The sequence below is a fragment of the Crinia signifera genome, chromosome 6 (genome assembly GCF_055691185.1).
Source record: "Crinia signifera chromosome 6, ASM5569118v1, whole genome shotgun sequence".
NCBI lineage: Eukaryota > Metazoa > Chordata > Amphibia > Anura > Myobatrachidae > Crinia > Crinia signifera.
In genome coordinates, this window is record NC_139222.1 from 274,592,705 (window position 1) to 274,736,883 (window position 144,179).

The 144,179-nt window shown below is 46.0% G+C and overlaps 1 protein-coding gene across 2 annotated transcripts; it reads left to right on the top strand.

Annotated features, from left to right (window-relative positions):
- Window positions 1-28,440: 28,440 nt before the first annotated feature.
- Window positions 28,441-94,906, top strand: LOC146007285 (killer cell lectin-like receptor subfamily B member 1B allele B). Of its 2 annotated transcripts, none has more exons than XM_083145631.1 (8): window positions 28,441-28,519; window positions 34,722-34,869; window positions 36,459-36,536; window positions 49,633-49,734; window positions 78,307-78,390; window positions 94,179-94,327; window positions 94,418-94,530; window positions 94,706-94,906. In XM_083145631.1, the coding sequence occupies exons 2-8, from the start codon at window positions 34,791-34,793 to the stop codon at window positions 94,824-94,826; spliced, it is 726 nt and encodes a 241-aa protein (XP_083001757.1). In that variant the 5' UTR covers window positions 28,441-28,519; window positions 34,722-34,790; the 3' UTR covers window positions 94,827-94,906. The 2 variants fall into 2 exon arrangements, with proteins under 2 accessions (XP_083001757.1, XP_083001758.1); XM_083145632.1 differs by having other exon boundaries at window positions 94,418-94,487.
- Window positions 94,907-144,179: the final 49,273 nt, after the last annotated feature.

Genomic DNA, 144,179 nt, shown 5'->3' on the forward strand with positions numbered 1-144,179 from the left:
AATAAGTAGCTGGTGTCCTGCAAGGGTTAAAAAGCGTTGGTCAAACAATATGACACTTGAAACTTACACAATACATTTTTTGGTGTGTGATATGTAAGTGACCCCCCTGTGTGGGTTTCAAATGTCAACTCTTTTGACCAAGGCTGTTTAACCCTTGCAAGGCACCAGCTATCTATTCAAAAAGATATCGGGTGACATTCTATGGGATGAGATAATCTGACTTTGGCGAATTTGATCGCAAAAACGGCCATTTTCGCACTTTTTCCCTAATTCGCATATTTAATGAGATGCGAAAATCGGCAAAAAGTGCGGTTTTGCCGCGAAATCGCACTTTTTAAAAGTGCGATTTTTAGTTTTCGCCAGAACTCGCATCCAGATGTTTTCACATTGAAAAGTATACAATTCGCATATTTAATGAGATGCGAATTTGAAAAATGTGTCTAAAAATCTAAAAAAAAACAGACCAGGTTCTGATATGCGAATTGGCCAGAACCCTGCACAGATCATAGAGATCTGTGCATGGCCCTGTGTTAAAAAATGTGGAAAAGTGTTTTTTTGACAAAAAAATAGCGTGGGGTCCCCCCATCTGAGCATAACCAGCCCCGGGCCGGGGCTGGTTCCAAAAGTACGGGGGACAAAAAATCTGGGGGTCCACCGTATATTGAAACCAGCACCGGGCTCCAACAGCCCTCGGTGTCATGCCACAGCCGGGGGACACTTTTTATATAAGGTCCCCCGGCCGAAACATGAGCACCGTGGCTGGTCAGCCTTGGACGGGGTACCTGGAGGAGTGGGGACCCCCCCATAAAGGGGTCTCCCCCCCCAGGCTTCATCCGTCCAGGGCTGAAGCCCGGGGCTGTCACCAGCGTCCGTGGCCAGTGGACGCCGGCCTGATATGGTTAAATCTTCCATACATAACATTGCTTTATACAGGAGAACTACAAGTGCCAGCAGACCTCCCCCGCATGCTGGGACTTGGAGAACCACAAGTCCCAGCATGCGGGGCATTAATGGACCCGCTGGGACTTGTAGTCCACCTGTAAAAAGAATGTTAAAAAAAACACACACAGAGAAGTAAAACTTTATTACACACACATTCACACTCCTCACTTTTACACCCACGTACTCACCAATCCAGGTCCAGCGCTGTCCTCTTCACAGCCGGCTCCCCCCGCACTGACAGCGGGGAGAACCGGCTCTCTCCGATGCCGCTAACAGCCTCTGTAGCGCTGTCCCAGCGCTACAGAGGCTGAGAGCGTCTTTGGCTTATGCGTCTCCATGGAGACGAATAGCTCAGCTAATCAGGGCTGAGCTATGCATCTCCATGGAGACGCATCGGCCAATCACGCTCTCAGCCTCTGTAGCGCTGGGACAGCGCTACAGAGGCTGTTAGCGGCATCGGAGAGAGCCGGTTCTCCCCGCTGTCAGTGCGGGGGGAGCCGGCTGTGAAGAGGACAGCGCTGGACCTGGATTGGTGAGTACGTGGGTGTAAAAGTGAGGAGTGTGAATGTGTGTGTAATAAACTATTACTTCTCTGTGTGTGTTTTTTTAACATTCTTTTTACAGGTGGACTACAAGTCCCAGCGGGCCCATTAATGCCCCGCATGCTGGGACTTGTGGTTCTCCAAGTCCCAGCATGCGGGGGAGGTCTGCTGGCACTTGTAGTTCTCCTGTATAAAGCAATGTTATGTATGGAAGATTTAACTATATCAGGCCGGCGTCCACTGGCCACGGACGCCGGTGATAGCCCCGGGCTTCAGCCCTGGACGGGTGAAGCCTGGGGGGGGGGGGGGAGACCCCTTTATGGGGGGTCCCCACTCCTCCAGGTACCCCGTCCAAGGCTGACCAGCCACGGTGCTCATGTTTCGGCCGGGGGACCTTATATAAAAAGTGTCCCCCGGCTGTGGCATGACACCAAGCCGTGGGGACCCCCTTTATGGGGGGTCCCCACTCCTCCAGGTACCCCGTCCAAGGCTGACCAGCCACGGTGCTCATGTTTCGGCCGGGGGACCTTATATAAAAAGTGTCCCCCGGCTGTGGCATGACACCAAGGGCTGTTGGAGCCCGGTGCTGGTTTCAAAATACAGGGGACCCCCAGATATTTTGTCCCCCGTATTTTTGGAACCAGGACCGGCTCAATGAGCCCGGGGCTGGTTATGCTCAGGAGGGGGGACCCTACGCTATAATTTTTTTTTTTTTAAGAACAAAAAATCGCACATTTCCTTAAATTCGCACATTTTCATGCCTAAAATTCGCACATTATCGCACCTAATCGCACTTTTTTCTCCGAAATTCGCATCTCATTAAATATGCGAAAAACTGCCAAAAAATGCGATTTTAAAAAGTGCGATTTGGTGCGAATTTTAGACATGCCTAAAAATCGGAACCCATAGAATGTCACCCTAAATCTGGGACCTATGCCCTCTTTAGTGCCCTATTTCTGCCCAAACCCTTGTTGATCAAAAGAAATTGCAACTGTGTCATACAGTATGTAAGTGACCCCTTCTGTTGGTTTCAAGTGTAATATTTTTTGACCAATGATGTTTAACCCTTGCAGGACACCAGCTACTTATTCAAAATTCTGAAATCTCTGACCCTTGCCCATTTTACTGCCCTATTTCTGCCCAAATCCTTGTTGGTCAAAGTCAATTGCAGATGGGTCATATGTAAGTGACCCCCTGTGCGGGTTTCAAGTGTAATTATTTTTTGACCAATGCTTTTTAACCCTTGCAGGACACCAGATTTCATTCAAAATGATGACTTCTGGGACCTATGCCCCTTTGCCAGCCTATTTCATGACTAAATTTGCATTGGTGCAGGCAAAATACAATTGAGATTTGTTTCATGGATATATTTTGTTTGTACAATAATAATTTTAATCCTGATTAATTTAATTGTTTTCATATTGACATTTTCTGAATAAGAAGATGGATCACGAATAAGAAGCCAACTTTAGCCTCATATTACAGATGGAGCGCCTCCCAGCCTGAGGAATCGCCAGATTGCTTGAGCTGGCGCAGGTCAGGTGCTCCACCTGTTGGGGACGTGCGAGCGTTTCACACACTCCTGCGTCCCCTTCATCATAGTGGCGGGGAGTGGATTCCCTGCTCGTCTCCGCTTCATGGATATCCGGCGGGCTCCAACAGAACGGGTTGCATGAGTATCCTATGTGCGCACCCTTCTGGCAGATGGCGAACGGTGGCTGATGGCGATACTATTGCCAGGAGCAGCTCAAATGAGAGCTGCTCAATCTGTACAGTATATGCTTAATTGCAAAGGATTATCTAGCAAAAGAAAAAACCTCACAACTGGTTAGAGGCTAAATGAATGACATGTTGTATATGCAATGCGTATGCATTGTAAGACTACAGTATGTATAAGTCAATAGATGAATTTATATTTATGGTGCTCTAGAATATAAGATGCATATGTGCAGAGTGCTGTACAGGGAAGCACTGGCTGTTACTAGGGCAATGAGGCATCTAGTCAGGTGAAGCGTCATCTAGAACTTTCCTCCTCCTGCTCCACTGCTGCTCGCACCTTTGTGGCAGTAAGCGGCGGGCAACAAACTACGCGGGGCCCCCCGTGACTGGCAGAAGACAGAGCTGGTACCATGGAGGGGACCCAGCGGTGGCCGGCAATCGTACCAATGATGCGCTGGGAAGTAGGAGCTGTCACCATCCTTCTAAGTTATGCCTATACCATTGATGGTTGCCATCGATGGAAAAAGTACAACTGGCCATCGATGGTCAATGGATGACCATCAATGGATGACTATCAATGTTTTACACCCATTTTCTTTGATTTGCCTGTGGGCCAATTAAAATATGGGGCATGGCTTCATGGCGATGGGGGCGGAGCTATGCTCTATGTTCTGGCCCCTTGGTGAAAAAAAGCAAAATAAAACTTTGTTGAAGCTTGACATCAATGGTGGGAAATGATCTGGTTCTCATTGATGTCAAAACTATTCAACATCGTCCATAAATCATCAATGATTTCTAATCATTGATGGTCGATGGCCATCCCTAAGGTACAGCAGTCAGTGGCCTCAGCAAAGAGGTCTGCTGCTGAACTAAGAAAGGGGGAACTCATACCTCCCAACTTTTGTAGATTGGAAATAGTCGATGGCCATCCCTAGTGCCTATCAATCACACTTGCCTACCTGACCCTCTCCATGAGGGAGAAAATGCTCTGTTCCTGGGCTTCCCTGGTAATGTATGATTGCCATCACCTGTGGTGAAACACCTTTCTTATCAATTACCTAGCTCCCCACAGGTGATGACAATCATACATTACCAGGGAAGTCCAGGAACAGAACATTTTCTCCCTCATGGAGAGGGTCAGGTATTCAAATATACTATCAATGTTCCCAAAACATCGATAGTTGGGCATGGTTGACAGTTTAAACAGTTTTCAGCCATCGATGATTGGAACCAATGGTGATGGTTTATTTTGTTACACCAATGAACGCCTGGTGTAACCGGGTGTGGCAATCGGGATCCTGACTGTCAGTATCCCAACATCAGGATCCTGACTGCCGGTGCTCCGACAGGGGGGTAAGTGCAAAGAAGCCCCTTGCGGGCTTGGTGCGCTCACCATGCTGTGTGCTCGGTGGCTCGCTTCACTCGCCACAAGTTCTATTCTCCCTACATGGGTTTAAATGCCCAACAGTTGGGATCCTGATATCGGGCATTTAAACAGTCGGGATTCCGATGTCGGCGTACTGTCTGTCAGAATCCCGACTGTCAGGCACTCATCCGACACCCGTTGTAACCTGCTGTTTCCAGGTCAGAGGCAGTGTATGTGTATGGGGATGTGCTCGTGCATGGGTGGTCGCAGTATGCTAATCAGATTCCGAGTCTCCATCACGCTTCGGCGCACATCACATTGCACAGCCCAAAAAGTGCCCATGGTAGATTGCTGTTTGTGACACCTACCGAACATGGATTACATGTCTTTTTTATTAGGGTATCGGATAATGAATGAAACACATACTGTAGTTGGATATAGAGAATGATTTGTTTATTTGTCAGAATAAGCTATCCTATGTACAATTATTCAGTGATAAGTAAAGTAGGATACATATTGATGAGCTCGTATGTCCAAATAATTAGTACTCAAATGTGATCGGTGGTGCACTTGTGCAGTTCACCCGTGTGGCAGAGGGTTTAGAAATGGGATGCGGTCATTTGGTCATTTGGTCTACAGCAGCAGTTTCTTAAACTGTTGGTCCCCGACCTACTCAGCATGGGGTCACAACTCCATATTGCTGACCATCAGGCTGATGACTTTTCTAATCTCAGTCAGTGATTTAAGGAGTCTGTTGAGTTGTCTGTTATGTTAGACTCCTCCCATCATTTTGAGCCTCCACAATGCTGCCATGTATGTGCTGTCTGCTGACCACACATGTGATGTGATGACCAGGGGTGGATTGGGAATTAAAACCAGCCCGGGAAATATCTTAAGGCAGCCCTGGGGGGGATAGGGTGTTGTTGCGCGCCGCAGGCGCCTCAGATTTTTTGGGGGCGTGGCCTAGCAATTTTGGGGTGTGGCCTATTACAATGAGGCCACGCCCCATTTTTGCCACTGTGGGGGCATGGCTAGTGGCTTTCTGAGCTGCTAGCTATGTCCCCGGCCCCTCAGGCTGCAGAATAGGCATCTAATACATAAATACAATGCTCACAGAGAGTGATAACGTAGAGAGAGATAAAAGCTCCTGGCGTGCAAATAAGTCATATATATACCAACATTGGCCAAAGGTAACGATTCATATAAGACACACAGCGGCGTCTGCCACAGAAAAGGTCATGGCATACAAAACAATATATAAATAAATAGCGACACACGGCGGTGTCTATCCCGGCAGTACGGGGGTCACATGGAATAATATCATTGGAAGGGACAAAGCCATGGTCACCTATATATCCTATTAATGAAATATTGATGCAATGTTTGAAAACTGAAAAGCAAAACTTGAAAGTCACATGAGGTGATAACCAGGGGTGAGGCAAAGGTATGGCCTTATGCAGTGAGTGCCGCACTGTTGCGGTGTTCCCTGATCGTACACATCGATTTCGTCAGGATATAACAATATAACAATGCAATAACTCACCTTATATACCCACCCGATGTCACAGACAATCTGCTCCCCACGGTGTCCGTCCACGCTGGGCAGCATCCCGGTGACGTCACTCCGTCAAAGCCCGATGGTTGCTGGGCGCACATCAGTGATGTTACCACGCCGGGATCCACAAACAGCGTCCTGTCGCCATGGAGATGCGGCATCTGTTTAAAGTTTAAAAACCATATGCAGTGGACATATTACAAAGAATGTAGATAAACACCTACGCACACAAAGATCCACAATGTTAAATATATACATAATGCAACTATCAGTTTCTAGGATCTATATGTTTGAAAACTAATCCTAAAAAGATCCCGGCATGGTAACGTCACTGATGTGCGCCCAGCAACCATCGGGCTTTGACAGAGTGACGTCACCGGGATGCTGCCCAGCGTGGACGGACGCCGTGGGGAGCAGATTGTCTGTGACATCAGGGGGGGGATATAAGGTGAGTTATTGCATTGTTATATCCTGACGAAATTCAACTCTGAATGAAACGTTGCTATACTTTCAAGCTACCTGACTGAACTTGATTTATTTGCACCGAGTGCCACACACTGTGTTCTCTATCTGATTCTATACCCGTGAGGGCACCGGGCGCAGTAAGTACTGGAGGAGTTAGTGCCGGACCTGTTGCAAGTTTATATATATATATATATATACATACATACATATATATATATATATATATATATATATATATATATATATATATGTATATACATATATACACACATGTGTGTGTATGTGTATATATATATATATATATAGACAGGGGGGGTACTGTTGCTGCGCTCTCACTCTTTATGAGGTATTTTTTCAAAGGCTATGATGCCTATGATGCCACCTTAGATCAGTTCCTTTATAGGGTTTATCCAGGTGTGAATATGTCCGTTATATGGATGGCAGCTTATTTCTCCTGTTGAGACGTTTGTTGTGGCGTCTTTGGTAAATTCACTGGGAAAAAGGGGTGAGAAAATAGCGCTCTATAGTGTAGTAGTTTTCATAGCCATTCTGCATTTAAATAATATTGTGCGTACCGTATAAAAATAAATTTTGTGCTCATCAAACAATTCTTTGTCTGTGTGGGTTCTTTTACCAGGATACTACCCGGATTGTGCCGTTTTCAAAGAATCCTCTTTGTCCACAGGTTCTTTCAAAATCCCGTGCAATTTAGGACCATATATCCCACAATGGAAAAGAAAGAGAACTCCAATTATAATAAAAAAGGAGTTTTTAATAAAGTGCTTCAAAGTAAAGTGAACAAAATTGCTTACAAGTAAATTAGGTGCTGGAGTAGTGAACGGTTATCCCTCAACGCGTTTCATCACTTATGCCATATGCAAATGGCTGGACTTCATCAGGAGAGTGGTTACAATGTTACCTACAATGCTTATTTATAGGGTGGTCACTTAAGGATACACGCCGTATATGGCGCTTCCGGTATGTGTAATTAGCGTACTTAGCGTATTTGTGCGCATGCGCGAGACTCCCACAGTCTCGCGTGCGCTTCTGACTATCAGAGACGCTCTATACCACGTCTCTGTGTGTATAGCGTGATTAGCGTAATTTCAGCCTGTCCTCGCGCATGCGCGAGACTCTCAAGGTCTCGCGTGCGCTGCTTGTAGTTAGGGACGCTCACTATCACGTCTCCGTATAGCTAATGCTGTAGCGTCGTGCAGTAGCTTCTCAGACCTGCGCGAGACTTCTGTAGTCTCGCGTCTGTTGCTGCGGACGCTTCCTTGTTGCTAAGTAGATGCTGAAATGTAAAATCGTCCGCATAGATATTACTGCGGACGCTTTGAATTACTAAGTGAGTATGTTTACATAATTGTGGAAGCGTTGCTTTGGAAACGCCCTGTCTCTGGGTGTTCCTTTATGCTTTCCAATTGACTACATGGTAATTGACAGTCTTTTTTGTTTCCCTTAAGTTGGTATCAGTAGTTTGTAAAAGTGCCACGCTATAAATAATCATTTACAGAGGATTTAGCCATCAAAGTGCGCAATGCTAAATATAAATACACATTTATGCATGTATAAAATAAAAAATAATATACACATACACATGGAACATTCATAAAAGCATGAATAAAAATACATAAAAAATACATAAAAAAGTACACATGTATACAAAAATCACAATATTATATACATAAGGTGCAAGTCGTATCCAACAGTTTCAGAATAGTTTTAAAGTGCATAGATTATATGTGTAGTATTAAAATCAGCTTTTCTGTTTATGATTTAAAAGGATGTATTGTAAGAAGTAAGACAATAGTGTTTATCAAGATGTTACATGGGGTTATTGATCATGTTCTGAGAAATGCTGCTATCTCAAATGACTCGTTTAACCCATGTGGTACCATGGTGTTAAGAGTAAAGATCCAGAACATCTCTCTCTGTGACAATAATTTCTCATGATCACCCCCTCTTGGTCCCAAACACACATGCTCAATAGCTTTAAAATGTAGGTCTCCAGGATTAGAACTGTGAACTTTTAAAAAATGTTTAGGAACAGAGTGATTTTCTAATTTATTTTTAATAGCTCTGACATGCTCCTGTACTCTAATCTTCAAGTTTCTTTTGGTTTTCCCAATATATTTTAGTTTACAGGAGCACTCGAGTTGATAAATCACCCATGTGGTCATACAATTCATGAGATCTTTGATCTTATATGTATTGGTGTTGTTATAATTATTAAACTCATGATTAACAGGGCTTACATATTTGCATATCACACAAGAATTACATTTAAAAAAACCTTTTGTATTACCTAGCCAATTTTTGGAGACAACAGCAGGTTGTAGTAAACTTGGTGCTATGTGATCCTTCAGATTTTTCGCTTTCCTGAAGGCTATCAAAGGTTTATCGGGCAGTACTGTGCTCAAGATTGGGTCTGTTTTTAGTATTTCCCAATGTTTATATATCACATTCCTTATTAGATGTTCTTTTTCATTAAATTGAGTAACAAAAATACATTGATCCTTATTGTTTTGTTCTTTGTTTTTATACTTCAAAAGATCCTCGCGATTGACACTTTCTATTTTGGTTTTTGCTTCGTTCAACAGTTTTTCTGGATATCCTCTTTGAACGAATCTATCCTTGTATATGTTTAACTGTTCATCTAGATCTATTCTTGAACTGCAATTACGTTTTATCCTGGAGAACTGAGAATATGGTATGTTCGTTTTCCATTTCTTAGCGTGTCCACTTTTAAAGTGCACGTAGCTATTGGTATCAACATTTTTAATGTAATTGCTAGTTACCACATTTTTATCTGAACTTTTCAATATTAAATCTAGGTATTCAATTTTTTCAGAGCTATTAAAAATAAATTAGAAAATCACTCTGATCCTAAACATTTTTTAAAAGTTCACAGTTCTAATCCTGGAGACCTACATTTTAAAGCTATTGAGCATGTGCGTTTGGGACCAAGAGGGGGTGATCATGAGAAATTATTGTCACAGAGAGAGATGTTCTGGATCTTTACTCTTAACACCATGGTACCACATGGGTTAAACGAGTCATTTGAGATAGCAGCATTTCTCAGAACATGATCAATAACCCCATGTAACATCTTGATAAACACTATTGTCTTACTTCTTACAATACATCCTTTTAAATCATAAACAGAAAAGCTGATTTTAATACTACACATATAATCTATGCACTTTAAAACTATTCTGAAACTGTTGGATACGACTTGCACCTTATGTATATAATATTGTGATTTTTGTATACATGTGTACTTTTTTATGTATTTTTTATGTATTTTTATTCATGCTTTTATGAATGTTCCATGTGTATGTGTATATTATTTTTTATTTTATACATGCATAAATGTGTATTTATATTTAGCATTGCGCACTTTGATGGCTAAATCCTCTGTAAATGATTATTTATAGCGTGGCACTTTTACAAACTACTGATACCAACTTAAGAGGAACAAAAAAGACTGTCAATTACCATGTAGTCAATTGGAAAGCATAAAGGAACACCCAGAGACAGGGCGTTTCCAAAGCAACGCTTCCACAATTATGTAAACATACTCACTTAGTAATTCAAAGCGTTCGCAGTAATATCTATGCGGACGATTTTACATTTCAGCATCTACTTAGCAACAAGGAAGCGTCCGCAGCAACAGACGCGAGACTACAGAAGTCTCGCGCAGGTCTGAGAAGCTACTGCACGACGCTACAGCATTAGCTATACGGAGACGCGATAGTGAGCGTCCCTAACTACAAGCAGCGCACGCGAGACCTTGAGAGTCTCGCGCATGCGCGAGGACAGGCTGAAATTACGCTAATCACGCTATACACACAGAGACGTGGTATAGAGCGTCTCTGATAGTCAGAAGCGCACGCGAGACTGTGGGAGTCTCGCGCATGCGCACAAATACGCTAATTACGCTAATTACACATACCGGAAGCGCCATATACGGCGTGTATCCTTAAGTGACCACCCTATAAATAAGCATTGTAGGTAACATTGTAACCACTCTCCTGATGAAGTCCAGCCATTTGCATATGGCATAAGTGATGAAACGCGTTGAGGGATAACCGTTCACTACTCCAGCACCTAATTTACTTGTAAGCAATTTTGTTCACTTTACTTTGAAGCACTTTATTAAAAACTCCTTTTTTATTATAATTGGAGTTCTCTTTCTTTTCCATTGTGGGATATATGGTCCTAAATTGCACGGGATTTTGAAAGAACCTGTGGACAAAGAGGATTCTTTGAAAACGGCACAATCCGGGTAGTATCCTGGTAAAAGAACCCACACAGACAAAGAATTGTTTGATGAGCACAAAATTTATTTTTATACGGTACGCACAATATTATTTAAATGCAGAATGGCTATGAAAACTACTACACTATAGAGCGCTATTTTCTCACCCCTTTTTCCCAATATATATATATATATATATATATATATATATATACACACACACACACATGTATACATACATATATATACACTTTCCTGAGGCCAAAAATTATTGCCATTTACCTGCCTGCCTCTTGTGGCTGCCAGCGCCCTCAGACCTGCCCTGCTTCTACCGCTGCCGCCGCCCATCGGATCCCGAATCCCCAGCCCAGCGCGCAAAACAGACCTGCGCGCTGCTGCTGCTGGGGAGGATCATGTGGGCAGGGCAGCGCAGCCATTCTCCCTCCGCCCGGCGTCTATGCCTGAGCTTGATGTGCAGCCCAGCAACGAGGCAGCGTCCTGGCACATGCCAGTGACGCACACCCCAGTCACTATGTGATGTCATCTTAAGGCGGCCTGGAGGACGCGGCGGCGTGGGATCTGGCCGGGGATCATATCTTTGTTTGTTCTTCTGACACGTAAGTATAAATTGTGTATTTTCTATGTTTCTGGTTGTCCTGATGCAATATATATATATATATATATATATATATATATATATATATATATATATATATATATATATATATATATATATAGATCTATATAATATATGGATAGGGGGTACCAATATAAAGAATTATTGACCCTTAAGAAGAAAGTCATGAATATCCCGCGTAGTGATTTACTTAAAAACAAAAGACAGGGTGATGTAGTGGTTGACAATAAAATCCCTTGGGTCAACCAATTTTCTACAAGAAGTAAAACCAACATTAGGAAAGCTAAACAATTCTGGCCCGCCATTTCAACTGATAAGGACCTGCCACTCCTGGCTAACTCTAAACTTCTACCTAGTTTAACTAGAGGCAAGAACATAAAAGACCAGGTTGTTAAATTAGACATTTCTGGGTGGGATAAAGCTCCAGGGCCAACTTTCCTTGGTAGAAAAAACGGTTGTTACCGCTGCCTGGGCTGCACTACGTGTAGATCCATGGCAGTAGGAGCCACTTTTAATCATCCCCACTCTGGGAAACGGATCCCTATCAAATTTCCTCTATCATGCCACTCAACCCATGTTGTATATATTTTGATCTGCCCGTGCGGCCTGACCTATGTGGGGAAAACCCAACGGACGTTCAAGGAACGTATGGCCCTACATAGGTCTGGTATACATCAGGGGTTGTCAAGTGGTCACAGTGACCAACCAGTGGCACGCCACTGTATAAAATTTGGTCATAGTGTGGCCAGTATGCGGTCGATGATCATCGATCAAGTACCAGCCTCTCTTCGAGGGGGCAATAGAAATAAAAAACTTTTACAGTTGGAATGTAAATGGATTTACTATTTACAGACACTTGCCCCAAAAGGCTTAAATGAACAGTGGGGTTTGCAATGTTTTCTTTGAGTCTTATGTATGGGTAATTACTGCTTATGTAACATCGATGTTATTTAATTATCTCAGCGGTTATATAATGTCCTCAATCTGGTGAAGTGGTGACTCTAAGTATTTACCTTTATCCACGTACGTCTTACTACTATATATTAATTTTCATGTGGTATTTCCACACTGCTTTATAATTATTTAACTATAGGCCCAAAGATGCGATGACAATGTGTTATTAAGTCCAACAATGTTTTAACAGTGTTTTTAACAGTGAGTATAATGTGATCATTGCAATCATGTTTCCTTTTTTCTGTTATTGTTTGTAGGTTGCTTAGTAACGCGGGAGATGCCGGGACCCAGCATGGTGACGTGCAGGTTGTATGGGCTGATTGGAGGCGGGTTATACTGTGCATCGTGGACGGCGGGGTGACGTACGCGCGTTGTTACAGCGTGGTGCGTCACTCTGCTGTGACATGATGGACGGGCGCCTGCTCCCGGACGCTATCAACCGCAGCTGCTTGCGGCGAGACCGGTAAGCTCAGGTGTTACCTGATTACTTTGGGGGTGGGACTTATCTGCTATTTATACTGTGTTTGTACCATTATGCACTTGTATGTCCTTGAGAACGGGTTCATTGCCCGAAACGCCGTCGGATTAAAGGCTTTTTTACTTCACCATACCAAGTCTGTCGAGTGCCGCTTCCTTCACAAACTTCTATATATATATAGATCTATATACATATATAATATGAGGCAGGCTGTATTATTTATCATTATTAGTTGTGGCACTTTACCTGCCACCTGTGGCTGCCCCTCAGTCAGTCAGTCTGGTGCTGGCTGCTGCCCTGCTGCTGCCGCCGCCGCTGCCCGTCAGATCCGGCTCCCCAGCCCAGCGCACAAACATTCCTGCGCGCTGCTGCTGCTGCTGGGGAGCATCATGTGGGCAGGCAGCGCTGCCATAGTTCCTACAGACCGCGGGAGCGGCTGTGTGCGCTCGCGCATGCGCACCAGCCCTCCCGCGGCCATTTTAACTTTGGGAGCCACCGAGGATGGCCGCGGCCATCTTTAATTAGGGCATAGTGCTGCCGGCGGCCGCGGCCCAGCACGGAGATAGGGAGGGGAGGGTGAGCGGCCACTTTTGATCTAAAATGTGCCGGCCCACAAAAAATATATATATATATATATAAAAATATATATATGTATAAAAATATATATATATAAATATATATATATATAAATATATATATATATATTAATTCTGCCAGTGCCCTTAGTGCCCCTAGTTTACCCTTGGTGCGTGCTGCCTGCTGTTAAGAGCTGCTCCTCTGCTGCGTGCTGCTGAGTCCACTCCTGCTGCTGAGTGCTGCTGACGCCCATCAGATCCAGCCCAACAGCAATCCTGCGCGCTGCTGGGAAGGCTGGATCACGTGGGCACTGGCCTGGGCAGCGAGCCAGAAGAGGAAGCCTCTGGACCACGGGAGCAGCTGCGTGCGTCTGCGCATGCGCACCAGCGCTCCCGCGGCCATTTTAACTATGCCAAAGTCGAGGCCGGCCGCGGCCATCTTTACTCAGGGCAAAGTTCAAGAAGATGCCGCGGCCGGCCCTGTAAAGGAGGCAGGGAGGAAAGGAAGGAGGGCGGGCGAGCGGCTGGAGCAGGACGCAAAGCGGCAGCCTCTGACTGGACCGCGGGAGCAGCTGCGTGCGCCGCGCATGCGCACCAGCGCTCCCGCGGCCATTTTAACTATGGCAAAGCAAGAGGCCGGCCGCGGCCATCTTTACTCAGGCTAAAATTCACGTAGATGCCGCGGCCGGCCCTGTGAAGGAGGGAGGGAGGGCGGCCAGACCAGGAGAACAAGCGTCAGCCTCTGTCTGGACCGCGGGAGCAGCTGCGTGCGCCGCGCATGCGCACCAGCACCCCCGAGGCGATTTTAACATTGGCAAAGCTTGAGGCCGGCCGCGGCCATCTTTACTTAGGGAAAAATGCACGTAGATGCCGCGGCCGGCCCTGTAAAGGAGGGAGGGCGGCCGTTCACACAAAAAATATGCCGGCCCACCGGGAAACAGCCCGGTTTCCCGGTAGGCCAATCCGCCCCTGGTGATGACCTTCTGCAGTAACTTGCTGGGGTCCTGTCATTATTTTTATTGTCTGATGGGGTCCCAGAGCAAAATAGTTTGAGGACCCCTGGTCTACAGCATGATGGTCGACAGTCATAGGTTGACATGGGAAAAGGTCGACATGGGTCTAGGTTGACATAAGAAAAGGTCAACATTGTTCTACCGTGTTTCCCCGATAATAAGACACTGTCTTATTTTTTTTTTTGTAACAAAAAACACCCTAGGGCTTATTTTCGGGGTAGGGCTTATTTTAATTAACATGCCCCCAGTCTTGCTTTTATAGCCACCATGCCCCCAGTCTTTCTTTCACAGCACCTTGCCCCCAGTCCTGCTTTCACAGCCCCCAGTTACAGCACCATGCCCCCAGTCCTGCTTTCACAGCCCCCAGTTACAGCACCATGCCCCCAGTCCTGCTTTCACAGCACCCAGTTACAGCACCATGCCCCCAGTCCTGCTTTCACAGCCCCCAGTTACAGCACCATGCCCCCGGCCCTGCTCCTCACCTACAACCTTCTTTCAGTTCCAGTTGTTCTTCTTGCTTTAAACCGGCACCGCTGCTATCCGCTCCCTCCATGTACAGAAGCCACGTGATGAGCGCAGTGATATCATGCGCAGGGCACGATGCATCCCTGGGACCTGGAGCTGGGGTATTCAATGGCAGAACAGCATTGTACTGTACAGCATCCCTCAAACGGCGGTGAAGAGGGTTAGCGGGGGTTAGAGTGGACCTGAGGGTATTGAAGTTGGTGAACGCACTCGGGTAATGTGAATTTAGATAGGGCTTATTTTCGGGGTAGGGCTTATTTTGGACCAGTCATCAAAAGCCAGGGTAGGGCTTATTTTCGGGGTAGGGCTTATTATCGGGGAAACACGGTAGGTCGAAAGGTCATTAGTTCGACAGGTCGTTAGTTCGACAGGTCATTAGTTCGACATTGTCTAAGTCGACAGTCAAAAGGTCGACGTGGGGTTTTTTCGCAGTTTTTTTGAGCCAACATGTGCTGACAGGCGGTATTTCATGCCATACCATCCACTAGGGCGTGGCGGGAGAATAAAATAGTGTGCCGGGCGTAGCGAGCGATGAGGGGATGTGGTGCATTTTAAACTGTGTCCATGTCGACTGTGTTGACATTCAGGTAAAAAAACTGTGAAAAACCTTTTGACTGTCGACCTAAACATTGTCGAACTAATGACCTTTCGAACTAATGACCTTTCGACCTAGAACCGTGTCGTCCTTTTCCCATGTCGACCTAGACCCATGTTGACCTAGACGCATGTCGACCTAATAACTGTCAACCATCATGCTGTAGACCAAATGATCCCAACCCTTGGAAATGGCTTGGAGAACTGTTTGCACCAGAGTAGCGCGACAATGCTGCTGGTAACTTTAGTAACAGCATTGAAGGACCTGTGTTGGAGTCCATGTGACCAAGGTTGGGTCATGAGTTGTCTCGTCAGCTTCATCTCGGTTTTAAAAAATACATATCCGTCATCCTCGTCGTTTTGGTGGCAATCCCGAGGGACCCGGCTTCGGAGAAGCGGCACGTGTGCCGTTTTTGTTCTGCACGCTAGTATTTGGAGCCCCATAACTTCTTTCCTGGAGATCCGATTCTCTTAATTTTTTATTTTCTCTATACCTGCGGCTCCGCTCTGCTGGCAGTTGTCGGGGTTGTGGCAGATTTCAACTCAGAACCTTGCTCTTCTTTCGTGGCATGACGCTGTTTCACAAATTCAAAACGCTGCTGCTCCGTCCGTGGCACTTATAGGGCGGTATTCAATGAGGCTGATTCGCCAGGTTTTTATGGCGATTTTGTGCTGTAAGGAGAATTTCTGACTAAAACGGTGAATCACCCTATTCAATGACCAGATGGCGAATACATTTCAAGGTTTTTATCGCCATGATTCACTGAGTAGCAATCGCTATCTTTTTATGGTGAAGTGGAAGGTGAACTTTTAAAATAAAGTGTTTTGTTTTTTACAATTGGTGTAAAAAAATCTGGAATTTTATTGTGAGGAGGGGCATGATATTTTTATTCATGTGCTGTAAGCACATGAATATATATTTAATTAAAAAAAATATATATATTTTTTTTTACACAGACCAGCCAGCAGGGGGCCGGAGCCGAGCCGCTCATTACATATTCATATATTCACTTCACCCGATCATTACATATGCATGATCGGGTGTAGTGAATATACCCGGTCCCCTGCTGGCACCCCCGGGGGGCAGCCTGTGCTGCCTGGCTCCCGGGGAGCCCACCTCCCCCCTACAAACGTTCTGGGGCAGGCAGGGAGACTTCCATCTCCCTGCCTGCCACCGTCCTCAGGCTCCCTGCAGCGTCCGCCGCAGGAGCTCAAATTCGCCGGTCAGGGGCAGCGAGCCCCTGTCTCGTTGAATACCGGAGCCGGCGAGACTCGGGAACGCAGCGAGCAGTGGCGAATGTGCAGCGAATCCTAAACAGGATTCGCTGCACGTCGCCAGTATTCACATTGAATACTGCCCATAGTTTCAGAGCAATGGAGCGCAAAATAATCAAAGTGCTGCAAAATGTGATGAAATTTGTCTGAAACGTGATGACACACCACCTGAAATTATAAGGCCACCATTATAGAACATTGTAGTCTTAATGTGCGGGCAACCTTACTCCGTCGATCGGTACATGTGTGTGGTCTGGCCTTCGAATGGGGAATGAGTGGCGGGGCAAGGAGCGGTACATGTTTTCGGGACAGGGAGTGCAGCCTGCATTACCCCCCCGAGTGTGCGAGAAAAAACATGTAATCCATGTCAAAGAGTATGTGCTGCACATACTTCTGTACTAGATTGCATCTCATTGCATTGCAAAACATAGGTGATGCGATCTAGTCTAAATTGCATACAATAATTGTACCGTGTATGGGCACCTTATAGAAGAGTGATGGGTGTTCCTGGGGGGGAATGGGTCATTTGGTAGACAGTGTCTAGGTCAACAGCCAATTGGTCATCCACTCTTGGTCAACACACAATAGGTCGACACAAGCAAAACGTCAACATGCAAGTGGTTGACAAGAGGTTTTTTTTTGTGTGTGTGTCTAACCCAGGGTTGCCGACTTTGAAGAAATCCTCTCCGGGAGAAGCCCGGAGAGGAATCTAGCATTACTCGTTTTGGGGGCGGGGCTTAACTGTGACGTCATTAAGCCCCGCCCCCATTACAAGAAATAGCCGAAATGACAGTTATCCATGGAGGGGGCGGTGCTAAAACGTCACGATTGTGCCGTTTTAGCTCCGCCCCCTCCCCTGAGACCCGCGGATTGCGGCATATAAATGCCGCGATCGGGGGGCTCAGTGGGGGTCCCCCTGATTCCGGGAGGGTTGCCCACCCTTCCGGGGGCCGGGAGGAAGGACCCGATTTTCGGGAGACTCCCGCAAATTCCGGGAGGGTCGGCAACCCTGGTCTAACCCCCTCACATGGCCAGCTGTGCACGCCATGCTTCAGGCACTGGGCCCCACTGCGCCAGGCACACTATTATATTCTCCCTCTATGCCCACTTGGATGACGAAGTCGGTTTAAAAAAAAAACATGAAAAACTCATGTTGGGCCTATTTACATGTCAACCTTTTGCTTATGTTGACCATGTGTCCATATCGACTTTTTTTACACATCGACATGGCTATTAATGCGCTGATATGCACTCCTGCATCTGTTGGTGTTGCCAGCCAAGTGGACGGCTTTCCATAGCGTCCTGCTGTGGAAAGCCGCCCACCACTGCGAAAATCATTTGTACGGGTGAAAATCACTCAGTGTGTATGCATTTTAAGCACAGCGATTTTCGCCATTATCGCTGTGCATACACGCTGTGAAGAAACACCCAGTGTGTAATGTACAGTATGCACCTTTAGTATGAGAGATGTCTGAGTTTGATGAAGCAGTAACATTCAACCATCTACCCAATAAGTGAATGGGATTGTGTGATGTTGGTGAATGTTTCTGTCTGCATTTCTAGGTTTGTTGCTTTACAAATGTACAGTAAGATCACATAACTACACCTCAATGTTTGTTCCATCGCTGGCTGTTTATCTAAAAATAACCCTTGTCTCATCCTGGCTCGCTGTGTGGTTTAACAAGACGACTTCACACAATGCTTTTGCTTCCTTTGGTAAATGTCTGCCAATACATTGTAACTTCTGCAAAAGAAATGAAACTTTCTTGTTTCTATTTACTGTATATCTTTCTATTTTGCCACTGCAAGTACTTACCAACTGCAAACTTATACCCCTTTTACACCAAAACGCCGGGTCGCACCCGGCTTTTTTAGACCTAGGTTCAAGCCGGGTGCGACCCGGCGTTTAGTGCCATTTACACCGGGCGGACAGCCCGACCCGCACCCGCGCCCGCCCCCCCCCGGAGCTTGGAGATGACAGCGCGATGTCATCTCCAAGCGCCAATCACCGCCGCGCGCCGCCGCCGGACCAGAACGCTGCTGGGGGCAGCCCAGCACTAAGGTAAGCTGCTAGGCTGCCCCCAGTCCCCGCGCACACTCCCCCCGCCGTCGCACAGGAGGTGAATGGATGCCGCACACAGGCATCCGTTCACCTCCCTCCCCCGCCGCCGCTGCTGTCTGCAGGGTATAGCAGACAGCAGTGCCGGCTGTCAGTGACTGTCAGGCTGACAACCTGCGGACGCTGCGGTCCGCAGGTTGGACGTTCCCCATTCATGTAAATGGGAGCCGGGTCATCCGACCCGGCGTTCCCATTTACACCGCCCTCTACCCAGGTCCTAGCCATGTTCTACCCAGGTCAGGACCTGGGTAGAAGTCCCGTGTAAAGAGATTTACACCGCCGAAGATCAGGGTCTGACCCGCCGCTGACCCGGATTTTTCGGCGGTGTAAAAGGGGTATAATTCAGGATTCTTCTACAGATGGAGTCCCTCTCACTCAGCTCCAGGGCTCGCCAGAATGTCCCCGCTGGGGAGCGCTGGCTGAGAGGGACTCCATCTGACTGGGACACGGAAGCGTCTCACACACGTGCGTCCCAGTCACTCGGCGGAGGGGATCGAAAACCCTGCCCGACTCCGCTTCAGGGAGACGGACAGGGTTAAGGAGGTGGTGCAGAGAGGCGGCGCCTCATGTGCGTGTGCCCCGTTCCGGCGGATGGCGGAGGCTGGCGATTTCATCACCAGCCTCAGCCTGGTTGTGGGGCGCTACATCTGTATACTGTATATAAGTCTAGTTTCTGTGTGTAACCGAAACATCTGCTGGCAGTGAGTGAAACTACATCTCTTTCACACATACAGAAACACAGAGGCAATAGCAAGGTAGCAAACTAGCTTTCTAAGCTTTTGCTTTAAGGGGGCTTACTGTAGCTAATATATTTATAAAACCTTTAATTTCAACATCACACATTGATCCCATAAATCACTCTCTGGTAGCAAATCTAATCCCCCAAAATTCTATTCATATAAACAGGAAGCAGTTAAGGAACAAAAATATTGGCCCACTAATAAACAAGCAGGGTATCCTGGTAATCGAAGAAAATGAGAAAGCGGAATTATTCAATACATTTTTTGCTTCTTTATTTAGGGAAGAATCTTCGGAAGGTCTACTACAAATGAAATGCTCTTGATTGTTCCCAAACTGTATGTTTGAATGAGGAAATAGTTAAAAATAGATTATAGGACCAAAATAGAAACAAATCTCCTGACCGGGACGAAATACACTGTGGGATACTGAAATAATTGAGTTCAGTCATAGCACTACCAGTATATCTGATATTCAAGGAATCAATAAACTCGGGGACGGTACCAAGGGACTGGCGCATAGCTAATGTAGTACTAATATGGAAGAAACGTAGCAAAAGTAACTAATTATAGACCGGTCAGCCTTACATCCATTGTGGGGAAAATATTAGAAGGAATAATAAGATATAGTATCCAAAAGGTCTTAGAACAGGAGAAAGTGATAAGTGAGGCTCAGCATGGGTTCGTCAAAAATAGATTATGTCAGACTAATTTAATTAGCTTCTATGAGGAAGTCATGGACTTAGGGAAATCTAAGAGGAAGTCTGGACTTAGGGAAATCTGTTGATTCTAAAATATGACCGATGCCGGTAGGGCCAGTGCAAGGGTGTTCGGCGCCTCCCTGCAAACTATAGATTTGCGCCCTACCTCCTACACTTAATGGAGAGACAGTGCACTGCAAAAAACTGTCGGTGTGTGGTAATATGTAAATACCCTTGAATTAAAAATGCCACATCTGTATGCTCCTTAACTGTACACAGTAAAATATAGCGAAGGTTTCTTTCTATTTTACACTAAGGCAATAACAAGTTTCTAGAGTGCTGCAAATTGGAATTTGCAAAATGGGGGGGGGGGGGGGGGGATTGCGAGCGCGGCTCACCCGGGGGTGGCCTACCTGCTGCTCAACTACTCCAGCGTCCGGTCCATCCACCAGATGCTGGCAGCCGCCCGGCCGCTCAATTGCTCCATGGTGGGGGTGCGGCAGACCCACTGCTTACCTGCTCCAGTGAGGGGGGCGGTGCGGACAGCCTCCCAGCAGGTCAATTGCTCCACGGGGGATGCGGTAGACCTGCTGTGCGCTGGGCTCATCTGTTGCATTGATGAATCAGGGCATGCTGGTGTGAGGATGACCTCACTTCATGTACACCCTAGCATGAAAGTTATGGAGGGTGAATGCTGGTAATATGTAATAAAACATATAAGCAAAAAAGCATAAGTGCCCACACTCATAGTTGAAGTGATGTTTTATTCACACCGATAGAGCATATCCACAATCCTCATATTTCCCCTGGCAGCTGTTTTAACTGGCCGATAGATAGATAGATAGATAGATAGATAGATAGATAGATAGATAGATATGCCATAGATAGATATGGATGAGATCATAGGCGTGCGCACGGGGGGTGCAGAGGCACCTCCTAATGACCGCCGGCCCGGCACCCCCCACATGAGTGCACACAAAATAGATTTTCAGCAGCAGCACCCACCCGCCAAACAGATCACGACGGCCGGGCGCATAACGGGTATTGCTGCTGCGCTCTGACCTTTAGACGTCACGGCGCACACAGCACACCTGCTCTGTCCCACCTCCCCCCTGCCTAATCTCCCACCTGCTCCGTCCCACCTCCCACCTGCCTGGTCTCCTACCTGCTCCGTCCCACCTCCCACCCGCCTGGTCTCCTACCTGAACCGTCCCACCTCCCACCCGCCTGGTCTCCTGCCTGCACTGTCCCACCTCCCACCCGCCTGGTCTCCTGCCTGCACTGTCCCACCTCCCACCTGCCTGGTCTCCTGCCTGCACTGTCCCACCTCCCACCCGCCTGGTCTCCTACCTGCACCGTCCCACCTCCCACCCGCCTGGTCTCCTACCTACACCATCCCACCTCCCACCTGCCTGGTCTCCTACCTGCTCCGTCCCACCTCCCACCCGCCTGGTCTCCTACCTGCACCGTCCCACCTCCCACCCGCCTGGTCTCCTACCTGCACCATCCCACCTCCCACCTGCCTGGTCTCCTACCTGCTCCATCCCACCTCCCACCCGCCTGGTCTCCTGCCTGCACGGTCCCACCTCCCACCCGCCTGGTCTCCTGCCTGCACCGTCCCACCCGCCTGGTCTCCTACCTGCACCGTCCCACCTCCCACCCGCCTGGTCTCCTACCTGCACCATCCCACCTCCCACCTGCCTGGTCTCCTACCTGCTCCATCCCACCTCCCACCCGCCTGGTCTCCTGCCTGCACGGTCCCACCTCCCACCCGCCTGGTCTCCTGCCTGCACCGTCCCACCCGCCTGGTCTCCTACCTGCACCGTCCCACCTCCCACCCGCCTGGTCTCCTGCCTGCACCGTCCCACCTCCCACCCGCCTGGTCTCCTGCCTGCACCGTCCCACCTCCCACCCGCCTGGTCTCTTGCCTGCACCTTCCCACCTCCCACCCGCCTGGTCTCCTACCTGCACCGTCCCACCTCCCACCTGCCTGGTCTCCTACCTGCTCCGTCCCACCTCCCACCTGCCTGGTCTCCTACCTGCACCGTCCCACCTCCCACCCGCCTGGTCTCCTGCCTGCACCGTTCCACCCGCCTGGTCTCCTACCTGCACCGTCCCACCTCCCACCCGCCTGGTCTCCTGCCTGCACCGTCCCACCTCCCACCCGCCTGGTCTCCTGCCTGCACCGTCCCACCTCCCACCCGCCTGGTCTCTTGCCTGCACCTTCCCACCTCCCACCCGCCTGGTCTCCTACCTGCACCGTCCCACCTCCCACCTGCCTGGTCTCCCACCTGCTCCGTCCCACCTCCCACCTGCCTGGTCTCCTACCTGCTCCGTCCCACCTCCCACCCGCCTGGTCTCCTACCTGCACCGTCCCACCTCCCACCTGCCTGGTCTCCTGCCTGCACTGTCCCACCTCCCACCCGCCTGGTCTTCTACCTGCACCGTCCCACCTCCCACCCGCCTGGTCTCCTACCTGCACCATCCCACCTCCCACCCGCCTGGTCTCCTACCTGCACCGTCCCACCTCCCACCTGCCTGGTCTCCTACCTGCTCCGTCCCACCTCCCACCTGCCTGGTCTCCTACCTGCACCGTCCCACCTCCCACCCGCCTGGTCTCCTGCCTGCACCGTCCCATCCGCCTGGTCTCCTACCTGCACCGTCCCACCTCCCACCCGCCTGGTCTCCTGCCTGCACCGTCCCACCTCCCACCGCCTGGTCTCCTGCCTGCACCGTCCCACCTCCCACCCGCCTGGTCTCTTGCCTGCACCTTCCCACCTCCCACCCGCCTGGTCTCCTACCTGCACCGTCCCACCTCCCACCTGCCTGGTCTCCCACCTGCTCCGTCCCACCTCCCACCTGCCTGGTCTCCTACCTGCTCCGTCCCACCTCCCACCCGCCAGGTCTTCTACCTGCACCGTCCCACCTCCCACCTGCCTGGTCTCCTGCCTGCACTGTCCCACCTCCCACCCGCCAGGTCTCCTACCTGCACCGTCCCACCTCCCACCCGCCTGGTCTCCTACCTGCACCATCCCACCTCCCACCTGCCTGGTCTCCTACCTGCTCCGTCCCACCTCCCACCCGCCTGGTCTCCTACCTGCACCGTCCCACCTCCCACCCGCCTGGTCTCCTACCTGCACCATCCCACCTCCCACCTGCCTGGTCTCCTACCTGCTCCGTCCCACCTCCCACCCGCCTGGTCTCCTGCCTGCACCGTCCCACCTCCCACCCGCCTGGTCTCCTGCCTGCACCGTCCCACCCGCCTGGTCTCCTACCTGCACCGTCCCACCTCCCACCCGCCAGGTCTCCTACCTGCATCGTCCCACCTCCCACCCGCCTGGTCTCCTACCTGCACCGTCCCACCTCCCACCTGCCTGGTCTCCTACCTGCACCGTCCCACCTCCCACCCGCCTGGTCTCCTACCTGCACCGTCCCACCTCCCACCCGCCTGGTCTCCCTCCTGCTCGGAGTCAGTTCACTTCACCTCTCCGTGACCTGCAAGTTCTGCCTGCAAGTGTGCCAGCACAGCAGGAGCCAGCTGCAGCCAGTGCTATCCTAGGTGGAGGAAGATTGCTTTTTAAAAATTAACCCCCTGGGCAACGAACATGTATCCCCTCCCCATCTTGGCAGCAAGCATGTAAGTCACCTCTGCAAAGATATTAAAGTGAGTGGAATGATGTGTAATGGACATTACATTGGGTGGTATAATATTTCATGGACATTATGGTAGGTGGCATTATGCTTGATGGGCATTAAGGTGTGTGTCAGTATATGGAATGGGCATTACGGTGTGCGGCATTATGTGCAATGGGCATTACGATGTATGGTATTATTTGGAATGAGCATCATGGTGTGTGGCATTATGTGAGATGGGCATTACAGTGTATGGAATTATATGGAATGGACATTACAGTGTAAATTTTTGCAGCGTGCTTTTGGCGTGCACTGTCCAGATTTCTAGGGTGAGATTTAATAGGATGAGAGATTCAGAAAGTGAGAGATTTGGGAAGAAATCTCCAGGTTTTTTTAAAGCGACAATCCTTTACACTGCAATACCAGTTTGATTTTGCAGTGTAAACGATTGCCGCTTTAAAAAAACCTGGAGATTTCTTCCCAAATCTCTCACTTTCTGAATCTCTCATCCTATTAAATCTCACCTCTAGTGTATTTGATGGGTATAATTCATTCTGAAGTGCATATACATAAATACAGTAAGTCGCCTTCTGTTTTGTTTGCATTGATGCCCATTAGGTGTTTATAGACATGCCCAAAAGGCGGTGATGGACACACCAATCCAATGGTGCATCCCCTAAGCCAATGGGCTGCGCATGCCTATGGATCAGATAGATAGATAGATAGATAGATAGATAGATAGATAGATAGATAGATAGATAGATAGATATGGATGAGATAGATAGATAGATAGATAGGAGATAGATAGATAGATAGATAGATAGATAGATAGATAGATAGATAGGAGATAGATAGAGAGATAGATAGATAGATAGATTTGGATGAGATAGATAGATAGATAGATAGATAGATAGATAGATAGATAGGAGATAGATAGAGAGATAGATAGATAGATAGATAGATAGATAGATAGATAGATAGATAGATAGATAGATAGATAGATAGATTTGGATGAGATAGATAGATAGATAGATAGATTTGGATGAGATAGATAGATAGGAGATAGATAGAGAGATAGATAGGAGATAGATAGATAGAGAGATAGATAGATAGATAGATAGATTTGGATGAGATAGATAGATAGATAGATTTGGATGAGATAGATAGATAGATAGATAGATAGATAGATAGATAGATAGGAGATAGATAGAGAGATAGATAGGAGATAGATAGATAGAGAGATAGATAGATAGATTTGGATGAGATAGATAGATAGATAGATTTGGATGAGATAGATAGATAGATAGATAGATATGGATGAGATAGATAGATAGATAGATAGATAGATAGATAGAAAGATAGATACAGTGGCGTAACTATAGGTCCGCAGCCCCCGCGGTGGCGGGGGGGCGCAGAGAAATTGGGGGCGCCGCCGGGGGGCTGCGGGGCTATAGTTACCCGTGGTCTGCGTCTCGCCCGGCTTTCTGCCGGGACCTGCCTGACGTCACGGTCCCGGCCGGCTCCTGCTGCAATGAAAACTGACAATTAGAAAATGGCTGCCCCCATACTGCAGACAGTTTTCTGTCTGCAGTATGGGGCAGCCATTTTCTAAGAGTCAGTTTTCATTGTATCATTGTAGCAGCAGGAGCCGGCCGGGACCGTGACGGTCAGGCTGGTCCTGGCAGAGAGCAAAACAGGTACGGGTAAGAAGGGGGGGGGGGTGTTAGGTTTGTGCGGGGGGGGGGGGGGGGGCGCCGAGAAAGTTAGTTACACCCCTGGATAGATAGATAGATAGATAGATAGATAGATAGATAGATATGAGATAGATAGATAGATTTGGATGAGATAGATAGATAGATAGATAGATAGATAGATAGATAGATAGATAGATAGATAGATAGATAGATATGGATGAGATAGATAGATAGATAGATAGATAGATAGATAGATAGATAGATAGATAGATAGATGGATAGATAGTGGGTAAATAGATATATAGTAGATAGATAGATAGATAGATAGATAGATAGATAGATAGATAGATAGATAGATAGATAGATAGATAGAGGGTAAATAGATATATAGTAAATAGATAGATGGTAGATAGATAAATAGATGTGGATGAGATAGATAGATAGATAGATAGATAGATAGATAGATAGATAGATAGATAGATAGATAGATAGATAGAGGGTAGATAGATAGATAGATAGATAGATAGATAGTGGGTAAATAGATATATAGTAAATAGATAGATGGTAGGTAGATAGATAGATAGATAGATAGATAGATAGATAGATAGATAGATAGATAGATAGATATGGATGAGATAGATAGATAGATAGATAGATAGATAGATAGATAGATAGTAAATAGATAGATGGTAGATAGATAGATAGATAGATAGATAGATAGATAGATAGATAGATATGGATGAGATAGATAGATAGATAGATAGATAGATAGTGGGTAAACAGATAACTTAGTAGTTTGAGGGCTCTCTCTCTCTCTCTCTCTCTCTCTACTGTTCCTCCGGAGATTAGTGCACTGCAGAGCTGAACAGTGGGTTCTGATGGGGACACCTAGTGGCTCCTGGTAGTACTGCAGTCACCAGTAACTCCATCTGGTGCTATCCTGTGCTGATTGCTCCTCTCTTCGGCTTGCCCTGCCCTCCGAACCTAACCCGGCTTGTGCGCACATACGAGAAGTTGTCATCATCATATTCATACAATTCGTAAATAGGACAGATTTACTAATCTGCCATATTTAAGGATTCAAATTAAGCTGATGGCGTAGGCGGCCGTATGCTGCCATATTCGTATTTGGCGTAAGCAGCCACTAAATACAAGTACGAGTTTGCAGCCTGCACAGATCAGTCAGATCCGTGCAGGCTGCAGTGTAAAAAAAATACTAAAATAATACATTTTTAAAAAATGGCATTTAACCAGCCGCGGGCTCTAAGAGCTGGTCCTGGTTTAAAAATTCATGGGCCAAAACAAGTAGGGGATCCCCGGAATTTTTTAAACCAGCACCCGGCTCAAGGGCCAGTTTGGTTAACAAAATATGGGGGACAAAATGACTAGGAGTCCCCTGCATTTTGAGAACCAGCACCAGGCCCAACCAGCCACAGAATGTGGAAACTTTTTACGCAAGTTCAACTGGCCAAAGCATTTACCCCATGACTGGTCGGCCAGGGCAGGGACTCTGGGACAGTAATTGGCTGCTGGACGGACCTAACCTCCAGTCTGTGGCAGCTGCTCTTATCTATATAACACTATTTAACACTTCAATTGCTGGTGTAAGACCTAGGTGCCCACACACAGCTTTCCAGGTGTTACTGTCAGCAATTGTGAAATAAACAAAGACAGCATACTGTAGCTCCATGCAGGAGACTAACTCAAAACTTGACCCAGTGCTATATTGGAGCATTCAAAGTTTCACAGTCTTGCCTGCTTCTTGGAGGTATGTCCACAGGCTCCAGCCTGAGTATGTTAATCATGCAGTGATTTAGGCACCATCTACAACTTCTAGACAACCACCCAGGAAAGCTAAGATGTGCTGCTGGTTCTGCTGAAGTCTACAACTTTACTCCTGTTTTTCAAATACTGAAGGGAGGTTTAAACCCTTTTAGCAATTACTAAAGGTGCAATGTATTGTTGTTAAATGGGCCATTACGCCCTAGCTTTTCTCTACCTTATAATCTATGTATATTAGATTACTTTATAATATATGAAATATCATATTTTGGTATTCTTAGACTGTATGGAATATAGCATTTATATTTAACACTATTATAGAAGATGTATAGTATAGGCTGTATCAAACATTTATATACTATAAATAAGTGGTCAGGTGAAAGTTCTACATAACATAATAGAATCACCACTGCACTTTCTAAGCACACATTCTTCCACCTCATGGTAAGGCTCCTGTCTCTTCTTCCTGGTAGCTGCTCTCTGGTTCAGTGTACTGATTGAACAGTATATTGCCCATAAAAGGAAATGTATGAAACATATAAATAGCTTATTTGCCATCACACTTATCTTAATTCAGTTGTTTTGAATTTATTGCAAACGTTTTAATGTCTATATGTTTATATGTCGAGTGAGGAGATTGGTGCATGGAAAATAACATCAATGCACACGCCAGTGTTTATACAGTAGTAGAGGATTATGGGGCCAATGTATTAAGCCTGGTCAAAGTGGTTTTCTTGGAACCTGTGAGTGGGTCAGATACAGTGTCCCCTCACTTATTTGTAAAAACCACACAGGAAGCAGGGATGGAACATCAGAACAAATAGCGTAATGCATAGGCAGGCGGGTGAGGGTGCTGACACAGTCAGCTCACCACAGCGCTGGTCATTCTAGATCCAGAGACTTTGCGACTTGTGTCTAAGTAGAAGAGGAGCCCGTGCTGGATATCCAGGTGAGAATCATACAGTATGTCAAACACGGGCTTATAAAGGAAAGCACTGCTTCTATTTGTATACACTGATAGTATGAATAGTGAAAGATACAGTAGTAGTACTTATGTCTAGATACAGATATGGATCTATAGACAATGAGATATTGTAGAATGGCATATTACAACCTTATTTCTTTTAGCTTATAGAATGTACAGCGTTGTGAGTGTATAGAAGAGTAAAAATACAAATATATAGTATTAGATGAATACCCGTGCTTCGCTACAAGATATAGCTATATTCATACTAGAAAGCCCACTCAAAGCAAAAGCTTCGAAAGCTAGTCTGCTACCTTCTGTGTTTGTGCATGTGTGAGAAAGAGATGTAATTTCACTCTCTGCCAGCAGAAGGCAGCGGTTTCAGATACTCACGGACACTAGACATATATATATATATATATATATATATATATATATATATATGACAGCAGGTAGTGGACCAATGGCGCTGACAGGTGCAACTACTCCAGCCAATTTAGAAGAACTTGGTAATCAGGTTGATTTAGCAAGTCAGCACTAAATCCAATTTTTAGGACTGCAGCCTCCTCCAAACTCCCTGGACTCTGGGAGTAAGCAATGGATCTGTCAAAAAAGAGGACAGGAGGGGCGCTCCATAGTGCATAAATGACAGTTTTATTAAAATGATCATAAAACCACTTTCAAAAAAAGAGACAAACAATTGCTTGTACCATAAAAAAGAACGGTACTTATGTAGTATCTGGGCTGCCGATTTCTAAATCGGGTCGAATCGGGCACATCGCATCGCATCGCATGCGACCATCGATGCGATGCGATGCGATGCGATGACCCGATTTTTCCATAGGAATCAATGTTAAAATGGACTGAGTCCATTTTAACATGGAATTCAATGGGAAAAAGGGGTCCTTTTCATACCCCTACTATCCAAGTGGGCATGGAGTTGGATATAAACCTGTGGCGAGCGTAGCGAGCCACCGAGCCCGAAGCGTGGCGAGCGAAGCGAGCCCCGCGAGGGGACGGTATTCTGCGTCCCCTCGCGGGGCTCGCTACGCTCGCCACGCTTCGGGCGCGGTGGCTCGCTACGCTCGCCACAGGTTTATATCCAACTCCATGCCCACTTGGATAGTAGGGGTATGAAAAGGACCCCTTTTTCCCATTGAATTCCATGTTAAAATGGACTCAGTCCATTTTAACATTGATTCCTATGGAAAAATCGGGTCATCGCATCCGATGGTCGCATGCGATGCGATGCGATGCGATGCGATATCGCATCGCATCGCATCTGATTGTATGCCTTAACTTAAGGCATACAATCAAAAAATCGGCAGCCCAGATACTACATAAGTACCAAAAGAACGCTGTGGGCTGGGTACCACAAGGCTTTTGTATATACTAGTTTCGTAGTAAAACTTCGTCAGAGGACGCCCTCTGTGTGACGTCTGCTGTGTGTGTACCCGGCTCCCCTGCACGCCTCTGTTCCTACGGCTTCCAACGACACGCTGTTCTCACCATCGGTGTTCCCAGTGGGTGATCCTGGTTGGCGATAGTGCTCCGGACGGCTGGTAGGAGTTTGCCGGGTCGTGTTGTATATACAAAAGCCTTGTGGTACCCAGCCCACAGCGTTCTTTTTTATGGTACAAGCAATTGTTTGTCTCTTTTTTTGAAAGTGGTTTTATGATCATTTTAATAAAACTGTCATTTATGCACTATGGAGCGCCCCTCCTGTCCTCTTTTTTGACATATATATATATATATATATATATATATATATATATATATACATATATATATATATATATATATATATATATATATATATATATAGAGGATATGTATATGGCACAGTCACCGCTGTGGCAAGGTTGAACTTTAGTGGGCGCTTCAGATAAACCCTTGGACAGTGAGAATGATTCAGCCCTGGCATGGTTGGCACCTAACGCCAGCTATAGAGATCAGAGGCAAGGAAATTTGATAAGTTATCATGTAAGGCGCTGGTAGAGTGAGTTGCTTTAACCAGCTGCAGCACAAAAACAGGGGGGTGTCACGCCCCTACACTACTACAGAAGAAACAACAGAAATAGGCTGCGCTAAAGCACTTAAAACTCAAATGGATGAGATATCACAATTGTTTTAATACACATGATTATAACGAGAAGAGAATCACACAATTTAAGAATAAAAAAACAGTATAAAAAGATACATACAGTAAGATGCAATTAAAATTAGGTAATATATTCACCAACATTTATTTTAGATAAGTATCCTATCACTGAGTCCCAGTAATTGGGAGTCCTTCTGCAAGTCAAAGGGGGAGAGTAAGTAAGTCCAATTTCCTCAGTGATTGTTGGTGAGGTGGCTTGCCTCTTTAGGGATGAGATGTGCTCTATGGTGTCAGCAAGCTTGTTTTGAATCTCCTTCTCCTGATGCCAATAATAAAGGTGAGGTTGCCCGCTACCTGCTAACCACCATTAAAAGACCCCGCATCTGCAATAAAGTGGCAGTTCCGATGTGGAGAGACTGTCCAGAAGCAACCTCACCTTTATTATTGGCATCAGGAGAAGGAGATTCAAAACAAGCTTGCTGACACCATACAGCAATTCTCATCCCTAAGGAAAAGAGACAATAAGTTATCGTGGGGTGAGCTAAGGGAGGCTTCTTAAGGAGGTATCGTTCCTCTCAAGGTGGATTAGATAGACAGATTTAAAGGTTCCTGGGTCCATGTAACAATATGGATGTCCTGCATCAATCCACATTTGAAACAGGGGCTGGTTCAGTCACTACAGTAGTTTCCAATAAAGTTCCTTGTAAGGGTGATCCTGGGCACAATAGCTACACCTGTAAGGGACCAAAGCAGTGCCTAAAGCTCGCCATCAGTATTTAACTCACCCCACTGTACTCGCCGTTTCCACCTCATCTGCTACATGGAAACGGTGAGTGTGGCCATTAAAACAGCGAGGCTCAGCATATAAATGACTAGTAGCATTTGCAGAGAACCTCGCCGTTAAGGGAATCCTTGCCGTCTTCTGACGGTGAGGATTACCCCGGAATGTTGAATACAGCGAGCGGCCGGCTGGGGTTTGACGGTGAGGGTGGCTTGTTTTTGGTGATCCTCGTTGAAAACAAGCCATCCTCTCTGCACAAACCCTCTTGCCGGTGGCATTGAATACTGCCCTATATCTTTTATAAAAGGTCATAATAGCAGTGGTGCCTATATTGAGTAACATATATTATGAACTATTTTTCCTGTCTGTGATAAGTGCAAAATAATGTGTCTAAACAGCCTGATCTGAGGCAATACAAGGAATACGGTCTTACCACACTGGGTATGCCCAGATTTTTCAGACCTTGGAAGCTAAGCAGTGTTTGGCTAGGCCAGTACCTGGGTGGGAAACCACTAAGAAAGACTTTGGTACCGTATCTTTACCCATATATTTGGCTGCACACTCACAAAGAGCGAATCACTCAGATATAAATTTACACAAGATATATGTGACATCATTCTTATGAGGGACTAATGATTCAAATCTCTGCAATGTACACCAAATATGGGAACAAAGCAGAAAGTATGACGGTCCTCCCTTTTACTTTCATGTGCGGCAACTTTACCATATAAATTGAGTTTACGGTTGATTGTTATCAAATAAAGACATTTTTCACTGGGCATGTGCTGAACATACTTTTTGTACTAGCTACACATCGTATCGGAACGCAGTGCATGCACAATGCATGCACAAGGCATGCGATCTGATACGATGTGTACTTTAAAAGTACATAACGGAGCCGCAAAACGGAGCGTGTATGGGCTCCTTAATATATATTTTTTTACATAAAATAATTCTCAAAGACTCTTCTCTTTATTAAAATAATTTTAATGTATATCTAATAAATATCAAATAGTCTTATACAGCTATCTTATAGCCGCTTTCCCCTGGTAAGTGTGCTCCCACGCAAGGGTCTTCTTTTCTTCTTTTGTACTAAAATATACATGGGAAATGATTCATATTTTCCATTCGTATTTTGAGCTGAATTCGCTGATAGGAATGAATGTAAATTAGATGTTCTGATAGAACTCTATGACCATATACGGCCAAATTCTATTGTTGGGCCATTCATTAATACTGCTGAATTTGGCAGACCTTGCCAGTGGCTGAGGAGAAGCCATTGATCCTCAGCAGAGAGCGCAGCATTCAGAAGTGTGCTATTTTGAAATTGGTGCCTTAACTAAACTCGAATCGGGAAGATGACATTCGGGATGAGATATCCCGACTTTTGCGATTTTTAGTAAAGGAAATCACATGTTTTTACTAAATCGTCAACTTAATAGGATGTGCATTGCGGTAAAAATCACACTTTTTGCCATGAAAATCGCACATTTTGAACTGGCAACACACTTCGAGTCCAGATGTTTTCCCATTAAAAAATATACAATTTGCAAATTTAATAAGATCTAATTTTGGAAAAACATTACCAAAAATCGCATCACAAACAGTCCAGGTTCTGACAGATGATTTTGACAGAACCATGCACAGAACAGTGTGATCTGTGCATGGTTCTGTCCCAAAAAATGTGTAAAAGTAAAAAATTATTTTAAAAAAGGCGTGAGATCCCCCCCCCCCCCCACCCCCCCTGAGCATAACCAGCCCTGGGATCAAAGAGCCGGTCCTGGTTTTAAAAAAAACATTGGGCAAATGAAATAGGGTTCCCTTTGATTTTTTAAAACCAGCACCAGGCTCAAGGGGCGGTCCTGGACCAGGACTGGCTCTTTTAGCCCAGGGCTGGTTATGCTCAGGAGGGGAGCCTCATGCTGTTTATTTATTTATTTTTTTACAAAAACCGCACATGTTCATTAATTCGCACATTTTCATGACTAAAATTCACAGCATATCGCATTTTTTTGCTGCAAATTCACATCTCATTAAATTGGGAACACCCAAGCCGCAGGCTCCAGTGTACTCAGATCCCGAAGTTCGGAGCTGTTCGGATTGTAGGGAATCCAAACTGCTCATCTCTAGTTAAAATGAGTAGCTACTCCAGCCCCAGGGTAAGTTACTGCATGTACTGATAATGACTGCCATCCTGTATATTTTGAATGGTTAAATAAGCAAAACAGGGGCTTGAGCACCCACGGAAATTCATGAGTACCCACTGGCCGCCCCCTAATCAAACTGCAGGCTGCAGCAGTGCTAAATCAAATCATACCCGCGCCGCGGGTGCTCTACTGTTCTTCCGCACTGCTGCCTGCAGTCCACGCCCCGGCCGCACACTCTGTCTTACGCGTCCTGCTGCGTTACGCTCACCCGGGGCCGCCTGGCGCCATCGCCAACCTCCCTCTCCTCCGTGCGCGATCACACAGCCTCAGGATGAGAAATGATGCACAGATAACTGTTGATAAAGATATTTTTGTTCTATGGAATCTGGCTAGTGTAGTATTGTGCATTTGGTCTGTGATGTACAGTATAGTCATGTGAGCATTAATACTAAATCATTTTGGTGGCATTGATTACTTTCAATTCATTTCATGGTGTGTATCGTTACATTATGCCGCAATGTGTAAAAAGGGGTACTCTGCTGCCGTAATTTGAATATTGGAGACAACTGTGCTGCGTAATATAAATTGGTATTATGTTATGACCACGCCCCTTCCCCATGAAGCCACTCCCCTATAGTTTTGGCTTGAGCACCCACCAGCAAAACGATAAATTGGCACCTATGGCAGCGGGGGGTTAGCATTCGGCTATATGAGGGGAGGTATACAGTTACGCTACAGGAGCGGAGGTTGAGGTTATACACTAGTATAGTAGGATCTGTCTTAAGTCTTCTTTAGTTCCATGGCAGATCCAGAAGATACTGCTGGTTCTACAGGACCTGCCATACTGAGAGTCACCGTAAGACCACCTGGGATGTTTTGATGACATTGTAATCACATTGACATTTCATCAGTATTGACATAATGGGTGTTGACTTGGTTAATGTCAACAGGCCAAGCCAATTAGAAATGTTGACAAAATATAAAACACCCTTGCTCCATTTGCCCAAATGTAAATCAGCATCAGAGATCAAAGCCTGAGCTGTTTACTGCTATGCGTTTTCTCTTAATTTGTTCAGCATAATTACAGATTACTCTACCTTATGTTTGTATGTATGTAATATGTGTAATGTACTCATGTATACACATGACCTGTTGCAGGTGCGTAATACCAACAATTTTTTTATTTATTTTTTGTGATGACAACGCGCGGATTACATTGACACAGATATGGATGAGGTTATGTACTCCAAATTAAACTTGAACAATACACCTGGAACTCCATCACAGAGGAAACCCCATTCACAGGGTAAGTTACGGCAGTCATGATGCAAGATAGAGATCATGCTAATTTATAAATGGGTGTCGATCATGTGGTCAACAGTGTCTAGGTCAAGAGTAAAAAGGTCGACAGCTATTGGTCAACCAGCATAAGGTCAACATCTCAAAAAGGTCAACATGCATTAGTTTAAAGTTTTTTATGGTAGTCTGCGCACTGTCCTCTCTAGTGCGGTGCTAGCTGCTTCACTACCCGGTTGACCGTTCTGGGTTGGGTTGACAAATTGTAAAGGTAAGGTTTAGTGCAGCTCCTTTGGTGTGGGTTGTACGAATGGTCCAGAGTTGGATGAATAAACAATGAGATTTTGTGTAAAACAATTTTTACTTCAAATGGTGCATGTATAAATACATTTACAGCCAAATGATACAATTGATGTTTCAATTAATGTTACAATCAACGGTACGATGGTGGGTAGTACAAATGCTGGTCAAAAGGTCAACACATGCAAAAAGGTCAACATGCCGCCTACTGAGCTGAGCAGAGAAGCAGGGATAAGATGCTGTGCACATGCGCACAGTGTTTATTCACGGGAGGCAGAGGAACAGGGGGCATAACCAGCAGCTCTCACAGCACTGGCCATGCCTACATAGGGATGTAAATCTGGGTGTGGTTTCCTGACCTCGGATATCCTGAGAAGCCACACCCTTATTACTGAACCCACTCCCTTTTTGGACCCTTTTGAGTCCTGACTGGGGACTTCTAAAAGTTGGGTGGTACAGTATGTGGACAATATAGTCAAAATTGGCATTGCATTGGGTGAAATGTAATAGGATGAGAGAATCAGAAAGTGAGAGATTTGTTAAGAAATCTCCAGATTTTTTAAAGCGGCAATCATTTACACTGCAAAACCAAACAGTTTTTGCAGTGTAAATGATTTTCGCTTAAAAAAAAAACTGGAGGTTTCTTACCAAATCTCTCACTTTCTGAATCTCTCATCCTATTACATTTCCCCCTTAGTCTTTTTTTTCTTGTGATGCCAATCCAATAGGGGCGTGCACCACAAGTTGTATACACACTGTGCCATTTGTCCGAACTTTTCTTCTGACTTTGACTATATAGTCAAAATTGGAAGCTGAAATCACACCTTGTGCATACTGTACCTCCCAACTGTACCAATTACAGTGGGACAGTCCAGCTAATTAGAGACTGTTCCGCTGTCCCTCCCATGAGTTGCAGTGTTCCGAGGGTGGCATCGGTTGGGGTAGCAGGTCACCGCTGCTCAGCTTTGCAGAGCAATATGTGATCACTGGATAGATGCTGTGTGAATGCTCAGGCAGCGCTGGGTCACCCCCAAAAATGAAGAAAAACGGTGCTCTTGTCACCTGGCCCCATCCCCTGTTTATATAGCCCGTTTTGATCAAAGCCCAGCCCCTTTACTGGGAGTGGCTATGCCTACATTGCCGCATGGCCCACTGCCCCAACATTGAAAGTAGGGAGGTATGCCTTGTTTTTGCACCTTAACTCTCTCCACATTACATTGGCGCCCCACGATACCTTACATCAATTCCATATTACTGTTACCACATTTAATCACTATTATTGCCTTTTATTTTGATCAGGCAGCTCCACAGTTCTGTATGCGGAAATAGCTAATAGTGGGTCCAGGACTGTTCTTCCAGCAGTAAATTCAACACCAGGTAACTATGACTCAAAAATATGTAAGTTTTTTTACCAGAAAAAAAAAGACTAGACAGTGTGAGCCAACAACAAACACTTTGGTGGAAATTTACTAAGAATATAAATACAAAAATTTGTATTCTTAATACAAATGCACACGACTGGCATCGCTGTCGTATGGCATTTACAAATTCGTATTCCAGAGGAAAATTTACTAATCAGTCCTACTTGACTGATTTATATTTTCCGATGGCATATGGATTTGTACATTTTCCAATACAAAGTCGTATTTTTAAATACAAATTTGTATTTTTAAATACAAATTTGCATTTTAAAATGCTAATTCATATCGGCTGCAGTGTTAAAAAAATAAAAAAATAATTTAAAAAAATGGTGTGGGGTCCCCCCCTACGGCTGTAACCAGACCCAGGCTCAATGAGCTGGTCCTGGTTTTAAAAAAATCAGGGGAAAAAAAACGAATAGGGTTCCCCTTATTTTTTTAAAACCAGCACCAGGCCCAAGGGCTGGTCCTGGTTCCCAAAGTACGGGGGACAAAATAAGTAGGGGTCCCTGGTATTTTAAGAACCAGCACCAGGCACAACCAACCAGTAGGGTAATGCCACAGCCGGAGGGAGACTTTTTATACAAGTCCCCCCCAGCCAAAGCTTTATGCACCTGACTGATCAGCCTTGGAAGGGATCCTGGGGAAGTGGGAACCCCCCAATGAAGGGGTCCCCCCTCCAGAATTTACCTACCCAGGCTGAAGCCTGTGGCTGTCCCTGGTAAGCCTGTGCAGTGGGTACCGGCATAGGTGCCGATTTATGTTTTTGCTGGTGGGTGCTCAAGCCAAAAAATATAGGGGAGTGACTTCATGGGAAAGGGGCGGGGACACAAAATAATACTGCTTTATATTACGCAGCACAATTGTCTCCAATATTCATATTATGACAACAGTACCAAATACATAAATGCCCACACAGTGCAGGTACAACACCTCCCCCCCTATTGGCCGCCTAGCGGCCAACCAGGAGCCGCTATGCGGCCAAAAGTAAATTAGTAATTTAGGAATTACCATTCTTTTGAATGGTGATTCCTATTTGTATTCTATCGATGGCGTATACATTCGTATTATCCAATACAAATACAAATGTGCCATGAATACAAATTAACGTATTTTCAGAATAGTAAATCCTGAAAATACGAATACGCCTTCAAAAAAACGTACTTTACAATACAAATACGATTTTTTTTTAGCCATAACATATGCTCACCAACTCTTACATGTAATTTGTAATTGTGTTGCTCGCCTTGGATATTCATTTACAATGTCAATGTCCATCCCTGAGTAAGTTAGTTTTTCTAAGATCACCTTAGCACTCTAGATCATATAAACCATAATTATTATTACTCTGTTGGACATTGGCATTATAAATACAAACAAATTTTTATAAGGTGAGTATGATCCTGAAGCATTTATTTTGTTCACATACAGGGGAAAATTTACGGGTGCCGGATGCGTTCCTGACAGTCTGGATCCCGACAGTCATTTACTCGACGTCGGGATCCCGACTGTCAAAACGCCTACAGCCGGGTGCCCGACAGCAACCTGCTATTTTCCCTTGTGGGGTCCACGACCCCCATAGAGGGAAAATAGAATAGGTGGCTCGCGTAGCAAGCCACCGTACCCACAAGGAACTTAGCGGCCAATCAGGAGCTGACTTTCTGAAAGTCAGCTCCTGTGGGTCTCTGGGGTTATGGTATAAGAGATAGGCAATATCGATGTCAACAGTCACTAGGTTAACCACTTACAGTCGACTGTGACTAGGATGACACCTGAAAATGGTTGACATTCCATAGTTCCAAATTGACAGAAGGTCAACTCAAGGTCGATATTGGCACGGTTGACACATACAATGTTGACACAAGACTTTCATGGTTTTTATGTCTATGTCGTCATGGGCACCATATACAGTAAGTGTACCGTGTCACCTTGCATGGCTCTCTGCGCTTGGCATACTTTTATATTCTCACTCTATGCCCAATTGGATAGTAAAGTATGAACAAGTCGGTCTACACGTCAAAAGTGAAAAACTTTTGTCAAACATATGTTTGTGTCGACCTTCTGTCAATGTCTACATATATTATTTCTACCATTTCCAGGTGTCTGCCTATTCACTGTTGACCATTAGGGATCCACCTATTGACTGTCAACCTAGATATTTTATCCCTAACCCATAACCCAGGGACCACATACCATGTCTGGCACTCTCCCCTTTTCACCAGCTCACCTGTGTCTCCAGCACCATTCCTCTGTGTATCCTGCAACAGCCACCTGTATCTGTTCTAATTTGTGTCTGTTAATAAATGTGTCTGTAGAGGCAATTGACCTCTGATGTGCCCTGGATGGTTACCCTATAGATGGACGGACCAGCCACACAGAGCACGAGCTCTGCAAAAGTCGAGCAGTATAATAGTTTCCAAGACCATTAGAAGTCAGATGTTTTTGGCTCCGAATAAAGGTGCATGCACACCGTGCGATTTGAGCTTCTGATTTTGAATATATAGTCAGGGATCCCGACAGGCATTTACCCGACGTCGGGATCCCGACTGTCAAAAAAACGACAGTCAGGTTCCTGACGGCCATTGGCTATATTCCCTCGTGGGGGTCCACGACTCCCATAGAGGGAGAATAGAATAGGTGGCTCGCGTAGCCACCGTGCCCGCAAGGGGCTTAGTTGCGCTCACGATGCTGTCTGGGTGCGGCCAGTCGGGATCCCGACATCGGGCTAATGACTGCCATGATCCCGACTGTCGGACCCCTGTACCACACCCCAAATATGAACAGTGTGTATAAAGCTTGTGATGCCAATGCACGCCTCGTGAGATCGGCATTGCAAGAAAAAATACACTGTGCAGGTAAGCCAATTTTAACTATATTCAGGGGCAAGGGTGGAGCCGGCGGAGTGCAATCTCTGGGAACTAAATAGTAGCAGGGCACCCGTCACCAGACTCACTGCCCGCCGGTCCGCCTTCCAGATGCTGACCGCCCATCCACCGCGGAGTCGCAGAGTCTATAACAGCATTACAGAGATCCTGCACCCCGACTGCCGCCACAGAGAAAATATGCTAGAGGTACTCCTGCACCTCTAGCGTTAAAGTCCCCTATCAGCTGTCTCCTTTGCGGCGGCGGCAAAGGGGAGGGTTGCAGGGTCTCTGTAATGCTGTCAGAGACTCTGCAACTCCGCGGCAGATGGGTGACCGCCATCTCATTTAATTCCCACTGGGCAACGAGCATTTAACTCCCCAAGGCAACGCACATTTAAGTCCCGCCTGTCTACGAACAGGCAACCCCTTGGCAATGAGCATTTAATCCCCCTTAGCAACAAGTATGTACTCCCCCCTGGCTAAGAGCATGGAACCCCTGGCAATGAACGTGTAACCCCTTATGGCAAAGGGTATGCAATCCCCTTGGCAACAAACATATAATCCCCTATGGCAATGATCATGTAACCCCCCTGGCAATGAGCGTGTAACCCCCTATGGTAACGGCATGTAATCCCCCTTGGCAACAAGCATATAATCCCCCTGGCAATGAGCATGGAACCCCTAGCAACCAGCATGTAGGTAAGTGGAACTTCAGGGGGCATTATGTATTTAAGTGGCACTAGTGGGGGCATTATACTGTAAGAAATGTTAGTGGGGGCATTATGCAGTGGCACTACAGGGAGGCATTATATTTTCAAACAGCAGTAGTGGGGGCATTATGTGTGCAGGGCAGTGGCACTACAGGGGGGCATTATATGTGTAAGCGGCACTACTGGAATCATTATGTGTAAAGGGGCATTTCTGGCCCTAGCCTAAATGATGCCCTAGGCAAGATTTTGGCTGGTGCCCCCTAGCACTGCCACTAGTTCCACCTCTGACCCTGTTCCCCTTTCCCAGCACCATCAACCCTCATCATAGCAGTCATCATTTTGGTGCTCCTACCTGCAATATTTTAAATAGAAACAGTGCACACATTCAGGGCGCAGCCCAAACAGGGGTGTGTTCTTGCTGGCCACTCAATAGTACCCCCAATTCAAATTATGCCACACAGTAGTGCAACTTTATTCACATTATATCATGCGATGGTGTCCCTTATTCACGTTACATCACACAGTAGTACCACTTTACCTTATGTACATTACTCCTCACATTATTCACATTATACCCTTAGAAAAAAATCCTGAGAAAATATAGTATTTTAAGCAGTGTGTGCTGGGCAGAGGATAAGAGTTGCAGCTGCTGCTGTCACTTAAGGGGAGGGGGCCCGGGGCCCCCACCGGGCCCTTCCATCAGACTTTGGCCCCTTTCTCTCGGCACCCCTGATAATACCACACAGTAATGCCCCTTACACATAACACACATTATTAATGTCCTTATAACCATAATGCCCCTTACACATTATGCCAACCTTTATTAATGCCCTTCATACACATAATGACACACATAATTACACATATGTTGCACATTATTAATGCCCTTATACAGGACACACATAATGCCCATTACACATATGTTGCACATTATTAATGCCCTTATACACATGACACACATAATGCCTGTTACACATATGTCGCACATTATTAATGCATTTATACATGACACACATAATGCCCCTTACACATATGCCGAACACTATTGCACAACCTACTCACCCACAGACAGCACTCGCACAGCCGCTAACACGGTGACCTCTGCCTCTGCTGGGATACAGATGTTTCCTCATACATCTTGACTCAATAGGCCATGCAGCTCCTGGCCAGTTCTGCTAACGTTTAGTGCCTTTTTTTGCCGAAAATTTGTCTTATTTGCATTGTTATGACCAGTACACACAAGGAGCTTCTGACGATTATAATGATATGTGGCATGCCTATATTCTGTGTGCGACTGTGGCTGTACCTGCATACAGAATGCTGTGCTACAGTGATTTCCATGAATACACTATTTCATATGCAGATACAGCCTCACTCACACACAGAATATAGGCATGCTGCATATCATTTTAATCAGCAGAAGCTGCTGATGCCCCTAGGCATTCCAAATGCCCTAGGCAATTGCCTAGTTTGCCTATGCCTAAGGCTGGCTCTGTGTAAATTGCACTCAAATGCCATGGGGTGTGCAAAATGTATAATTACATCATTGTGTGTATAATGTTACAACGTGTGGCATAACATGCAACGGGCATTAGGTTGTGGCATAAAAGTGAATTAAGCATTTTGGTGTGTAGCTTGTGCAATTGGCATTAGGATGTGTGGCATAAAGTTATTTAAGCATTAGAGTATGTGGCATAATGTCTACTAGGCATTATGGTGTGGGGCATAAGGTGTAATGGGCATTGCAGGTGGGCATAATGTGTAAGGAAAAAACATGGTGCAGATGCACACCACATTAATCAATAGAGGTTCTTGGTATATTATTTGGCCAAGAAATATTTGTATACTTGTATTTCTAGTGGGTCCCTAATACTAAGTTTGAAACTGGGGCGCGGAACCCCAAAAAAGCCGGCATAAGCCAGTCACCCCAGGGCAGCACACAGGTGAAAACTAAGCTACTGTATAAGTGAGTTAATAAGAAGGAAGCAGAAGCTAGAGGTTAAAAAGTGTTACTAAAGTAAAGTTCTAGAAAGTATAATATATTATTACCACCCCCAAGGCAACTCAGCCACGCCAACCCAAGGGGAGCCGCGCCACAAATCTACCCCTAGACTAGCAATTAGTGTACATTTTTAGGTCTATACTTCATTGTGCCCTCAGTCTGTGGCTATCAGGGACCAAACTGGTAAACAAATGTTCAGTTCAGGTGGGCGAGGTGCTATTCTAAGTTGAAGGAGTCCCAACCTTCAGGTGCACTGTCGGCGACCATCGAATAATGTGGGTGTTTCTACGCAGCCTGTGAATGGATGTTTATGTTAAACATCCATTCGCAGTCAATGCGTGCGAACACACGCTGCGAAAGGGGGCGGCCAGCCCCGCAGCCTTGGGAATCAACCAGAATAACCCCTTAGTTGTGTTAAGAATGTTCAAAATCAATAACAAGTTCAAACTTATAGCAATTTACAACAAATATTACAATTATTTCTAATCTTACAATTAGACCAAAAATACTTTGATCTCTCAAAACAGATCATGTGCTGTGTACATGTCATTATTATAGGTTTTCCCTGTATAGTGTGTCTTATTCACAATTAATGAAAAAGAATGCACAAGCACTGTAATATAATTAGGAATGCAGATACAACAGCGTCATGCCTACATTCTGTTATTATTGTTGTATCTGCTTATCAACTTATGTTACAGTATTTGCCAGGAAAACAGTAGCAGTACGTGACCTATTTTTTTTATTTTTAATACAATGAATTTTTATTTGAGTTTTTTCTTTTACAGAGAAAAAAAAAAAAGAACAAAAACAATTATACATTTTAGCAGGTAGTTCCATTATTTCTAATGGTAGCATCAAATGAGGTTAATATAGGAACCTCTGAAATAAGGAATACAAATAGATAATTTTTAACATACAATAAAATACATTAAAATACAATTAGATACAGTTAGCAGAGTCCAGGGATGGGGGAGGAGTTGAAGTACCAGGGGGACCATATCTTATGAAAAGTAGCTATGGAGTCATTTTGTAAACATGTGATGTATTCCATTGAGGCTACAAAATTGATTCGGGAAAGGAGAGCTGTCTTAGACGGCATTTCAGCTCTCTTCCAGTGTCTGGCAATCAGGGTTTTTGCGGCATTACAAATGTGGACAATAAGCTTGTCCTGGGGTTTACTGACATTTGGGGATGGGGCGTTCAGTAATGCAACTGTGGCTGAAGGTGAGAGGGGCATGTCGAGTAAGCGAGATATCAGTGACCATACTGTCATCCAGAAGGTCTTAATTATTGGGCAATCCCACCAGATGTGAGAAAATGTGCCCACTTGGCCACAATTTCTCCAGCATAGATCAGATGTTGAGGGAAACATGGCGTGCAGCCATGTACCAGCGGGTATAAACCTTATAGCATGTTTCCTTGATAGCAACGCTAATGGAGGCCTTGGCGGTCCTAGATCGGATAATAGGCCATTTTTCTTCAGCTATGGAGTTTGGGAAGTCCTTTTCCCATGCTATTTCGTGTGGTTCTCGGTTTGTAGGGACAGAGGCCAGAACATTGTTATACAAGAAAGAAATATTGCCCCCTCTGCCTACTGAGTGCGAACATAGACGTTCGAATGGTGTCAGTGTGCGTATTCTGCTAGATGGGTATAGGGAAGTAACAAAACTTAGGATCTGTGATCCTTGGAAGTGTGTCATAGCGGGGGTCGAGCTTGACAACCGTAATTGGGCAAGGGCAGAGTTGGGCGATTCATCTTTGACATGTTTGAATCTAGTGATGTGCAGATCACGCCAGGGTTTGGCCAGTATTTTGTCACAACCCGTAGGGAAAAGGGGGTGGTCCCATATAGGGGACATAGGTGAGGGGTGTGGGGCTAGTTTCATTTGAGAACAGAGTTTGTCCCACAGTGTCAGCGTAAATCGGATGGTTGGGTTCTCATAGGCCGAGGCTGGTCTCATCAATCTCGGGAGCCAGACTATCTCATCAACCCGACCCACCTGGAGCAGGGCGTTTTCAAGGTCGACCCATTTTCTGCATCCGGGTTCTGAGTGCCATAAAATTATCTGGTTTATTTGAGCCGCGTGATAATACAATCGGAGATGGCTAGCGTTGTGACGTTCTGGCTAGCGTTGTTTTGCGGATACGGGGTTTACCGTTTGCCCAAATAAAACGGTTGCATAGTGTTTGGAGGGAATTTAAGGCCGTGTATGGTACAGCTAATGGCAAGGTCTGAAAGAGGTAAAGTAATCTTGGGAGGACATTCATTTTAATCACATTGATCCTTCCTATCCATGAGATATAAAGTGGCTGCCAGCGTGCAATGTCTGTGGTCAAAGTGCGGATCATGGGGGCGTAGTTAGCTTGGTATAGAAGGGAGTAGGATTTAGTGATATATATGCCTAAATATTTAATAGCCTGGGGGCACCATGTAAAGGGAAAGGAGGCTTTCAGTGTGGAGAGAAGTTGGGGGGGGATACATATGGCCATAGCTTCAGATTTTGTGCTGTTATTTTTATATCCCGAAAGTTAACCATATGCGATGAGTTCTGACTGCAAGTTAGGTAGGGATATCAGGGGATAAGTCAGGGTGAGGAGGATATCGTCAGCAAAAAGTGACAGTTTATATTGATGTCCCCCTGCCTCAATTCCCCGTATATCAGGGTTCATTCTAATTCTAGCAGCCAAAGGCTCTATACATAAGGCTAAGAGGAGGGGGGACAGGGGGCAGCCTTGTCTTGTCCCATTCCCAAGGTTAAACCTCAGGGATTGGAGGCTATTGGTCATGACGGTAGATGTCGGGCATAAATATAGGGATTTGATTGCTTGTAAAAAATTTCCGGTTATGCCTGCAGAGGCTAAAGTAGTGAACAAAAAAGGCCATAATATGCGGTCAAATGCCTTTTCGGCATCTAAGGCTAGTACAATTGAAGGGGTCTTATGTGTGTTGGAATGGTGGATCAGGTTAATGGTGCGTCTAGTGTTGTCGGAAGCTTGACGGTGAGGAATAAAACCTACTTGATCCGGTTGTATTAGTGAGGGTAGAAGCCCACTCAGTCGGGTGGCTAGAATCTTTGCAAACAATTTGAGGTCAGTATTAATCAAGGAGATGGGGCGATAGCTGGCGCAGAGAGAAGGATCTTTACCTGGTTTGGGAATTACAATTATTTTGGATGTGGCGGAGTCAGGATGAAATGGGGCACCATGTAGGATTGAATTAAATAGCTTGACAAGCTGGGGGGAAAGATGCCGAGCAAATGTTTTATAATAAGCCATTGTGAAGCCGTCAGGGCCAGGGGCCTTTGACGACTTCTGTGATTTGAGAGCCGCGGCAAGTTCCTCCTCAGTGATGTCCCTTCCCAGTGACTGAGCAGTGGGTTCAGAGATCTTAGGGAGGTCACAGGAGTCTAGATATTTTTGAATGTCCTGGGTGTGAGAGGAGACATCAGGCGGGGCATCCAGGTTATATAAAGCTCTATAGTATTTAGCGAATACCTCGTTAATTTTTTTAGGGTTATATAAAGTGGTGCCTGACGAGTCCTTAATTGAAGCGATGGTCTGGGATGCCTGTTTGGACCGTAACCGACGAGCTAGGAGAGATTGGGCCTTGTTACTCTTGTCATAGAATTTTTGGTTCGCCCATCTGAGGCTCCTCTCAACCCTTTCAGCTAATAGAATTTGCAATTCGGCACGTTTAAGGGAGAGTCTGGACAGTGTGTGTCTAGATAGTATTCTCTTATGTTCTCTGTCTAGTGCTGCAATGTCAGTATTCAATGAAGTAATCAGCGTTTCCTGGGATTTTTTTCGGCGGGAGGCAAATTGGATCATGTGTCCCCTAATCACAGATTTGTGTGCTTCCCACGTTGTGGGAAATGGCATATCATCGGTGAAATTGAAACCGAAATATTCTTGAAGGTGGCCAATGATTGTCTCGCGAAATTGGGGGAGCTTCAAGAGCATTTCGTTTAACCTCCAGGGGGGTCTACCCGAGGTGGCCTCCAAGAGTCCAAAGGATGCTTCTAGAATGGAATGGTCTGACCAAGAGTTGGGGGAAATCGTTGAATGAGTTGCTACTTGGGAAAGGGAGGCGCAGCCTAGAAACATATCAATGCGTGAGTAGGAGGCATGAGGGTTGGAATAAAAAGTGTAATCCCTGGTAGCAGGGTTAAGGGATCTCCATACATCAAAAAGGCCAGCCTCGGCCATGTGTTTTTGAAGGGCTGCCGAGCCGGGAATTGGAGTGGAGTCATTTAGATGACCCGATTTGTCTAGGGATGGGTGTATGACTGTGTTGAAGTCTCCGCCTACCAAAGTTTTACCTGACCGAAATTCAGAAAGGATTCTAAAAAAAGTATTAAAAAACCTTGCGTGTCCTGTGTTGGGGGCGTAAATATTGGCCAAGGTGATTGTCTCGTGGCCTAGTTTGCCCTTTAGAATCAAGTATCGTCCCTCAGAGTCAGTTTTACATTCTGAGACTATAAATGGGAAGGATGAATGGAGCAGTATGGCCACCCCGTTGCGCTTAGAGGCATTGTTCGAGTAAAATACATTTGGATACCTTTTTGTGACCAGGGAGGGGTGTTGGTCAGCCCGTAGGTGGGTCTCTTGCAGGAATATGCAGTCTCCATGGAGACGCTGGAGAGATTGAAACAAATACGTGCGTTTCTGGGGGGTGTTTAGGCCCTTAGTATTAATAGAGAGGCATTTTAAAGGCATGGCAGCTGTCAGTGGTGGTGATAGAGGGTGGGGGAATTTGGGACTGGACTCTGCAACAAACGTGAAAAGACTAACAAAAACAAAACAAATTAACATGTGGATTGGGAAAAGTAGCAGGAGACGCCACTAGGGATGGCGGTCTGCTACTATACCTGAGCTCCAACTGGAATAGAGAGCTCTGTGTTGGGATGCAACAGTCGGGTAGCTAAACCCGAGGTACAGGGTAAATTATACAATATAAGAGGCAATAATCCCTAAAGGTGGGGGTAGTAAGACCTGGCGGGGGGCCAGCAATCTCCACCCGGAACAAAAAATGTGACATAACATATAGCGAGTGGATAAAAATATAGTTCTAAATTCCTAGCCCTAATATCTGGACCAAGCTGTAATAAATTGTCATTATGCTAAAGCCTTACTTAGGGCTAGTGTTAAACAATTTAAAACAAAAGTAACGACTAGACATAATACTATGAAGTACGGAAAACATTAGTATGAGGATATATACGACCATATGAAGGGTCCTTCAAGGGGGAGAGTCTCGTAGAGCAGGACCAGAGGATTCTCCAGCAGAGTGTAATTTAAGTGTGCGGAGAAGATCCTTTCCCTCTTCAATAGATCGTATTGAGTAGGGTTTACCTCTGACGTCTACCGTGAGACGGAAAGGGAACCCCCACTTATATTTGTAGCCGTGTTCTCTCAGGAGCGTCGTTACAGTGCGAAGGTCCCTTCGTTTGGCGATGGTGGAAGGTGCCAAGTCCTGAAAGATCTGGAGCTTTGATCCCTCGAATAGTATAAATGAGGATGATCTGCTGGCCATTGTGATCATGTTTTTCGTCTTGAAGGAGAGGAATTTGATGATAACATCCCTAGGGGGCTCAGTGTCCTTAGGTTTGGGCCGTAGGGCACGGTGAGCCCTTTCAAGCTGAAATAGGGAGGTGGCTTCCGAAGGAAGGAGGTGAGCAAAAAGACGGATCAGGAAAGGTTCTAGGTCCTTTGGAGACACTGTTTCTGGTATGTTACGGATTCGGAGGTTGTTTCTTCTCTCCCTGTTTTCCAAATCTTCATTCTTTTCCCGCAGGAGGTCAAGTTCGTTGTAATAATAGTTTAGGTCTTTGGAGAAGTTTTCTTGTTCCGCCTGTACTTTGGCGGCGTTAGTTTCAAGCGAGGTGGTGCGGGAGGACAGGTCAGTCAGATCTGCCCTAAGCTCGCCAACCGCCTTCTGGAGAGCAGTAGTGAACGAGTCTTTAAGGTCTACAATGAGATCCTGCAGGTTCTTGATATCTCCCCTAGTGGCGGGTGCTGAGGCTTGATCCATCTTGGGGGAACAGGAAGGTCCTTTAGGGAGTGAGGGTGATGATTGATTGTCCTGACGGAGAAAGTGATGAGATATTTCTTGCGGAGCTTTCTTTTTAGTTTTTGATGTGGAACGGCTCATAGTATCATAGGTCAGGGATTGCGGTCAGTATTTGTACAGGCATCCACTGCTCTAACTGTAGGTTCGTGGGTGGAGAACGCTGTGTTTAGTGAAGCATAATTGGGCAGAGGTCGGCGAAGTAAAGGATAATTTTTGTTAGGTTATAGGAAGATCGGAGGGCTCATGAGGGAGGCCCCAGCCCTCTGTCAATACTTTGAAATCAGACGGTTTAACGGCAAGTGAGTAGTGGTCTCCTGTCTGGATTACTGGTCCCGTCTAGGGGTTTTAAGAGTGTAGGAGACCTCTCATCCCAGTGCGTGGGCAGATATATCCCTGGGGTACACTGCCAATGTTATATGTAAGGTCCCAGCAGCTGGCCGAGAGCGCCATCCACGGACCAGCCTGTGAGTGGGAGCACACAAATGGGTTATCAGTCTTTCTGGAGAACAGGGTTTCACTGTAGGGTTAAACAAATGATTTTTAAATGGTAAGTCCGGGTTATGAGGACATACTGTGAGGCCGAGAGGATGCTTCTTATAATGAGACAGCACCCAGCTCCTAGGGGGACTGGGGTCTGGGCGCACTTATTGTGTGTGTCACAGTGCAGTACTTTCTAATGAAGTGGCAGCAAAGATGTATTACACTGCCACACTCAAGATGGCCGCCATCCCAGGGAGAAGCTGTGGGGGCACAGGGTGATGGCTTGTAGGGTTACAGGTGAGGACAGACCTTATCTGGATGTCTGGAGGGGTCCAAGGTAATGTCCTGGGTAGGGGCTTTGATGTTGGGGTTTCCGCCCGCTGTTTTATGGTGGGCGCGCGCTCCGGAGCTCGTGATGCGGCTGGCTGGTGAAATCTATACCGCGGCTCCCGGTTTTCGGGTAGGCCGCAATCCGCGGGTGGCCGTGGACGGACACCCCGACTCTGCTGCCTCCCGCCGTCTGTACCGCTTGTCTCCGGGACCCGAGGGGAGTCTCCTGAGCCGCGAGACGTCCGCCGGGCGTGAGGTTAAAGAGGCTTTATTGGTTGCGATAGCCGGAGCTCAGGCAAGACGCGTCCGACTCTAATGGCTGCCAGGCCACGCCCCAGTACGTGACCTATTTTGAGAGACCAAAGTATATTTTAATGGTCAGAAATGATTTTTAAAGTGTTTTCTGCAAATGTGATGTATTTAAGTAATTGTAGTTGCTTATCAACAATAATCCACCCATTAAAGACACACACCACTTGGCCAAGTTTGGAATTCTAATTTCCAACTTTTTCCTGCCCAATAAAATCAGATCCCATTACTACATTCCAGCGTAAGTATACATGCTATATTGTATAACGTGTGTTATTTCCTTCCAGAAGTTACTGAAACCCCAGTGAGAGAGACCCACTATGTGAACCTCTTCAGAAGCCTAGTCGTCATCATCATCCTAATCCTGTGTTGTGCCCTTGGATATATGGGTAGGTAAAGATGTATTTCCATACTTTTACAATTTCCCTACTACAGTATGCTTGATATTTGAATAATATAATTTAATAATTTTTTTTTTTCATTTGTTTTGAAAAGTTTTGATTTTTTTGTTTTAAACATTGAACATTCTGTTATAATTGTTGTTATGGCGTTGGTTCACTTTTTAAGTAAAGTTTTATATTCGATAAAGCTTTTATGAGATTAACTTTTTAGCAGTGACTGTTATGAGCAGCCCCTGGTGGGTTGATGTTAATGCAGCAGTCTCTATGATCTATGTGGAGTTTCTATGTACTCACTGGATCAACACTCCAGGTTTTGGCTGATCCATCTTGCCTTGTTTTCATGCATACCTTAGGCCTTGGGTGTGACTGCTTCCTAAGCCACTAAGTATATAGGTATGTTCCCAGCACTGAGAACCTGCCAGTTATAGTCTTGTTATACAGTAGCATACCTCCCAACTTTTCATGTTAAGAAATAGGGACACTCGCGCGGCGAAGCCGCGCGAGCGTCCGAAAAGGGGGCGTGGCGTATGCAAATGAGGGCGCGGCTTATGCTAATTAGCCGTGACCTCATTTTCATACGAGAATAGACGCTGTGCGCATGCGCACAGCGTCTATTCTACTACATTGGGGGGTCTCCCAACTGCCACCCCCCGCAGCGGGACAATGCCTGCCGCGGGTGGGACGTCGGGACAGGACCCGAAAATCGGGACTGTCCCGACGGAATCGTGACAGTTGGGAGGTATGCAGTAGTCCTGTTACAGTCCTGTTCAGGCCTTTTTAGTCATGTTAGTTCTGTCAAGTGCTGTTATTCACTTAGTATATTCCTGGTTCCTGGTTATTTCCATGTTCTTTGAGCTTACTCCAGACTTCAGCTTGTTCCAGTCTGTGTCTAAGTATTCCAGCAAGCAATCCTGCCAGGGGTCCTGTGAAATCCTGCCTGTGTCAGTGAACCATTGCCTGCAGTCTGACAGATCCTCCCTGTGTCAGTGAACCATTGTATCTGGACTGCGTCCAGCTTCTGTGAGTATCAGTGGCTTCCCCACACATTGTGATGGGAGTCGCACCTTTCATTACAATCTGCTGTTGGTATTATCACAGCACCAGCTGAAGTCATAGCTCTTGTGCTGAGTCATGGAGATGATTGGGGTGCAGGCCTTATCACATGCCTACTTGTCTTCTATACAGTATGTTTCCCATTTGTTTGTCTCACGGCAGATGCCAGAGGCATTGGTCTAGCTGTTAGGCTGAAATCCTATCCGCAATACCTTGGTTATAGTTTTGGTTTGTTTATTGCGATGGATTCGAATTATAGGTAAGGGCTGCAAATCCTGTGTTCAGCTCCTGTTTACAAGGTTGCATACTCTTATGTATGTACTGTATGTGTGCAGAGCCTAGGTAATGTTTGCTGTTTAGTCAGTTTATCCTCTTTCTAGTACCCTGACTCGGTTGGGACTTTGTGTCACCACGAAAGACCAGGTGGCATCTGAGTACAGGGTGGAGCTAGTCTGCCATGGAAAGGCAGCTATTTAGTCTAAGATCAGCGCAGGTGCCAGCAGACTCAGGGTATAGTGAGAAAGGCAGGGTCAGGTTCAGGTACTGCAGTGGCTTCACCACCTTGGCTACAGAAGTACAAATCAGGCTGTAATCAATATCTTGCAGACCTGCCAGCTACAGCAAGCATTAACCCCGAGTACACCTCTGATAATCCTAACAGTGACATAACCGCAACTCTGTTTTTGTTTAGCTAACAGTTTTAGTAGTATTGTAATTATCCAACCAGGCGCCTGTGCAGGTTATTATGCTTAGGTATATTTTAAAGGTGTCACCTAGTTTCTACAGTGCTGTATAAGGAATATTTATTATACAAAATAACAGTAAAATGTGAAATATCATACACTACTATTCAAAGTTTTGCATCACTTAGATATTAACTTATTTTTGAAAGCAAAGCACTGTTTTTTTCAATGATGATAACATTAAATTAATCAGAAATACACACTATACAGTATATTAAAAGACTATACTAGCTTCAAACATCATTTTATAAAGGAATTTCTATATAGGGGTAAAGAGGCCCATTTCCAGCAACCGTCCGGCTAAAGGAGAGGGAGCCACCTGCTGTACCGGCCAGCCGGAGAGAAGTGCTGCCGCCTATCATCATCTGCAGGGCGGCGGCGCGGGAAGCACTTCTGGGTTTGAAAATACTGGCCGCACGCTGATTGGCTGAGATTCAGCCAATTAGCGTGCGGCCAGTATTTTCAAAATCAGAAGCGCTTCCCGCGCCGCTGCCTGGCGGTTTATGATGGACGCCAGCACTTTACTCCGGCTGGGTGGTACATCGGGTAGCTCCCTCTCTTCTGGTCGGACAGCGGCACCCAATGGGGCTCTGTAAGTTACTATGGCGGTGGGGGCACCGCAGGTACCCGTCAGACCGTGCGGACCCCCCTGCTGCATATGAACCCCCCCGCCAAGCAGCCGAATTGCCAACCCCCCATGTAGCGGCCCTGGGTGGGAGTACCGCAAAGCCACCATGGGCAATGTAGCTACACCACTGATTACTTCTAATAATCTCCAGTGCTGGATAGATTTATTTTATTTCCCTCTTGCTGGCCTCCAAAAACTTGCAGCCCAGCGAGCAGGTCTGAATCAGGCCCATAGAGCAGTGTTTCATCCACTGTGCCATGGCACACTAATGAGCTGTGAGCAGTTCTCAAGTGTGCTGCTGGAGTCAGAGACACACCCTGGGGCACTCCACATCGAAAACAGTTGGCATTTGTATACAGTATCCTGCAAGCAGATAACCTTGGCACAGACTCTGTACCAGAGCCATCTTAACAAAATTATGGGCACCTGGGCAAAGCAGTGCAGTTGGGCCCTACCTACACATATACAGTATATGCCTATGTAAATACATATATATATAATATATAGGTCTGTATGCAGTGACGTAAGTTCATCCCAGTTGCCCGGAGGCAAGATACATGTTGGTGCCCCATCCCCATGCCTAATTTAAAGGTTTCTGCACTCCCTCTGTCTCTGTCCCTGCACTCACTGCTGCCCGTAGGGTCGCCGCTCGTGCATATCTAATGAGCAAGAACCTACGCAGTGCATATGTAATGAGCTGGTCCCCGCTCATTAGATATGCATGGGCGGGGACCCGCTCATTATATATGCACTCTGCCGGGTCCCCGCTCATTAGATATGCAATAAGCGGGTCCCGTTTGTATATGGGCTCGGGGGGCACTTATACAGTCTTACCAACATGTCCTGCTGAAAGAGGAAATAAAGTTCCTCAGAAACGTTGACTGCACATATGTGTTGTTTCTGAGTTATTTGGATGAGCCTCCATGACGTGAGTGCCGGTCATTGCCCATGCTTGGGCTACCTGCGACTACATCCCCTCTGGCGAGCGCCGGCAGAGAAGGACTCCATTAAACTGGGATGCGCATGCATCCCATGTGCGTCCCAGTCTCTCAGCGGCTTGGCAGCGGGTCCCTGCCCATCTCTGCTTCAGGGAGATGGGCAGGGTTGGGGGGGGTGGGGACTCCGTTGCCGTGGGGCGTGTGGGTTGGCGATAGTTTTGCCAGCTCCTGCAAAGATGGAGCATAGGAGGAAGGATTTTGATACTTTATGTGAAAAAGGAGAATAATTACACCTCCCCCTCCCTGTAGTACAGATGGGACTTTGGTCTGTCCCTCTCTGCTATGTCAGTAAAAGCAGCACATTTACCTCCAGGATAGTGGGACTGCTGCCGCTGCTTTTGCTTCTTCAGCCCGGGTCTCTCGCTTCTTCATTCAGCCCCTGAGACCCCGCTGTCTCTGCCTGGCGCCGTGTCCTCCGCTGCCTCAGCCCTGCGCTCCAAGCTGCATTAAGGTTCCAGGGGGTAGGGGTACTTAAGACAAGGACTAAAAAAAACAAAACACACAGTATACATAAATCTATACAAAAAGAAAAGTAACCTGTGCTATAAATGCAGCAATGGGTGGGTTGTTTAAAGAAAACCGGCTTCTGTCCTTGTGGCTGTATGTTTAATTAACCTTTTTCATAGACAGCATACATACATCAAATGCACATACACACCATACATACTGTACATACATAGATATATATATACACACACACACACACACACACAGCATACATATCTGCACACAACATACAGATGGAGCCTGGCTCATCCTTGGCCGGCGCCCACCAGATCCCTTTCACTATAGGGCGATAGGGACTGGGATGCCCGTGCGTCTCACGTGCATGCGCATTCCAGTATCATGGCGGCTGGGCAGCATCTCCTTGCCCGTCTCCGCTGCCCAGTTTGGGGGGGGGGGGGGTCTGGCGGTGTGGGGAACCGGCCGTGGGGACCAGGGGCATTCTCCATTGCCACAGGGCGCGTGAGCGTTTCGTGTTCACTGGCGATAGAATCGCCAGCCCCTGCAAAGATGTGGCCGGCTACATCTGTGCACACACACACACACACACACACACACACCATGCATTGGGGATATTATCCTGGAGTAAGCTGCATGGACAAGATCCTGCAAATCTGGACATACCACATGCTGCTGATTACACCTGGGATTCTGCTACTGCTAACAAAACCTGGTCTGGATCCTCTACATTATTTTCATGTGGGGGTATGGTGATTCTTCCACACTCTCTCCCCTTCCCCCCTTAGCTTCAACCACCCTGATGAAGCTACACAATTTTCAGGTTAGCGCTCAGCCTCACCCACCCCTACTTTTGCCATCCGCCCGGGTATACAGCCCTCCTCCACCTTCCATAGGTCGCCCACCTTGCCTTCTTCTTCCTCCTCTAGCTTCACCATAGGGTTGCTTGGAGGCTCAGGACCAACAAACCTCCTGGACAGGGCATCGGCATTGAAGTGCTGTTTCCCCGGATGATACCTCACCTCAAACTTCAATGGCTGCAAAGCCAAAGACTATCGGGTCACTTGAGCATTCACTTCTTTGTTTGTATACATCCATTGTAAGGGTGCATGCTCTGTGACCAACTCACGCCCCAATAAATATTATCTTAGTGACTCAACTGCCCACTTAATGGCCAAGCGCTCCTGCTCAACAGTACTTGTGCTCTCTGGGCAATAATTTATGGCTAAGGTAGAGGATGGGCTTCTCCTCTCCATCTACCTCTTGGTAGAGAACTGCTCCTAATCCTGTCCCAGAGGCATCCGTCTGTACTGATAAAGCAGATATGATAAATAACCCAAACCAAATATATTTACTTTATTACCTTTAAATATAACGGCAACGCTGAAATGATTGCACACCCACACAACCTCGTTAGAAAATGTATGACAATGCTTTACTTGAAAAATAGCTTCATTACAGATATTTGCAAATGCAGACTAACACAAGAAACATAAAATTGATTAGCTAATACTTAAACAGTAATTCTAAATCAAATCAAAATGGACACCTTTCAAGGACAGTGATCAGCCATGATTAAACCTCCTTCATAATTACCTCCAGCCCCCCCCCCCCGTGCTTGCTGGTTCTTCCTCAACTGCCTTTTTCCTCCTTCTATCACTCTGATATTTAAACCTTTATCACATTAATTAATTAATTACTCATAAGCATTGAGTCTTATTGGAAAGCTCTGCTTTCAATCATGATGTCATAATTAACCCAACACCCAACTTCAGTGGCCTTGTGGGTCTACGCATGTGTGGCCTTGTTCCCATCTTATTCAGTTTGTGGAGACTAGCTTCCTGTCCTTGCTACATTATACTGTCAACATCACATTCTTAAACTTCTAAAACCAAAAACAATTCTTTATAAGAAATCACTTTTACAGCACTGTTCTGAATGATCAGCCATTTTAATAATATTATTATGCAAGTCATGCCTAACAAAATGGCTGCTGCTTCTAACATATTATAACTGTTTAGCGCAAAGGGAAGGCCTCATACGCAGTGAATAGTACAGTGTGCAACAAGCTAAAGTCATCTGCAGCAATAATAGCGGCAGTCAGGAAAACAGAATATAATAAAAGCATAGATTTATTGATTAGTTGATTTTCTGTATTATCAGTCCATCCTCAACTTTTTTCATATCTCCGAAAAAAAGTTCATATCTCTCGTACTGTGCATCATTTGTTTCTCTCTTAATACATCGGAAAACCTGCTTGAAGCATTTCACTAGTATACAGAAAAATCAATAATATTATCTTGGCAAAAACATCAAACTTCTTAAAGCATATATAACATTGACTTATGCGAACCAGTTATTGGGGTTCAACCAAATAAACCAACTGTAGGGAATCACATCACTCACACCTGTTCAATAAACTAAATTTTAACCCAAATAATTTAATTCAACTTTCCTTTTAATGTCATCATCCGTTTAGTATTTGTGATGCTTGTACCATATTTTAATTATATTCACAAATTCAATACAATTTTATAAACTTGGGATAATGTAAATAAGTGTGTTTCTTTAATATACCATGTGTTACTTTCAAATCTTTATGTTGAATCACCACTGTATTAATTAGTAAAAGTAAATTTTATTACAATAGATCTTGTTTGTAACCATTTAGAAACCTTATAATCCTTGTGGTAATGTCCATGGCTTATGAGACGGTATGTTTGAGAAAACATCATAAGAAACAATTCAATGAGTACCCTTTTTTTTTTTATCTAGATGTTATACTAGCACACCCAACTCTGTCACATAACTACATGTTTTGTTGTACTCCAAAATATCTCCTGTTATTACACTCTTTACCAATTTTAAACCTAGGGAGAGTCAGTAACCTTATTGTTCTTTTTTATCAGCTCATGATGAGCGTCTTAAAGAAGAAATGTCAGTTTGCATATAGATATTATATTTGCACCATTGTTACCATCCTTACTTAGAATGCCTCTTCTTTACTGATACCTTACTAGATGTATTCTATCAATGGTTCTGGTGTGGATGTTCTTAGTTACTTTTATGTTATTACTCATATATTTATTTTAAACCTTCTAATTAGTTTAACATATTGGCTATCAGTATTTTATTACCATCCTCTGATGCATATTATGCAAGTCATGCCTAACAAAATGGCTGCTGCTTCTAACATATTATAACTGTTTAGCGCAAAGGGAAGGCCTCATACGCAGTGAATAGTACAGTGTGCAACAAGCTAAAGTCATCTGCAGCAATAATAGCGGCAGTCAGGAAAACAGAATATAATAAAAGCATAGATTTATTGATTAGTTGATTTTCTGTATTATCAGTCCATCCTCAACTTTTTTCATATCTCCAAAAAAACGGTTTATATCTCTCGTACTGTGCATCATTTGTTTCTCTCTTAATACATCGGAAAACCTGCTTGAAGCATTTCACTAGTATACAGAAAAATCAATAATATTATCTTGGCAAAAACATCAAACTTCTTAAAGCATATATAACATTGACTTATGCGAACCAGTTATTGGGGTTCAACCAAATAAACCAACTGTAGGGAATCACATCACTCACACCTGTTCAATAAACTAAATTTTAACCCAAATAATTTAATTCAACTTTCCTTTTAACGTCATCATCCGTTTAGTATTTGTGATGCTTGTACCATATTTTAATTATATTCACAAATTCAATACAATTTTATAAACTTGGGATAATGTAAATAAGTGTGTTTCTTTAATATACCATGTGTTACTTTCAAATCTTTATGTTGAATCACCACTGTATTAATTAGTAAAAGTAAATTTTATTACAATAGATCTTGTTTGTAACCATTTAGAAACCTTATAATCCTTGTGGTAATGTCCATGGCTTATGAGACGGTATGTTTGAGAAAACATCATAAGAAACAATTCAATGAGTACCCTTTTTTTTTTTTATCTAGATGTTATACTAGCACACCCAACTCTGTCACATAACTACATGTTTTGTTGTACTCCAAAATATCTCCTGTTATTACACTCTTTACCAATTTTAAACCTAGGGAGAGTCAGTAACCTTATTGTTCTTTTTTATCAGCTCATGATGAGCGTCTTAAAGAAGAAATGTCAGTTTGCATATAGATATTATATTTGCACCATTGTTACCATCCTTACTTAGAATGCCTCTTCTTTACTGATACCTTACTAGATGTATTCTATCAATGGTTCTGGTGTGGATGTTCTTAGTTACTTTTATGTTATTACTCATATATTTATTTTAAACCTTCTAATTAGTTTAACATATTGGCTATCAGTATTTTATTACCATCCTCTGATGCATACCGAAACCTGGGAGCATCAGTAGTATGATGTATATGTGTGTCTGTTATGATTATACTATACTTGTGGGATTAAAATTAAAAGCAGAAGTAGAATACACCATCATGACTCTAGTAATACCTCTTTGATAACTATACACACTGTCCTTGCCAGCAACCAATCCCTGGTAACCCTCATTCACTATAAAAAGATGAAAACTTAAAAAACAAAAATGACTTCTTCAGTTAGTAAGTGTATGGGAAACTTGGTCACTCATGGGGATCATTGTTTTACACCTTGTCCACAACCCGCAGGGACACCACTAAGGGTATCCCCCGATTCCGTGGACCTCTTCTTGCCCACAACCCGCAGGGACACCACTAAGGATGCCCCCCGATTCCGTGGACCTTGTCTTGGTCTGTGTGGGGGCCCTGGACAGGCCCATCATCAAATAAGTTTATTAAGTTAGAATCAAAGTCACAATATTTATCTGCATCAGTTTATTTTTCTTTCAACTGATATCACCACCAGGTCGGAAACCTTCTTTCAGTGAGACGCATTAATTCAATTGGTTTGTTTCACAGGGACGGGTCTTGCCTTTGATCTACGAGACATTTAATTGTAAGAATTTTCTCACCATTGCATAGTCTCCAGGCTGGACCTTATAACAACATCCCTTCATAAGCTTGTTTGCTTTTCTGGCAAAGTATTTAGATGATGTGAGAATTAGAGTGCCAAGTCTGCTGCTGGATGTTGAATAGGGTTTGCTGGTCTCCCAAAAAATAAAAAAAATGTATATATCAATTAAAATTATGATCTTATAAGAGGACAGGTTCAGTGGCTGCTGAGGAGTAGTGTGAATGTTATACAAAACCGAAGACAAAACTTCAAGTCAACTCATGGTAATTTCCACACCCACCCTATGTTAGGAACAGGGAGATCTCGCCTACCCTAACTCCGTTGTCACCCCTAGGAATTGGCGGACGCGTGCTAAGCTAACCTTCACCAATAATAGCCGCGTTCGTGGGAGCCCGTTAGTCAGGCTCCCACCCCGATGCCACCTGGTCTTACTAGTGACAACGCAGCCGCCAAGGCCGGAGGTAAACAAGGGGAAAATCTACCTGAAACCAAGGAGGCGAGAATCACCCTTCCCTACAGAGGGGGGTGTCAGTGGATAGCGGACTGGGCTGGGACCCGCGGTGCTAAATGCAGTAGGCAGCAGGCCAGACAAGGTACCGTGGCCAAGCTGACTGGTATCACAATACACAAGGTGTACCCAGGTGCTGAGTACACGGTATGCTGACACAAACCAAGATGTTGACGGGTGTAACCATACACAATATGTCGACACAATAAGAACAGCTGACTGGTGTAACAATACACAATATGCTGATACAATAAGAACTGCTGATGGGTGTAACAATACACAATATGCTGACACAATAAGAACTGCTGACGGGTGTAACAATACACAATATGCTGACACAATAAGAACTGCTGACGGGTGTAACAATACACAATATGCTGACACAATATAAATGATAATAAGGGAGGCAAGGAGTGAGAGTCTCCCAACTTATCTGAACACCAAGATGTCAGCAGGCAGATGCAAGCACGATATCTGGAGGCAGCCAGGAACAGGGGCTAGAAACCAGGAACCACGGGTGAGCAGGAGCCTGGAACCGGAAACACTCAGGACGCCAAAACAGGAGCTATAGCCGGCGTCTGAGTGTCCCAGTGTCCAAGTTTAAATAGCGCGCCAAGCGCTACCCTGACGCTGTGTGCGGCGTCATGCACACCCCTTCCTCCGTGCGGCCGCCAGGCGTCCTCCGTCGCCTTGGCAACCGCTGCGGCAGGGGAGGAAGGGGTTGTACGCCGGCAGCCTGACTGTCTGCCGGAAGATCCCGGCTGATGACGCGACGGCGTCGCGGTAACCCGGCAACCGCCGGAAGAACAGAGGAGGCTGCCGGGCGAGCGGAGGCGCTGCCCGTGCAGCTCCTAACAGTACCCCCCCCTTGAGGAGGGGTCACCGAACCCTTACAACCAGGTTTGAATGGGAATGTCTTAAAGAACTCTGCTTTGAGCCTGGGCGCATGTAACAACCGCTCAGGCACCCAGGACCTCTCCTCTTCTCCGAACCCCTTCCAATGGACCAAAAATTTCAGTTGACCCCGAACAACCTTGGAATCCAATATCTGTTCTACTATGAATTCCTTGTGCCCTTGAATGAGGACTGGTTTGCGGTTGGAAGCAGACCCTGATTGGGAAGCCATTGAGGCTGGTTTAAGAAGAGAGCAATGAAAGACATTATTGATCCGCAGTGCTCTGGGGAGCTGCAACCTAAATGCCACCGGATTGACTTGAGCAGTGATCAAAAATGGACCGATGAACCTGGGCCCTAATTTGGGACATCTCTGGCGAAGCTTAATGTGGCGAGTAGACAACCACACCTTTTGCCCCACTTGGAAAAAACATGGTCTCCTATGTTTGTCAAAAAATTTTTTTGAACGTGCTGAAGATTGCCTCAGAGCCAAATGAACCTTTTGCCATGACTTCCTAAGGAAGGACACTGTGGAGAAGGGCGGCCGAGAGGAATCCCTTGGAACAAAGAAGGAGTTGCACTTGGGATGGAACCCGAAATTACAGAAAAAAGGCGAGGTTTTGGAGGCCGCATGATACGAGTTGTTATAAGCAAATTCTGCTAAAGGTACCAGTTCGGCCCAATTGCTCTGACATTTGGAGACGAAGCAGCGTAAATATTGCTCCAATGGTTGATTGACCCTTTCGGTCTGCCCGTTGGACTGTGGGTGATGCCCGGAGGAAAGACTGACCTGTATTCCTAAACTGGAACAAAAACTTCTCCAGAACCTGGCCACAAACTGAGATCCCCTGTCAGAAACAATATCCAAGGGAAGGCCATGGAGTCTGAAAATATGCGAGATAAAGAGTTGTGCCAATTCTTTAGCAGTGGGAAGTTTACGCAAGGGAATAAAATGTGCCATCTTGCTAAAGCGGTCGACCGTGACCCAAATGGTGGTAAAACGAGAAGAAGAAGGAAGGTCGACAATGAAGTCCATAGAAATATGGGACCATGGCCTTTCGGGAATGAACAATGGCAGAAGAGTACCCACTGGTGATGACCTGGGAGATTTATGTCGAGCACATACCGGACAAGAAGAGACAAACAGAGCAACATCCTGTTTTATGGTGGGCCACCACACCGCCCTAGACAAGTGCTCAAGGGTCTTAGTAACGCCAGGGTGTCCAGAGACCCTACTGGAATGAAAATCTTTGAGGACCAAATTTCTGAGGTGTTTGGGAATAAACAGTCTATTAAGTGGAGTCTCCTGAGGAGCAGAAGGCTGAGAAGCCAGGACACGGGAGGCCAAGTCCTGAGTCAGACCCGCAAAAATGACAGAAGACGGGACAATGGGTGTATCTTTGAGTCCAGTGCTCTGACAAGTCTGGAAACTACGAGATAAAGCATCAGCTTTGACATTTTTGGGGCCGGGTCTGAAGGTAATGATGAATTGAAACCTGGTAAAGAACAACGCCCACCGGGCTTGTCGTGGGTTTAATCGTTTAGCAGACTCGATGTAGGCTAGGTTTTTATGGTCGGTGATCACAGTGATGATGTGTTTGGCCCCTTCTAACCAATGACGCCACTCCTCAAAGGCCCACTTGATGGCCAACAATTCACGATTCCCGACATCATAGTTCCTTTCAGCTGAGGAGAACTTACGGGAGAAGAAGGCGCAAGGATGAATCTTCTGATCATGAATGTCCTTCTGAGAAAGGACAGCTCCAGCCCCTACATCCGAGGCGTCAACCTCCACAATAAAAGGAATTCTGGGATCAGGATGATGTAAGACAGGAGCTGAGCAGAAGGCCTTCTTTAATTGATGAAAGGACTCAACGGCCTGTGGGGACCAAATTTCAGGATTGGCTCCCTTGCGAGTCAGTTCCACAATGGGGGCAACGATGTCAGAAAAGGACCGGATGAATCTCCGATAATAATTGGAGAATCCTAAGAATCTTTGGATGGCCTTGAGATTGTTAGGAAGAGCCCAGGACATGATGGCTTGAACCTTGCTGGGGTCCATGGAAAACCCCTTAGGAGAGATGACATAACCCAGAAAAGAGACTTGAGCAATTTCGAATTCACACTTTTCGAGTTTGGCATATAATTGATTTTCACGCAATTTCTGAAGGATCAGGCGGACGTGTTGCCGATGTTCAGAAAGTGATTTGGAAAAAATCAAAATGTCGTCTAAGTAAACCACAGCAAATACTCCCAGGAACGGCCGGAGTACTTCATTGATGAAATCCTGAAAAACTGCAGGAGCGTTAGCCAAGCCAAACGGCATCACCAGATATTCGTAGTGACCTGAATGTGTGTTAAAGGCTGTTTTCCACTCATCTCCCTTTCTAATCCTGATGAGGTTATATGCTCCTCTAAGATCAATCTTGGAAAACACCACCGCTTCCCGGATTTGATCAAACAACACAGAGATGAGTGGTAAGGGATAGGAATTTTTTACGGTAATTTTGTTCAAGGCCCTATAGTCTATGCAGGGACGCAAAGATCCATCTTTCTTTTCAACAAAAAAAAACCCTGCACCTACAGGAGATTTAGAAGGACGGATGAATCCTTTTTCGAGACTCTCTTTTATGTATGAATCCATGGCCTGGGACTCAGGTTCTGAGAGGGCATATAGACGTCCCTTGGGTAATCTGGCATTGGGAACTAAGTCTATAGCACAATCAAAGGGGCGGTGAGGGGGCAACGTATCAGCTTCCTTCTTGGAAAACACATCGGCAAAGTCTCTGTAGGGTAAGGGTAAAGAAGAAAAAACGGGAAGGACAAGACGAAGAGGAAGAGAAAGACAGTGATCAGAACAGGAAGAGCCCCAACGTATAATTTCTCCTGTGGTCCAGTCGATACTGGGATTGTGCTTCCTAAGCCATGGTAACCCTAGGACGAGTGGCGTGAGCGGACAGTGAAACAACAAAAAAGAAATCTCTTCTGAATGAAGAGCCCCCACCGAAAGCTGGAGAGAAGGGGTGCACGCGGTAACGCTGCCGTTGGTGAGTGGCTGACCATCCAGGCCACAAACCGACAATGAATTGACCAGGGAAATGGGTTTGAGCCCCAATGAACAAACCAACCCCCCGTCAATAAAGTTGCCGGCTGCACCGCAATCAACAAAGGCAGTGGTAGAGACAGTGCAGTTGTTATACGTGACAGAAACCTGAATAATGATCGAGTCTAGGGGAGAAAAACAAGATAGGCCCAAGTGCGTTTCCCCAACCCCACCTAGGCCCTGTCTTTTCCCGCCTTCAACGGACAGACCACTGCACGGTGACCCTGACCACCACAATACAGACAGAGACCCTTCAGCCTCCTACGATTCTTTTCTGTGGCAGATAAACGTGTAGCCCCAATCTGCATGGGTTCATCACAAACAACCTCTGAGGTCTCCCCCAGTGATGTGGAGGGATATACCCCGGAAACCCTCTCCCTCTGGCGTTCCCGGAACCTCCGATCTACCTTTATGGCTAACTCCATAATTTCATCCAGGGAGGTAGGAGTAGGGTAGTGAACCAATGCATCTTTTAACGTCTCAGATAACCCAATGCGAAATTGGCTACGGAGTGCTGGGTCATTCCAACCAGAGTCAATGGCCCACCTCCTGAATTGGGTACAATAAGCCTCTGCGTTACTCTGACCCTGCCGTAGTGCCCTCAAGTTGGCTTCGGCTGAGGCAGCACGGTCTGGGTCATCGTAAAGCAACCCCATGGCAGAAAAAAAAGCACTCACAGAGGTAAGGGCCTCGGACCCAGCGGGAAGGCCAAACGCCCAGGTCTGGGGGTCACCTTGTAGCAGGGAGATGACCATTCCCACACGCTGGGATTCCACGCCGGAGGAGCCCGGGCGGAGTTTGAAATAAAGTTTACACGACTCTCTAAAGTTAAAAAACTGGGAACGTTCCCCGGAAAACCGGTCCGGGAGACTCAACTTGGGTTCGGGGTTTCTAGATGAGGACAAGACCCCTTGTACTCGTTCCTCTTGTGAGTTTACCCGGAGGGTCAATTTCTGAAGCTCTTGAGTAAGAGTATGCATCTGCCCCGCCAAGGCGTAATTAGCAGCCTGCTGGGCCGGATCCATAATGGCTGACTGGAAGTTCGGGTGAAGTAAGTGGCCGGCTATAATGTTAGGAACAGGGAGATCTCGCCTACCCTAACTCCGTTGTCACCCCTAGGAATTGGCGGACGCGTGCTAAGCTAACCTTCACCAATAATAGCCGCGTTCGTGGGAGCCCGTTAGTCAGGCTCCCACCCCGATGCCACCTGGTCTTACTAGTGACAACGCAGCCGCCAAGGCCGGAGGTAAACAAGGGGAAAATCTACCTGAAACCAAGGAGGCGAGAACCACCCTTCCCTACAGAGGGGGGTGTCAGTGGATAGCGGACTGGGCTGGGACCCGCGGTGCTAAATGCAGTAGGCAGCAGGCCAGACAAGGTACCGTGGCCAAGCTGACTGGTATCACAATACACAAGGTGTACCCAGGTGCTGAGTACACGGTATGCTGACACAAACCAAGATGTTGACGGGTGTAACCATACACAATATGTCGACACAATAAGAACAGCTGACTGGTGTAACAATACACAATATGCTGATACAATAAGAACTGCTGATGGGTGTAACAATACACAATATGCTGACACAATAAGAACTGCTGACGGGTGTAACAATACACAATATGCTGACACAATAAGAACTGCTGACGGGTGTAACAATACACAATATAAATGATAATAAGGGAGGCAAGGAGTGAGAGTCTCCCAACTTATCTGAACACCAAGATGTCAGCAGGCAGATGCAAGCACGATATCTGGAGGCAGCCAGGAACAGGGGCTAGAAACCAGGAACCACGGGTGAGCAGGAGCCTGGAACCGGAAACACTCAGGACGCCAAAACAGGAGCTATAGCCGGCGTCTGAGTGTCCCAGTGTCCAAGTTTAAATAGCGCGCCAAGCGCTACCCTGAAGCTGTGTGCGGCGTCATGCACACCCCTTCCTCCGTGCGGCCGCCAGGTGTCCTCCGTCGCCTTGGCAACCGCTGCGGCAGGGGAGGAAGGGGTTGTACGCCGGCAGCCTGACTGTCTGCCGGAAGATCCCGGCTGATGACGCGACGGCGTCGCGGTAACCCGGCAACCGCCGGAAGAACAGAGGAGGCTGCCGGGCGAGCGGAGGCGCTGCCCGTGCAGCTCCTAACACCCTAAATAATGTGTTCTCAATGTGCATTTGTTAACATGTTCAATTTTGACTAAAACCTTTTAGTGAATGGTGAGTGCAACCAACCTTCAATAACCATACATTGATTTAGTCCTTAGAATACCTTTCCTGTCAAATATGTACCTCTATGATTTTTTTTAATACCATATACCTTATGGGATAACATATCTGCACACAAATTTCTCAATAAATTTCTTTGCTGTAAAGGATGCTGTACATGGGACAGCTGGGATGTTCCTTATAATCAAGATAACATATCAGATACCATTTAAATATAATGACAATTTTATATGCATGTAAATTCAATAAATTTATTTTTTTAAACTTAGGAATGGACCAGTGGTAGGAGAAATGTTTGATGGTTCTATAGGAATAATTTTCCTGAGTTCATTCTTCTGCAGATGCGTTTGGGCCTCTGCATAAGATGAAATCAACATACATGCCCTCTCTCTCCTTACATGGGTCATCCCATGGGCAGCTTCCGCATATGCCAGGAGGAGGGGTTTGGGGAGCTACTGATCTGCCCCCACCATCTTTACATAGGCCATTAGCCTTTTGACTGTATCCATTCATCATCCATTGGCACATTCCTGTTAAATACACAACTCTTGATGTTTTATGAGATTCTGCTGGTCAATTTGTAAAAACATTAAATTGTATAGTGGTGTGATTCACAACAGTGGCCATCTTATTTTTGTTACCAAGTGCAACAAGATCACTTTATAACATGTGAGCTTGACACTTAACAACTACTGCCTTTGCAGGGAGTTGCACAGCCTCAATGAGCTCCTTTACTTGCTGTGATATTAGCGTATTATATCATAGCAAAATCACGATGGAAAATGAGGATCTCTAAATCCAATACTACCGCATATCCCGTATATGGCCATCCTGAGTCTCCTTGTTGGTGACAACTACAATCTTTGTAGATGGTAGTGGCGTGTCAGAGATATCAGGTCTAATTGGAGAAATTTTGCTTTAAATATTCCTCACAATCATGTTCTAAATCCTGCCTCTCATCCATCCTCTGGGACTCCCGGGTCCCACCAGGTAGCAGAGTAGCAGGATTTAGCGTACCACACCTCTATTGGCTGGGATTTTTATTTAAATAAAACAAGCAAAAGCAATAGCATTATTAAGCTCAGACATCATATTAGCATTTGTCATTTAAAAAAAAATGGCAGTTTTTAAACAGATGTTGACAAAACAACATTATCACTTGAGGGAAGCAATGGGGAGGGGGCTGGAGGTCATCCTTGGGTATGGCTGATCACTGTCCCATACAAACATTGCAATAACTTTAATCTATTCATTGTGCTTTTTCAAAAGGGTAAACAATATCTTCAATTCTAAGATCTTTTCAACCCATAATTGTTCAAATGTCCTTGTTATGGAAAACAGTTCTGTAACACTCCTTGGATATTTCACATCATTTAGGAATAAAACTTTACTCTCTTATCAATCTCATTAACCATTTCCTGCCTTTAATCTCCAACAGAGTTATTTCTGATGTTACTCTCACCTCATCACTGGAAAAAAACTTATTCCTTTCTGCTTTTTCAAAAATAAACAAAAAATTTCAAAATTATTCTTTTTTTCCCCATTTTTTTCTTTTTCTCCCTAAGGCTCTAAAAGACATATCACCTCTCCTCACTTCTCACTGAACAGAATTAACCCCTCAGTGGGACAGTACAATCTTTCCAAACATATGTGGGTTAGTGGGATATACTATCTCAATTCTTGAAGCTTTCACCACCTGTCACCAGACCATTGCGCGTTCACTCTCATCAAATAATCATTACCTCACAGGTGCATCATCATCATCGCCAATTCCAACTAACTATGACCAGCATAGTATTTTCTATTCCTTCTCACTTGCTCACACTAGTCACATACTCAGAGAACTTTCTGTGATCCCATACAAATGCTTAAAAAGGTGTTACCTCTTTCAAAGACAAAAATGTAAATAAAATAAATAAAAAATGTCCCCAAAAAACCTAACCATGCGTTATGTGTCATTCACTGTTACCACACCTACGCCTTCCACATCCTGTCATTCCTTGTTACCAGTCTTGTGGGCCACCTACTGTCCATCTCTGTTATCAGTATGGTGTTTCATCTACTGTCATTCTTTGTTACCAGTAGTCACGTGTCCCACCCCCACCCTTTCTTCTCTTATTATTTTTCCCCATATATTCTACCTTGTACGTAGGTGGCAGATACCCCCTGTGAATCTCGCTACCGGTCAGCACTCTTCACAGGAAAAAAATCAACTCATCAAATCAGAAAAAAATTATATGCAATATGTCATTCTTTGTTACCATATCTGCACATTGTCTAAGTGATCATTACACGATTAGATCACTATCTCCCCTGGTTATCTAGCTAACTGTGGCCACAGTATTAACCCCTTAAGATACTCTATAAATTTAGTACCCTCCCCCTTTCAAAACAAACAAAATTAAATTAACACCAATCAAAAACAAAACAAAAATTGGCTTAAAGAAAACCCCACAGCCTTGAGTCAGTTATCACTGATTACCTTCCATTCATAAGAATAAAAATAAACCCAGGACTTATCTGCGCATTACTCATGGTATATCTGATTCAATATATGTATCCAGATCAAGCATATAGGCAACAGAAATTGGCAACAGAAAACATGGTCTAATATATCGATATGAACCTTTAAGAATAGATGTTATATTGGACTTATATCTAATCGATATATATATATATATCACTTTTCTTATTCAAAATGTATTACTCATTAACTGAAAAAAACATTGAATTCACATGATCATTTCCTGTTTCTTCACCTAACATGGACAACTCCTTATCTCGCATTACATCAACTGAATCCATCACTTTAGAGTTTCCAACTCACAGCTGCTTTATTTAATAAACCAAAAAAAATTAAATCAAAAACCCATAGCAGAAAAACATCAGTCCTACATTGCGGACTTCATCTCCGCAAGACAAGAGATGAAAAAAACTTTACAATGAGATAAACTCGATCTTTCTTTGTTATAAACAATATTCCAATTAACTTTATTTATTCTGGTGGTAAAAATGAACTGTTACTTGGCTTACAATATTAGCGTCTAGTCCTTTAAACTCTGTATTTTAACTGACCTCTGTCTATGGATATAAAGAAACTATCTCAAATTGTCATTGTAATCCGACTGCTTGCTAGCTCTAACAATGCAACGTATACTTAATTATTTATTAACATTTTCTTATATAAACCATATACAGTAGAAAAAATCTGAGGGTTTCCAAACAATACAGATTATGGATAAATCATGCATTCCATTTCTTCCACATGTTGCTGGCCAGACAACCAGGAAGAAATGTAAATACACAACCTCCTATCTCTAATCACCAAATTATAAGCACGGGAAAACCTACAACAAATATATGCAACTTCTTTAAAATTTATAGATTGGACAAACAAAGAAACTCTAATTATCAAAACAACCGCTACAGATTAGTTACTTCAGCAATATCCTCAGCAGACAATATACATCAAACAATCCAACCGCGGTCAAAAAATAAAAACAAACAAAAAAATACGGTACTTGTGAGTTATCTGGGCGCCCGATTTCGAAATCGACAATTTTATATGCATGTAAATTCAATAAATTTATTTTTTTAAACTTAGGAATGGACCAGTGGTAGGAGAAATGTTTGATGGTTCTATAGGAATAATTTTCCTGAGTTCATTCTTCTGCAGATGCATTTGGGCCTCTGCATAAGATGAAATCAACATACATGCCCTCTCTCTCCTTACATGGGTCATCCCATGGGCAGCTTCCGCATATGCCAGGAGGAGGGGTTTGGGGAGCTACTGATCTGCCCCCACCATCTTTACATAGGCCATTAGCCTTTTGACTGTATCCATTCATCATCCATTGGCACATTCCTGTTAAATACACAACTCTTGATGTTTTATGAGATTCTGCTGGTCAATTTGTAAAAACATTAAATTGTATAGTGGTGTGATTCACAACAGTGGCCATCTTATTTTTGTTACCAAGTGCAACAAGATCACTTTATAACATGTGAGCTTGACACTTAACAACTACTGCCTTTGCAGGGAGTTGCACAGCCTCAATGAGCTCCTTTACTTGCTGTGATATTAGCGTATTATATCATAGCAAAATCACGATGGAAAATGAGGATCTCTAAATCCAATACTACCGCATATCCCGTATATGGCCATCCTGAGTCTCCTTGTTGGTGACAACTACAATCTTTGTAGATGGTAGTGGCGTGTCAGAGATATCAGGTCTAATTGGAGAAATTTTGCTTTAAATATTCCTCACAATCATGTTCTAAATCCTGCCTCTCATCCATCCTCTGGGACTCCCGGGTCCCACCAGGTAGCAGAGTAGCAGGATTTAGCGTACCACACCTCTATTGGCTGGGATTTTTATTTAAATAAAACAAGCAAAAGCAATAGCATTATTAAGCTCAGACATCATATTAGCATTTGTCATTTGAAAAAAAAATGGCAGTTTTTAAACAGATGTTGACAAAACAACATTATCACTTGAGGGAAGCATTGGGGAGGGGGCTGGAGGTCATCCTTGGGTATGGCTGATCACTGTCCCATACAAACATTGCAATAACTTTAATCTATTCATTGTGCTTTTTCAAAAGGGTAAACAATATCTTCAATTCTAAGATCTTTTCAACCCATAATTGTTCAAATGTCCTTGTTATGGAAAACAGTTCTGTAACACTCCTTGGATATTTCACATCATTTAGGAATAAAACTTTACTCTCTTATCAATCTCATTAACCATTTCCTGCCTTTAATCTCCAACAGAGTTATTTCTGATGTTACTCTCACCTCATCACTGGAAAAAAACTTATTCCCTTCTGCTTTTTCAAAAATAAACAAAAAATTTCAAAATTATTCTTTTTTTCCCCATTTTTTTCTTTTTCTCCCTAAGGCTCTAAAAAACATATCACCTCTCCTCACTTCTCACTGAACAGAATTAACCCCTCAGTGGGACAGTACAATCTTTCCAAACATATGTGGGTTAGTGGGATATACTATCTCAATTCTTGAAGCTTTCACCACCTGTCACCAGACCATTGCGCGTTCACTCTCATCAAATAATCATTACCTCACAGGTGCATCATCATCGCCAATTCCAACTAACTATGACCAGCATAGTATTTTCTATTCCTTCTCACTTGCTCACACTAGTCACATACTCAGAGAACTTTCTGTGATCCCATACAAATGCTTAAAAAGGTGTTACCTCTTTCAAAGACAAAAATGTAAATAAAATAAATAAAAAATGTCCCCAAAAAACCTAACCATGCGTTATGTGTCATTCACTGTTACCACACCTACGCCTTCCACATCCTGTCATTCCTTGTTACCAGTCTTGTGGGCCACCTACTGTCCATCTCTGTTATCAGTATGGTGTTTCATCTACTGTCATTCTTTGTTACCAGTAGTCACGTGTCCCACCCCCACCCTTTCTTCTCTTATTATTTTTCCCCATATATTCTACCTTGTACGTAGGTGGCAGATACCCCCTGTGAATCTCGCTACCGGTCAGCACTCTTCACAGGAAAAAAATCAACTCATCAAATCAGAAAAAAATTATATGCAATATGTCATTCTTTGTTACCATATCTGCACATTGTCTAAGTGATCATTACACGATTAGATCACTATCTCCCCTGGTTATCTAGCTAACTGTGGCCACAGTATTAACCCCTTAAGATACTCTATAAATTTAGTACCCTCCCCCTTTCAAAACAAACAAAATTAAATTAACACCAATCAAAAACAAAACAAAAATTGGCTTAAAGAAAACCCCACAGCCTTGAGTCAGTTATCACTGATTACCTTCCATTCATAAGAATAAAAATAAACCCAGGACTTATCTGCGCATTACTCATGGTATATCTGATTCAATATATGTATCCAGATCAAGCATATAGGCAACAGAAATTGCCAACAGAAAACATGGTCTAATATATCGATATGAACCTTTAAGAATAGATGTTATATTGGACTTATATCTAATCGATATATATATATATCACTTTTCTTATTCAAAATGTATTACTCATTAACTGAAAAAAACATTGAATTCACATGATCATTTCCTGTTTCTTCACCTAACATGGACAACTCCTTATCTCGCATTACATCAACTGAATCCATCACTTTAGAGTTTCCAACTCACAGCTGCTTTATTTAATAAACCAAAAAAAATGAAATCAAAAACCCATAGCAGAAAAACATCAGTCCTACATTACGGACTTCATCTCCGCAAGACAAGAGATGAAAAAAACTTTACAATGAGATAAACTCGATCTTTCTTTGTTATAAACAATATTCCAATTAACTTTATTTATTCTGGTGGTAAAAATGAACTGTTACTTGGCTTACAATATTAGCGTCTAGTCCTTTAAACTCTGTATTTTAACTGACCTCTGTCTATGGATATAAAGAAACTATCTCAAATTGTCATTGTAATCCGACTGCTTGCTAGCTCTAACAATGCAACGTATACTTAATTATTTATTAACATTTTCTTATATAAACCATATACAGTAGAAAAAATCTGAGGGTTTCCAAACAATACAGATTATGGATAAATCATGCATTCCATTTCTTCCACATGTTGCTGGCCAGACAACCAGGAAGAAATGTAAATACACAACCTCCTATCTCTAATCACCAAATTATAAGCACGGGAAAACCTACAACAAATATATGCAACTTCTTTAAAATTTATAGATTGGACAAACAAAGAAACTCTAATTATCAAAACAACCGCTACAGATTAGTTACTTCAGCAATATCCTCAGCAGACAATATACATCAAACAATCCAACCGCGGTAAAAAATTAAAAACAAACAAAAAAATACGGTACTTGTGAGTTATCTGGGCGCCCGATTTCGAAATCGGGTCGGATCGGGCACATCGCATCGCATCGCATGCAACCATCGGATGCGATGCGATGCGATGACCCGATTTTTCCATAGGAATCAATGTTAAATTGGACTGAGTCCATTTTAACATGGAATTCAATGGGAAAAAGGGGTTCTTTTCATACCCCTACTATCCAAGTGGGCATGGAGTTGGATATAAACCTGTGGCGAGCGTAGCGAGCCACCGAGCCCGAAGCGTGGCGAGCGTAGCGAGCCCCGCGAGGGGACACAGAATACCGTCCCCTCGCGGGGCTCGCTACGCTCGCCACGCTTCGGGCTCGGTGGCTCGCTACGCTCGCCACAGGTTTATATCCAACTCCATGCCCACTTGGATAGTAGGGGTATGAAAAGGACCCCTTTTTCCATAGGAATCATTTTAACATTGATTCCTATGGAAAAATCGGGTCATCGCATCCGATGGTCGCATGCGATGCGATGCGATATCGCATCGCATCGCATCTGATTGTATGCCTTAACTTAAGGCATACAATCAAAAAATCGGGCGCCCAGATAACTCACAAGTACCAAAAATACTGTCATTTAAAGAATATTATTATTTTTTTTTTTTTTAAAGTAGAAAATTTATTGCCAGCATAACCTTTATACCAATATGCTTGCTATAGTCTGCATGCTTTGCAAATAAACTAAAGAAATACTCTTCCTGACCCAAGCAATGTTGTTTACAACTTCTTGCCAAGTTTCTCGCTGCTCTCCTTATCTATTCTCTGACACAGAGAAGAAATGGGCGATGCGGGGGGGGTTTAGCAAGCTGACAGTCTGCAAAATGCAGCGTTGTCTTTCCATGCCTTAAATTACGATCTATTTGTCTTATAATTAAAGAGCGAATTTGCTGAATTTGCCAAGTAATATGGATTACCACACTTTAACAGATGTTGAGAAAGATAAGGGTACAAAAAAATGCACCGACTTTACAATTTTTCCTACACATTTTTTTTTATTTTTTTTTTCAAACTTTGATTTTCTCAATAACTGATAAAATGTAAAAACCAACATCATTGGATCTCGCTGGGGCCTCCAACTGATAAAGCAGATATGATAAATAACCCAAACCAAATATATTTACTTTATTACCTTTAAATATAACGGCAACGCTGAAATGATTGCACACCCACACAACCTCGTTAGAAAATGTATGACAATGCTTTACTTGAAAAATAGCTTCATTACAGGTATTTGCAAATGCAGACTAACACAAGAAACATAAAATTGATTAGCTAATACTTAAACAGTAATTCTAAATCAAATCAAAATGGACACCTTTCAAGGACAGTGATCAGCCATGATTAAACCTCCTTCATAATTACCTCCACCCCCCCCCCCCCCGTGCTTGCTGGTTCTTCCTCAACTGCCTTTTTCCTCCTTCTATCACTCTGATATTTAAACCTTTATCACATTAATTAATTAATTACTCATAAGCATTGAGTCTTATTGGAAAGCTCTGCTTTCAATCATGATGTCATAATTAACCCAACACCCAACTTCAGTGGCCTTGTGGGTCTACGCATGTGTGGCCTTGTTCCCATCTTATTCAGTTTGTGGAGACTAGCTTCCTGTCCTTGCTACATTATACTGTCAACATCACATTCTTAAACTTCTAAAACCAAAAACAATTCTTTATAAGAAATCACTTTTACAGCACTGTATGATCAGCCATTTTAATAATATTATTATGCAAGTCATGCCTAACAAAATGGCTGCTGCTTCTAACATATTATAACTGTTTAGCGCAAAGGGAAGGCCTCATACGCAGTGAATAGTACAGTGTGCAACAAGCTAAAGTCATCTGCAGCAATAATAGCGGCAGTCAGGAAAACAGAATATAATAAAAGCATAGATTTATTGATTAGTTGATTTTCTGTATTATCAGTAACACAAATTGTTTTCTAAAGTCAGGAGCTTGCAAGACAGGCTTGGTATACAAAGCTCATCTTAAATCATGTAAAGCAGTTTCCACTGGTCTAGACCACATTATCTCATCTGGGTACTGTTTCTTAAGACATTTGGTTAGTGGAACCGCTCTAGCAGCGAAATCTCAAATGAACCTGCGATAATATCCCACCAGAACGAGGAGAAATGTCCTAAGTTGTGACTTATATTTAGGATTAGACCAGGTGAGGACTGCTTCTACCTTACTAGGCTGAGGTCTAACCTGTCCTCTGCCCACAATGTACCCCAAATACTTGGCTTCTATCACACCAATGGCACATTTCTCAGGGTTCGCAGTAAACCTGTGTGTCCGTAGAGAATGTAAGACAGCTCCTACCTTTGGTAGGTGTGACTCCCAGTCAGAGCTCAAAATAACAATGTCATCTAAATCTGCAGCTGCAGATTCCCTGTGAGGCCGCAGCAACTTATTAATAGCTCTTTGGAAGGTTACTGGGGCACCATGTAAACCAAATGGGAGCACTTTATATTGGAATAAGCCCTCTGGGGTAGAGAAGACTGTTTTTGCCTTAGCAGCTTCTGTTACTGGAATCTGCCAATAACCTTTTGTCAAATCAAGTGTAGTGAGATACTGACTGTTGGCTAAATTTTCTACCAAGTCATCAACCCGGGGCATAGAGTAAGCATCAAACCAGTACACTTGATTTAGTCATTGCAGAACCTTAAAGCAGGTGAAGGCTTAGGTACTAAGGCAATTGTATTATGACACTCACTGGTGGATTCTTCTATAACCCTTAGGTGTAACATCTCTTCCAACTTTTGCTTTACTGCTGCTCGCTTTGCTCGAGTATGAGATAGGGCCTTTGTTTAATAACCACCCTGGGTGGAGTCACAACATCATGTTGGATGATGTGTGTCTTTCCCAGGATGGCATAAACCACATCTTGGTAGTGCGTCATCAATCTCACCACTTTCCATTTCTGTTCAGGAGTAAGTATGACTTCAATGGGCATCTGGCATTCTGGAACCTTTTTAGCTACCAAAGAGGGCTGATTGGCAGGTTCCTTCCAGGGTTTTAACAGATTTACATGGTAGATTTGTACCTCCTTCTACCCTCCTGTCGGAACCTGTAACTGACTGGTCCCACATACATTTTGCTGGAAATGATAAGGCGGGTACCAGTGGAGTCCTAAACTCTGGCCGTGAGACTGTCCTCTGTCACACTGGGCATTCTTACAATACCTCTTAACGGAAGCATAGTTTGTTGCCCCGCTGCAAGTTCAGCAAACTTTTTTAGTAGTTCCTCCATTTTTTTCCTCCTCTTCCGCTTTATGGACAAACCTAGGGTTCTAATATAATGTGCCAGGCTTATCAATCAGACCCCACAGGCAACCTCCTGCTTTGTTGGATTTTTACACACACGAGCAACAGTCTGTTTATAATGTGATGGCCCTTTCAGGCTACAAGCACAATGCATCACTAGAGGAGAGAGAAAAAACCCCCACAAACTTGCAGTTTAAACACCGATATCTCACCCACTCATGCAGTACCGTGTCCTGCTGAGATGGATCCTTGCTCGTGTTCTCCACCAATTGTAAAAAGGATCACAAAAACAGGGTCTCAGATGATGACTTGGTAGTTTATTCTCATCAGCAGGTACAGCATGGGAGGTGACATTCATATACAGTTTGTACCACAAGCAGTAGCATACAGGCATAGCAGACTCCTAACAGGCTCCAATGGTCCCTATATAATCCACACCCCTGGCCTATCACTTGGGTAGATAGTCTACCGTTGAGAGCCAGCAAGCAATGCCCTGGGAAGTCTTAAATCAGGACATCCCAGGTGCTACTGATTACACCTGGGCTTCTGCTACTGAAAACAAAACCTGGTCTGGATCCTCCATATTGCTTTCATGTGGGGGAATGCTGACTCTGCCACACTAAATACACAAACACACAAAATAGATCAGGGTTGCCTACCTGACCCTCTCCATCAGGGAGAAAATGCTCTGTTCCTGGCCTTCCATGGTAATGTAGGATTGCCATCACCTGTGGGGAGCCAGGTAATTGATAAGAAAGGTGTCACCACAGGTGCTGGCAATCATACATTACCAGGGAAGGCCAGGAACAGAGCATTTTCTCCCTGAAGGAGAGGGTTGGGTAGGCAACCATGACATGGATACATACACAAACCACAGTACACACACACATACATACATACATACATACATACATAAACAGCATGCAATTATACCTACACAAACAACACATAAACAGAGCACATACCAGTAGAGGAACGAAGAGGAGATCCGGAGTCTGTAGCTGCTGCTCAGTAGCTCTCTGCTGCTTTCCCTGTAATGAACTCACTGCACAGAAGAGCAGTAACCATTCTCCCACAGTATGTGCCGCACAGGTGTCCCCGCCCTGTTTCCTCTCTGAAAAAAGGAGCTGGCGCATCTAGTGATGCATTGGGGGGGGGGGGGGGTGGCTAAGAGACAGGGGGCCTGTTGTGATGTACCCTCTGGGCCCCCTAATCCATATCTGCCAACGCTTCCTTTGCACAGAGTCTCCCATGGTGCTTCCTCAGCCCGCCGGGCTCTCCCATCAGTAGATGGGAGAGCCCGCTGTCAGTGCACAATGCTGCGGATTGGAAATATATTTCCGATCTGCAGCAGGTCGGGGCTCAACCGTTTTAGATGGGGATGGAATGGGCTGCCCTGGGCCCCTAGGACTATGAGGCCCTAGGATAACTGCCCACTAAGCCCATGTGAAAAGATGGCCCTGCTCTGTACTGTGCTTAACTGAGTTCATCTGGAGCCATTGTGTTTAATTTTTGTGTTCTATGGAGGACAGTGTGAATAATTTATATTTTTTATGTAGGTCTAATGTGATTTTTGTTAATGTGGGGGCCAGTGTGTCTGTGTGCAGTGCCGTTGAGGGAGTCGGGCAGCAAGAGAAGAGAGGAAAGGCTGCCACAGCAGAGGTGCCGGACGGGGTCCCTACAGTCGGGATCCCGACAGGCATTCACCCGATGTCGGGATCCCGACTGCCAAAACACAGACAGCCGGGTTCCCACCGGCTATTTTCCCTCGTGGGGGTCCACGACCCCCATAGAGGGAGAATAGAATAGGTGGCTCGCGTAGCGAGCTACCATGCCCGCAGTGTGACAAGCGCAGCGAGCCCACAAGGGACTTAGTTGCGCTCACCATGCTGTCTGGGTCTGGCCAGTTGGGATCCCGACGTCGGGCTAATGACTGTCGGGATCCCGACTGTCGGATCCCTATACCACACCCCCACAGCAGCACAGCCTCTCTCCCCTGTTCAGCACATGCTGCTCAGTGATGTCTGCTGAGTGGGGGAGAAAGGCAGCAGCAGCCTGTCCTCTCTCCCTGTGCGCGTGTCCTACATGGCCCTCGACCACTGCAATTTTTATTTTCATTTTTTTAACATGGTCATGGCCACGTGCCATCCAGTTGACCATGCCTCTTTATTTAACGGGGCCCTGCGGCATATTCAGCAGCCCTGCGTGTGTGTGGGCGGCCGTGGAGGACTGATGGTGTGCCTTGTCAATTTTAAAATCTTGTTCAGTGTGTCGTGAGTTAAAAAAGGTTGAAAATCACTTACAGAGATTAATGATATATGGCAGGGTGTGCTGGCTTTTATGGATATAGATCACATTCGGTACTTGTGTAGTTTCACGGCAGCACTTCCCAGCAGATCAATATGATTTGCATACGATTTGCATACGATTCCACCTGCGATGTGATTTAGCACACCCCCACTATCCACGTCAGCCCGAAGTGTGGCGAGTGCAGTGCGCCCCACGAGGGGACGCGGTACGCGTCCTCCCGACCTGTTCATACCCCTACTATCCACGTTGGCGTGGAGTTGATTTTACAAAGTGTGGCGAGCGCCTCCATGCTGATGTGGATAGTGGGGGTATGAACAGGTCGGGAGGTAATGTGGATAGTGGGGGTATGCTAAATAGCATTGCATATCGAATCATATGCAAATCGTATGCAAATCGCATGTGGTATTTGCATGCGATTTGATGTGATTTGCATACGATGCAATCCGCAGGGAAGTGCCGATGTGAAACTACACAAGTACCTAACATTCTTTTCAACCTACAGTAAATAAGAGTTACTGTACTAAATTGCTCTTCTGTCTCTTTCAGTGTATCAGTATAACAATACAAATGATGTGACCTGTAAAACAGAGATAAAGCAGCTCTGTGTGAGCTCCAACAGGACACTACAAGGTAAGTGCTCTATCATCTATGCAGGGCCACCGACAGGGGGGTGGTATGGGTACAACTGTCCCAGGCCCGGCCGCTCTGACAGAGGGTAGAGCCTGGGCAGCAGCCCACCAACACCCCCATTCACTGCATCTGCCCCTTGCCCACAGTCAGCTGGCCATCATCCCCCTCTTCCCAGTGACAGGCCGTGGGTCCTCCGCAGCCCACTGCACATACACAGCAGTCCCCAGGCCCGGCAGGATCCTCCTGCTGCCCACTGCCCGGGTACATACGCAGGCAGCAGGTATGCTGGGCACCAGTGTTCCCTCTAAGCTGTGCGCACGTGCGCGCGCACACAACTCGACGAGCGTGCGCACAGACATTACAACAGAGCGCACAAAGCAGCAGTGGTCCCTTTTTGCAGTTGTGGACTCAATTAATGTGCGTTTCACCCATTAACTACATTGTGTGCTGTGTTTTGAATGTTTAAATGTTTAATATAATTTTGAAGTAAACTTAACACAAATGCTGAACGTTATTTTCCAGTTATATATAAGTGACGCACAAAAATGTAAATTTCCTTCCAAAGCTGCACAGCCAAAATCTTTTGCCGCAAACAGCCCTTGTAAAATTAGAGGGAACATTGCTGGGCACCCGCACTGTAAGCCACGCATGGTATGACGTCATCGCACAGCTTACAGTGCAGGAGCCCAGCATGCTGGAGGATGAGCCAGAGAAGCCGCTGCCACCACCGCGGCCTCAGGTATGCTTTTAATACATGGCGGGGGGCGTGGGTTGGTAAGGCAGCCCTGCATCTATGGATATCTCATGGACATCCAGGCCAACTGGTAAATCCTTGTGCACAGTGGCGTAACTCCCATGGGAATAGGGAAATATATATATATATATATATCCACAGGAGTTGGATGCATACTTTACTCTATTGTATTTTTTAAACCACACATACGTGTGGTTGAGCAGTTTACTTCAAGCTGTTATCGGCAGAAATTTGGGCTTTTTGAAGTCCTACACCTCTGCAGGACAGAGGTTTTATCTAAACTGACGTGGTCAGTAACCCTTTATATTCACTATTGTTGGAAGAAGCCTATCTTTATGGTACTATTTTGATCGGATCACCAGTTACCCCTGATGAAGTTCTTAGGGACGAAACGCGTAGGGTTTTGTATCCAAAGAAGTTTGCATATCTTGAAGTTGGATCTGCTGTCATTCACTTGAACAAAGTGTATTTGAATCTGTTATCCACATTTAATTTCGTACAAACTCATTTTTATTGAAAATTAGAATAAATACGATTTTTATGTACCAATGTATGATCATTAATGTACAAAAGTGGTGAAATAGACAGAGCGCACATCTACCTCTTCTTCATTCAAAATATGGGAAACCCTTTCAATGCGCTAGAAGATGTCTGCGCTGCAACTCTATTAGTACCCCCTGTTAGTTGAGGGTAAAAAGAGAGATAGAAGGAATGTTGGATAGAATGTGCACCCCTATTAGATAGCTCCACCACCAGATGTATATAACTACAATTATCACAGACTAAAATGACAATTGGAAAATTTAATAGAAAAATACTTAAAAAAATAATAAAAACTTTTTCATTTGTTTGGAGTCATTCAATCAGTTCATAAGACAAGAAATATATTTAACGCGTTTCGTCATTATGACTTCTTCAGGGGTAACCAATGCAGGTTTATTGTGACATATAGCAACGTTTCGGGGCTGGGCCCCTTTATCAAGCCAACAAAACAGCAAGTGGAACAATGTGAAATAAACAGTGTTAAATACTTTAGTCTAAGCAGCTACCACCTCCCTCTCCCTCCGTCCACGTGCCGCACGCCGTAGTGTCTCACTTCCGCCTTGTCCCTGTCTCTAAATCATGTTGCATACATCTAAAAAACATAACCAAAATTTGTCCGTACCTTACACAAGACACTGCCAAAACTCTAATCCATGCACTCATTATATCACACATTGACTAATGAAATGGCCTCCTTATCGGTCTTCCTAAGAAAAGACTCTCACCACTACAATCCATTCTGAAAGCAACTGCAAGGTTGATCTTTCTAGCTAGATGTTCATCATTTGCTGATCCGCTCTGTCAGTCCCTCCATTGGATACCTGTATTTTACCACATTCATTATAAAATACTACTACTTCCATAAAAAGCCATCACTCTGACTACACTGACTTATATCTCTTCACTTATCTCATAATATATCCCCACCGACCTCTCCGCTCAAGATCTGCGTCTCTCATCCACACTCATTACTCGCTCCCACTTACACTTGCAGGATTTTTTTCGGGCAGCACCCACTGCATGGAATGCCCTTCCACGCACACTAAGACTCTCCTCTAGCCTCCACACTTTCAAGCATTCCCTGAAAACTCACCTCATCAGGCAGCTTATCATATTCAGGACCCCACACAAACTCCAGTAGCATTCTTATATAATTACATCCCATCAGGACTGCTCTGTAATCTTGTGGGACTGCCATGCTATGGAATCCTATCCTTATGTATCCCTCCTATTAGTCCTATATATTGTAAGCTTGCGAGCAGGACCCTCCTACCTCTATGTCGGTTTGTTTCTACCCAGTTTGTTTCACCACTGTTGTTTTCAATTGTAAAGCGCAACGGAATCTGCTGCGCTATATAAGACACTGTAACGGAATCTGCTGCGCTATATAAGACGCTGTAACGGAATCTGCTGCGCTATATAAGACACTGTAACGGAATCTGCTGCGCTATATAAGACACTGTAACGGAATATGCTGCGCTATATAAAGACACTGTAACGGAATCTGCTGCGCTATATAAGACACTGTAACGGAATCTGCTGCGCTGTATAAGACACTGTAACGGAATCTGCTGCGCTATATAAGACGCTGTAACGGAATCTGCTGCGCTATATAAGACGCTGTAATGGAATCTGCTGCGCTGTATAAGACGCTGTAACGGAATCTGCTGCGCTATATAAGACACTGTAACGGAATCTGCTGTGCTATATAAGACACTGTAACGGAATATGCTGCGCTATATAAAGACACTGTAATGGAATCTGCTGCGCTATATAAGACACTGTAACGGAATCTGCTGCGCTATATAAGACACTGTAACGGAATCTGCTGCGCTATATAAAGACACTGTAACGGAATCTGCTGCGCTATATAAAGACACTGTAACGGAATCTGCTGCGCTATATAAAGACACTGTAACGGAATCTGCTGCGCTATATAAAGACACTGTAACGGAATCTGCTGCGCTATATAAGACACTGTAACGGAATATGCTGCGCTATATAAAGACACTGTAACGGAATCTGCTGCGCTATATAAGACACTGTAACGGAATCTGCTGCGCTATATAAGACACTGTAACGGAATATGCTGCACTATATAAAGACACTGTAACGGAATCTGCTGCCCTATATAAGACGCTGTAATGGAATCTGCTGCACTATATAAGACACTGTAACGAAATCTGCTGCGCTATACAAGACACTGTAACGGAATCTGCTGCGCTATATAAAGACACTGTAACGGAATCTGCTGCGCTATATAAAGACACTGTAACGGAATCTGCTGCACTATATAAAGACACTGTAACGGAATATGCTGCACTATATAAAGACACTGTAATGGAATATGCTGCACTATATAAAGACACTGTAACGGAATATGCTGCACTATATAAAGACACTGTAACGGAATCTGCTGCTATATAAGACACTGTAACGGAATCTGCTGCTATATAAGACACTGTAACGGAATCTGCTGCACTATATAAGACCCTGTAACGGAATATGCTGCACTATATAAGACACTGTAACGGAATATGCTGCACTATATAAGACACTGTAACGGAATATGCTGCACTATATAAAGACACTGTAACTGAATATGCTGCGCTATATAAGAAACTGCAAATAAATAAATAATAATAAATACCAGTTGATCTGGTGGTGGTGGCTGCAAACTGGTGTGGACATATCTGGCTTGGGGCACATTTGAGAACAGCTCAAGGCACAATAGTGTGCCATGACATAGTGGTTGAAAAGAACTGATCAATACTTTAAGCTCCTTGGAGCAGGGCCCTCTTTCCCCTTGTTCTCACAACAGGTGGGGAAAATGTAACATGTGTAGAGAGAGTTAGATTTGGATGAGTTATGTTGTTTCTGTGAAGGGTAAATACTGGCTGCTTTATTTTCACACAGTCAATTACAGTAGATTTCAGTTTGAACACACCCCACCCAAATCTAACTGTCTCTGCACATGTTATATCTGCCCCAACTGCAGTGCACATGGTTTTGCCCATTTGAGAAAGATTTTGCATTTGTGATCAGCTCTTAATTAGGCACATAGGTAGTAGTGTAGAGCGGTGGTTCTCAACCTCAGTCATCAAGGACCCCCAACAGTGCACGTATTTCAGGTCTCCACACACAATCAAAGGTGAAATTATTAGCTCTTTTGGGGGTCCTTGAGGACCGAGGTTGAGAACCACTGGTGTAGAGCACCACATTCCATCAAACGTTTTTGACAAGTGTCCCACCCCCTGGCCCTCTCACTGACACGCCTCCTGTTTTTACACAGGAGGTGTGTGTGTGTTATATAAATTTAATATCAAATGATAGATTGTTTGATACCAGCAGTGGCAATGAGACTGAGTCTTGCTCATAGTTCTTGCAAAGTACAACAATGGTTTTAAAGTTCAAAATGTACCTTTATGGAAAATTCATTTTGACAGAATAGCCATTGAGATAGAGATCAATCAGAATGAAAAGATACATTTAAATTTGGAAAATTAACTGTGAAACTACATCACTATGACAATTTTTATTAAATCATCAGAATGGTCACTGTTAAACACTATGGTGATCTGGCGCTCTGTGTAGGACGAAAATAGAAATAATGGTGCCAAGTATACACATTTTATTAGGAACACCCTCTTCTCTGATTGGGTGAAGGTCTGTCTTATCTATATGGTGGTCGCTCGGCAATAGGGAACCTTTGAAGAAATTGTTCCTCCCTGGGCAGATGGTCACTATTTAAGTAGTTGGTCAGAAGAAGCCTGTTTGCAAAAGAATATTATCAATGTCATTGTCATTCGGCAGCGGTTAGATCAGATTATACAAAGTTTCCCTGGAACCAACACCCACAGCGAGTAGGGACAAAGGCACACATTGGCAGGGACAGAGGCACATACGGGCAGGGACAGAAGCACTCATGGGCAGAGACAGAGGCACACCCATGGGTAGGGAAATAGGCAGACACGGGTAGGGAAAAAAAGCAAACATGGGCAGGATGAAAGGCAAACATGGGCAGGATGAAAGGTGGGCAGGGACAGAGGCATACTGTACATGGGCAGGGACAGAGGCATACATGAACAGGACAGAGGCATACATGGGCAGGGACAGAGGCATACATGGGCAGGACAGAGGCATACATGAACAGGACAGAGGCACACATGGGCAGGACAGAGGCAAACATGGGCAGGATGAAAGGTGGGCAGGGACAGAGGCACACATGGGCAGGGACAGAGGCATACATGGGCAGGACAGAGGCACACATGGGCAGGACAGAGGCACAAATGGGCAGGACAGAGGCACACATGGGCAGGATGAAAGGTGGGCAGGGACAGAGGCACACATGGGCGGGACAGAGGCACACATGGGCGGGACAGAGGCACACATGGGCAGGACAGAGGCACACATGGGCGGGACAGAGGCACACATGGGCGGGACAGAGGCACACATGGGCAGGACAGAGGCACACATGGGCGGGACAGAGGCATACATGAACAGGACAGAGGCACACATGGGCAGGACAGAGGCACACATGGGCAGGACAGAGGCACACATGGAAATAGAGTGATAAAGTGGGGTTATTAAGCACCAACAGGGTTTAATTAAAAATGTATCTACAGTATTTCAGCTGCAGTCTTAATCAGGGGCAAGTGCAAGATTTTTATGGGGGGATTTCCAAATATATGATGACGCAAATTAAATAAATATATAAATAATAAATAAAATAAAAATCCGGAGGCAGATCCGTACACAGCCCCTGAGCTGGCCCTTCAGACTCCGGAGTGCTGGGAGCAGCGTGTGACAGAACGTAAAGACAGAGCAGAGGCGCGGCTCCCGGGTACCCAACACCACCCCTCCTACCGTTAGTTAGATCTCTCAGAGCTTTAATACACTGGGGGAAATTTACTAAGGAGGGGAGGTAACTATGATGTAACAGTGTAATGTGGGCTAGGTGACATGAGGGAGATTGCTAGACTAATGAGGGAGAGAGGGAGATTGCTGCTATGTCAGGGAGTCTCCTGCAGAATGCAGGAGGGGAGGTAACTATGATGTAACAGTGTAATGTGGGCTAGGTGACATGAGGGAGATTGCTAGACTAATGAGGGAGAGAGGGAGATTGCTGCTATGTCAGGGAGTCTCCTGCAGAATGCAGGAGGGGAGGTAACTATGATGTAACAGTGTAATGTGGGCTAGGTGACATGAGGGAGATTGCTAGACTAATGAGGGAGAGAGGGAGATTGCTGCTATGTCAGGGAGTCTCCTGCAGAATGCAGGAGGGGAGGTAACTATGATGTAACAGTGTAATGTGGGCTAGGTGACATGAGGGAGATTGCTAGACTAATGAGGGAGAGAGGGAGATTGCTGCTATGTCAGGGAGTCTCCTGCAGAATGCAGGAGGGGAGGTAACTATGATGTAGCAGTGTAATGTGGGCTAGGTGACATGAGGGAGATTGCTAGACTAATGAGGGAGAAAGAGAGATTGCTGCTATGTGAGGGAGTCTCCTGCAGAATGCAGGATGGGAGGCAACTATGATGTAACAGTGTAATGTGGGCTAGGTGACATGAGGGAGATTGCTAGACTAATGAGGGAGAAAGAGAGATTGCTGCTATGTGAGGGAGTCTCCTGCAGAATGCAGGATGGGAGGCAACTATGAGATGAGATGGTTTTAAAATTTCATTGTAAAGCGCAACGGAATCTGCTGCGCTATACTGTATAAGAAACTGTTAATAAATAAATAAATAAGTCTGCCATAAGCAATGTAGTTACCACTCCTAGATAAAGACTAATGCAGCCCACACACGCACCGATTCCAGCGTGCGTTGTGGGCTTAACTAGCACACACAGCATCGCATCGTATGCCTTGTGCATACGATGTGCATGCGATGCGATGCTGTGCTAGAAAAAGCTAGTACAAAAAGTATGTGCTGCACATACTTTTTGTACTGTACGATGAGGTGCCGCGGGAGCGCGCACCCCATTGTACATCATCGCACCGCCGGCATCGGCGCGTGTGTGGGCTGCATAAGGGCGAGATGTAAATGTTTTTTTTTAGGTGTGATCTCACCGTGTCTCGGTGTTCGGTACAGAGCAGCCTACTTAGTCGGCGGTAGTCAGTGCTGAGTGAGCAGAGCAACAGTGAGGACAGTGCTGAACAAGCTGAGTATGTGTGAGTGATTTTTTGGTGTTAAAGGGGTGATAATTAAAGTTCTACCTTTCTGGGTGGGTGTGTCTGTTATTTCCACTTTTTTTTTTTATAGAACTACGAGACCCAGTGGGCACATTAATGCCCCCCCCCATGCTGGGTCTTGTAGTTCTCCTGTCAAAAGCAATGTGTTTTTGACTATTTTTAAACACAGACCAGTGTCCACCGCTGGGGGTGATGCCTTTATTGGGGGGTCCACACTCCCTCGGTACCCCGTCTAGTGCTGACCAGCCATGGTGTTCATGTGACAGCAGGGGGACCTTACATAAAAAGTGTCCTCCAGCTGTGGCATGACACCGCTGGCTGTTCTAGCCCGAAGCTGGTTCTAAAATACATGAGACTCCCAGGTTTTTGTCCTCCATATTTTTGGAACCAGGACCAGTCCAAGAGTCCAGGGGTGGTTTTTAAAATACGGGGGACCCCTACGCTTTTTGGAACCAGGTCCAGCTCAATGAGCCCGGGGATGGTTATGCTCAGGAGGCTGGTTTTTTCTTTATTTTTCAATTTTGTAAAAAAGTTTTAGGCAGAACCATGCACAGATCTCATTGATCTGTGCATGGTTCTGTCACTCTCGCCAGGCTGAACCTGGTCTATTTGATTTGTGATTTTTGGTCATTACATTTGCCATTTTGATGTTTGCTATGAGAAAACACATGGATGCAATTTTTAATGTGTGATTTTTTAGACAGGTAAAAATGTACAAATTTTACCGCAATTCCCAAGTTATTACATGTGCGATTTTTGGAAAACATGCAAATTCGGCCATTTTTGACCAAAAATCGCACATATGTAAATAAATTGCACCTTATTACATCTCGTCCCAGTTCATACTTTCGAGCTCAATCAGTCAGCATATATTAGCCCTCCCGGGTTTAGCCATTACTCTTGGTGACTCCTAGATTTGCGAAAAGTGTCTCATTGTTAGGATCCGTAGAGTCCCCGCCAACCCTAACTCCGTTGCCTCCGGATAGAATTGACGGACGCGTGCAAGGGCTAAGGCTTCACCTATAATAGCCGCGTTCGACAGAGCCCGTTAGTCAGGCTCCGCCCCCGATGCCACCAGGTCTTACTTGTGACAACGCGCCCGTCAAGGCCAACGGAGGACAAGGGGAACTACTAACTGTAACCACAGGCGAGGACTCCCTAGACTAGGAGATGATAGAACTTGCCAGCAAGGCACTGGGAGTAACAATACTCTAGAGATGGTATTAGCAGCAATAAACGATATATGCAAGTAACAATACTCAAATGATGGTATAAGAACAATAACACGAGTACAGGAGTAACAATACTCAAAGGATGGTACGTAACACGAAATGGCATACAGGAGTAACAATATTCAAGGATGGTATTACAAATATTACAAGAATGACCAGGAACAAAATGAGATGAGGATAACCCCCCACTTATCTGAGAGAGGTGGAAAAAGAATGGGAAGGGTTAATCCTCAGCAGCAACACAGGAACAGACACTGGAGTACTGGAAGCAGGACAGGAGCCAAGACCACCAGAGACCAGGGAACCGGGAGTACTCTGACCAAGCAAGGAAGGACTATCACCGGCGTCAGAGAGTGGTGCCCGGGAGTTTAAATAGGGCGCCAAAAGGCATCCCCGGCAGCTGCTGCAAATCAGCTGCATTTTGTCCCCTCCTCTCCGCGGCCGCCTGGCGTACCCCGCCGCCTAGGCAACCGTTGCGGCAGAGGAGGAAGGAATTGAGAGGACACCGCTGAGCGCGCGTCAACGTCCGGCGATAGTGCGGGACTGATGACGCGGCGGCGTCCCGGCTGCCTGGCAACAGCCGGGGCGCGTCGCCCACGGGCCACCGGAGCCGCGCAGCCCGCGCTGCTCCTAACAGAACCCCCCCCCTTGAGGAGGGGTCACCGAACCCTCAGACCCGGGTTTGGACGGAAACCTCTTAAAGAATTCTGCCTTTAACCTGGGCGCGTGAAGAAACCTATTCGGTACCCACGACCTTTCTTCGTCACCAAAGCCCTTCCAATGGACCAGAAACTTCAGTTTCCCCCGGACCACTTTGGAATCCAAGACACGTTCAACAATAAATTCCTTGTGTCCCTGAACAATGAAGGGCTTGCGACTTTGGAGGGGCAAGGAGCGAGAATTACTTAAAACTGGTTTGAGAAGGGAACAATGAAAGACGCTATTAATTCTTAAAGACCTGGGTAGCCGTAGCCTGAATGCCACCGGATTGATTTGTTCGGTAATCAAGAAGGGCCCGATAAACTTGGGTCCCAACTTGGGACATCTTTGACGAAGTTTGATATGTCGAGTTGACAGCCAGACTCTTTGCCCAACTTGGAAAGAACACGGTCTTCTGTGTCTGTCAAAAAATATCTTGGAACGTGCTGCGGATTGCCTAAGGGCAAGATGCACCTTCTTCCAAGCCCTTTGAAGGAGAGCAACTGCAGAGGAAGAAGACCAAGAAGTATCCATGGGGACATCAAAAGAATTACATTTGGGATGAAATCCGAAATTGCACAAAAAAGGAGACTTCTTGGATGCCACATGATAGGCGTTGTTATAGGCGAACTCAGCCAAGGGTAACAGCTCCGCCCAATTGCTCTGGCATTTGGACACGAAACAACGTAAATATTGTTCCAACACCTGGTTTACTCTTTCGGTCTGCCCATTGGACTGTGGGTGATATCCAGAGGAGAGATTGAGTTGTACCCCCAACATAGAGAAAAACCGTCTCCAAAACGTAGCCACAAACTGTGTACCCCTATCAGAGACAATATTGTCAGGGAGGCCATGCAGCCGGAAGATGTGTGTCACAAACAACTGAGCTAATTCCTTGGCTGAGGGAAGCTTGCGCAAAGGGACAAAGTGTGCCATTTTACTGAAACGAACCACCGTGACCCAGATGGTGGTATAATGAGAAGAAGATGGAAGATCCACAATGAAGTCCATGGCCATATGAGACCATGGCCTTTTTGGAATGGACAACGGCAGAAGTTGACCCACAGGCGAGAGTCGCGAAGACTTATGTCTGGCACAAGTCTGACAAGAAGAAATAAAACGTTTCATGGCAGGCCACCAAACTGCACGGGACAAATGTTCAAGGGTCTTGGTTATGCCAGGATGTCCGGCGAGTCTACTAGAATGGAAGTCCTTGATGACCAATTCTCGCAGTTCCTTGGGAACAAAAAGACGACCCTGTGGGGAGTTCTGGGGAGCCAAGGATTGAGAGGCGATGACACGGGACGCCAAGTCCTGGGCTACAGCGGCATGGATGATGGAGGACGGGAGAATGGGGGTTTCACTGGAATTGGAAGCAAGACTGGTTACAAAACTCCGGGAAAGAGCGTCAGCCTTCACGTTTTTGGGACCGGGTCTGAAGGTGATGAGAAAACAAAACCTGGTAAAAAATAATGCCCATCGTGCCTGACGTGGGTTAAGTCTCTTGGCTGACTCGATATAGGCCAGATTTTTATGATCCGTGATCACCGTGATTACATGTTTGGCACCTTCCAACCAGTGGCGGCACTCTTCGAATGCCCATTTTATAGCCAGCAACTCCCGATTCCCTACATCATAATTCCTCTCGGCTGAGGAAAACTTACAGGAGAAGTAGGCACAGGGGTGAATTTTCTGATCGAAACTATTCTTTTGAGAAAGAACAGCTCCGGCCCCAATATCCGAGGCATCCACTTCAACAATAAATGGGAAACTGGGATCCGGATGATGTAAAATGGGAGCAGAACAAAAGGCCTTTTTTAAAGATTCAAAGGATTCGATAGCCTGTGGGGACCAATGACCAGGATCGGCATCTTTGCGGGTAAGCTCAACGATGGGAGCAACAATCTGAGAAAACGACCGAATAAATTTACGATAATAATTCGCAAAGCCCAGAAATCTTTGGACTGCTTTGAGGTTGGTCGGACGAGCCCAAGATAAGATAGCTTGAACTTTACATGGATCCATCGAAAAACCCTTGGGAGAGATGATGTACCCTAAAAAAGAGATCTGACAGACTTCAAATTCACACTTATCTAATTTGGTGTACAATTGGTTCTCTCGTAGTTTTTGGAGGACCATACAAACATGTCGGCGATGTTCGGAAAGACTCTTAGAGAAAATTAAAATGTCATCCAGGTACACCACTGCGAAAGTTCCTAAGAACGGCCGAAGCACCTCGTTAATGAAATCCTGGAAGACCGCAGGCGCGTTGGCAAGTCCAAACGGCATCACCAGGTATTCATAGTGGCCAGAATGGGTATTAAACGCGGTCTTCCACTCATCACCCTGGCGAATTCTGATGAGGTTATATGCACCCCTTAAATCGATTTTAGAAAAGATGACTGCTTCACGAATCTGATCAAATAAGACTGAAATGAGAGGTAATGGATAAGAATTCTTGATAGTTATTTTGTTAAGAGCTCGAAAGTCAATACATGGGCGGAGTGACCCGTCCTTTTTTTCTACAAAGAAAAAACCTGCACCCACCGGTGACTTAGAGGGACGAATAAACCCTTTCTCGAGACTTTCTTTGATATAACTATCCATAGCCTGGGATTCAGGAACCGATAAGGCATAAAGCCTCCCTTTGGGCAGCCGGGAGTCAGGAATCAGGTCAATGGCACAGTCAAAAGCACGGTGAGGGGGCAAAGTGTCCGCTTCTTTTTTCGAGAATACATCAGCAAACTCCCTATAGGGAGGAGGCAAAGAAGAGACGACCGAGTGTATGGCCCGTAGAGGAAGCGTGAGACATTTGTCAGTACAAGATGAACCCCACCACGTAATCTCCCCTGTCTCCCAGTCAATATTGGGATTATGTTTTTTTAACCACGGTAAACCCAGTACAAGAGGAGCCCAAGGACAATGAAAAATGTAAAAAGAGATCTCTTCCGCATGAAGAGCTCCCACCGACAATTGAATACCAGGAGTGCATGAAGAGATGCTGCCGTTGGAGAGCGGGAGGCCGTCTAACCCACAGACCGACATGGTGTTAATTAAGGGTACGGGCTTGAGCCCCAAAGTGTGAACCAGTCCAATGTCCATAAAGTTGCCGGCCGCCCCGCAATCCACAAAGGCAGAGACCTCTGATGATCTTTTATCACTAGAGACAATGACCTGTAATAAGATCGAGTTGAGGGAAGAAAAACTAGATAGGCCCAAATGAACTCCCCCGAATTCATCTAGGCCCGGTCTTTTTACTGGTTTCAAAGGACAAGCTACTGCCCGATGACCCTGACCTCCACAGTAGAGACATAAACCCCGGGTCCTCCTACAGTTCTTTTCTGCGGTGGATAAATGAGTAGCTCCAATCTGCATGGGTTCTTCATCTAAATTCTCCAGGGCAACCCCATGCGACTGTGTAGGCAGCACCCCTGAGTCCCTCTCTCTCTGGCGTTCGCGAAAACGCCGGTCTACCTTGATGGCCAATTGTATGACCTCATCAAGGGATGTGGGAGTGGGATAATGGACTAGGGCATCCTTAACACCCTCCGACAACCCTATTCTGAACTGGCTACGGAGAGCTGGGTCATTCCACCCAGAATCAATAGCTTATCTCCTAAACTGGGTGCAATATGCCTCCGCAGTTCCTTTACCCTGCCGAAGGGCCTGAAGATTAGCTTCAGCTGAGGCGGCCCGGTCTGGGTCATCATATAGCACCCCCATGGCAGAGAAAAAAGAATCCACTGACGTGAGGGCCAAGTCTCCTGAAGGGAGCCCGAAAGCCCAGTACTGAGGATCACCCTGGAGAAGGGAGACGATAATCCCCACCTTTTGAATCTCCGTACCTGAGGATATTGGCCGGAGTTTGATATACAATTTGCAAGCCTCCCTAAAATTAAAAAACTGGGAGCGATCCCCAGAAAAACGGTCAGGAAGGTTTATTTTTGGTTCAGGGTTTCTAGCAGGAGATAGGACCCTATGCGCCCGCTCCTCCTGTGTATTAACCCTGAGGGTAAGCTCCTGGAGCTTCTGGGTGAGTGTATGCATCTGCCCTGCAAGTGCGTGACCTGCGGCCTGTTGAGCAGGATCCATGATACAAAAGCGGATCCCCAAAAATAGGTACTAAGATACCTCTTCTTTTTTAGGCCGGTGATAATGTTAGGATCCGTAGAGTCCCCGCCAACCCTAACTCCGTTGCCTCCGGATAGAATTGACGGACGTGTGCAAGGGCTAAGGCTTCACCTATAATAGCCGCGTTCGACAGAGCCCGTTAGTCAGGCTCCGCCCCCGATGCCACCAGGTCTTACTTGTGACAACGCGCCCGTCAAGGCCAACGGAGGACAAGGGGAACTACTAACTGTAACCACAGGCGAGGACTCCCTAGACTAGGAGATGATAGAACTTGCCAGCAAGGCACTGGGAGTAACAATACTCTAGAGATGGTATTAGCAGCAATAAACGATATATGCAAGTAACAATACTCAAATGATGGTATAAGAACAATAACACGAGTACAGGAGTAACAATACTCAAAGGATGGTACGTAACACGAAATGGCATACAGGAGTAACAATACTCAAGGATGGTATTACAAATATTACAAGAATGACCAGGAACAAAATGAGATGAGGATAACCCCCCACTTATCTGAGAGAGGTGGAAAAAGAACGGGAAGGGTTAATCCTCAGCAGCAACACAGGAACAGACACTGGAGTGCTGGAAGCAGGACAGGAGCCAAGACCACCAGAGACCAGGGAACCGGGAGCACTCTGACCAAGCAAGGAAGGACTATCACCGGCGTCAGAGAGTGGTGCCCGGGAGTTTAAATAGGGCGCCACAAGGCATCCCCGGCAGCTGCTGCAAATCAGCTGCAGACTGTCCCCTCCTCTCCGCGGCCGCCTGGCGTCCCCCGCCGCCTAGGCAACTGTTGCGGCAGAGGAGGAAGGAATTGAGAGGACACCGCTGAGCGCGCGTCAACGTCCGGCGGAAGTGCGGGACTGATGACGCGGCGGCGTCCCGGCTGCCTGGCAACAGCCGGGGCGCGACGCCCACGGGCCACCGGAGCCGCGCAGCCCGCGCTGCTCCTAACACTCATCCACTTTTTGGTGTCCTTAACCCCGTGTGCCGGCCAACAGGCAAATACTGTAGAGCACAGGGCTTTTGGCCCCAAAAATGTCTTTGAATAAGTAGGAAGTTTCTAGACAGGGGTGGATCTAGGAGAAAATGACAGGGGGCACTATGATAGGACAGGGGATGGGAGGGGGAGAGGTGGTGTTAGTGGTGCCAGTGTACATGCTAAGAGAGCGGCCAGAGAGGGCAGAAATGGGAATAAAAATAGGCCCTGACATTTAAAGTCCCACCTTGGCATCAAAAGTGAAGGATGTAGTTCTTTGAGCGCTATAAGTGCTCTCTAGAAAAGATGGTGTGGCCACTCAAAAGGGGGCATGTCCTTGAATGTAGTGTACTTCCCCATATTCCACATCTACACATTATGCAACAAAATACACGACCCCGTTATACTTGCCCCTTACACATGATGCCAAATGAAATAAGCCAAAATTCACATAATGCCACACGAATTGAGCCAAAATTCACATAATGCTACACAGATTAAGCCAAAATTCACAATATATTTCATAAACAGGGACATTGAGCGCCAAAGGCGTGCATTAAAAATTTACACCATAATGCCCACCACTCCCTCTACCTTTGACCGGCTATATTGCTTAACTAGCTATATCTTTGGAACCAACTGACCCATTTATATGAGGCCAGTCCCGTGAAACTGAGCCGCTCCAGAGTAATCTGCTCTCAAAGAACATGAACAGCCATGAAATTAATAAAATTGGTTTATCCACAATATCGCCTGATCCAAATGATCCATAGGTATTAGCCTGGTATCAGATTGAAGGCCCAGGCTTCTGTGATGCTGTGATGCTGGGGGAGGACTCGCAGCCATTGGAACTGGGTGGGGGTCAGAATTAGTGGGTCCCTTGTTATCCTATGGGGAAAACATTCCAGGTTTGCCCGGCGGTATCTCCGATTCCCAGGGGGGTAGCGACGTGGGGCTAGGCTCGTTGTAAAGCCCCGGTCCTCAGCTACAAAACGAGCTATGTCAGAAACGATGGGGAGGGGGGTGGCACGTGCCCAGGTGCCCCCCCATGAATCCGCCACTGGTTCTAGATATGGGACAATGACTGGCATATTTTTTCAACCTCATAAACTATGTCACAAAATTTAGTGGAGCTCATATTTGGAAAAAAAAGTGATGTTTGAGTGTAATGTACTCTGACGCAAACACAAATTAACCCAGTAAAGATGTAGAATAATACAAGACAACATTACAAAGACAATTGTGTCTTACAGGGTGCGCTCTGTGTCCTAGTAACTGGCTGCTGTATGGGGACAACTGTTATTACTATTCAGATGCTACACTGAGGACATGGAAGCAGAGCCAGGAGCAGTGTGAGGTGATGGGAGCCCACTTACCAGTCATAGATAACCAGGAACAGCAGGTGAGTGGTCTGTGCTGAGGCTCAGTAATCATCTAATATATCCTATTATTTTTATTATTAATCAATCACCGTTATATTACTGTGTTCTAGGCACTTATAAGACACAATCTCACAAAACAGACTGGGGACAATATTTGGATTGGACTATACCAGGCTGAAGGTGGGTGGAGATGGGTGACCGGCCGGCACTATAACACCAGCCTGTAAGTGACTCCGATGTGACACCCAGCCATTGTTCTAGCAATAACCTGTAATCCAGGCCATGTACATGAACATCAGCTTCTGTCAGTTCAGTTACCATTGTATAATTGTTTATTCTTATAACCTCCATACATTCTAATGTGAATTTATTTTTGTATTTTTGTTTTTCTTACACAGGTTCCAGCTGGAGGATAATGGAGGGAGCTGTGCATCAACAAATGTACATGGTTGTTATTATACTGCTATGTGTAATTCTACATATACACTCATATGTCAGAGGAAAGCTGTGATGGTGTGACATTGCTGTAATAGGAGAATACTGTATGCTGATGGATCATATCATATCTGACATCTGATGTATGTTCCAAAGAGGACTAAAAATTAAAAACAACAACTGCATATTAAACATGTTTTGTGTGCAAACCTCATCCTGCAGAGCCGGGGTCTCACTGATCCGACAGACAAGTAACCATAGGCAAATCTAGAAATATGGTAATGGGTGGTCCCAGACTCAACCATTTGTGGGCCCACTGCGTGATGAAAAAGGGGTGTGGTCTCATGAAAGGAAGCGTAGCATCACAAAAAAGGGTGTGGTATTACACATTATACCACACACGGTAATGCCCATTACACATGTTAGCAAACTCCGTAATACCCATTATACATAAAGCCACACGCCGTAATGCCATTTACACATAAGTCCATAATACCCTTTACACATTGTGCCACAAATCATGATGCCCATTAAATACTATATAACAAACCGTAATGCCCAATACATATTTGACACATAAGTGTCACTTACCTACATGCTCATTGCTAGGGAGTTCTTGCTTGATGCCAGGGGCTTCAAGCTGGAGGCCAAGGGGGCTTCATGCTCGTTGCCAAGTTGGATTGGACCATACCTTGGTCACTGCCCGCTTCTCCTGGGTTGTCAGGGCCAGGTATGTCCTGCTGGTGGTGTGGACAAATCCCATCTCATGTCCACTTACTGCCTATGTGCTGTAGAAACTGTAGAAATTCTCTGTGTGGAGGTGATTAACAAGGCAGCTCCCAGCGGGGATGGCTGCCTGGAGTCAGGAAGTGCTGTGCACTGTGGTGCCGTCTTCTCTCCTCACAATGTGGGAGTCGGGACACACACTATACAGGGAGCGCGCCGCTGACACTAACACAACAGGGCGCACTGATAATGGACAGCATGCACGGGGGAGAGCAGGGACTGCCTACACCAGGGGATGGGAGGCGCAGAGGGACAAACAAGTCAGCCTGCGGGTTGAAGCTGCTATTGCCACTCTGGGAAATAGGTGCAGAGCGCATCTCGGTACGTCTTTACTTTCACGGCGCCAGCATGGCGCCGCGCGTACTTCCGGGTTACGCTCGCCACAAACTAAGTAAAATAAACGAAGTTAACGCCATGCCAACATGGATAGTTCATACCTCCACTATCCATGTTGGCATGGAGTTGATTTTAATTAGCGTGGCGAGCGTAGCGACCCACCGAGCCCGCAGCGTGGGCGAGCGAAGCGAGCCCCGCAAGGGGACTCTGGCGCGCGGCGCCATGCTGGCGCCGTGAAAGTAAAGAAGTACCCGCATCTCTTCGACATATACAGCCGGGCAGAACAGCTCTCTCTGCCCTGCTGTCATTGCTTTAAATTGTGTGCAGCGAGTTAATGGGTGGTCTGGTGCACCCCCGGACCACCCCCTAGATTCACCTATGCAAGTCACACATAAAAAAAAATTTGATAGTATACCTCCCAACATTAGTCTGCTGTGAATCGGGCCCAAAAGGAGGTCAGGGCCATGGAAGGTATAGATAGGGACTGAGGTTGAGGGGCGTGGCCTAGCACTGGGGAGGGGGGGGGGTGCCCATTGCTCCTCAAGCAGCTAGGCAGCCCACGGCTCCTCTCAGTGCACTGAAAGATGCCCGGCTCCACCCTCCCAGCCTACGGAACACTGTGTCCCATGTTTGGAAAAGGGGATGGTGTACAATTAGCAGGACTGTCCCACTTTAGTCAGGACAGTTGGGAGCTATGCAATAGTTGTTGTAAATCTGTTTTCCATAACAACATACAAATACACAAAAAGGTAAATACCCTGTACATTGGGTATATGTTTATCATCCGCTAAGGGAGAGAAGTGATGGCAGCATGCATTATGTGTGCTGATACAGCTTCTTACCCATGTATGAATGCCATTATTGGCACTACTCTGTAAGATGGCGCTCCGTTGTGTATGGCACTGAATGTTCTGACACCTGCAGTTATTGAGAGCTGCAAAGTCATTGTAACCTGGCTGCTGCTGGCTCCTGGTTCCATTGGAGATCATAAATACACAAATGGGAAGTAACAACCAGGTGTAATCACCCACATGTATCTGGGTCCAGCTGCTACGCTGAGCAATTGTCCTTTCTTATACTGCCCTGGTGTAGGAAATTATACATGGAAGAGTTGAGGCAGAACATTACAGTGGAGTAGGGGGAAGTGTTTAATAATAGGGCAAGTGTCCCGGCATAATGCATATAACTGTAACTAGGGTGGCCAATCCCGGGATCGGGATCGGCGGGATCCCGGGATTTGGCCTAAAAAAGTCGGGGATTTCAATCCCGGGATTGGATTATCCAATCCCGGGATTTTCGGGATTAGACTGCGCATGCGCAGTCTAACGCCGGGCAGCGTCTGAGCACTAGCTCAGACGCTGCCTGGCTCCCGAATCCTGACCCCTGCGTGCGGCGATGCGTAGCGTGACAGTAGAGGTCACGCTGCGCAGCCTTCTGCTGTGCACGCCCCCTTCCAGTCTCCTTCGCACGTCGCCCGCCTGCCTCTGCCCACCCGCATCCTTTCCGGCCTGCGGCCTGGCTGCTAAAAAGGAGGTGCACGAGCCTGGAGGCACCGTGCACCTCCGAACCCACTCCCGGCCGCCCGCCCGCTAATGTAAGTAAATGTGTGGGTCTGCCGGTGTTGGGGTGGGTATGTTTGGAGCAGAACTGTATTAGGGATGCCAATCCCGGGATCCCGAGAATCCTGGGATTGAGCATTTTTCAATCCCGGATCCCGGGATTGAAAAAATGCCCCGGGATTGGCATCCCTAACTGTAACATAGTAGTGGAGTATTGGTGGCTGGGTGAAGCAGGTATGAGTGTAGAGGGGGGAAGGTTACTAATCGGTCAAATCGACACCTGCAGAAACTGCAGCGGGAGCAGTGCCAGATTAAGCCTTCAGGCGGCCCGGGGCACTTTAGACAGGGGGGCCCCCTTGCACTTGTCATTACTGGCCGCAAACTGCACGGGAGAATATTACACTGTCAAAACACAGAGTAAAGGCAGTATAAACTTGGTCAATGGGTAACTTCAGGGGATACATATATATATATACAGTCCATTGATTCTGGCACTCACTGATACAGGTTATGCTGCTCCCGTTGCCTTCCGTGAAACGGGACTACACATGCAGTGTCTCCCAATAAACAGCAGATACCGGCGGCACTTGGGAAATAACGACAGGACACCTCAGCCTGATTGCCAACATTTCAATGCTACTGCATTTTCCTCAGGGCATTACGTGTAATGCCCTGAGGAAAATGCAGTAGCATTGAAACGTTGGCAATCAGGCTGAGGTGTCCTGTCGTTATTTCCCGAGTGCCGCCGGTATCTGCTGTTTATATATATATATATATATATATATATATATATATATATATATATATATAGGCAGAGAATCCCGCACTCACATCCAGGAGAGTTGGATATATTGGGGTGCACCTTAAAGTAATCCTGTCCAGACGACCAAAAATATCCACAAGTGCTAAATAAAAAGCCAGGGCACTCACCATTGCAGTCACAGTCAGCTCTTGTTTAATTATACATAAGTATTGTCGACGTTTCGACCCTCTAGGGGCCTTTGTCAAGACAGCTCATTTGCATCAACAGGCAAAATTACTCTGCCTGCCTGTATTTTGCCTGTTGATGCAAATGAGCTGTCTTGACAAAGGCCCCTAGAGGGTCGAAACGTCGACAATACTTATGTATAATTAAACAAGAGCTGACTGTGACTGCAATGGTGAGTGCCCTGGCTTTTTATTAAGCACTTGTGGATATATATATATATATATATATATATATATAATCTGGGTGGTGGCGGTGGCACTCTCGGACTCAGAAAAAAAGACAACAGGTGCCCCTTAGTGGTTCAACGTTTCAGTGCCCTGTGCACTTTTATCAAGAACGGCAGTTCTTGATAACTGCTAAGGAGCATCTGTTGTCTTTTTTTCTGAGTCCGAGAGTGCCACCGCCACCACCCAGATATGCAAGTGCGGCCATAACAGGCAGCACATTTACGGGGAGCACCGGGCAAGATTTCCCTTCACATGAGTGCCGGCCAGCCACAACCTCTATATATATATATATATATATATATATATATATATATATATATATATATATATATATATATATATATATATATGACAGCAGTGGCACTCCTGGGAATTTTCATCAGTAATAAGACACAAACGCAGGTTTACTCCAGAGGGAGTAAACCTGCGTTTGTGTCTTATTACTGATGAAAATTCCCAGGAGTGCCACTGCTGTCATATATATCTATTCACTTGAGTGCAGCACCCGGGCAGTTGACAGTTGGAAACACGGAGTGCCGGTATCCCGCCATTTATATATATATATATATATATATATATACAGAAAGAGAGAGAATGGCGCAACCAAGTCAGTGATCATAGAAAATTTTACTGGACAAATAAATAACTGACATACATGGTAAAAAGCAGCAAACAGCTTGCCCAACGAATAAGATCCTTCAGAAGCCAGCGGGAGTCGGTGGTAGCCGGGACTCAGTTTCCCACCGACGGTGCCTCTTTTGCTCGGACCAGGAGAGACCTATCAGGTCTGTGCACGGTGCCGTGAAGGTAGCCACGCCTCTACGCGTTTCGTCACGTGTGTCTCACTTCCGCCTTGTCCCTGTCCCTGTCTCTAAATCATGTTGCATACATCTAAAAAACATATCCAAAATGTGTCTATACCTTACACAAGACACTGCCAAAACTCTAATCCATGCACTCATTATATCACACATTGACTAATACAATAGCCTCCTGGCTGGTTTTCCTAAGAAAAGACTCTCACCGCTACAATCCATTCTGAATGCAACTGCAAGGTTGACGTTCATCATCTGCTGATCCGCTCTGCCAATCCCTCCATTGGTTGCCTGTATCTTACCATATTCAATATAAAATACTTTCATACAAAGCCATCACTCTGACTATACCGACTTATATCTCTTCACTTATCTCAAATATATCCTAACCCAACCTTTCCGTTCTGCACGAGATCTGCGTCTCTCATTAACACTCTTTACTCGCTCCTACACTTGCAGGATTTTTTTCGGGCAGCTGCCACCGTATGGAATGCCCTTCCACGTACACTGAGACTATCCTCTATCCTCCAAACTTTCAAGCATTCTCTGAAAACTCACCTCTACAGGCAGCTTATCATATTCAGGACCCCCACACAACCTCCAGTAGCATTCTTATCTAATTGCTTCCCATCAGGACTGTCTAGTAATCTGATGGGACTGCCATGCTATGGAATCCTATCCTTATGTATCTCTCCTATTATCCCTATAGATTGTAAGCTTGGGAGCAGGACCCTTCTACCTCTATGTCGGTTTGTTTCTACCCAGTTTCTTTCATCACTGTTGTTTTCAATTGTAAAGCGCAACGGAATATTCTGCGCTATATAAGAAACTGCAAATAAATAAATAATAATAAATACCAGTTGATCTGGTGGTGGTGGCTGCAAACTGGTGTGGACATCTCTGGCTTGGGGCACATTTGAGAACAGCTCAAGGCACACTAGTGTGCCATGACATAGTGGTTGAAAAGAACTGATCAATACTTTAAGCTCCTTGGAGCAGGGCCCTCTTTCCTCCTGTTCTCACAACAGGTGGGGAAAATGTAACATGAGTATGGAGGGTTAGATTTGGATGAGTTATGTTGTTTCTGTGAAGGGTAAATACTGGCTGCTTTATTTTCACACAGTCAATTACAGTAGATTTCAGTTTGAACACACCCCACCCAAATCTAACTCTGTCTGCACATGTTACATCTGCCCCACCTGCAGTGCACATGGTTTTGCCCATTGGAGAAAGATTTTGCATTTGTGATCAGCTCTTAATTAGGCACATAGGTAGTAGTGTAGAGCGGTGGTTCTCAACCTCAGTCCTCAAGGACCCCCAACAGTGCACGTATTTCAGGTCTCCATACACAATCAAAGGTGAAATTATTAGCTCTTTTGGGGGTCCTTGAGGACCGAGGTTGAGAACCACTGGTGTAGAGCACCACATTCCATCAAACCTTTTTGACAAGTGTCCCACCCCCTGGCCCTCTCACTGACACACCTCCTGTTTTCACACAGGAGGTGTGTGTGTGTTATATACATTTTATATCAAATGATAGATTGTTTGATACCAGAAGTGGCAATGAGACTGAGGGTGACATTCTATGCTTTGAGATAAATGCGCATTTTTTTTAGCGCACCACATCGCCGCAATTCGCCCTTTTTCAAATCGCACTTTTCAGTCATAATTCGCATATTTAATGTGATGCGCTTTGGAGGCTGAAAAGTGCGAAGAGGTGCGATTTGCGGCGAAGTGGTGCGATTTTAAGTAACAAAAAAGTGCGAGTTCTTCCGCCGGTCATGTGCGAGTTTTAGACCAACCGGAGTGTGATTTACAAAACTGTCTCCGCATGACTAAGAACCCCCCAACCTATTGGCCCACCTGTGTCCCCTCCATTATGCATCACACCCCCTATATAAAGGGGCATTGGCGCCATTTCACTCTTTGATAGGAAGTAAGGAGCATGGAGAGGAGCAGTGGCAGTGTGAGTACAGGAAGAGGTGTTGGTGGCAGAGTGAGGAGTGGCAGAGGGAGCAGTGGCAGAGTGAGGAGTGGCAGAGGAAGCAGTGGCAGAGGGAGCAGTGGCAGAGGGAGCAGTGGCAGAGGGACCAGTGGCAGCAGCCAGACAAGTGTGAGAGCCAGCAGTGTGGCAGGCAGCATGGCCACAGCAAGGCCAGCCCCAGGCCAGACCCTGGGTGTCCAGCCCCAGCAGGAGGAGGTGGAGGATCCGCTGGCATCCCCATCCTACAGCCAAGACCTAGACCATACCCCACACCAGCTGCAGGAGGGCCACATGTCAGAGGTGGAGGAAGATGGTGGTGAGGAGGAGGAAGACACTGGCATGGAGGAGAAGGGCTACATGGCTGGAGTTGAAAATGAGGAGGAGGAGGAGGTGGAAGCTGGCCGCACAAAAAGTGGCCGAAAGGTCCGCTTTTCATATGAGGAAAATGCAGCACTTGTCCGGGCTATCCTGCCAGTGTTTGACCGTTTGCTTGGCAAATCTCACCACAAGACCACTGCACAGCGCAAAAGGGCTATGTGAAAGGACATCACCCAGGCGGTGAACGCTGTCAGTCAGCACAAGCGCCTGGTCCGCAATGTAAAAAAGAGATTTAACGACATCAAAAGGCAGTTGAAAAATAAAATGGCCATGGAGTTGGAGGAGGCCACCAAGACTGGAGGAGGAAGCCCCAACACTGTGTGCTACAATTCATATGAGGTGAAGCTGAAGCGCATCATACCCCCTGAGGTCCTGCCTGGCATGCACGTGGCGGATTCCACAACACCAGTGAGCCATGTTTGACTGCAAACGTCATTCATACATATATCAAATGTACTTACTAGCTAGATACCAGCAAGGGATAGGTCAGCACCACCATGTGCATCCGTTGGGCACTGTGTATTAGGCTAAATGTTGGTGGAAACAGATGGTATTGGTCAATAATTTGTTTATGACTACACTTACAGTACAGGTACATTTTGGAGTACAGGGCACATGTGCTTACCAGAAAAGTAACGGCTGCTGATGTATGTCCGCCACAACTTCTTTAAAGCAAGTAACACTTGAGTAAAATGCTTAGAGAAAGTGGCCTGTGATACCCCCAAGGCCCATGAGGTCACAGACTGAGTGGAGCCTGTGGCCAAATAGTAGAGGGCACACATTAATTTGTGCTGGGCAGACACTGCATAGTTGGCTCCAGTGCTTAAAGTGGTCCAAGGGAGGTGGTGGAACTCACCCCTCTACACCCACCCTTGTGGGCCACACCCCTAGCACCTCCCACCTGACAGAAGCCACGCCCATATCCCCGCCCCTTTAAGTATATTCATTGTTTACCCTGATTACAGTAAATAAATAAAATAAATATGAGTACAGGTAAAAAGAATGCCACAATTCAATACACATTAGAGCTTAAATATAAGTAGCGAGGACTTGATCAACGTACTGTACTACTAGGGGCTGGTGGCCAATGATGGTCACTGAGTGTTTGAGTATGGGAGAGGTGTGAGTGCAATGTGTAGAGAAGAGGGCTTAGACAACAGGAGGGAAGAGGGCCCTGCTCTGAAGAGCTTACAATCTAGTAGGGGCAACAGACAGATTACATGAGGTGCTAGCAGGTAGCAGGATGTAAGCAGGCCAACGTGTGTGGCAGGGGTCAGGTCCGAGTTTGGTGGCAGTGTGGACTTTTTTTGCTAATTATTTTCTCTTTAAAAAATCGGTACTTGTTTCCTAGCACGGCCACAATCTTATGGATCGTGTACCTTTAAGTTAAGGTACACGATCCACACGATGGACCCGATTTCCTTTGAAATCAGGTCCATTTGGCCGGCTAAGACACAATATCGGGGGCATCGCGGCGGTGCGACCGACGCGATGCCCCCGATTTTTCCATAGGCTTCAATGTTAAAAAATATTTTAACATTGAAATCGTGTCGGGAAAGGTAAAATATCGGGGGCATCGCGTCGGTCGGGACCATTAACATTGGTCCCGACGCGATGCCCCCGATTTTTCCATAGGCTTCAATGTTAAAATATTTTTTAACATTGAAATCGTGAGAAAATGTGAAAAATGTGAAATGGGCCAATATGACCCATTTCACATTATAGATGTCCCCGTCGTCACCCCACGATAGACGCCAACCCGAAGCGTGGCGAGCGCAGCGAGCCACCGAGCCCGAAGCGTGGCGAGCACAGCGAGCCCAGCGAGGGGACGCGTATAACTTCACAGGTATACGCGTCCCCTCGCGGGGCTCGCTGCGCTCGCCACGCTTCGGGCTCGGTGGCTCGCTGCGCTCGCCACACTATTCTATTCTCAACTCCACGCCGACGTGGATAGTAGGGGAATGAAAAGGTCGGAGGACGCGCACCGCCGCCCCTTGCGGGCTCGCTGCGCTCGCCACGCTTCGGGTTGGCGTCTATCGTGGGGTGGGGTTTACGCCGTTAAATTTGGGGGGGTTGGGAATATTTTACATTGAATCCAATGTAAAATCGGGTCCCAGGGACCCGATTTACATTTCATTCAATCAAAAAATCGGGTCGGTCGCGTCGATCGCATCGCATGCGACCAAATCGCATGCGATGCGATCGACCCGATTTTTCCGACACGACCACCCCGATGTAAATCGGTGTGGCCGTGCTAGGAAACAAGTACCAAAAAATCTGATATCACCCAGTATCCCACACTGCCACAAAACTCGGACTTCAATACAGCTTGCCCTTTGTCTGGGTGTGCATAGGCATTACACACCCAATATAGCTTTTAAAACACTAGCAGTCACCCACAAATAAATAAAATACAAATCACCCATTTAAAAACACACTAAGGGCCTAAGGTTCACTCAGAATGAGGTAAATTTGGTGCGTTTCCGATGTTTGCTGCGAGGAGGGAGGGCCAAACAGGGCAGCGGGAACAGTGCTCACCTATGGGAATGCCCTGCGTTTTATGGGCATCCCCATGAAAACTCTAGGCATTCCCATGGGAACGCAGGCCCTGACTTCTATATGCAAAGGCAGGAGAAATCATTTAATCGTCAATGATCATTAAATAATTTCCCCTGCTAGTGGATGCATGTGAGGGTATGTGTTCAGGGCAGTTTATCAGGTGCTCAGTAAGCTGTGGTGTTTGCAGCTCACAGAGACAACAGAGAGAGAGATAGGGGTAGCCATCGACTATCGATGTTCCCAAGACGTGTGCGCATCCCGTGCAGCAAGGTCGCCCGCAGCGGACCGTCCCATTGCTCTGCGCATGCGTGGGGAAGCACCCCTTGAATGATTTGGCACACTTAACAGCACCCTTGCAGTAAGAAAAAATATATATATATATTTTTCTTTCAATTAAAAAAGAAAAGCCAGCTCCCCTGGACTGATACTGCACACATGGCGGTGCCCCTGGACTGATACGGCATACATGGAGCATCCCTGGAATTATATAGCACACCTAGCAGCACCCCTGAAATTATATAGCACACATTGCAGCACCCATGAAATTGTACAACACACATGGCAGCACCCCTGAAATGATATGTAGTGTTTATTCTAGCACCCGCCATATTTGAAAACCCATGCAGTTCCTCTTCCCTGTCTGGGGTGTCGCTGTCTGCTGTGGTGTTTCTAGCACAGGACAGGTTTGCATATCAGTGCTGATATACAGACCACACTGTGCTAGAAGCACTACAGCAAACAGCAACACCCCAGGCAGGTAAGAGGAACTGCATGGGTTTTCAAATATGGCGGGTGCTAGATTGAACACTAGATATGGCACACTTAACAGCAAACTTGCAGTAAGAAAAAAATAAAATGATTTTAATAAAAAAAAAAAAAGCCAGCTGCCCTGGACTGAGAAGACACATATGGCGGCACTCCTGGACTGATAAGGCACACATGGCGGAACCCCTGTATTGATAAGGCACACATGGCGGAACTCCTGGACTGATAAGGCACACATGGCGGCACCCCTGGATTGATAAGGCACACATGGCGGAACTCCTGGACTGATAAGGCACACATGGCGGAACCCCTGTATTGATAAGGCACACATGGCGGCACCCCTGGATTGATAAGGCACACATGGCGGCACCCCTGGACAGATACGGCACCCATGGCGGCGCCAGTGGAATTATACAATACACATGGCAGAACCAGTCAGACACTAAGAGAAATATGTTCAGGGATGCCTAAGAGCCATCATCCATACATTTATACTTACACCACCACCCTCATACATTCAGTACATACAGTATCACTCTCACCGATCTATCCATACAGTGCCACTGAGAGGATCTGGCGGGCGCCTGTGATAAACGAGTCCGGCTCACTCTGTATCATATATACTAAACACCCCCCCCCCCCCCGGTGACACGCACCCCCCCCCCCCACTACCCCCCCCCCCTGTGAGATACAGCATGACCCACCCTACCCCTCCTCAGCCCTAGTGACATACCCTACCCCACCATCCCCCTCAGCAACCTGCAGTAACCAACCTGAGCTACCCCCCCCCAGTCTCATTGATAGACACTACTTCCAGCCCCATATATGTAATCTCACTCCCAGCCAGCATCAGTAACATGCCAAAAAATTGGACAAATTACAAGTTTTAGACTAGTCCCCCAGCCCAGCCCCTGGCACCAATGACACAACATTATACAACATACTGCTGCTCCCCCAGGCCCCACATCATTGAGATAACAGCTGCAGTGCAGTCAGTAGTACACTAACTCACCAACAAAATGGTAATGGTCACAGAGCCTGAGGCTGGAGCAGGAGGTGGAGGAGAAGCAGACTGAGTGCGCAGTAAAATGGAAAATGGCGCCAGAGAAAAGGCCCGCCAACGCCAACCCCCCCCCTCCTCCCTCCCTAACTCAATCCTTGAAAAAGCTGCCCCTAGAGGCAGTGAAACGCGTTGGAAGCTGCTCCCTCTCACAGCCCCTCACTGCCATTATTACTCCGCATGCATCAGGATCCAACCAGCCGTCTTCAATCCCCACTGTTGGTAACTAATTTGTCCGGGACACTGCCACCCTGTTTTTCCACATCCATCGTGATTCCTACCCAGGAGGAAAATCCATCTACCTCCTCCCTTCAAACGGAGAAAACAGCTTTCTACAGCAGTCCTATATGGATACAAATCTCCAAAGGGATACACAGTGGTAACTATACCTTCATCTATTTGTGTACGATTGAATCCAGTGGAAAACCCCTAACACCCCCCGTCCAAAAGGACTTCTACGTTCCATTCGGGACTGTACTTAGACGGCACAAATAGGAGCGGATCCTGTTTCACTTTTATTTCAACTACATCGGCATTTATTGAGGGCCCTGAGAGGTTTTATTTTTTTCCCCCATATTATATGGTACCATTTTATTGTTCCAATGTTAATATGAATTGTGTATATTATATTTGTTATTAAATGTTTTTCATTTTTGAATATTCCTCATTGGTAAGCGCTACTTTATTTCTCCAGTATTGCTCTCTCTTTTTTCAGGGACCTACTCAGTCCCTCTAAGTAGCAGCTTTGTTTGACATCCACCCCATATACAGCGCCCTCGGACTACCCCAGGGCGGTCCTTTTGTTTCTTACCTGCAGTAACCAACCTGAGCTACCCCCCCCCCCCCAGTCTCATTGATAGACACTACTTCCAGCCCCATATATGTAATCTCACTCCCAGCCAGCATCAGTAACATGCCAAAAAATTGGACAAATTACAAGTTTTAGACTAGTCCCCCAGCCCAGCCCCTGGCACCAATGACACAACATTATACAACATACTGCTGCTCCCCCAGGCCCCACATCATTGAGATAACAGCTGCAGTGCAGTCAGTAGTACACTAACTCACCAACAAAATGGTAATGGTCACAGAGCCTGAGGCTGGAGCAGGAGGTGGAGGAGAAGCAGACTGAGTGCGCAGTAAAATGGAAAATGGCGCCAGAGAAAAGGCCCGCCAACGCCAACCCCCCCCCCTCCTCCCTCCCTAACTCAATCCCTCCCACCCCACCTCCCCACAGGCCACAGAAGCACAGACTCACTTGGGTTGTCCGATTCCTGGCTGGGCTCCTGGCGGGGGCTACTGGATTTAGCGTCCGGCGGAGGCAGCGAGTGGTAAGCTGGAGGCTGCACAGCGTCCGCACTAGCTTGCTGCCGGACCCGGTCTGTCTATCTGAGTGACAGCCTGCGCATAAGCGCGGGTCCCTCCTCTGTCCCCTTGGTGGCCAATCCCAACAGCAGGAGGGGGAGGCAGTCAGGTCCCCGCCCGGCACTGTGTACTGCTCGGCGATCATAGTCACAGCCGCCTGTCACTCAATAGAGCCTCTATTGTGACAGGCGGCTGTGACTGTGAGCGCCAAGCGGGGCACATAGACACTCAGTCTCACGGCAGCACCCACATCGGCGTGTCCCCGCATTGAGATCCAGATACAGGATTCTCGGCGGGGCGGCAGCAGCAGCAGGCTGGCTGAAGGAGGCGGAACTGAGTTCCGGCTTCAACTGGAACTGCCGGAACTCCGTTCCGGTGCGTTCCGGCCCACTTTAACCCCTGGTTGGCTCCCCCAAAAGGGTCCAAATCATCTCTCACCTGCTCATATAAGTCCAACAGGTTAATGCGGTTCAGCCTAAACATCCCCACAACCTGTTGATCCGAGAGGGAGTCCAGGTACAGCCGAGCACGATACATATGTGGGGTACGCAGTAGTCGGGGGGCTACCAGGATCTGTTGCGCAGCTTCCTCCCTCCTGCGCAGCTCCTCCAAATGGGCCACATCACAGATATGCAACTCCAAACCACTCTGAAAAATCTCCTTGTCTGAAACCCTCACAGGTGTCCTTAATGATGTTGGGGTTTATGTAGGGGTGTTTGGGATTGAAAATGAGGGCACCTGTGGTGAAATTAACCATGTGTGCACTTGACCATGAGTTCTGGGCCAAATCACCAAACAGAACCTGGTCTGAAATAAGTGCGATAATTAGACACCTAAAAAGTGCGATTTGCGAAAACGCATTGCATTAAATAAGCGATTTGTATATTTTTCTGTATGAAAACATCTGGATGCGATAAAAATGCGAATTAATCTCGCACTTTTGGTCCACATGCCTTAATGCACATAATATGCGATTTCAGGCCCTTAGCGCATCCCATTAAATTAACGCCAAAAAACGCAAATCGCATCCCATAGAATGTCACCCCGAGTCTTGCTCATAGTTCTTGCAAAGTACAACAATGGTTTTAAAGTTCAAAATGTACCTTTATGGAAAATTCATTTTGACAGAATAGCCATTGAGATAGAGATCAATCAGAATGAAAAGATACATTTAAATTTGGAAAATTAACTGTGAAACTACATCACTATGACAATTTTTATTAAATCATCAGAATGGTCACTGTTAAACACTATGGTGATCTGGCGCTCTGTGTAGGACGAAAATAGAAATAATGGGGCCAAGTATACACATTTTTTTAGGAACACCCTCTTCTCTGATTGGGTGAAGGTCTGTCTTATCTATATGGTGGTCGCTCGGCAATAGGGAACCTTTGAAGAAATTGTTCCTCCCTGGGCAGATGGTCACTATTTAAGTAGTTGGTCAGAAGAAGCCTGTTTGCAAAAGAATATTACCAATGTCTTTGTCATTTGGCAGCGGTTAGATCAGATTATACAAAGTTTCCCTGGAACCAACACCCAGTGGCGGATTCAGGGGGGGGGGCACCCGGGCACGTGCCCCCCTGTCATTCATTTTGTAGATGAGGACCAGAGCTTTCCAACGAGGCCAGCCCCATGTCTCTAGCCCCCCGGGAACCGGAGATATCGCCTGGTAAAACTGTAACATTTTTTCCCCATAGGATAATATGGGACCCGTCAATTCCGACCCCCACCCGGTTCCGACGGCTGCCAGTTCCCCCCCTGGCATCACAGGAGCTTGAGGTTGATGTCATTCAATTCCAAATCGCTAGGCCTTCAATATGATTCCAGGATTGTCCAGATCGGTCAATCGGTTCCAGAGATATAGTGTAAATCGATTTTTTTATTTTTGAAATGTAATTTCATGGCTGTTCATGTTCTTTGAGGGCAGATTACTCTGGAACCAAACGTTCCAGTTTCACTGGATTAAAATCATTCAAAGCCCACTCAAAAGTTCTTCAATATGATACTTGTCTCATGTAAATGGGTCAGTTAGTTCCGAAGATATAGCCGGTTAAATTAGATAACTGGTTAAAGGGGGGGGGGTGGTTTTCTCTCCCCCTCACACCAGAAAATGCAGGGACTAGGTTGGTGTAAAAGGGGCCAACCTGGGAATGCATTTTCTGGTGTGAAATGGGTATTATTTCAAATAGCTGGGACCTGCAGTGCTCTGAATACAGCCAGGCTCTGCCACTGTCAGTGGCTATCACTTCTGCCTGGCGGCGGCTGTCCCCCATTTACCATGAGCATGTATTCCCCGTTGGCAATGAGCATGTAATCCCACATGGCAACAAGCATGGAACCTCTGGCAATGAGCATGGAACCCTTGGCAATGAGCATGTAGATAAGCAGCATTTACTGTATGTAGCATAATTTTTAATAGGCATTATAGGGTTTGGCATAATACATAATGGACATCATGCCGTGTAACTTAACGTGCAATGGACATTATGGTGTAAATGTTTAATGCGCGCCTTTGGTGGACAATGTCCCTGTTTATGAAGCGTATTGTGAATTTTGTCTTAATCTGTATGGCATTATGTGAATTCTGGCTCAATCCGTGTGGCATTATGTGAATTTTGTCTCAATCCATGTGGCATTATGTGAATTTTGGCTCAATCCATGTGGCATTATGTGAATTTTGGCTCAATCCATATGGCATCTTATGAATTTGGCTCAATCCGTGTGGCATTATGTGAATTTTGACACAATCCATTTGGCATTATGTGAATTTTGGCTCAATCCATTTGGCATTATGTGAATTTTGGCTCAATCCGTGTGTTATTATGTAAATTGTGGCTCAATCCGTGTGGCATTATGTGAATTTTGACACAATCCATTGTTTGAATTTTGGCTCATTCCATTTGGCATCATGTGTAAGGGGCAAGTATAATGGGGTCTAGTATTTTGTTGCATAATGTGTAGAAGTTGTATATGGTGTTGTACACTACACTCAAGGACACGCCCCCTGTTGAGTGGCCACACCCTCTTTTCCAGAGTGCGCCTTCGGCGCGCACAACTACATCCTTCACTTTTGTTGCCATGGTGGGCCTGCGTACTTTAAATGCCAGGGCCTATTTTTAATCCCATTGCCACCCTCTCTCTGCCGCTCTCTTAGCATGTACACTGGCACCACTAACACTGGCCCTCTCCCACCTAAACCCTCTTTTATCATGGTGCCCCCCCCTGTCATTTTATCCTGGATCCGCCCCTGACAACACCCACAGCGAGTAGGGACAAAGGCACACATTGGCAGGGACAGAGGCACATACGGGCAGGGACAGAAGCACTCATGGGCAGAGACAGAGGCACACCCATGGGTAGGGAAATAGGCAGACACGGGTAGGGAAAAAAAGCAAACATGGGCAGGATGAAAGGCAAACATGGGCAGGATGAAAGGTGGGCAGGGACAGAGGCATACATGGGCAGGAACAGAGGCATACATGAACAGGACAGAGGCACACATGGGCAGGACAGAGGCAAATGTGACAAGCCAGAACTGGAGTACCCCTTTTTTGTGTCACAGAATCATTGGTGGCCAATGCTGCCTAAAAATACACAGGATTTTGGAGGGTTGCTAGGCAGCTACCCCGCAGCAGCACAGAGGACAGGAGGGACTTTAGGACCTGGCAAGGTGCTGGGAGAGAAGCAGGAAGTTAGAGCCCTGCTGTTGCTGGGCAGATTCGAGTGTAACAAGTGTGCTGTGTGCAGTGAGAGGAGCCAGGAAGGAGAGGGAGGGAGAGCCCCTGCTGTGTAATGAGTAAGCAGGAGGACTGAGCTAAGCTGAGAGAGAGATCCCAAGCGGAGCAGCATGTGGGGATTGTTCTGCGGTGACCAGCGTCTGCAGGGAGAAGGTGCCCAGACTGACAGTAGGGACCAGAGAGAGAGGACCCCAGCATTGTTTAGCAGCATAAGGGCAGGAGGGCCTGTGCCTCACAGCAGTAACAGGAACAGCAGGGAGCCAGCAGAGTGTTGCAGCACATGGAGTCGTGACTGGCAGGAGTCAGCAACAGGAGCTGGCAACAGAGCCTCAGGTACCCTGACACTGCCCCACTCACACTTGCCACCCACCATTACCCCAGGAACTGTCATGCTATGCCTGCACTGACAAGCCCTTGCCCTTGTTTCAATTAGGGCCTGTACTTCCCAAGTCCTAGTCCTGTGATCACGGCCTGAAGGCTGACTGGGCCATTTATTGGAAACCTTTTATTTGAGTCACACGCAGTATTGGACACCCTTTGCCTTGGATTACAAATTCTGCATTACAGTAGTTGCTACTTCAATTACGGTGCACCTAGGCCCTAACAGGTACCTTGTGCTATTGTAGAACTGCGCAGTTCAGGGACTTATTCTTTGGTATCTGGACACTTACTGTTATTAACACAAGGTATAATCCGTGGCATATTACTGTCATTTATTTGAATGTGATTGCAAGTCTTTTGATTGATGGTTAGAATTATTTGCAATGTGGTCCTAGTGCATAGTGATATTGGTGACGCAGTATACCGTGCGAATTGCGGCCTGCAGAGGTTACAGATGGCACCATTGCGCACGGTATCCTCTTCATAGGACATTATTATTGTTTGTCTTTTATTGCATTCATTGTTGGAAACAGTATATTGCACTTATTATTGCAGTGTATTGTGTGAGGTGTGGCCTACAAATGCCACAGTGACCCCATTGCGCACAATATCATACAGGAGAATTGTCTTTATATGTATCTTTTTGCCAATTATTGCATTCCAGTGTCATTGTTATTGAATTGTTTAACCCCTTTCATAGCGGTGATTTTTGATCCCTCCTGCCGTAAATTAAATTATTTTGATCACCGTCCTCATGTGTGGCGACCATTCTGTGTGGTTGTTTTGGGGTATTACCATCCCAGGGTGCCTTTGTCCCTCCGCCCTCTGAATTGCAGGCGAGTGAAGCAGGCAGGTCGCAGCCAAGCAGTACCAAAAGGAAAACAGAAACATCAGGTAACGATCACACACCTGTACCCATCATCACACTTGGCGTCACGAACAGGATCGGACAACATGTCGGAACCCCAAACTCCAGCCAGGTCAGGCCGAAGACTGCTACCAACACCACCCAGAGGAAATAATGCACCCATGGCGATGGCGGCACCGATCACAATGCCATACTATTTTGGTGCAGCATGGATGCCTACGTACTCGGGAAACACACGTACTCAAGGTACAAGTACTTTCAAAAAATTCCGGGACAGGATGAAATCAACTTTTGAATTGTACAATCTGAGTGGGAAACAGAGAATAGAGATCCTGATGGCACAGCTAAAAGGTTCTGCCCTGAGAGAAGTCAAGTCGTGGTCCGAGGATGAAAAATCGACGGTAGACAAAATATTCGGGAAACTTGCGAAGATCTTCGACTCAAAGACTATATCGGCAGTGAAATGTAGACTGTACTCTAGGAAACAGAAACCGGGTGAAACGCTGCGCGACTTTGCGCTGGGCCTGCACGAGGCCATGAAGGCTGTACAGGCACTAGACCCTCGAGAGATACAACAAGCCGACAAAATCCTCATAGGACTCTTTGTAGAAGGTGCACGGGAAGAAAGTATCCGCGCCCAACTCCGAATGTTGGAGCGGCAGGAAAGAGGCTGCACGTTCACCGAGCTCAAAGAGTCAGCTCTGCAAATACTGGAACGGGACCTGAATGTCGACGCTGAGGACGTGGAAGAGGAAGATGTGGAGGGCCACTATGAAGTCGGACACCAGGGGGCTAGTGGAAAGAGAGAAGCGGTTCTCCAAGAATCACAAACCCTAGCAGGCCCAGATCCATTGGCTGCCATCAACAGTAAGCTCACTGAGCTGGCCTTAGGCCTCGCCCAAATGGGGCAAAGGCTGGAACAGAGTGAAGCCAGACACAATGAATGGCGTCCACGAAGAGATAGAGGAGGCCGACCTTGGTGGAGTGTGGCTAGAGGAATAGGAAGAAGCTCAACCGATCAATTCAACGAAGAGGTCAGGCCGATATGCCGAAGATGCCGACAGAGCAGACATATCGAAAGAAATTGTCATCAGGACATTTTAAACGAGGAGGACCGACCCTCGGAAAGAAACCCGCCACTAAGTCCGCGAGAGCTCATGCAAAATCAGACCACAGCGAGAATACCACCTGACACTGAGGATCAGCGAGTCAGAGCAAGAAAGTTGACCGGACAGGTATTGTGGTTCAGTGTAGCATGTGGCTATGGCTTCATAAGGGCAGACAATAGGAGAACCATATATGTGCACTATACTGGCATCCAGAAGACCCCTAGGAACAAATACTTCCGAAGCCTAGGAAACGGAGAATGGGTTGAATTTGAACTGACCAATGGAAAAAGAGGCATCAAGGCGACTAATGTAACAGGCCCCGGTGGTGCTGCAGTGAGAGGCAGCACATACGTGACAAACCGCAGTGAAGGTCGACGCTTCGCGCAACACTGCAACGATCCATACAGGCACCAGCTGCATGGTCAACACAGCCAGAGAGAAAGAGGACTACAGGATGTTCATGGCGAAATTGACCGACCTAGCACCAATCCTCCCCAGCGTGATCAGACGCCACGACCACCGGAACCCAAAGTCTCAATACAAAAGGAACGGCTAGAAACAAGCGAGAGACCAGACATACGGGGTAAGAGTGAGGCAGTGCAACAGTGCCATGAAAATGCAATTAAACCACAGTATCCTCCAGAGCACATTAGGCCACCGTCTCAACCTAATGTCCCTGCAGAAACCCCAAGGGAAGCAAAGAAGGCCAAGGCCCAGCCTAAAGAAGAGAGGCCTGGAACCGAACACGAGTACACCCCAAGAATGGGAGATACAGGTGACCAGGCAGATGCTAGTACCACTAAACGGAAGAGATGCCCTGAAGTTGTGGCCCACATGCCTGTGACAAAGAAAATAGAACCATTGGAACCCAAAAGCCCAGAGGCAGCTATGCCACCGCCCAAAGCAGAGGCCACTAGGGAATTCACAAACACAGCTGAAAAGTCTGAGACCCGTCCCAGAGAAGAAAAACCTAGTGATGACCAGGAGTGTAGGGCGATTACAGGAGAAGAATTCCTGTGCTTGATACAACAGGCCATCAACAGGTCCAGAAAAAGTGGAAAAGAGGAATCGCGTGCTCCATGCCGACCGCATGCAGTGATTTAAGGTGCAGTCAAAGAACATGAGAGAAGACTTGCCTGAGGCGGAGGGGCAGGGAATCCGTGGGGGACATACCTCTGCACAACCCAGGCCCCATGGTTGACAGGCTTTTACCAGGCTTAGGTAACCCGCCCTGAATTTAAATGTGTTAATGTGTTAATGTTATGCCAAAATGTAAAGATGTTTCACAGATTAAAGGTAATGTGACCTTTTAATGTTTTGTTTCTAAATAAGAGACTGTACCAGTACTTTTGTTACTTAAGCCATAATGCCCGCGGACGGGCATTCTTCCAGCGGGGAAGCATGTGACAAGCCAGAACTGGAGTACCCCTTTTTGTGTCACAGAATCATTGGTGGCCAATGCTGCCTAAAAATACACAGGATTTTGGAGGGTTGCTAGGCAGCTACCCCGCAGCAGCACAGAGGACAGGAGGGACTTTAGGACCTGGCAAGGTGCTGGGAGAGAAGCAGGAAGTTAGAGCCCTGCTGTTGCTGGGCAGATTCGAGTGTAACAAGTGTGCTGTGTGCAGTGAGAGGAGCCAGGAAGGAGAGGGAGGGAGAGCCCCTGCTGTGTAATGAGTAAGCAGGAGGACTGAGCTAAGCTGAGAGAGAGATCCCAAGCGGAGCAGCATGTGGGGATTGTTCTGCGGTGACCAGCGTCTGCAGGGAGAAGGTGCCCAGACTGACAGTAGGGACCAGAGAGAGAGGACCCCAGCATTGTTTAGCAGCATAAGGGCAGGAGGGCCTGTGCCTCACAGCAGTAACAGGAACAGCAGGGAGCCAGCAGAGTGTTGCAGCACATGGAGTCGTGACTGGCAGGAGTCAGCAACAGGAGCTGGCAACAGAGCCTCAGGTACCCTGACACTGCCCCACTCACACTTGCCACCCACCATTACCCCAGGAACTGTCATGCTATGCCTGCACTGACAAGCCCTTGCCCTTGTTTCAATTAGGGCCTGTACTTCCCAAGTCCTAGGCCCTTATTCTGATTGATGCGGACTTTACCGCGTACTTACGGATCGCGTCTTTATGACGTCTGCGCATGCGTGGAGAACGCTACGCGCATGTGCCACGCATTGACTCCGTACCAGTTCGGCCAAATCCCGTCCAAAACTGTTCGCCGCTATCAGTCGGGAAATAGGGGCGTATTATGGGCGTCATGCGGAATGACACATGGGCGTAGTTTCAAAGTGGGCAAAACGGGGCGGAAACATGGGCGGACACGGGGGAGTACACTTATGTTGGGGGGCGTACATTCGGAAACCACTCCGAATGCACGCGATGAAAAAAGGGCAGAAATGTGCGGTGTCCACAAGTGTACTATTGCTTTGCGGACACCACTCGTTCATGCGGTAGGCGAACGTACGCCTAATGACTACAACCATTAACACCTGAACCCAATAGAATCTACTCCTTTACTCATTACTCACTAATAGGCCGCTTGTCAGTGCTTTAATAGAAACCATTGCACTTACATTGCTGTAAGGGTTAATGTGTGCTATGCATGTGTTAGGCATGCTTGTAAGGATATATTGGAATCTAATTGATTCCAATTCCAAATAAGCTGTTTTTTATGAGGGTAGGTAATTGAATAAGTGGGTCATGTGATGTATTGCAGAAGATACTTCATAGTGGGTTGTTTTGCGGAAATCCTCCGCTTACGTGCGGTAGCACCGCTTGGCTCCCGTTCGGATGCGGTATTCCCGAGCATACTCTGTAATACTCTGTAATACCGTGACGAATCGGAGTGTTTCTCCCGCACACGCATGATTTGTATGTCGTCCGTAAACACGCCCTGTTCTTAAAGAGTGAGTCCGTCCGAATGCGGAGGACACGTGGGCGTTTCTACGGACGATGGCCGCATGCGGAAAAACACCGTGGCGTGCGGACCGCACCGTAAGAATGCGGGAATATCCGCACCGATCAGAATAAGGGCCCTAGTCCTGTGATCACGGCCTGAAGGCTGACTGGGCCATTTATTGGAAACCTTTTATTTGAGTCACACGCAGTATTGGACACCCTTTGCCTTGGATTACAAATTCTGCATTACAGTAGTTGCTACTTCAATTACGGTGCACCTAGGCCCTAACAGGTACCTTGTGCTATTGTAGAACTGCGCAGTTCAGGGACTTATTCTTTGGTATCTGGACACTTACTGTTATTAACACAAGGTATAATCCGTGGCATATTACTGTCATTTATTTGAATGTGATTGCAAGTCTTTTGATTGATGGTTAGAATTATTTGCAATGTGGTCCTAGTGCATAGTGATATTGGTGACGCAGTATACCGTGCGAATTGCGGCCTGCAGAGGTTACAGATGGCACCATTGCGCACGGTATCCTCTTCATAGGACATTATTATTGTTTGTCTTTTATTGCATTCATTGTTGGAAACAGTATATTGCACTTATTATTGCAGTGTATTGTGTGAGGTGTGGCCTACAAATGCCACAGTGACCCCATTGCGCACAATATCATACAGGAGAATTGTCTTTATATGTATCTTTTTGCCAATTATTGCATTCCAGTGTCATTGTTATTGAATTGTTTAACCCCTTTCATAGCGGTGATTTTTGATCCCTCCTGCCGTAAATTAAATTATTTTGATCACCGTCCTCATGTGTGGCGACCATTCTGTGTGGTTGTTTTGGGGTATTACCATCCCAGGGTGCCTTTGTCCCTCCGCCCTCTGAATTGCAGGCGAGTGAAGCAGGCAGGTCGCAGCCAAGCAGTACCAAAAGGAAAACAGAAACATCAGGTAACGATCACACACCTGTACCCATCATCACACAAACATGGGCAGGATGAAAGGTGGGCAGGGACAGAGGCATACATGAACAGGACAGAGGCACACATGGGCAGGACAGAGGCACAAATGGGCAGGACAGAGGCACACATGGGCAGGATGAAAGGTGGGCAGGGACAGAGGCACACATGGGCGGGACAGAGGCATACCTGGGCAGGACAGAGGCACACATGGGCAGGACAGAGGCACACATGGGCAGGACAGTGGCAGACATGAGATTGCTGCTATGTCAGGGAGTCTCCTGCAGAATGCAGGAGGGGAGGTAACTATGATGTAACAGTGTAATGTGGGCTAGGTGACATGAGGGAGATTGCTGGACTAATGAGGGAGAGAGGGAGATTGCTGCTATGTCAGGGAGTCTCCTGCAGAATGCAGGAGGGTAGGTAACTATGATGTAACAGTGTAATGTGGGCTAGGTGAAATGAGGGAGACTGGTAGACTAATGAGGGAGAGAGGGAGATTGCTGCTATGTCAGGGAGTCTCCTGCAGAATGCAGGAGGGGAGGTAACTATGATGTAACAGTGTAATGTGGGCTAGGTGACATGAGGGAGATTGCTAGACTAATGAGGGAGAAAGGGAGATTGCTGCTATGTCAGGGAGTCTCCTGCAGAATGCAGGATGGGAGGCAACTATGAGATGAGATGGTTTTAAAATGTCATTGTAAAGCGCAACGGAATCTGCTGCGCTATACTGTATAAGAAACTGTTAATAAATAAATAAGCCTGCCATAAGCAATGTAGTTACCACTCCTAGATAAAGACTAAGGGCGAGATGTAAAAGGTTTTTTTTAGGTGTGATCTCACTGTGTCTCTGCGTTCGCTATAGAGCAGCCTACTTAGTCGGCGGTAGTCAGTGCTGAGTGAGCAGAGCAACAGTGAGGACAGTGCTGAACAAGCTGAGTATGTGTGAGTGATTTTTTGGTGTTAAAGGGGTGATAATTAAAGTTCTACCTTTCTGGGTGGGTGTGTCTGTTATTTCCACTTTTTTTTTTTTATAGAACTACGAGACCCAGTGGGCACATTAATGCCCCCCCATGCTGGGTCTTGTAGTTCTCCTGTCAAAAGCAATGTGTTTTTGACTATTTTTAAACACAGACCAGTGTCCACCGCTGGGGGTGATGCCTTTATTGGGGGGTCCACACTCCCTCGGTACCCCGTCTAGTGCTGACCAGCCATGGTGTTCATGTGACAGCAGGGGGACCTTACATAAAAAGTGTCCTCCAGCTGTGGCATGACACCGCTGGCTGTTCTAGCCCGAAGCTGGTTCTAAAATACATGAGACTCCCAGGTTTTTGTCCTCCATATTTTTGGAACCAGGACCAGTCCAAGAGTCCAGGGGTGGTTTTTAAAATACGGGGGACCCCTACGCTTTTTGGAACCAGGTCCAGCTCAATGAGCCCGGGGATGGTTATGCTCAGGAGGCTGTTTTTTTCTTTATTTTTCAATTTTGTACATTTTTTTAGGCAGAACCATGCACATATCTCATTGATCTGTGCAAGGTTCTGTCACTCTCGCCAGGCTGAACCTGGTCTATTTGATTTGTGATTTTTGGTCATTACATTTGCCATTTTGATGTTTGCTATGAGAAAACACATGGATGCAATTTTTAATGTGTGATTTTTTAGACAGGTAAAAATGTACAAATTTTACCGCAATTCCCAAGTTATTACATGTGCGATTTTTGGAAAACATGCAAATTCGGCCATTTTTGACCAAAAATCGCACATATGTAAATAAATTGCACCTTATTACATCTCGTCCCAGTTCATACTTTCGAGCTCAATCAGTCAGCATACATTAGCCCTCCCGGGTTTAGCCATTACTCTTGGTGACTCCTAGATTTGCGTAAAGTGTCTCATTGTTAGGGTCCGTAGAGTCCCCGCCAACCCTAACTCCATTGCCTCCGGATAGAATTGACGGACGCGTGCAAGGGCTAAGGCTTCACCTATAATAGCCGCATTCGACAGAGCCCGTTAGTCAGGCTCCGCCCCCGATGCCACCAGGTCTTACTTGTGACAACGCGCCCGTCAAGGCCAACGGAGGACAAGGGGAACTACTAACTGTAACCACAGGTGAGGACTCCCTAGACTAGGAGATGATAGAACTTGCCAGCAAGGCACTGGGAGTAACAATACTCTAGAGATGGTATTAGCAGCAATAAACGATATATGCAAGTAACAATACTCAAATGATGGTATAAGAACAATAACACGAGTACAGGAGTAACAATACTCAAAGGATGGTACGTAACACGAAATGTCATACAGGAGTAACAATACTCAAGGATGGTATTACAAATATTACAAGAATGACCAGGAACAAAATGAGATGAGGATAACCCCCCACTTATCTGAGAGAGGTGGAAACAGAACGGGAAGGGTTAATCCTCAGCAGCAACACAGGAACAGACACTGGAGTGCTGGAAGCAGGACAGGAGCCAAGACCACCAGAGACCAGGGAACCGGGAGCACTCTGACCAAGCAAGGAAGGACTATCACCGGCGTCAGAGAGTGGTGCCCGGGAGTTTAAATAGGGCGCCAAAAGGCATCCCCGGCAGCTGCTGCAAATCAGCTGCAGACTGTCCCCTCCTCTCCGTGGCCGCCTGGCGTCTCCCGCCGCCTAGGCAACCGTTGCGGCAGAGGAGGAAGGAATTGAGAGGACACCGCTGAGCGCGCGTCAACGTCCGGCGGAAGTGCGGGACTGATGACGCGGCGGCGTCCCGGCTGCCTGGCAACAGCCGGGGCGCGTCTCCCACAGGCCACCGGAGCAGCGCAGCCCGCGCTGCTCCTAACAGTACCCCCCCCCCTTGAGGAGGGGTCACCGAACCCTCAGACCCGGTTTTGGACGGAAACCTCTTAAAGAATTCTGCCTTTAACCTGGGCGCGTGAAGAAACCTATCCGGTACCCACAACCTTTCTTCGTCCCCAAAGCCCTTCCAATGGACTAGAAACTTCAGTTTACCCCGGACCACTTTGGAATCCAAGACACGTTCAACAATAAATTCCTTGTGTCCCTGAACAATGAAGGGCTTACGACTTTGGAGGGGCAAGGAGCGAGAATTACTTAAAACTGGTTTGAGAAGGGAACAATGAAAGACGCTATTAATTCTTAAAGACCTGGGTAGCTGTAGCCTGAATGCCACCGGATTGATTTGTTCCGTAATCAAGAAGGGCCCGATAAACTTGGGTCCCAACTTGGGACATCTTTGACGAAGTTTGATATGTCGAGTTGACAGCCAGACTCTTTGCCCAACTTGGAAAGAACACGGTCTTCTGTGTCTGTCAAAAAATATCTTGGAACGTGCTGCGGATTGCCTAAGGGCAAGATGCACCTTCTTCCAAGCCCTTTGAAGGAGAGCAACTGCAGAGGAAGAAGACCAAGAAGTATCCATGGGGACATCAAAAGAATTACATTTGGGATGAAATCCGAAATTGCACAAAAAAGGAGACTTCTTGGATGCCACATGATAGGCGTTGTTATAGGCGAACTCAGCCAAGGGTAACAGCTCCGCCCAATTGCTCTGGCATTTGGACACGAAACAACGTAAATATTATTCCAACGCCTGGTTTACTCTTTCGGTCTGCCCATTGGACTGTGGGTGATACCCAGAGGAGAGATTGAGTTGTATCCCCAACATAGAGCAAAACCATCTCCAAAACGTAGCCACAAACTGTGTACCCCTATCAGAGACAATATTGTCAGGGAGGCCATGCAGCCGGAAGATGTGTGTCACAAACAACTGAGCTAATTCCTTGGCTGAGGGAAGCTTGCGCAAAGGGACAAAGTGTGCCATTTTACTGAAATGATACACCGTGACCCAGATGGTGGTATAATGAGAAGAAGATGGAAGATCCACAATGAAGTCCATGGCCATATGAGACCATGGCCTTTTTGGAATGGACAACGGCAGAAGTTGACCCACAGGCGAGAGTCGCGAAGACTTATGTCTGGCACAAGTCTGACAAGAAGAAATAAAACGAGAGGCCTCCTGTTTCATGGCAGGCCACCAAACTGCACGGGACAAATGTTCAAGGGTCTTGGTTATGCCAGGATGTCCGGCGAGTCTACTAGAATGGAAGTCCTTGATGACCAATTCTCGCAGTTCCTTGGGAACAAAAAGACGACCCTGTGGGGAGTTCTGGGGAGCCAAGGATTGAGAGGCGATGACACGGGACGCCAAGTCCTGGGCTACAGCGGCATGGATGATGGAGGACGGGAGAATGGGGGTTTCACTGGAATTGGAAGCAAGACTGGTTACAAAACTCCGGGAAAGAGCGTCAACCTTCACGTTTTTGGGACCGGGTCTGAAGGTGATGAGAAAACGAAACCTGGTAAAAAATAATGCCCATCGTGCCTGACGTGGGTTAAGTCTCTTGGCTGACTCGATATAGGCCAGATTTTTATGATCCGTGATCACCGTGATGACATGTTTGGCACCTTCCAACCAGTGGCGCCACTCTTCGAATGCCCATTTTATAGCCAGCAACTCCCGATTCCCTACATCATAATTCCTCTCGGCTGAGGAAAACTTACGGGAGAAGTAGGCACAGGGGTGAATTTTCTGATCGAAACTATTCTTTTGAGAAAGAACAGCTCCGGCCCCAATATCCGAGGCATCCACTTCAACAATAAATGGGAAACTGGGATCCGGATGATGTAAAATGGGAGCAGAACAAAAGGCCTTTTTTAAAGATTCAAAGGATTCGATAGCCTGTGGGGACCAATGACCAGGATCGGCATCTTTGCGGGTAAGCTCAACGATGGGAGCAACAATCTGAGAAAACGACCAAATAAATTTACGATAATAATTCGCAAAGCCCAGAAATCTTTGGACTGCTTTGAGGTTGGTCGGACGAGCCCAAGATACGATATCCTGAACTTTACATGGATCCATCGAAAAACCCTTGGGTGAGATGATGTACCTTAAAAAAGAGATCTGACAGACTTCAAATTCACACTTATCTAATTTGGCGTACAATTGGTTCTCTCGTAGTTTTTGGAGGACCATACAAACATGTCGGCGATGTTCGGAAAGACTCTTAGAGAAAATTAAAATGTCGTCCAGGTACACCACTGCGAAAGTTCCTAAGAACGGCCGAAGCACCTCGTTAATGAAATCCTGGAAGACCGCAGGCGCGTTGGCAAGTCCAAACGGCATCACCAGGTATTCATAGTGGCCGGAATGGGTATTAAACGCGGTCTTCCACTCATCACCCTGGCGAATTCTGATGAGGTTATATGCACCCCTTAAATCGATTTTAGAAAAGATGACTGCTTCATGAATCTGATCAAATAAGACTGAAATGAGAGGTAATGGATAAGAATTCTTGATAGTTATTTTGTTAAGAGCTCGAAAGTCAATGCAGGATGAGGTTTGCACACAAAATTTATGAGACATAAACCCCGGGTCCTTCTACGGTTCTTTTCTGCGGTGGATAAATGAGTAGCTCCAATCTGCATGGGTTCTTCATCTAAATTCTCTAGGGCAACCCCATGCGACTGTGTAGGCAGCACCCCTGAGTCCCTCTCTCTCTGGCGTTCGCGAAAACGCCGGTCTACCTTGATGGCCAATTGTATGACCTCATCAAGGGATGTGGGAGTGGGATAATGGACTAGGGCGTCCTTAAGACCCTCCGACAACCCTATTCTGAACTGGCTACGGAGAGCTGGATCATTCCACCCGGAATCAATAGCCCATCTCCTAAACTGGGTGCAATATGCCTCCGCAGTTCCTTTACCCTGCCGAAGGGCCCGAAGATTAGCTTCAGCTGAGGCGGCCCGGTCTGGGTCATCATATAGCACCCCCATGGCAGAGAAAAAAGAATCCACTGACGTGAGGGCCAAGTCTCCTGAAGGGAGCCCGAAAGCCCAGGACTGAGGATCACCCTGGAGAAGGGAGACGATAATCCCCACCTTTTGAATCTCCGTACCTGAGGATATTGGCCGGAGTTTGAAAAACAATTTGCAAGCCTCCCTAAAATTAAAAAACTGGGAGCGATCCCCAGAAAAACGGTCAGAAAGGTTTATTTTTGGTTCAGGGTTTCTAGCAGGAGATAGGACCCTATGCGCCCGCTCCTCCTGTGTATTAACCCTGAGGGTAAGCTCCTGGAGCTTCTGGGTGAGTGTATGCATCTGCCCTGGAAGTGCGTGACCTGCGGCCTGTTGAGCAGGATCCATGATACAGAAGCGGATCCCCAAAAATAGGTACTAAGATACCTCTTCTTTTTTAGGCCGGTGATAATATTAGGATCCGTAGAGTCCCCGCCAACCCTAACTCCGTTGCCTCCGGATAGAATTGACGGACGCAAGGGCTAAGGCTTCACCTATAATAGCCGCGTTCGACAGAGCCCGTTAGTCAGGCTCCACCCCCGATGCCACCAGGTCTTACTTGTGACAACGCGCCCGTCAAGGCCAACGGAGGACAAGGGGAACTACTAACTGTAACCACAGGCGAGGACTCCCTAGACTAGGAGATGATAGAACTTGTCAGCAAGGCACTGGGAGTAACAATACTCTAGAGATGGTATTAGCAGCAATAAACGATATATGCAAGTAACAATACTCAAATGATGGTATAAGAACAATAACACGAGTACAGGAGTAACAATACTCAAAGGATGGTACGTAACACGAAATGTCATACAGGAGTAACAATACTCAAGGATGGTATTACAAATATTACAAGAATGACCAGGAACAAAATGAGATGAGGATAACCCCCCACTTATCTGAGAGAGGTGGAAAAAGAATGGGAAGGGTTAATCCTCAGCAGCAACACAGGAACAGACACTGGAGTGCTGGAAGCAGGACAGGAGCCAAGACCACCAGAGACCAGGGAACCGGGAGCACTCTGACCAAGCAAGGAAGGACTATCACCGGCGTCAGAGAGTGGTGCCCGGGAGTTTAAATAGGGCGCCAAAAGGCATCCCCGGCAGCTGCTGCAAATCAGCTGCAGACTGTCCCCTCCTCTCCGCGGACGCCTGGCGTCCCCCGCCACCTAGGCAACCGTTGCGGCAGAGGAGGAAGGAATTGAGAGGACACCGCTGAGCGCGCGTCAACGTCCGGCGGAAGTGCGGGACTGATGACGCGGCGGCGTCCCGGCTGCCTGGCAACAGCCGGGGCGCGTCGCCCACGGGCCACCGGAGCCGCGCAGCCCGCACTGCTCCTAACACTCATCCACTTTTTGGTGTCCTTAACCCCGTGTGCCGGCCAACAGGCAAATACTGTAGAGCACAGGGCTTTTGGCCCCAAAAATGTCTTTGAATAAGTAGGAAGTTTCTAGACAGGGGTGGATCTAGGAGAAAATGACAGGGGGCACTATGATAGGACAGGGGATGGGAGGGGGAGAGGTGGTGTTAGTGGTGCCAGTGTACATGCTAAGAGAGCGGCCAGAGAGGGCAGAAATGGGAATAAAAATAGGCCCTGGCATTTAAAGTCCCACCTTGGCATCAAAAGTGAAGGATGTAGTTCTTTGAGCGCTATAGGTGCTCTCTAGAAAAGATGGTGTGGCCACTCAAAAGGCGGCATGTCCTTGAATGTAGTGTACTTCCCCATATTCCACATCTACACATTATGCAACAAAATACAGTACACGACCCCATTATACTTGCCCCTTACACATGATGCCAAATGAAATAAGCCAAAATTCACATAATGCCACACGAATTGAGCCAAAATTCACATAATGCTACACAGATTAAGCCAAAATTCACAATATATTTCATAAACAGGGACATTGAGCGCCAAAGGCGTGCATTAAAAATTTACACCATAATGCCCACCACCCCTTCTCCCCCTACCTTTGACCGGCTATATTGCTTAACTAGCTATATCTTTGGAACCAACTGACCCATTTATATGAGGCCAGTCCCGTGAAACTGAGCCGCTCCAGAGTAATCTGCTCTCAAAGAACATGAACAGCCATGAAATTAATAAAATTGGTTTATCCACAATATCGCCTGATCCAAATAATCCATAGGTATTAGCCTGGTATCAGATTGAAGGCCCAGGCTTCTGTGATGCTGTGATGCTGGGGGAGGACTCGCAGCCATTGGAACTGGGTGGGGGTCAGAATTAGTGGGTCCCTTGTTATCCTATGGGGAAAACATTCCAGGTTTGCCCGGCGGTATCTCCGATTCCCAGGGAGGTAGCGACGTGGGGCTAGGCTCGTTGTAAAGCCCCGGTCCTCAGCTACAAAACGAGCTATGTCAGAAACGATGGGGAGGGGGGGGGGGGGCACGTGCCCTGGTGCCCCCCCATGAATCCGCCACTGGTTCTAGATATGGGACAATGACTGGCATATTTTTTCAACCTCATAAACTATGTCACAAAATTTAGTGGAGCTCATATTTGAAAAAAAAGTGATGTTTGAGTGTAATGTACTCTGACGCAAACACAAATTAACCCAGTAAAGATGTAGAATAATACAAGAGAACATTACAAAGACAATTGTGTCTTACAGGGTGCGCTCTGTGTCCTAGTAACTGGCTGCTGTATGGGGACAACTGTTATTACTATTCAGATGCTACACTGAGGACATGGAAGCAGAGCCAGGAGCAGTGTGAGGTGATGGGAGCCCACTTACCAGTCATAGAGGACCAGGGACAGCAGGTGAGCGGTCTGTGCTGAGGCTCAGTAATCATCTAATATATCCTATTATTTTTATTATTAATCAATCACCGTTATATTACTGTGTTCTAAGCATTTATAAGACACTATCTCACAAAACAGACAGGGGACAATATTTGGATTGGACTATACCAGGCTGGAGATGGGTGGAGATGGGTGACCGGCCGGCACTATAACACCAGCCTGTAAGTGACTCCGATGTTACACCCAGCCATTGTTCAAGCAATAACCTGTAATCCAGGCCATGTACATGAACATCAGCTTCTGTCAGTTCAGTTACCATTGCATAATGGTTTATTCCTATAACCTCCATACATTCTAATGTGAATTTATTTTTGTATTTTTGTTTTTCTTACACAGGTTCCAGCTGAATGATAATGGAGGGAGCTGTGCATTAACAAATGTACATGGTTATTATACTGCTGTGTGTAATTCTACATATAAACTCATATGTCAGAGGAAAGCTGTGATGGTGTGACATTGCTGTAATAGGAGAATACTGTATGCTGATGGATCATATCATATCTGACATCTGATGTATGTTCCAAAGAGGACTAAAAATTAAAAACAACAACTGCATATTAAACATGTTTTGTGTGCAAACCTCATCCTGCAGAGCCGGGGTCTCACTGATCCGACATCAGACAAGTAACCATAGGCAAATCTAGAAATATGGTAATGGGTGGTCCCAGACTCAACCATTTGTGGGCCCACTGCGTGATGAAAAAGGGGTGTGGTCTCATGAAAGGAAGCGTAGCATCACAAAAAGGGGTGTGGTATTACACATTATACCAATCACGGTAATGCCCATTACACATGTTAGCAAACTCCGTAATACCCATTATACATAAAGCCACACGCCGTAATGCCATTTACACATAAGTCCATAATACCCATTACACATTGTGCCACAAATCATGATGCCCATTCAATACTATATAACAAACCGTAATGCCCAATACATATTTGACACATAAGTGTCACTTACCTACATGCTCATTGCTAGGGAGTTCTTGCTTGATGCCAGGGGCTTCAAGCTCGAGGCCAAGGGGGCTTCATGCTCGTTACCAAGTTGGATTGGACCATACCTTGGTCACTGCCCGCTTCTCCTGGGTTGTCAGGGCCAGGTATGTCCTGCTGGTGGTGTGGACAAATCCCATCCCATGTCCACTTACTGCCTGTGTGCTGTAAAAACTGTAGAAATTCTCTGTGTGGAGGTGATTAACAGGGCAGCTCCCAGGGGGGATGGCTGCCTGGAGTCAGGAAGTGCTGTGCACTGTGGTGCCGTCTTCTCTCCTCACAACGTGGGAGTCGGGACACACACTATACAGGGAGCGTGGCGCTGACACTAACACAACAGGGCACACTGATAATGCACAGCACGCACGGGGGAGAGCAGGGACTGCCTACACCAGGGGATGGGAGGCGCAGAGGGACAAACAAGTCAGCCTGCGGGTTGAAGCTGCTATTGCCACTCTGGGAAATAGGTGCAGAGCGCATCTCTTCGACATATACAGCCGGGCAGAACACAGCTCTCTCTGCCCTGCTGTCATTGCTTTAAATTGTGTGCGGCGATCTAATGGGTGGTCCGGTGCACCCCCGGACCACCCCCTAGATTCACCTATGCAAGTCACACATAAAAAAAAATTTGATAGTATACCTCCCAACATTAGTCTGCTGTGAATCGGGCCCAAAAGGAGGTCAGGGCCATGGAAGGTGTAGATAGGGACTCAGGTTGAGGGGCGTGGCCTAGCACTGGGGAGGGGGGGGGGTGCCCATTGCTCCTCAAGCAGCTAGGCAGCCCACGGCTCCTCTCAGTGCACTGAAAGATGCCCGGCTCCCCCCTCCCAGCCTACGGAACACTGTGTCCCATGTTTGGACAAGGGGATGGTGTACAATTAGCAGGACTGTCCCACTTTAGTCAGGACAGTTGGGATCTATGCAATAGTTGTTGTAAATCTGTTTTCCATAACAACATACAAATACGCAAAAAGGTAAATACCCTGTACATTGGGTATATGTTTATCATCCGCTAAGGGAGAGAAGTGATAGCAGCATGCATTATGTGTGCTGATACAGCTTCTTACCCATGTATGAATGCCATTATTGGCACTACTCTGTAAGATGGCGCTCCGTTGTGTATGGCACTGAATGTTCTGACACCTGCAGTTATTGAGAGCTGCAAAGTCATTGTAACCTTGCTGCTGCTGGCTCCTGGTTCCATTGGAGATCATAAATACACAAATGGGAAGTAACAACCAGGTGTAATCACCCACATGTATCTGGGTCCAGCTGCTACGCTGAGCAATTGTCCTTTCTTATACTGCCCTGGTGTAGGAAATTATACATGGAAGAGTTGAGGCAGAACATTACAGTGGAGTAGGGGGAAGTGTTTAATAATAGTGTCCCGGCATAATGCATATAACTGTAACATAGTAGTGGAGTATTGGTGGCTGGGTGAAGCAGGTATGAGTGTAGAGGGGGGAAGGTTACTAATCGGTCAAATCGACACCTGCAGAAACTGCAGCAGGAGCAGTGCCAGATTAAGCCTTCAGGGGGCCCGGGGCACTTTAGACAGGGGGGCCCCCTTGCACTTGTCATTACTGGCCGCAAACTGCACGGGAGAATATTACACTGTCAAAACACAGAGTAAAGGCAGTATAAACTTGGTCAATGGGTAACTGCAGGGGATATATATATATATATATATGCATAGGAATCCGCACACAATTCAAAAGTTCATCCCGGTAGTGCTCACTCCAAGGCACTAGTCCACAATATAGAAATTTTGAAAGGAGGGCACTCACCAATTCGCAGATAAAATTTTTCAATTTATTCGATTCATTAAAATATTGAACCTCAAACAGTCATCGTCAACGTTTCGGTCCGCATTTCAGACCTTCTTCAAGACTGACAGCAAAGCAGCAAGAGATCATACTCCAACAGAGACTCTGTTGGAGTATGATCTCTTGCTGCTTTGCTGTCAGTCTTGAAGAAGGTCTGAAATGCGGACCGAAACGTTGACGATGACTGTTTGAGGTTCAATATTTTAATGAATCGAATAAATTGAAAATTTTTATCTGCGAATTGGTGAGTGCCCTCCTTTCAAAATTTCTATATATATATATATATATATATATATATCTGGGTGGTGGCGGTGGCACTCTCGGACTCAGAAAAAAAGACAACAGGTGCCCCTTAGTGGTTCAACGTTTCCGTGCCCAGTGCACTTTTATCAAGAACGGCAGTTCTTGATAACTGCTAAGGAGCATCTGTTGTCTTTTTTTCTGAGTCCGAGAGTGCCACCGCCACCACCCAGATATGCAAGTGGGGCCATAACAGGCAGCACATTTACGGGGAGCACCAGGCAAGATTTCCCTTCACAGTGACATGAGTGCCGGCCAGCCACAACAGCTATATATATATATGTGCCGACAGGCGGTATTTCATGCCCTACCATCCACTAGGGCGTGGAGGAGGTTATTAAAGCTGTGGCGAACAAAGCGAGCCACCATGCCCGAAGCATTGCGAGCGAATCGAGCGATGCGAGGGTCCGATTTTCATTGCCAACTTTGTCCATGTCGACTGTGTCGACATTCGGTTAAAAAAACAGTGAAAAACCCATGTCGACCTTATGACCAGTCGACCTTCCTCATGTTGACCTTTATGCAAATTCGACCTTAAGTCATGTCGACCTTGGCCCATGTCGACCTTAAGTCATGTCGACCTTCCTGCCAGTCAACCTAGTGGGGTCGACCTAATGACTGTAGACCTAAGTTCATTCTGCCTTGTTTTCTTGAGGATTTAAGTTTTTGGGCTGATGTTTATTTGGTTTTATGGTCCTGAATTCTTCACTGACCGCTTCATAGAAGATATTCAGGTGACTTCCTCTAGATTCCACCGGATAGAAATGGGAGGGGGGGGCTAATTGTACACCATCCCCTTGTCCTCAAGAAAACAAGGCTTTGAGAACATTGAAGAAAGACGAAAATACAGTTATCAAAAATGCTGATAAAGGTGGGGCCGTCGTACTTCAGGATAGAACTGATTATCTAATAGAGGCTGAGAAAATCCTAAGCGATGAATCCACCTATAAGAAAATATCTGATAATCCGTCTATGGTCTTTCAAGGAGAGCTAGAACTCCTTCTACTTTCAGGCCTTCAGAATGGGGTACTGTGCAAAGAGGAATTTGATTATTTGAATGTTAAATTTCCAGTACTCCCCATTTTTTATCATATTCCGAAGGTCCATAAGGATAAGGACCGGCCTCCGGGACGCCCCATAATAGCTGGAGTCAGATCACTAACCGCCAACCTCTCTCACTTTCTGGACCTGAAATTACAACCGTATGTTATGCAGAACATTTCTCATCTGAAAGACAGTTCCTCGGTCTTACAGTTGCTCAAAGGAAAAATGTGGTCAATGGATTACTGTTGGCTCACTATTGATGTGCAAGGCCTCTATTCGTCAATTCCTCATATTAAAGGAGTAGAGTCAGTTGAAAAAATCTCAAGAAGTGACCCAAAAAATACAGATACCGAAATATCTTTCCTCGTCAACAGCATGAAGTTCATTTTAACTTACAATCTATTTGAATTTAATAATGAACTTTTTATCCAACAACAGGGCACGGCTATGGGGACGAAATTCGCTCCTGCATATGCGAATCTCCATATGCGTGCCTGGGAAGAACAATACGTCTATGGTTACCGTTTTGAAACCAACATAATCATGTACAAGAGATACATAGACGATTTATTGCTGATTTGGCATGGTGATGAGTCTAGTATTGAGGACTTTATGTCACATATACATGACAACGACTTCAACCTTAAGTTTACGTTTAAATCTAATCCCTCGAAAATAGAATATCTGGATTTGGAATTGGAAGGAGTACCAGGCAAAGAAATTTCTACCCGCACACATTTTAAATCTGTTGATGCTAACAGTTTCATTCCCGCAACGAGCTGCCATTTTCCAGCTTGGAAGAATAGTGTGCCATACGCACAGTTTTTGAGGATCAGGCGTAACTGCAATGATGACAGTGAGCTTAGGTCCCAATCACAATTACTCTTTGACCGTTTTGTTGAAAGGGGATACAAAGTGGAGTTTATAGAAGAGGCGAGAGTGAAAGCCTTTTCGCATCAGAGGGATGAGTTACTATCTAAAACCAGTAAACCACAAAAAGAATTTACAAGCAGACCATTCGTGACGCAATTTAATTGCGAGAGTTATCAAATCAAAAGAGTGCTTGAAAAACACTGGTCCATCCTCCTTCGCGACCCGGTGCTTGGTCCACATTTACCCTCGAGGCCTAATTTGGTCTATGGACGGGCAAAAAATTTAAAATCAATTCTGGCTCCAAGTAGGTTGAAACCACAACCCGCTTCTACTCCAAAGGCAGTCCACTTTTTTAAACAAAAAGCCGGGGACGTTACCCTGCAACAAATGTATTTGCTGCCCGTTTTTGGAGAAAGCACCCTTTCACCATACCATGGATAACGGCAGGGAGTATAAAATTAAAGATGCGGTGACCTGTAACTCTGATCATGTAGTTTATAAAATCACCTGTAGCTGCAATTTGATATATGTCGGGAAGACCATAAGACAAATCAAATTGAGGATACAAGAACATATGCGTAACATCAGGAACAAAGTTAAAGTACACAGCTTACCCAGGCACTACCTGGAAAAACACAATTCTTTAGTTTCAAGAGAGAATTTTAAATTCACCATTTTGGAGCATGTTCCATTAAATCCCAGAGGTGGAGACAGGGGCCGAGAACTAATTAAGAAGGAAAGTTTTTGGATTTATTCCTTAAATTCTTTGACACCAAGAGGATTGAACGAGGGCGTGGACATAGTGGCATTCTTGTAGTCCTCATTCTTTCCGTACACTTTCTCGGTCCTACTGTATATTCTTTTTATAGCCCTCTCTTTTATAATTATTATATAGTAGGGCTTCAAGATTTCGATGGAAATAGGATGATGATTTGTAGGCATGAGCTTGTTTAAATAGAATTTTTCCTGAGAGATTTTTTTTTTTTTTTCCTCAATTTAAGTTACTTCCCCCTATAATATTAATTAAGTACATAGGGTTTGTTCCCAACCCCCCACTATGGGACACCCTATAAATCACTAGGGAATTTATTAGGGTAAGGATAAATACTGTTAAGCACTACATGATTTTAATAAATATTGGTCACTATAATATAAAATTAATAACTATTATAAATAATAATTAATAAAAATAAATAATACAATAATACACATAATTAAGTTTAATTTATGGACATTAAGGTAGTTCACGGTCATATAGGGTTAATATATATAATTAGGGTAAGGTCAGTAACCATCAAGCACCACACGGTCACTATAAAATAAATAACTATTATATATATTTTTTTTTCTCTAAATAATAATTAATAATACATATTATCCACAATTAAATATAATTTTTGGACTTTAAGGTAATTCACGGCTATATAGGGTTAATATAAACATTAGGTTATATCTCTCTATGGGATCTTAGGAGCCATATATATTTTTTAAGGGGGATTCATTACAGTTTAATTAGTAAGTAAATTCCATGTACATTAGGGATAAAATGTATAGTGCACCATTCACTTCCGGTATGCGTTCCAGGTACACCCAATATGGTGGTGATTTGGAATGCAAATCTATATTAATAATAATAATACTTATTGTAAAGGCACACACAGGGTTATTAAAGTACGTATGTAGAAGGGAACATAGGTGTTAGTGTACTATGGGAACAATTAGCCCATCAGTTCTTTAAAGTTGCCAAGCTGATTACCCGAGGATGTTATTAAAAGGAAGAGGTGACGCATTTGCGTTCCACCATCGCCAATATGGCGCCGCTTTGGAACGCACAGCGTTCGCGCTGTGACGTTTCCAATGAGCGCTTAGAGGACGCATTTGCGTTCCATGGCCGCCAATATGGCGCCGCTTTGGAACGCACGGCGTTCGTGCCGTGACGTTTATCATGAGCGCTAAGGGGACACTTTTGCGTTCCACCTGAGCTAAAATGGCGCCGATTTGGAACGCACAGCGTCCGCGCTGTTTGCCTGAATTGGTGAACGGCGCCCCTGTGGGGTTCTACCTCTGGGGGGTTAATGGTATAGTTCATGCCCTATTAATACTGTCCTCTTCCCTCTTTATCTGAGGCCGTTAATGACTGATTTATGTAATTTTTGGGGACTTCCTAATTTTTTAATTGACAGGATATGATGTCATGAGCCTCGGCCGATATATAGTTTCCTGTTAGTACAGGTTTTCACTCGGCTGCTAGGATACATTGTAGCTTGTTCCCTGTTACCCAGCATTATGTGAGTATTCTCTCTAAGATTTGATTATTGGATGTTTTTTTAAGCTCATGCCTGTAATCATGATCTTATATATGCTCTCTGTATGTATACATATTGATTGGACTTCTATATTTTACTTTTTAAGTGGATTTATGATCGTAATGTTCTGCTGACATCTATAATTAAGTGGGACATTTGAGAATTATACCACAAAAACTGACAAGAGCTCTGTCTTTTGGTGGAATGTAAGTGTTGATTTTCTCCATGCCACACTTGATCCTCACATTTTTTTGGTGATGGTGAAGGTTTCAGTAATCATGAAAGGGGAATCAATCTAATCCTCCAACTGTATATATTTTCCCATTTAGATCATTGTCTACATTAATTATTAGTGTTCAGTCAATTTGAGACACTGCAAGAAGGTACTGTTTTTTTTATGCATTCTCTCTATATGTATTTTCTGTAAGTTTTTTGTATGTATTGTGAATTGTTTTAAATTGGGTACAAATTCAATAATACTGTATATTTGAATCAGTCCCATCGATCATTATTCGATCCTGATGAATTGATCTTTTAAAAGATATGGTCTCAGTTTTTTTGATATCGCAGCATTGACTTTAGTCACATTTTATGACTTCTTGTTGTAAAAATATGTGTAAAAAGTATTTTTAGCTTAAACGGTAGTTTATACTGGTTGTCAATTTATTTATTTTTTCTCTCTCCATTGTCCTCCACATCTCCTCTCGATTCTTTTCTTTAGTCTAAATGAGATATATATATATCTTTCTCTTCTGATTTACTTTATTGTTATTTTTAGAGCAACTGCAGCTTTGTTAATCAAGTCATCTAATGCCCCTGATGAAGTCACGTGGTTGACGAAACGCGTTGGGCCTGCTGTTGTACTGAACCACCACAATTTCAGTTATTGATTCCAATATATGACTGTATAAACACTGTATCTTCTGTAAGCCGTTTTGTAGGCTTTTTATTAAATTTTTATATTGTGAAATAAGTTGTGTACCCTCACTTCTAGCGCACTCTGTTCCTGTTCTGTATTTCTATTGTTCTGGGTCTCAGCTAACAGGGGACTCTCAGAGTTGCTGCTGTTCTATACTGGGGCGCGGATTTTTGGGTACCTTTTTCTTCTGTATATATATATATATATATATATATATACACACACATACACATACATACAGTACCACATGAAAAGCTGTGTTTTTCCCTCTGCACCTTACTCTGTAGGAGACCTCTCAGTCCCAGTGCTGCCTCTGATTAAAAACCATCCCATTACTAGGCTGCTGCTGCTGTTCTCCATGGGCCTGAGAAGCATGTAATGAGCTCCACCAATCAGAGCTCAGCACAAACCTCTCAGCCTCTGCCCTCTAGTGCAAAGTGTCATGGGACTTAGTAAACTCCCAGTAATGCACTGCACACTTCTGCAATCAGTGTGCCTTGGCTCCCGATGCTCAGCATGCCAACCACAGGGGGCCCCTAGCTAGAGGGGGGCCCAGGGGTACTGACCCCTTGTGCCCCCATTATAATCCGGCCCTGAGCGGGAGCCCATCAACATTATGTTGCAGGTATGCCATCTTTAGGAACTAAAAGCAGCTCACATCTTGAAGCCTATGGTGTATCATGTATAAATTGGTCTATGAACTGATGTATGCAAATCTCAACATGAAATACACCAAAATAACATATGTTGTGGGTTTAACATTCTAATCAACAGTAGAGATAAGATATCTAACGATAATGCAGTAATAATATTTGATCATTTCTGGTGGCGTACACAGCCATCATCCCAGGAATTGACAGTCAATAGCGAGGGGGTGGAATCGACCGTGGACCACTCCGAGGGAATTCAGAGGCTGTGAGGTGCCATGGGAGGAATGTTCTCTAGATTCCATGCTGCTAATATCTTTGCGCCTTCATCAGGCGTAGAGATAACTGTAGTGGATCCGTTGCGTCGGATGATTAGTTTCGTCAGAAAGCCCCATCTATATTGGATCTCAGCTTCTCTAAGTATCTTCGTCACCGGGTGGAAGGACCATCGCATGGCAAGCGTTGCAGCAGAGAGGTCGCCAAACAGTTGCAAATTGCCCAGAATAGCAGTAGCCGTTTTTAGAAGGTCTGGCGGCTTGAATAATTTTTTCTTTAATGTGGTGATAATGTAGTCGCATCAGAGTGTCTCTAGGAGCATCATCCGACGCATTTTTCGCTTTGGGTAGACGGTGAATCCGGTCGGGCAGGAAGTCTGACAATCAGAACAGAGAGTGATTAAGCCGCAGTCAGTGGGCTGTATAGTGTAAAATCAGACAGGTAGCTGGAAGATTCCCCGACTGTGGGGGGCTTTTCGTGGGATGGAGAGATGGAGGGGGTGAAGTAGGTTCAGTATTTCTGCATCTGGTGGGGCTTCAGCGCGTTAAGCGCCCCCTTGTAGGGATGATTAGAATTAAAGAAAAGGATCCCAGTATTTGTTAGGGAAGAGTACTGGCTTGGGTCACACAGGGTCCGTGTCTTTGGGCTATGACAAGTCTCGGGCCAGCCAGAGACTTTGAGGAGTGTGACACAGCCAGAATATAGAGGGTTATCCCTCTGCCCCAACCAATATGGCCGCCGCTCAGTGAATTTTGGTTCAATCGGGTGGCAATGGCAGTAGTAAGGACACTTGGGGGGCCACTTATGTGAGTCTGGGGGGGTCTTGGCCGCAGGTAGTGGGGTTGGAGGGCAATGACAGGGAGCAGTGTGGGGAGATGTTCAGCAGTGAGTTCTGGCTTCCAAAATGGCCGCCGTTACCTCAGCTCCGGAGCTTCCAGGGCCGTTTTGTAGGAAATTATACAATATAAAGTCCAGCAAAGCTCATGTGGTCCCAAGAACCTCTGTTGCTGACCTGTGACTGGCGGGGGTGGCTTTACCCCTCCTATGAAGGCTGCCATCAGAGTGATGGAGGTGTCTCTTGTATGTCAGCCTATATCTGGGAGAGGTGATGCAAATCTTGGTTAATTGTCATCCACACCCCGGAGGAAAGGAAGAGTCCATGGAAAAGTGTTGGTGTGGTATTTTTACTTGTATATATACACAAGTCGTATTTATTTAAAAAAATCTAGTAATACCTGCCTCATTGTCAGATTGTAACAAAGAGCGCTATAAAAATAATTGCAATAACTTTTGCTTGACCACGTTTAAGGTTGGGGAGGAGCGGCTGTCTGATGAATGAGAATGACCCTTTTTGCAACAGTTAAAATGGTCACTTAGGGGGGTATGCAATCCCGGATCATGACTGTCAGTCCGGCCCGACAGCCGTGATCCTGGCCGATTTGTGTTTTGCTCAACAGCAAATCAGCAGGAGGAATTCAATATCACACATGCCGATCGACAAAAAGGGGGCATGGCCACAAGAATCGGCCATTGACCGCCGAGATCCGGCCGTGAGCTCGACAATCCATGGCCTTTCTCAGCAGAACGGGCCCAAAAGGTTTCAAAGTCAAAAGAAAGAGAGGAAAGCAGCGCTCAAAAAGGGATTTTTGTAAGAACTTACCGTTCGAATCCCTTTCTCTGATATGGTCCTGGTGACACAGCTCAACATTGGGATGTAGGAGGGTCCGTAGGAGCCAGGCACCTATCCTAAAGCTTTTGGAGGGTAGGCTCCTCCCTTCTGCATCCCCAGACTCCTCAGTTCAATCTTTCAAAGCCACTGGAATACATTAACTCAGTACAAACGCCTGCACATATTATATGCACAATTTCAAAAATAACTTTTCAACCATATATAACATGAAACATCATGAATACTGGCATACTTACTGAGCGTAAGGGAGGGATCGCTGTGTCACCAGGACAATATCAGAGAAAGGGATTCGAACGGTAAGTTCTTACAAAAATCCCTTTTTCTCTTTCAATGGTCCTGGTGACACAGCTCAACATTGGGAAGTTCCAGAGCCGGTCCTTTGGGTTGGTACTCTCAGGTCTGCAGCTCTCATCACTGCTCGCCCAAATGATGCGTCCTCCGACGTGAACTCATGGAACCTATAGACCTTGGCAAAAGTGTGAACAGATGACCAAGTGGCGGCCCTGCAAACCTGCTCAGCTGTGGCCCCATGTCAAACCGCCCAAGAGGTGGCAACCGACCTGGTGGTATGCACATTAATCCTGGCCGGCGCAGGCCTACCAACCTTAGTATATGCAAAGGCAATGACGGAACGCAACCACCTAGCAATGGTCTGCTTAAAGGCAGGCCAACCAATCTTATGCACATCATACAAGACTAGTGTCAGTCTTCCTGACACTCTTCACCTTGTCCACATAAATGCGCAAGGCGTGCACAACGTCCAAATTCCTCAATTTGTCCCTTTTCCTTGAACCCTCTGGGGGTTGGAACACAGGCAGAACTATCTCCTGATTCAGATGAAAAGCAGAGACTACTTTTGGCAAAAATTGGGGTACTGTTCGAAGAACAGCCCTGTCATCATGAAAAATAAGAAAGGGAGACTTGCATGACAATGCTCCCAACTCTGATACTCTCTTTGCTGACGTAACTGGCAACAAAAATACAAGCTTCCATGTAAGGAACTTAAGGTCAGCCGACCTCAATGGTTCAAAGGGCGCCTTTTGAAGACACTCCAGTACCAGTGATAAATCCCATGGAGCCACTGGTTGCTTGTAGGGAGGTTTCAATTGTGAAACCCCTTGCAGGAAAGTTTGCACCTCCGGTAGCAACGCTATCCTTTTCTGGAAGTAAATCGACAAGGCCGATATCTGTATCTTGAGTGATTGAAGGCTTAACCCAGACGAAAAACCATCCTGCAAAAACTCCAACAATTTTGAAAGTCGAAACCGCGATGTATGCGACTTCTGCCTTTCACACCACCTAATATGGGTCTTCCAGACCCTATAATAGTTAGCTGAAGACACTGACTTCCTAGCTTTCACCATGGTGTTAACCACAGCCTCCGAGAAACACTTGTTCTTCAAGATGGCGGTTTCAATAGCCAAGCCGTCAAATTTAGCCGAGCTGAATCCATGTGTAAGAACGGCCCCTGGTTTAACAGATCTGACCTCAGAGGTAGATGCCACGAGTCCATAGACAATCTCTGAAGCCTCGAGTACAGGACCTCCTTGGCCAATCCGGGGCTACTAAAATCACCGGAATTCCTTGGGACTGGATTCTTTTCAATACTCTCGCCAGCATTGTAAACGGCGGAAAGGCATAAAGCAGATCCCCCTCCCAGGGAACAGTCATTGCATCCACTGCTTCGGCCCGTGGATCTCTTGTCCTGGCATAGAACCTGGGCACCTGATGATTGAACCTCGATGCCATCAGGTCCACCTCCGGAGTTAACCACTTCAGTGTAATCTGATGAAACACCTGTGGGTTCAGGCTCCATTCCCCTTCTAGCAGCTCCTCCCTGCTCATGAAATTGGCCTCGATATTCTCCACCCCTGGGATGAATATTGCTGACAACGCTGGAACGTTCTGTTCCGCCCACAAGAAGATCCGGGAAACTTCCCACATGGCCAGCTTGCTGCGTGTGCCTCCCTGATGATTCAGGTACGCCACAGCTCAGGTACGACACAGCTCAACATTGGGACGTTCCAGAGCCGGTCCTTTGGGTTGGTACTCTCAGGTCTGCAGCTCTCATCACTGCTCGCCCAAATGATGCGTCCTCCGACGTGAACTCATGGAACCTATAGAATTTGGCAAAAGTGTGAACAGATGACCAAGTGGCGGCCCTGCAAACCTGCTCAGCTGTGGCCCCATGTCGAACTGCCCAAGAGGTGGCAACCGACCTGGTGGTATGCGCATTAATCCTGGCCGGCACAGGCCTACTGTCACAACATTCAGTTCTTGTTTGTTTCTTACCTGGTTTGTGGCTTCTCCTGTCTGTTCAGCCTGCTCCATGCTGCAAGGAAGTTCTGTGTGGCCTGAGCTTTGCTAATTACAGCACCTGGAGGAGTCCTTGCTGCTGACAAACTCTGTATAGCTGAACTGTGCTGTGAGATCTGAGCTCAGCTAATTAGTTACACCTGGGTAACTCTCTCCTGCAGGAGAGTTCAGTGTAAACTGAGCATGCTCAGCCCATTGATTAGTTCACCTGTGGGTTCCCTGTACTTCCTATAAAGGGCAGCCTCTGGGAGACAGAAGCTGCCAGAGTATAGGTTCACACCAGCTCCAGCGTCCTTGTGCTTAGTATATTACCAGTTTCCTGATTACCATATTTGACCCCGGCTTGTTTCCTGACTATTCTCCTGCCTGATCCTTTGGTACCGTCTCCAGTGACTCTGTGTATGACCCAGCTTGCCGTTTGACTATTCTTCAGCCTTATCCCAGTGTACCGCGAACTGTGCTTCCAGTGTATGACCCGGCCTGTCCTTGGATACTCCTTTGCCTTTCCCTTGTGTTCCTACTTGCCCGTACTGATACCAACTCGGCTAGACGACCATGCTTCCATATTTCACAAGCTACCGCCACTCATACGGGGAACCTGACCAGGGGGCCGCGACCAACGTGTCGGGTGCCGCAGAAGCCCATATCCCGCTTGGAGGGGTCACTGGCAGAAAACCCCCGGCACGGTTAGACTCCGCGCCCCTGTGTCAGGTCTAGCCAATCCCCGAGTGGTAGTGCACCCCAAGTTTGTGACACCTACCAACCTTAGTATATGCAAAGGCAATGACAGAATGCAACCACCTAGCAATGGTCTGCTTAAAGGCAGGCCAACCAATCTTATGCACATCATACAAGACTAGTGTCAGTCTTCCTGACACTCTTCACCCTGTCCACATAAATGCGCAAGGCGTGCACAACGTCCAAATTCCTCAATTTGTCCCTTTTCCTTGAACCCTCTGGGGGTTGGAACACAGGCAGAACTATCTCCTGATTCAGATGAAAAGCAGAGACTACTTTTGGCAAAAATTGGGGTACTGTTCGAAGAACAGCCCTGTCATCATGAAAAATAAGAAAGGGAGACTTGCATGACAATGCTCCCAACTCTGATACTCTCTTTGCTGACGCAACTGGCAACAAAAATACAAGCTTCCATGTAAGGAACTTAAGGTCAGCCGACCTCAACGGTTCAAAGGGCGCCTTTTGAAGACACTCCAGTACCAGTGATAAATCCCATGGAGCCACTGGTTGCTTGTAGGGAGGTTTCAATCGTGAAACCCCTTGCAGGAAAGTTTGCACCTCCGGTAGCAACGCTATCCTTTTCTGGAAGTAAATCGACAAGGCCGATATCTGTACCTTGAGTGATTGAAGGCTTAACCCAGACGAAAAACCATCCTGCAAAAACTCCAACAATTTTGAAAGTCGAAACCGCGATGTATGCGACTTCTGCCTTTCACACCACCTAATATAGGTCTTCCAGACCCTATAATAGTTAGCTGAAGACACTGACTTCCTAGCTTTCACCATGGTGTTAACCACAGCCTCCGAGAAACACTTGTTCTTCAAGATGGCGGTTTCAATAGCCAAGCCGTCAAATTTAGCCGAGCTGAATCCATGTGTAAGAACGGCCCCTGGTTTAACAGATCTGACCTCAGAGGTAGATGCCACGAGTCCACAGACAATCTCTGAAGCCTCGAGTACAGGACCTCCTTGGCCAATCCGGGGCTACTAAAATCACTGGAATTCCTTGGGACTGGATTCTTTTCAATACTCTCGCCAGCATTGTAAACGGCGGAAAGGCATAAAGCAGATCCCCCTCCCAGGGAACAGTCATTGCATCCACTGCTTCGGCCCGTGGATCTCTTGTCCTGGCATAGAACCTGGGCACCTGATGAATGAACCTCGATGCCATCAGGTCCACCTCCGGAGTTAACCACTTCAGTGTAATCTGATGAAACACCTGTGGGTTCAGGCTCCATTCTCCTTCTAGCAGCTCCTCCCTGCTCAGGAAATTGGCCTCGATATTCTCCACCCCTGGGATGAATATTGCTGACAACGCTGGAATGTTCTGTTCCGCCCACAAGAAGATCCGGGAAACCTCCCACATGGCCAGCTTGCTGCGTGTGCCTCCCTGATGATTCAGGTACGCCACAGCCGTGGCGTTGTCGGTCTGAATCCTCAAAGGACCCTGCAACCTTTCTCCTGCGAGAGATATCACTTTCCATATCGCCCGCAGTTCCAGGATATTGATCGGCAAGGCAGACTCCTCCGAGGTCCATAAGCCCTGGAGGCGCAGGTCCAAAACCACCGCCCCCCAGCCCCTGAGACTGGCGTCGGTAGTCCCAGGACTGCAAAGACCGACTCCACTGAAGGGAATCCACCTCCATCCACCAATGCAGGGAAGACCGTGTTTCTGGAGACAACACTATGTGCTCTGACTTCATGGTCCGAGTGTTCCCTAACCAAGATGTCAGGATGTTCCACTGGAACACTCGAGAGTGGAACCTGGCGAACTGTAGCGTCTCGAAAGTTGCCACCATTTTCCCCAACAGTTTGAGACACCTCCAAACCGATGGGCTCTGAGACCCCAGGATCTCCCGAACCAAGGAGGCCAGGGCCCTGGCCTTTGTCTCTGGCAGGAATACCCAATGTAGATGGGTATCCAGGACAACTCCCAGGAACTGGAGTCTCTGTGACGGCACCAACTGAGACTTTTGTAAATTTAAAAGCCAACCGTGAGCCTGCAAAAACTTGATGGCTTCTGCCAAATGACTCTGCAACCTTTCCGCCGACTCTGCTTTGAACAGCAGGTCGTCCAAATACGGAATCACAGTGATTCCCCTCAGTCGGAGGGCCGCCGCCATTACTGACATTATTTTGGTGAATACCCTTGGCGCTGTGGCCAGACCAAAGGGCAACGCCTGGAATTGCAAATGCAGGTCTCCTATCACAAACCTCAAGAGAGCCTGATGTTCCGGATGGATAGGCACATGAAGATCCTGGACATCCATGGACGCCAAAAATTCTCCCTGGTCCAGACTTAGCAGCACAGACCGTAGAGATTCCATTTTGAAATGGTCTACCCACAGATGAAGATTCAAGGACTTTAGGTTTAAGATTGGTCTGAAAGACCCGTCTGGCTTGGGCACCAAAAACAGAGTGGAATAAAAGCCTTTCTTCCACTCCGCTCGAAGGACCGGGATAACTACACCTTTCTCTAAGAGAGATTGAGCCGCCCCCAAAAGAGCAAAACGGAGCCGAGACTCCTTTGGCAGTGGTGTAGGAATGAATCTTCTCGGAGGAAGACCTTTGAAGGGAACTTGTAACCTTGGGATACAATGTCTAGCACCAAGGAATCCCGGCCCAACAATGCCCACGCATCCCTGAACCATCTCAGACGCCCCCCACCTTGACCACCACTGGGATTTTCCCCAGGTAGTCATGCGGAGTGCTTGTCCTCTCCTTTGAAGCTCGGTTTCTTATGAAAGGAACCAAACTTTGACTTTGGGGCCTTGACCCTGGAGGACTGAAACTTTCCCCTAAAAGACTGTCCTCGAAAGGACGCTTCCCCTCTAGTGGAAGGCCGAAAGGACGGCCTAAAAGCAGAAAACCTTGAGGCCTGCTTAGCTGCAGGAGCCGGCAGGAAAGTACTTTTGCCTCCCGTGGCCTGCTTAATAATCTCTTCCAGCTCTGAACCAAACAACAGCTTTCCTTTAAAAGCTAATGCCTCTAAGGCCTTTTTTGATTCGTTATCCGCCTCCCAGGTTTTAAGCCAAAGCACTCTCTTGGCATTGACGGACACTGTGGAAACTCTGGAAGCCATTTTGAGAGCTTCCTCCTCAGCCTCCAGCACATACTCCGCAGCTGCTTTAAGCTTCTCAGCAATTAGTAACACACATGGCTCAGCATGTAAAATTGTACACAGGTCATTGGCCCACACAATCATGGCCTTAGAGACCCAGGCTGATGCTATAAGAGGGCGTAAAGTGTAGCCCACCCCTTCAAATATTGCCTTGAGGTTACCTTCCAGCTTCTTGTCTATGGGTCCTTAAAGGCTGCCCCCCCCTGGACAGGTAGCACCGTGGCTTTAGAAAGCCGTGCCACAGAAGCATCTACCACTGGAACTTTTTCCCAGAGGTCTGCATGAGCCTCAGGCATGGGGTATAGACTTAAAAATCTCTTAGGCATCTGCAGCCTTTTACCGGGCGTTTTCCAAGCCCCTTCCAATAAATCCTGTAAACCTTCATCCGCAGGGAAGGTAACAGTCTCCTTACACTGCCGTTTAAAAACACCTTTTGCAGGAGTTTTATCCTCCACAGACAAATTCAAGGCCTGTTTAACAGCAGTAATCAAATCCTCTACCCCTGAGGCCGGGGAATCCTCAGAATCATCACCCTGATCCCAGGGAATGTCTGTATACTCTCCCTCCTCTTCAGCAACAAGCAATGGCACTGAATAAGACCTTTTAGGGGTCCCCACAGTATCACCTTCAAATTTGTCTAACAAATCATTAAACCTGCTGATCCCCTTAGCAGTATCCTGCATGACCTTTAAGAAGCTAGGATCTGCCTGGGTCAGAGGCAAGGAGCCAGAGGACTACTGAGATGATGAAATATGTCTCGGGGAAGCTACCAACACATCACTCTGCCTGTCCAGCAATTGCACTAAGGCATTAACAGACCTGCCCAGGGCACTGGCCCACGCAGGTTCCGATTGCTCTGCCCTCTGGGGTTCACTCCCCATGGGTCTCACAGCAGCGCAAGTAATACACAA

Coding starts and splice junctions, on each gene's coding strand:
- LOC146007285 (XM_083145631.1), top strand. CDS start 34,791: ATGGATGAGGTTATGTACTCCAAATTAAACTTGAACAATACACCTGGA. Junction 36,537..49,632: donor AGCAGTAAATTCAACACCAG/GTAACTATGACT, acceptor ATTTCCTTCCAG/AAGTTACTGAAACCCCAGTG. Junction 78,391..94,178: donor CTCCAACAGGACACTACAAG/GTAAGTGCTCTA, acceptor TGTGTCTTACAG/GGTGCGCTCTGTGTCCTAGT.